Genomic DNA, 144,179 nt, shown 5'->3' with positions numbered 1-144,179 from the left:
TCTCATCCCTGGAATCATTCTTGTAAACCTCTTCTGCAGCCTCTCCAATGTGTTCACATCCTTCCTATAACATGGTGCCCAGAACTGTACACAATATTCCAGCTGAGGTCTAGCGAGTGTCTTATATAAATTCAGCAAAACCTCCCTGCTCTTGTACTCTATGTCCCTATTAATAAAGCCCAGGATACTATGTGTTTTATTAACTGCTCTGTCCACCTGTCCTTCCACCTTCAATGATCTATGCACATATACACCCAAGTCATTCTGCTCTTGCACCCCATTCAAAATTGAACCCCTTATTTTATATTGTCTGTCCATGTTCTTCCTACCAAAATACATAAGCTCACACTTCTCCACATTGAACTTCACCTGCCACCTATCTGCCCACTCCACCAACTTGTCTATGTCCCTCTTGAAGTTCCACACTGTCCTCCTCGCAATTCACAACACTCCCAAGCTTTGTATCATTTGCAAACTTTGAAATTGTTCCCTGCACACCAAGATCTAGATCATTAATATATATCAGGAAAAGCAAGGGTCCCCATTCCAACCCCTAGAGAACTCCACTACAAACCTTCCTCCAGCCTGAAAAATATCGATTGACCATTACCCTCTGTTTCCTATTACTCAGCCAATTTTGTATCCACATTGCTACTGTCCCTTTTATTCCATGAACAATAACTTTTCTCACAAGTCTGTTGGGTGGCCCTGTGTCAAGTGCCTTTTCAAAGTCCATGTACACCACATCAACAGCATTACCCTCATCGACCCTTTCTGTTACCACTTCAAAAAAGTTAGAAATCCATGCTGGCTCTTCCTTATCAACCCATATTTTTCCATGTGTCTACTAATTCTATCCCGAATAATTGTTTCTAGAATCTTGCCCACTACTGAAGTTAAACTGATTGGTCTGTAATTGCTGGGCTTATCCTTACAATGTTTTTTGAACAAAGGCGTAATGTTTGCAATTCTCCAGTCCTCTGGCACCACCCCTGAGTCTAGGGAAGACTGAAAGATCCAGGGCCAGTGCCCCTGCAATTTCTACTCTCACTTCCTTCAATATCCTTGGATGCATCTCATCCGGTCCCAGTGCCTTGTCAACTTTAAGTAACGACAGTCTATTCAACACTTCCTCCTTATCAATTTTGAACCTTTCTGGTGACAGAGTTTCCTCGTCTGTCACCATGGCCTGGATAGCATCTACCTCCTTGATAAAGACGGATGCAAAGTATTCATTTAATAACTTAGCCAAGGCCCCGTCATCCATGTGTAAATTCCCTTTTAGGTCCCTAATCGACCCTACTCCACCTTTTACCATCCTTTTATTATTGTTATGCCTATAGGATACTTTGGGATTCCCCTTTATGTTGGCTGCCAGTCTTTTCTCATAATCCCTCTTCATTTCTCTAATATGCTTTTTCACCTCCCCTCTGAACCTTCTGTACTCCTCTTGGTTCTCAATTGTATTTTCTACCTGACACCTGTCCAAGGGAGATAGAAGAGCAAGCAAGTATGTAAATTGATGAGAAGTGTAAAAACATTTCGGTGGAAATAATAAGGAATTACAACTACCCCAATAATTAACTGGGTTGAAATCAAAGTAAAAGGTATAGAGGGCACAGAATTCTTAAAATGCATTCAGGAGAATGTTTTTAGCCATTATGCAGCAAGCCCGACAAGAGAGGGGGCAGTTGTGGTCTCTGCTTTAGGGAATGAAGCTGAATAGATAGAAGGGCTACCATTGGAAATGAATTTTGGTGCTGATGATCATAATTTAAAGCATAGTTATGGAAAAGGGCAGAGATAAACCAGGAGTAAATGTTCTGAATTGGTGAAGGCCAATTTTACTAAGCTGTGATGTGATTTAGTAAAAATGAACTTAGGGCTATTTGAAGATAAATCAGTGTCAGAGTGATGGGAAGCATTCAGGGAATATATAGTAAGGGTTCAGAACAAATACGAAGAAAAAAAGTGGGATTCCCAAATCTAGACTGGATGTCAAAGAGGATACAGGAAGTTAAGACAAAAAAGGAAGTCTTAGGTCAGATACCAAGGGCTCAATGTTGCAGAAAGTCCAGAGAATTACAGGAAGTGCAGGAGTGAAATTAAGAAGGAAATTCAGAAAGCAAAGAGAGGATATGAAAATATTGGTAGGTAAAATCAAGGAAAACTCAAAAATGTTTTTTTAAACACACAAAGTACAAGAGGATAACTAAGAAAAGAGCAGGGCCAATTTCACACCAAAAAGATAACCTGTGTGTGGAGGCAGAAGATGTGAGTATGGCTTTAATGAATAGCATGAGTCTGTCTTCACAAAAGAGGAGGATGATGCAGGCAATAGATTTAAGGAAGAGTGAGGGATAAACACAATGAAAGAGGAAACATCAAGGAGTTTAGCATCTTTGAAAATAGATAGGCCCAGATAAAATGCATCCCAAGGGAGACATGGCAGGGGATAGCGGAAGCTCTGACCATCATTTCCAATCCACTCTGGCTGCAAGCGTGGTACTTGAGCACTGGAGCACTGCAAATATTGCATTGTAGTTGTTATGATCCTTGGCCAGACACCGGGACGTGGGGGAGATCTGGTTAGGGGCCAGTAATTTTTTTTTAAGTAAACAAAGGCTGAGATCAAGTCACCTGCTTTTGGAATAAAGTCACAAGATTCCATGAGTTTTGAAGAAACAAAAACAAACTTTGCTATACAAGCTCAAAAAAACTAATTTGCAATATGTATCTTATGCTCTAACACTCAGTGTAAGTATAAAGTACCACGTGAATTAACAAACTGTGGTTGAACAGGCCGCTCTATGGAGTAAATGACAGCCAATGGATTTCTGAAGAGCCCACCCAGATGTTAGTATTCATTGTGAGTCACACAATCTCTTTAAACTCTGTCTCCTTCACAAGGGATTACAATTCTGTATTTTCAAAGGTCTAGCCTTGGGACTGCCTCAAAGCCGCTCTGACTCAGACGGCCTCAACTACTGCTCACTTCCCAGGGTTTCAATCTCATCTCCCGAGACTACATTCCCCTGGATTCCTGAGACTGCACTCCAGCCTTTAATTAGTGGTGTAATTTCAGCTCTCCAGGGCTTCTCCCGAGCTCTCTCTACCTGGAGCCTGCCACCTTAGTTCCTCCGAGCTAATAATGGCCTTTCAGCTGTGTGGAGCTAGATGCCTTCATTTTGACTGCTCCTGACTAAATCTACCTGACTAAAATTGACAGACCCTTGAACTGATTTGGCTGACCTATCAACACACTCCCATAAGGTCCCACCCTTATTATTAGGCAAGTACCAATACAACATTGCAACATGCTGTACCTTAAATGTGACAAATTCCACAGGGACACACATATGAATGGATTTCATAACAAGTTTAAAAATGGAGTAAGTAAAGACTGATTAATTACAGTAAAATCCCACCGCTTGCAGGGGTTTTGTTCCCACGAAAACTCACAAACGGCGAAATCACGAATGGGAGCATGCTTTTGAATAGGACTCAATTAGATCAGAATTACATGGAAAAACTCAGCAGGTCTGGCAGCATCGGCGGAGAAGAAAAGAGTTGACGTTTCGAGTCCTCATGACCCTTCAACAGAATAGCAGCATCGGCGGGGAAGAAAAGAGTTGATGTTTCGAGTCCTCATGACCCTTCAACAGTTCTGTTGAAGGGTCATGAGGACTCGAAACGTCAAGTCTTTTCTTCTTCGCCGATGCTGCCAGACCTGCTGAGTTTTTCCAGGTAATTCTGTTTTTGTTTTCGATTTCCAGCATCCGCAGTTTTTTGTTTTTATCAATTAGATCAGTTCCAGCCATGTGAGGGCAGCATTGCTTTAGCTAGTATTGTGGTGCAGTACCTGTATACAACAGACAGGGGAGCTTCTGAGCAATACATCAGTGAAGATTTCAAGTTGAATCAGGTATTAGTTTTGATGAGAGATCTTTTGGTGAATTTTTGGATGGGGGGAAAGCAGAGGACCCAAAGGATTTGAGTATTATTTTATCACAAAGGACAGTTAGATATTTGGCCTGGACATATATAAAAAAATACTCCAATCCACTATCCCCACCCTTGCACCACAACCCTGGTTTCCACTGTCTACCAGCTCGATGTAGCTGGCAAGTGAATTCACTCCCTTCCTGACTGATGGGCTCCCTCAGAGCCTTTTAGGCATTTGCTGCCTCTTGTTAATTTGGCCGACATCGATGCAGTCCAACAACCGAGTTGGTTTGAGCTTCTCACTGATGCTATATGTACACCGCCTGCCCAATCACTGTGGAAAACTAAAAACACATCCCATTTGTTTAAATATGCTGAGAGTATGGCCGGGATTTTCTGGGTCGGGAAGCTGCCCACCGGCTCAGTTCAAGGTCCCATCCCCGCACGCCATGTTCCTGACATGCCCACCCCAGATTTTCAAAAGGGCCAAGACAATTAATGGCAGGGAGGGATTCACCATCCGACTAAGGATGGCAGGAAGGCTTCCCGAGGGCTGGAGGCCCTCAGCCCTGACATATCGACAGTCCCTCTGGTCGAGGGGGTATCTGTCCATTTGTGATGCAGAAAGAGAGGGTGCCTCAACATGAAGAAACCGCAGATAACTGAACATTACACGTGTGATGGGTGAAGCCGTGCACAGAGTACAAAGTACGGGTAAATGAAAACGTGAACCAGGAAGGTGTGAACGGCGGGACTTTACTCTACAGGCCAATCAGCCTAAACTTGGTTAGGTCAAGGTCCCAGGTAGGAGCATTTTAGCACCAACAGCGTCACGACTGGTCCCGGGGCAAGGTCCTCCAATTTGTTAAAATCCCAGAGGAGATCCCCAATTTGTCACGATCCCAGACGAGGTAGCCCAAATTGTTCTGCTCCCGGGTGAGGAGGGGATGAATCGGCTCCCCTTCTTTATTCAACCCCCTCAGTTGGTCGCTACAAGTTTAATTTAAAAAGGATCCCGTCCCTCGTGGATACATTATCCCAGTCCAAATGTGTTTATGTTTCATAAGGAGCCAATTTAACCAGGCTTCATTGACTCAAAGAAAGAGTGAGTTTTTTAGTTATTAAACATGAGGAAAGAAATAATAAAAACGCAACAAACAAACACACAGATTAGAAATGAGAAATTGAGGTGGAAAATAAAAGTTAAAAAGATATACGGATCAGTCCTTTGGCTTGTCCACGAGGAGTGGATGGTGAAACATTGCGGCCATTAAGTTGTGGTGATTCTGGTAGTGCTTACTTTGGCTGAGCAGATGGGTTGTAGGTTCTTGGTTCTGCAGGTTAGCTGAGGAGTTGTCCTGTTTCCTTTTCAACTGTGGCTCTGCTGACTTATGACTTGCTTCCAGCAATCAGAGAGGGAGGATGTTTTTACCTGCAAGTTGCAGGAATGCCCAGTTAGTGTTCTTCACCTGTGACTTTTACACCAAACACACACCAGAACAGAACATCAGACGAGCACGCATAACAGGGTTGCAGTTGGCTTTTAACCCCTTTCCTTGTGTATTCCTGGAGGGGAAAAACACACAAGTCTTTCACCCAAAAACTGCTTTCCTTTAGTGATGCTGCCTTTTGGATGAGACGTTAAACCGAGTCCCCATCTGCCTGTTCAGGTGGATGCAAAAGATCCCATGATACTATTTCTCAGAAGAGGAGGAGAGATAACCCCAGTGTCCTGCCCAATATTTACCCCTCAATCAATAATGCAAACTTTAACCAGTGTTAAGGATTTGACCCAGCTAATAGAAGGGTTAATGAAAAAACTTGAAGCTTTGTCAAGAGCAGGAAGAGACAATGGGCGGAATTGTCCCAGATTTTCATTAAGTGCGTTAGCAGGCGGGTAAAACGACATTTTATCTGCTGGCTATAATGACGACTTTTCACACCATGTCACCAAGATGTGTTCTACACCGGTGTGTTTTCTGCCAATGTGGGTGGACGATCCAGTGGGGGGTGAGTCCATCAGGCTGGCCTTATAATGATATGCTGATGTACTACAATGAAGTTCCTGATGTCCGATGGTGGAACCCACAGCCCACCACCCACAGGCTGAGTGGACAATCACAAACTGGTTTCATGACATCTCAAAACCAATTTTTGGCTTTCCCGCCATATTGTCCACTAAGACCACCAAACACGCCCGACACCAACAGGCACGGAAATTCCCGGCCCAAGTCTATAGCTAGTAAAGCTGATTAAGCTCTTATAATGATATAAATTATCTCTTAGTCTAGGATTGAATCTGACAATAAGCTCGATTGAATAAGTTTACCTTGCTGGGGGTGGGTGGTGTAAAGATAGTAGAGCTCTATAACACCACCACGTCATTATCAAATTGCTGTTTGTGGGAGCTTGCTGTCAGCAAATTGGCTGCTGCATTTCCTACAATACAACAGTGACTACACTCCGAGTGCTTCATCAGCTAAAAAGCATTTTGAGGCACCTGATGGTCATGAAAAGCGCCGTATAAATGTAAGTCTAAAGAGCAATCAAAGAAATTTCTCAGTGACTATTTTGTAACTGTTGAAAGAATAAAAACAATACTTTTTCATTTAACCACTTCCTCTTACCCAAAAATAGACCAATGCAAAAATTCCCCTGGGAAACTGATGAAGTATTGGAGAGCTGGTTTCTCAGGGGAATGCAGCAGGAGCCAAGTCTGTGGTACCATGAGCAGCTCAGCTGCATAGAGGGAGGGGGTGGACAGAGTGGGAAAGCAATAGTGATAGGAGATTCTATCGTAAGGGGAATGGATAAATGTTTATATGGTAAGTTTATATTCTCCTCTTGTGAAAATGTTTTAAATATTTTTACTCAAAGAGTTGTTGAGGGTTGAATATGTTACTGCAGTTGAGGCAGGAACCGTGCCATCTTTCAACGAAAGAGGCCAGGATTTTCTGGCCCCGTTGCAGTGGGATCCACACCAAGAGACTCATCAGCCCGGCCAAAGGTCCATTGATTTTCGGCAGGAGCAGAGGGTCCCAGTGGCTGGCAGGGCAGGAAAATCCTGCCCAGAGGAAAAAATGTTTGAATCGGATACAGGGCTTTGGGGAGAGAGAACAAGCCAGTGGGATTAGTGTTTGGGTTGCTGTAACAAAGAGTTTGTACACACACACACACACATGCATTCACTCCCTCCCACACACAAACACTCCCTCCCACACACAAACACACCCTCCCACGCACACAAACACACACACACACACACACACATGCACTCACTCCCTCCCTCCCTCCCTCCCATCCACACACACACGCACACAAACAATGGTCCTGTAACCTTCTATGGTTCTGAGTTAAACATTGTGGGAGGGGATTTCCATGGAATCCTCCTGCTTGTCTACTGTTGAAATTCTGCACAGACGTGGTTAAGCTGTGTTTCAGCCTTTCTGTGGCTTTTTCACTCAAGTTACAAAGGAGAAGCGGGAAAACCCCAACGAAAAGTTAGCCCTTGCAATTTTCAATTGTGTTCATTTACAGTATTTGCTTAAACCAGATTACAGTTACATTGATGAATATAGGAGTTATAAAGCAGCAAAACAAATTGATTTGTATAGCTCTCCCAGCCTTTGGGCTCATAGGGCAGAATTTTGCCGTCGGTAAGCAGGGGTCGGGGCCGGCTCGCCGACACATAAAATGACGCGGGATGACATTGGGGGGAGCCCCCGACATTATCCCGGCCCATTTAAATTTCCAGGAAGGTGGGGGCTCAGAAAAATCAGCTGCAGGCCCGCCGACCTGTCAATGGCCAATGTCACATGAGGGGGACATGTTAGGGAAATTTTTTTTCTCTATTTTTCAGGCTTTTAAAAGTGTCAGCGATCTCCCTGAGGCAGCACTCTCGCTTCTGGGGAATCCCCCTCCCACCCGCACAGGGAGCGCAGAGCCGGATGTCACGCTGGGTGGGCCTTAATTTGCCCGCCCATATAAAATGGCGGCGGGGCCTGCTTCTCCAGCGGGGATCAGCTCCCCGCCCGCCAGGCAGAAACTTAAGGCACAGAAGAAGGCCAGTCAGCCCATCACGCTTTTGCCAGCTTTTGGTCCTTAGCCTTGCAGGTTAGGACACTTCAAGGGCATATCCAAGTACATTTTAAATGTGATGAAGGTTTCTGCCTTCACCTGCAGGCAATGAGTTCCAGACACTCATCAATCTTGATGTGAAAACATTTTTCCTCAATTACCCTTTAATCCTTCAGCCAATTGATTTAACTCTATGCCCCCTGGTTATTGAACTCTCTGTTAGGGGAAATATTTCCTTCCCATCCAGTCTATCTAGGCCCCTCATAATTTTATATAGTTCAAACTCAGCCTTCTCTCTTCTAAAGAAAACAACCCCAATCTCTCAAATTTTACTCTTTAGCTAAAAATTCTCCAGTTCTGGCAACATTCTTATAAATCTCCTCTGCACCCACTCTAATGTGATCACATCCTTCCTGTAATGCAGTAACCAGAACTATACACAGTTTTCTAGCTGTGGCTTAACTTGTGCTTGTACAGTTCTAGCATAACCTCCCTGTTCATATATTGTGTGTCACGGCTATTGAAGGTAAGTAATCAGTTTTGCCTTCAGAGATCTGTGGGCATGCGCTTTATTCCTCTACACTTTTCTGAAACCTACCATTTATTGTCTATTCCCATGCCTTGTTTGCCCTCCCCAAATGCATTACCTTCCATTTCTCTGGATTCAATTCCATTTGGCATTTTTCCGCCCATCTGACCAGTCCATTGATATCTTCCTGCTGTTCCTCACTATCAGACACACAAACTTCTTAATCATGCCGCCTACATTTAAATCTAAATCATTGGTATATACCACAAAAGCAAGGGACCCAGCACTGTGCTCTGTGAAATCTCACTAGAAATAGTCTTATGGCTCAACATAAGGCAATGACACACATAACATAACTCAAAGTACATTACCTATGAGGACTATATCACTGCTATTTTTCTGTGATAGAAAATGTACATATTGTAAAGGAATAATCAGTATTCAAAGGGTTTTTTTTTCAAATTACCCGTTCTATGAGTACTGTTGTCATTCAGGCTAATATTTATACCTGTATCTCACAGTGCATTTTTCAGCAAGCTAATTATCCTCATTGATGTCTCTATTGGTTCCTGTTGGAAGTATTCACCCATGAGCTGGTTTTCAGTAACTCATCCAACAAGAAAAGACACTCTGCCCCTCAGCCTTCATGTCCTTCAGTCCCTTCTCTTTCTGACAGATTATCCAATCTGGTGTGTGTTAAATGCATAAGCGAGTAATGAGCTTTAGTCCATAAGCAGTGGTAATGTAACACACACTGTGATATAAAGCAGCCATTTACACTGCCTGTTTTTGCATATTGCCTTTCCAAATCATTGAACGATTCCATAAAATGAAATGGTTTCAAATCCTTAGTCTTGATGATTAATGCATATACAAATCACGTCCCATTATGTCAGCTCCATTGCCTGTCCCCAAACATGAATAATTGCCCTCTTGAAAATCCCCTTGATGGGTGACATGTGACATTCACAATGACATATATGCCAGGAGGTATTTGTGCTCACACAAGTGTGTCAGAAACAGTTACAACATTTTGCTTAGAAGTACAATGACTCTTGCATGGGATTTAATATACATCATGATAGCCATGACAAAAAAAACCCCACAGATTGTTACTTCCATTTGTAATATTACTGCAGTGTGAGAAATGTTTACCACATTGGATAAAATGCTGGTTAATCTTCTTTTTCATTTTTACCTTTCTCATTTTTTGAAGGTGAATTTCGGTTGGAGTCTTTTATTGAGCTTAGATGCATGCTGTGTGACTAGAAGGGGCCTGAGGATGGATAGAAATTGGTCCTCCATTCTTGTCAGCATGCTTGACACAAACAGGCAGCTCACCCAAATGAAGACATCACTGCTAGGCTTTCTTGCCAGCAGTGGCCCTCAGTCAAGTCTCGGAGGGAGGATTGAATGTTCTACTGGAGGGGAGAGGAAAGGGGACTATAATAACTCCCGTGGAGCTGGAGCAATTCTGCTTCACTCGGCTCCACAGGATGTGGATTTTTACTCCAAGAATTTTTTATTGCTTACCTTACTTTGGCAGTCACAGGGGTTGCTGAAGAATCCTGAGCCCTCCCAATATCTGACCCAAGTGTCCCCAATAAATTTTGAATAAGGGGTCCTTCAACTGTGACTAAACTTCAAGAAGTATTTCATTTGCTCTAAATTACTTCAGAATGTCCTGCGGACATGAAAGATGTTATACAATTATGAATTATTTTGTTCTTCAAGTTAAAAGGTATACAAGAAGGAAAGTTAAAAAAGAAAAAAAATCCACAAATGTGATAAAGCTATTATTGAATTTCTTTTCTTTCTGTCAACATCTAAAATATCAAAATCAAGCAAAAGTCATGAATCTCCTACAATTTGCCCACGTGAGCAGTAAACCACAACTGCTATTGTGGGCATTTCTACAAAAGCAGCTATGCCTGATTGATACCATTGCAATTGGGAAAAGCCACACTATGCACAGGAATATGACAACCAAGTATGTACAAAATCAGAGTTTTTAAAAATGGGCTTGAAGAGAAAAAAATGAAAGAGGGTTTCCTCTTAAGCAGCCAAAACAGATTGCTTGAACATAAAATCACTATAGTATAGCATACACTTCAGTCCATTACCAAACAGATAGAGGTAGAGGTTTCAAATCTCCCAATGCCAAGCATATACAAGAGATTTCCCTACATTCCTTACAGCATTCCAAACTTCCAAGCATTAGCTCATTATTGTAACTGTGTCCAAGTGGCCTACAAATAAGTGTACAATATTCACATTAATATATAATAATAATGTCTTATCATCATTTTGCATCATCTGTATCATGTATCATCCACACAGAGATCTCAGACTTCCTCTTTCAGTAGGATTTCCCCATCCTCTTCGATCAATTTTTCTTAAGCATTTAGGCTGTACAAAAGCCTAGCATGAAACATCTACAGCCAGAGGAGCTTGACATATTGGTCAGCTTTAAATAATTTCCTATACTGAACTCAAGGCACTTGAAGTAACAAAAAGGTCTGCCAAAAAAGTATATATTCACATCACTACAAAAGCTTCATTTTTGTGTCTGTAACAGACCAAATAAAAAGGATTTTTTCTGGTAATGAAATGTAGTGTTTATTGTATAGTGAAACCACAAAGGGCATGCCCAAACAATGACTGACCACAGGTAAAACATGCCATGGAAGCCTCTTGATTAGATTCCAAGCTTGTGCTCACTCCCATATTTTCATACACATATGTCATATATAATTAACAAAAGTGTGGACTGGATTGCACTGAAACTGGATAAATGCAATTTCAGATTTGATCTATAAGTACTTCATTTTGTCAGCCCACTTGTTATATATAATTTAACTTTGAAAAGCGCAAGCCTGAGTTTTAACTCACCAATTATGGACCACTCCCCTAATTGTTAGGTTTTTGAAGCAACAATGATTTGATTTCTATTGCTTCAGAAATGATTCATCTGATCATACCTTTCCCATAATCACTGACCTAACTGAGCCTCCCACATTGACCAGAACTATTCATTTTGACCCATTTCAGATTTCTGCAGCAGAACTTGGGCAGAACCATACCGAAATAACAGGAATGGTTTTCAATTGCTAACCACCAATTTCTCACAATTGATCGGGAGTTGGCTTCAGGAGCAGGAGCAAGACGAGGAAATACACTTCGGCTGCCCCATTCATGATCAAGACCTGACTTGATGCAAATTTGAGGCTGATCTGTAAATGGGTGAGCCGCACACCCACCTGTCCCTGGTGAAAATCCACGACACTTCCTTTGATGCGCTGATGGCCAACATCCTAAAATTGCAATGCATTACAGTTTGAGCAAGGTGTTTCTTTATTCAAATTAAAGAGTGAAGTTGAGTCCTGAACATTTGTTCTTCCTATTGCTACATATTCATTATGAAGGCACTTTGGGCTTCACAAGGAATTAATTTTAGCTCATTTTGTACAATGACACCATTAAACACCATGCTTATTTTCTCTTCTATGACAATGGGAATGCCAGGAACCCGCAAAGATAGAGCATGGTTGGTGTGCTGCTACATATTCAACACCTTCATAAAACCAAATTTTGTACAGTAAAAGAAACAGTACAGCAAGCAATGCTTGGGAAAATATATTTTTACTGGTACATGGCTTCTCATGTTTCTATGCACATGCAGATTCATACAGCACAAGGGAAAACATTGGCCCAAAGTGGATGCACTAACTCTTTGAAAGAGTTAGTCAGTTAGTCCTACTCCACTGCTTTTTCCCCGCATGTAGCCCTGCAACATTTTCCCCTTCAAATATTTATATAACACCCTTTTGAAAGTGAAATTAAATTTGTTTCCACCATTTTTTCAAGTGCATTCCAGGACATCGAACTCGCTCAATAAAATAATTCCTCTTCATCTTGCCTCTGGTTTATTTGCTAATTACTTTAAATCTGTGCCTTCTGGTTACTAGCCCTCCCACCAGTTGAAACAGTTTCTCCTTATTTACTTGATAAAAAGCCCTCATAATTTTGAACATCTCTCTTAAATCTACCCTTAACCTTCTCTGCTCTCAATCCCAACTTCTCTCATCTCTCCACATAACTAAAGTCACTCAAGCAAGGGGAGAAAAATGATTTCAGGTACTCGCTTGGTAGTACAGAACTTGAGCATTGCTGAGAAAAGAAACATGCTATTGAACCTTTTCATCTTGTAGTCATCAGGACAGACATAAAAATACCAAATTTCAAAGGGAACAACAGTTTATACTGCATGAGAAAGGGTGCTGATTGCTTGGCAAGTGAACTCTAAGGCATTGCCATGGAGATTGCACCAGGGAACAGTTATCCCCAAGTTGTTGTTTAAATTCAAAATAGACAAGTCAACTCTGATTGGTTGAGGCATTGCCTTGGGTAATGCACCAGCAAACCATTGTTCCCCATGTTTTCATTTAATTGAAAAAGGTGCAATTCCTGGACACATTCTGCCTGTTTGCAGAGGACAGGGCCCTGCCTATATATAGCTTCTAGCAAGCGTGAGTGAGCCACATTGCGAGCTCTTTGCAATTTGGTATTCTTAGGACTGTCCCAGGGAATCCTAGATCTGTAGAGAAGCTTGCTGGCTTTTGTGCTGAGTGTTGATTCGCTATGTACTTTCAAGAGGGAGCTGGACCAGATCATGACCGAGGAACTCATCACATTATATAAGAGCTAGGTACCAAGTAGCATAGGTCATGGTTAATGTGGTCTGCTGGACTACCTTAGATCATCTAGAAGGATTGGAGGGGAATTCTGCAGATTCTTTTCCACTAATTGGCTGAAAGATTTTGATCTGAATTTTCCCCTGTTCCAAGGGACTAAATGCCACCTAGGGATGTCGAGTCTCTTGACCAGATACATAAAGCATCATAACTGTATAAGACAGGCTGGAAAGACCATCTGCTCTCTTCATGTCTGATACTTCCATATAATCATATGGAAACATCAAAATCTGCTAATATATTTGAAAAGAGATGAAAATCAGTTAACTTAATAGAAAGAAGATTAAAAGTGCAATTGATAAATGTCCTTTGAGAATCAATACCCACTGTTCGAATTTTTGATCTGTACTAAAAAATTCACAATCTCACACAATAAAACTTGCAGTTCAAAAATAGAGCATCCACATGTCTGTTACAACAATTCATCAATCAGTCCGTAAGTGTAAACTAAAAATATATACCAGGTAAATTTAGAGATGTAAGATAATTTTTTTTATTCATTCGTAGGATGTGTGCATCACTGGCTAGGCCAGCATTTATTGGCCATCCTTAATTGCCCTTGAGAAGGTAGTGGTGATCTGCCTTCTTGAACTACTGAAGTCCATGTGGTGTAGGTAAACCCACACTGTTAGGGAGGGAGTTCCAGGATTTTGTCCCAGCGACAGTGAAGGAACGACGATATATTTCCAAGTCAGGATGGTGTATGGTTGGAGGGGAACTTCCAGGTGGTGGTGCACCCATGTGTCTGCTGCCTTTGCCCTCCTAAATGGTAGCAGTTGTAGGTTGTCTAAGTGCTGTCTAAGGATCCTTGTTGAGTTCTTGCAGTGTATCTTGTAGATGGTACACACTGCTGCCACTGTGCATCGGTGGAAGAGGGAGTGAATTTTTGTGGATAGGGTGCCAATCAAGTGAGCTGTTTGTCCTGGATGGAGTCAAACTTCTTGAATGTTGTTGGGGCTGCACTCATCCAAGCAAGTGGAGAGTATTCCTTTACACTCCTGACTTGTGCCTTGTAGATGGTGGACAGGCTTTGGGGAGTCAGGAAGTGAGTTATTCAGCACATAATTCCTAGCCCCTGACCTGTTTTGTAGCCACAGTATTTGTATAGCTAGTCCAATTCAGTTTCTGATCAATAGTAACACCCAGGATGTTCATAGTGGGGGATTCTGCGATGGTAATGCCATTGAATGTCGAGGGCTGATGATTAGTAGGTGGGGATGCAGATTTCAGGTGACTATCAGATCAGCTTTGATCTTATTAAATGGCGAGGCAGGCTTGAGAGGTTGAATGGCCTAGCCCCTGCTCCTTGTTCATAGGTTTTTATATTCGTTTGTTAGATTCTCTCTTGTTGGAGATGGTCATTGCCTGGCACTTGCGTGGCATGAATTTTACTTTCCACTGGTCAGACCAAGCCTGGATATTCTCCAGGTCTTGCTGTATTTGGACATGGATTGCTTCAGTATCTGAGGAGTCACAAATGGTGCTGAACATTGTGCATTATGATGGATGGAAGGTCATTGATGAAGCAGCTGGAGATATTTGGGCCTTGGGAACTACCATGAGGAACTCCTGCAGTGATGTCTTGGAACTGGGATGATTGACCTCCAACAACCACAACCATCTTCCTTTGTGCTAGGTATGACACAAAGATAGTGACTCAGAAGTTCATTATAGTAATTATATTTGAATTCTTATCAGTCAATATTTGTATAATGCGATCACTTGAAGTATTTAACAGGCAATCTTTTTGCTGGATTAATTTTATGTTGTATTATGCATAAGGAAAAAAGGTGCGCAAACCCTGTATAGTTGATTTCATCATTCAGATTCTTTAAGGACTGAACTTTTGAGAAATGCAAAGATCATTCCACCTTTAGCAGGCTAGAAGCAATTGAAATCCAATATTGGGCCTTCACACACCTCTTAGTGGAAATTACCATCAGTACTTACACTACAGTGGTTGGCTTGCTTAGAAGGCTAAGGCACAGCATTATGCTAACAGTGTGGGTTCAATCAGAAATACCTGGAAAAACTCAGCAGGTCTGGCAGCATGTGCGGAGAGGAACACAGTTAACGTTTCAAATCCGAATGACCCTTCAACAGAACTAAGTAAAAATAGAAGAGAGGTGAAATATAAATTGGTTTAAGGGGGAGCTGGGACAAGTAGAGCTGGATAGAGGGCCAGTGATAGGTGGAGATAACCAAAAGATGTCACAGACAAAAAGACAAAGAGGTGTTGAAAGTGGTGATATTATCTAAGGAATGTGCTAATTAAGGGTCGAAAGCAGGACAAGCAAGGTACAGATAGTCCTAAGTGGGGGTGGGGTGGGGTGAAGGAATTGAAAAAGGCTAAAAGGTAGAAATAAAACAATGGATGAAAATACATTTAAAAATAATGGAAATAGGTGGGAAAGAAAAAATCTATATAAATTATTGGAAAAAAAAGGGGTGATCGGAAAGGGGGTGGGGATGGAGGAGAGAGTTCATGATCTAAAATTGTTGAACTCAATATTCAGTCTGGAAGGCTGTAAAGTGCCTAGTTGGAAGATGAGGTGCTGTTTCTTCAGTTTGCGTTGAGCTTCACTGGAACAATGCAGCAGGCCAAGGACGGACAGATGGGCATGAGAGCAGGGTGGAGTGTTGAAATGGCAAGCAACAGGGAGGTCTGGGTAATGCTTGCGGACAGACCGAAGGTGTTCTGCAAAGCGGTCACCCAGTCTGTGTTTGGTCTCTCCAATGTAGAGGAAACCGCATTGGGAGCAACGAATGCCCTAGCTATGCCTGTCTCTTTATGGGGTATGTGGAACATTCCTTGTTCCAGTCCTACTCCGGACCCCTCCCACAACTCTTTCTCCGATACATCTATGATTACTTCGGTGCAGCTTCATGCTCTCATCTGGACCTGGAAAAATGTATTAATTTTGCTTCCAATTTCCACCCCTACATCATTTTCACATGGTCCATCTCTGACACTTCCCTTCCCTTCCTTGACCTTTCCGTCTCTATTTCTGGTGATAGACTGTCCACCAATATACATTATAAGCCTATCGACTTGCACAGCTACCTCGACTACAGCTCCTCTCACCCCACTTCCTGTAAGGACTCCATCCCATTCTCTCAGTTCCTTCACCTCCATTGCATCTGTTCTGATGATGCCACTTTCAAAAATAGTTCCTCTGACATGTCCTCTTTCTTCCTTAGCCGAGGTTTTCCACTCACGGTGGTTCACAGGGCCCGCAACCGTCTCCGGCCCATCTCCCGTGCATCCGCCCTCACACCTTCGTCTCCCTCCCAGAAACATGATAGTTTCTCCCTTGTCCTCACTTTTCACCCCACCAGCCTCCGCATTCAAAGGAACATCCTCCGGCATTTCCGCCAACTCCAGCATGATGCCACCACCAAACACATCTTCCCCTCATCCCTCCCGGCAGCATTCCGCAGGGATCGTTCCCTCAGGGACACCCTGGTCCACTCCTCCATCACCCCCTACTCCTCAACCCCCTCCCACGGCACCGTCCCATGCAACCGCGGAAGGTGCAACACCTGCCCCTTTTCTTCCCCTCTCCTCACTGTCCAAGGGCCCAAACACTCCTTTCAAGTGAAGCAACATTTCACTTGCACTTCCCTCAATTTAGTCTACTGCATTCGCTGCTCCCAATGTGGTTTCCTCTACATTGGAGAGACCAAACGCAGACTGGGTGACCGCTTTGCAGAACACCTTCGGTCTGTCTGCAAGCATGACCCAGACCTCCCTGTCGCTTGCCATTTCAACACCCCACCCTGCTCTCATGCCCACATGTCCATCCTTGGCCTGCTGCATTGTTCCAGTGAAGCTCAACGCAAACTGGAGGAACAGCACCTCATCTTCCGACTAGGCACTTTACAGCCTTCCGGACTGAATATTGAGTTCAACAATTTTAGATCATGAACTCTCTCCTCCATCCCCACCCCATTTCTGATCCCCCCCTTTCTGTCCAATAGTTTATATAGACTTTTCTTTTTCCACCTATTTCCATTATTTTTAGATATATTTCCATCCATTGTTTTATTTCTACCTTTTAGCCTTTTTCAATTCCTTCACCCCACCCCACCCCCACTAGGGCTTTCTGTACCTTGCTTGTCCTGCTTTCGACCCTTAATTAGTACATTCCTTAGATAATATCACCACATTCAACACCTCTTTGTCCTTTTGTCTGTGACATCTTTTGGTTATCTCCACCTATCACTGGCCCTCTATCCAGCTCTACTTGTCCCCCCCAACACCCCCCACCCCCCACCCCACCCCCTCCCCCCCCCCTCCCTTAAACCAACTTATATTTCACCTCTCTTCTATTTTTATTTAGTTCTGTTGAAGGGTCAATCGGACTTGAAACATTAACTGTGTTCCTCTCCGCAGATGCTGCCAGACCTGCTGAGTTTTTCCATGTAGTTTTGTTTTTGTTTTGGATTACCGCAGTTTTTTGCTTTTATCTTGGGTTCAATCAGAGTTCCTGCTAAGGTAGTTCTTGGGATCTGCCTCTTGGCCTATTGAGAAAACATGAAATTAGCCATGATAAGCACCCCTTGGATAATGAGGACTCTACAAGAAAGAGACAGAGAGAGAGACATTTTAACCTTTAACATGCTGTTCATGTGTAAATAGATGTAATAGTTGTAAGTGATATAACTAAAGTTGCAAGCAATGTTGAACACATAGGAGCATGACGTGCAATTATTATTCCAATTGAAAGAACAAAATGTTCTTCACCTCCTGAAATAATAGGAAATCTGGTATTCTGAGACATTAAAATCAAATATAAAATACAATGGATGAAGGATAATTTGCTTTCAATTTCACATTATTTGAATTCCTTAAGACAGTTTTGCTTCTTATTAAAGGGAAAGTTTTTCAATGATATGACTCATATTTTTAAAAACAGTAATTATGCAATTAAAATGAGAAAAAGTGGTGCCATTGCTTTGCATATAGTAGGTGAGCAGGAAAATGGCTGTTCTCAGACCCAGTAGTTCTCTAGAATTGACAGCATTGTTTGAACTTCCTGAGTCATTGAGCCTTTTGGCAATTTCTGTGACTGTTCAATATATTTGCATAGACTTTTAAAAGTTTCTCCTTACAAAGCTGTACTTTTCTAAAAGCAAGTGTCAGTGAAATAACTACACTTATCATCCACTTCTGTAACTTTTTGATTACTACCATTTTAATTGAACGTCATTCACATTGTGATGCCTGACTAAGACCTGGATATCTATTTACTTCACTTGCCGGAGCAGGTGGATCGGAAAGAGAAACTGAACGTTACGTTTTAATTACAGAGCATGTGTGTGGTATCACTGATAAGAAGTAATTCTAATTGACAGGCTGTGCAGTCAGACAGGGAACTGGTTGGCGCAGGTCACAGGAGCAGGTAAGTTGCACCAGTAGGGTGGTAGAGAGGGGCGATCTTCGAGGTGAGGGGGAGGAGACACTATCTCGCAAGGAATGGGGCAGTTTAATCCTGGGGGCTGAGCACGGAACAGGAGATCGTGGAGAGGGGAAGAGGCAAATCCCAGATGTGGGTATTGGGTCACCAGGGGTGAGAGTGGGGACAATCCCAAGAGGGCTGCCAATCCTGGAGATCCCACGGTAGACCTGAGGCCTAGCTGGGAGGGAAGTTGGAAGCCTGCTGAGGAGATCAAGCATAGGTCAGGGGCATGAAGGTGGGAGGTCAGGATGGGGGAATTGAACTCCTGCAGAGGGAGTTCACAGGTATAAGGAGGGGTTGATGAAGGCAAGGACGGGGCCCGGTTGGGGGTGTGGCGGGGGGGGGGGAGCGAGTAGGGGAGGGTGAGGGTGAGGGTGAGTGGCGGGAGAAAGGGAGATCAGAGGCCTCAGGAAAATCAGAAATGTGGGGGGATGGGGTATTGGAGATGTGGCAGGGAGAAGTTGGAGGCCTGAAGGTGAGGATTATAGGTTTTGGGGATGGGATAGGAGGGTGATTGGTGGTTCATGGGAAAGGTTGGGGGGATGGGGAGCATCAGAAGCCTGAAGAAATTGAGTCAGAGCCATAGGGAAGAATTCCCTCATTGCGAGTTTCCCACCCATTGCCAGGTGAGTATCAGCAGTGGTTGGATGAGGCCCTTAAGTGGGCATTAATTGCCCACTTAAGGACTTCAATTGGTGACAGAGCAGGAAGATCATCCACAAGCCTTCCTACCGTGGATCTAACTGGGGCAATGGTGGGCATGAGGCAGGCTCCCCATCCACCACCCTGCAGCCTGATTAATTGCCCCCCACAACCAAACTTGCCATTGGGAAGGGCATTAATTCCATTCATAGAGTCATTACAGTACCAAAAAGAGACCATTCAGCTTATCACATCCATGCCGGCTTTCTGTAGGCCAATCCATCTGCGCCATTTCCCATTCTATTCCTAAAGCTCTGCAAATTAATTTCCCTCAAGGGCATCTTCACTTTCCTTTTGAAATCACTGATTGTTTTTGCTTCCACCGCCCTCACAAGCAGCGAGTTCCAGGTCATTACCACTTGGTGCATAAATATTTTGTTCCATCCATCTCCTTGTACCTCTTGTCCAGAACCCTAAATCGAAGTCTCCCAGCCCTTGTACTATCAGCTGATGGGAACAGCTTTTCTTTGTCTGTTTTATCTAAACTTCTACTAATTTTGTAAGCTTCAGTTAAATCTCCCCTCAAACCCTTTACTTGAAGGAGAACAACCCCAGCGTTTCCAATCTAACTAGGTAGCTAAATTCTCTCATTCCTGGAACCATCCTGGTAAACCTCCTCTGCATCTTCTCAAGGACCTTCACATCATGGAGCTACAGACTGGCAAGTCTCTGGGTCCCAATGGACTACATCCTAGGGGTCTTAAAAGAGGAACAAGGTGGCTAATAAGGTAGTCGATGCGCTGGTGTTACTTTCCCAAAATTCCCTAGTGATTTCAATTTCACCAAGTTCCTCTCCCTTTCACTTCCTGATTTGCAGCCATTACTGGAATGTTTTTGTATCCTCCAGTGAAAATAGAAGCAAAATATTTGTTCATTTCTTCTGCCATTTCCTTAATATCTATTGATTTCCCACTGTCACTCTCTAGAAGACCAACACTCACTTTACTCACTCTTTTCCTTTTCAAATACTTTAGAAACTCTTGCTGTCTGTTTTAACATTTCTAGTTGTTATGACCCAGCAGTTGTTAAAGCTGAGTTATTTAAAAATCCCAAAGGGAAACTTTAAACAACTGTCATAACCTATATTTCTACTTTTGTATGTTTGAGATGCAGCTCTAAATTCAGCAATCAGACCACCAGTTCTCGAGAGGTTTATATTAAACTAAGTGAAACATTTTATTAATTTACACAAGTTAAATATATACACATGGCTACAAATTATTACCATCAGAACTTTTAACAAATTCCCAAACTAATCTCTATTAAGGCAACAGCAACCAATAGACCTAACCAGACACCAAGCAAAGCATTTTCACCTTATGAATTAAAAATTATTTTCACTTTGGTTCCTGTGGAGACAGTTGGAGGCTTACAGCTGCTTTGATCTTACATTGCTTCTGCCCTGCACACACTAAAACTGCTATCGGTTATATCCAGCACCTCTCTTTGAATGTAAATTCTCCTTGTGTCACCAGCCTCTTTGAACTCCACCTCTTCTAACAATAAAACCCCTTTTATAGTACCAATTCTATTGGTAATATAAACATAATGCTTGGTGTCTGCCAGCTCGGTACCAAATTCCATCCTACCTCTTGAATGCACCAATTAAAAAATGCAAATACAGATTACCTCTCTTACATTTCAAAACTAGTACACATCAAAGCACCCAGACTAGCTGGCTTTAATCCAATTAAGAACACCCACAGTATAAACCTTTATTTTAAAAGAAAAATATTTTCCAATAATATTATATACATTAATAGCTTCGTGATATAGCTAGCTTCCTCTCATACTCTAATTTCTTTCTCCTGGTTAACCTTTTAGTCATTCTCTGCCATTCTTTATATTCTGGCCGATCATCTGTCCTGCCACTCATCTTTGCGGAGTTGTATGCCAACTTCACGAGGGTACACAGCTTTGTGCATTTCACCCGGGTCCAAGAGAGCCAGGAAGCAAAAGCAATTGGATTTGCCCAGATCTCGGGTTTCCCACAGGTGCAGGATGCCATTGACTGCACTCACCTGGTGCTCTGATCTCCAGCACAACAAGGGGCCAACTATATCAAACGCAGGGGCTTCCATTCGCTGAATGTTCAGGTGGTATGTGACCACCACAAACGCATCCTGCAGGTCTGCACACGGCTTCCAAGGAGTATCCACAACTCCTACATTCTCAGTTGGTCACAGATCCCTGAAGCCTTCCAGGGTCCACAGAGTCTGCAGGGTTGGCTCCAAGGGGACAACAGCTACCCACAGAAGATTCAGCTGATGACACCTGTGTGGTGGACTCAGACTGCAGCAGAGCGGCGGTACAATGAGGCTCATGCTGCAGCTTGCAAATTGGTGGAGAAAACCATCAGGATGCTGAAAATGAGCTTCTGGTGCCTGGACCAGTCTGGTAGAGCCCTGCAATACAGTCCACATAGGGTGTCACACAATGCCGTCACCTGTTGCTCCCTTTCCCACCTGGCATCGCAATGGGGAGAGGAGTTGGCTGAGGAGGAGATGCAGGAGTTGGAACTTCCTCCAATGAGGAGGACATTAAAGATGATGAGAGTGAGGAGGTCCTCGAAGGCAATGATGACAGCGAAGAGGCCCTCACACTGGCCAGATGAGGCAAGTGCGCTCGGGAGGTCCTCATAGCTGTTGGATTTGTGGAGGATGGTGACGACATGCAATGAGATAGATCCTCACAGTGCATTTGTGAATGTTTGACTCCAGTCTGGCTTATGGCAGCACACATACCCTCTGTGATAATGCTCCTGTCATTGAGACGTAATGGAGGGCCTAAAAGTCATCCAATTACAGGAAGGTGATGATGACATGCAGTGAGGATAATCTAAAAATCTTCACATAGCCTCTGTAATTGCCTGACTCCTGTTTGGCCAAGGACAGCTTGCTTGTGGTTTGTGATCGGGGTCATATCATGGAGACACAGCCATGAATCTTTCAAAGCACCTGACCCTTTGTCCACCTTCAGCATTGACCCCTTCAGGAGCACAGCATCCCTGGTCACAGATGCTGAAGAGATGCAGGCCAGTCCCATCTTAAAGGTGCTGAGAACACACAGAGAGAATGACAGAACTCTGTGATGCCTGCCCATGACATTCTGGCAGCAATGACAAGCACCATCGAGGTGCAGGCATCAGTAATGTTTCCAGTGAGTGTGAGGGTGGACCATCACTTTGGTCTGAAGGCTGCACAAAGAAAAGGGAAGAGACCCTGGACAGAGACACCTGCCTTTATCTTGTTCAGAAAGATTTCACACCTGAGTGACACAAACCCTGCTCATCAGAACAAGGAGCCATAGACAGGGAGACATTCTTGGGAGTTTATTGACAATAATGAACAGTATGTACAAGTGATTAACACCCATGCCCAGGCTGTGCAACTTGGCCTAAATAGCCAAGTGGTTACGGTACTGGGCTTGCAACCCCAAGATCAAGAATTCAAATCGCACAATAGCAAACTATGAAACAATGTAACTTCATCTGAAACAGATGGAAATGGGTTTGTACTTGAAAGAGTTACACCTTCCTCAACATGTTTTAATACCTTTCATAAAAGGATTTCTGGGCCTGCGGGTCAGTGACATGTGTAGATTGGAGTGGAACTCTGCATCTCAAGTTGTTCGTCCTCCATGCTTGGCCTAAATGGCCAAGTGGTTATGGTACTGGGTTTGTAACCCTTTATCCCAATTTTGTTGATTTGGTTTTCATTTAAAAGATTATCAAGAGTTCAAATCTCACAATGGCAAACTATGAAACAATGTAACTTCATCTGAAACAGATGGAAACGGGTTTGTACTCGAAAGAGTTACACCTTCTTAACTTTCCTAATCCTGTTGCTATGCCTTGGTGCTTCCTGGACATCCACAGTGGAGGCAGAGGCAGCCTGCTGACTGCTACACCCTGTCTGTGATGAGCTTGCTGGTCATCCTCTGGAGGGCCGACATTTGGAGAGCCCCGGCCTGCTTTCAGGGTCCTGCCGTGTGGCAGTGGCGCCTCCTTGGCCTGTGAAGCTGGAGTTGCTGAGATCATAGGAAGAGGGGATTTGGATGGGATGGACATTCCCAGCGGCACCTGGATGGATGGCCCCGGGGTGGGGTGGGTACACCTGCTGATTCTCCTCCCTATGGGCACCTGAGATGCCCAAGCTGACTCCTTGAGGAGAAGGGGAAGCTGGAGTGAGATCAGGCTGTCCCGCACCCCTCTCATGTACATACTGTTGGAGGCCAACTATGGCATCGGTGATGAAGTTCAGCCTGTGCTGCAGTGCAGGAGTGACGCCCTGGACCAAGGTCTCCATGCCGGCCACCATCCTACCAGCGTTGACCTTGGTGCATTGGAATGCTGGCACTATCATCTCAGCCTGAAGGCGGGACTCCTCCATCATGCCTTGCAATCTGAGGAGTGCAGCAGACATCCCTTTCTGCTGTTCCCGATCTTGCCTTTACAGCTCCTGCAACTGTGACATGACTGAGTCCAGAGGCTCGGATTCAGCAGATTTTTGGCCTCCAGCAGTCTTCAGAGTGCTGGGGACCTGGGAAGTCCCTGCTGCCACCAGCTGTTGACCAGAAAGTGCGATGTGCTTACCAGATTGTGACCCCAAGGCTACTCTAAAGCTAGGCCCCACTGAAGTGTATGTCTCTGCGTTGGTGGAGGGTGTGGGTGAGTACTGTGATGGGACATCGAGAAGGATGCCTTCAGATTTCTCTTCAAAGGTTTATTTGGGGTTTGCTTGGAGGCCCGGGGTCGTGGATTCCGTTCGCTGTTTGGCAGATGTGCCTGCGAAAGCAAGGATAGATAATTAGGGCATGACAGTGGCCTGTGAAACAGGACAAATCGCTCATGGAATGGTGTCTGATGGACGTTGCACAGCTGGATCGTCACTTTGTAGAGCACTGCCAAGCTCACCATCAGCACAGGAACGATCCAGGTCCTCGCCAACCAGCTGGATGGTTGTCTTTTCAAAGTCTGTGAGGACCTTGATATCAGGCATTCCTCTACCAGTCTGCGACCTCTCCCTCTTGTTGTGTGCCAGCTTGACCTGCATGAATAGAGATGGAGATAGTGTAAGCAGGACACCTGCCAGGCCAGATGATAAGCATGTCTGGCATGTGTGGAAGTTGTGGTCCCATGGACATGATGAGGACAATGAAGGTGTGTGTGAGAGAGTGAATGGTGACGTCCCTTGAACTGGCAGTGAGTGAAGGCCCTGTGGATGTTTAATGGGTTTGTGAGTGTGTGAGTTGAGAACGATGAAAAAAGTGACTTACCCTGGCAGAGCAAAGGAGATCATTCATCCTCTTGTGGCACTGGGTGGCTATCCTCTTTTGCAGGGCATTGGCACTGACCACCGCTGCCACCACCTCCCAAGCTGGATTAGTGATGTTGCTGCCTATCCTGCAGCCAGAGCAGGGTAGAGGGCATCGTGGTGGGCCTCCACGGCATCCAAAAGGCACTCGATGGACGCATCTTTGAACATGGGGGTTGCAGTCTATTTGCCTTTCAGGGCCATGTCCTCTTTGCAGCAGTCATGGACTGGAAGCACTGAAAGGTGTGCATGCAGCTGCATTTTAAATATATCGCCCAGCGTGATGAAGTGGCGAAGTGATCGCATGGCAGGCGAATGAGGGCCCACCCACCATGGAAACGGCATGTTTTCCAGGAATGTGCAATTAATGCAGCGGGTTTGGGATGACACAGCGTGAGAAGCTGCCATTGCAGCCAGCAGGTAAAATGACATTTTACCCGCCCACTACCACACTTGGTGCAAATCTGGGACGATTCTACCCTTAGAAAATAATGGTAGGATTGGGCAGAGTCAACATGGACTTATGAAAGGGAAATCATGTTTAAAAAACCTGTTGGAGTCTTTTGAGGAAGTAACAAGTAGAATTGATAAGGGGGGCTGGAGGACGTGGTATATTTAGATTTTCAGAAAGGTATTGATATGTTCACATAGAAGAACTTGGTAAACAAAATTAGAGCACATGGGACTGGTGGGTATATACTGGCATTGAGAACTGGCTAATGCACAGAAAATGGAGAGTTGGAATAAATGGGTCATTTTCAGGTTGTCAGGCTCTGACTAGTTGGGTACTGCAAAGATCAGTGTTTGGGCCCCAATTTTCACAATCTATAATGATTTGGATGTGGCGATTAAATGTAATATTTCCAAGGTTGCAGGTGACACAAAACCAGAGTCATGAGGAGGATGCAAAGATGCTTCAAGGATGTTTGGAGAGGCTACGTGAGTGGGCAAAAATTTGGAAGATGGAATGCGAAATAGAGTGATATAAGAAGGAAAATGGTATGTTGGCCTTCATTGCAGGAGGATTTGAGTATAGGATTAAGGATGTCTTACTGTAATTATATAGAACATTGGTGAGGCCACATCTGGAGTACTGTGTGCAGTTTTGGTCTCCTTACCTAAGGAAAAATAGGCTTGCCATAGAGGGAGTGCAATGAAGTTTCACTAAACTAATTCCTGGGATGGAGGGATTATCCCTGTCAGGAAAGATTGAATGGGCCTTTATTCTCTGGAGTTTAGAAGAATGATAAGTGAGCTCTTTCAAACATACAACATTTTTAAAGGGCTCAACAGGGTAAATGCAGAAAGGTTGTTTCCCCTGGCTGGGGGGGGGCGGGGGGGGCGGGTGGGGGGTGCTTGGGGAGGCTGGTGGGGGGATCTAGAACCAGGGGACACAGTTTCAGAATAATAGACAGGCCATTTAGGACTGAGATGAGGAGGAATTTCTTTACTCAAAGGGTGGTGAATCTTTGGAATTCTCTGCCCCATAGGACTGTGGATTCTCATTTGTTGAGTATGTTCAAGACTGAGATTGGTAGAGTTCTACATTTTAAAAAAATCAAGGGATATGGGGATAGTGGAGGAAAATGGGGTTGAAGTAGAAGATCAGCCGTGGGCTCATTGAGTGATAGAACAGGCTCGAAGGGCTGAATGGCATTTCCTGAACCTAGCTAAGATGGCCATTAGCAGGACCAGGTAGCAGGCGGTCAAGGGGGGTCATTCAGCCTGACTGCCTGCCTCTCTTCTGCAGGTACTTCTGAGCCAGGTGTCCCTGCAGAGGGAGCAATTAGTGTCCACTGGTACACTTGAGTCCTTCCTGACCAGTGGGCTTCAGGAAGTCCTGGATTGCATTGGGAATGACATTTTAAATTGATAAGCTTCCTTTCAGGTTTTAGTTTTCGTTACCATAAGCTAATAATTCACGTGGGAACTCAACTGGTTTATTGGTATTAAAAGAACTATAAAGAAGCACTTATTGACCCTGGTTGTGGATTTTAGAGTAAGGAGTTATACATTTGTAATGTCTCACTTTGTGAATAAATCTAAAACTGAGTAAAGATTGACTTCAGGTGTCCTCTTTCACCAACTGGCTATGAGAAGTTTAATTAAATCATGAGTGATGGCAACTAACCCCATCTGCTTTCAGCCTTTCCTGGTAAGAAAAAAAAGGTTAATCTGGGTTCCTTTTGTACCTTCTTGGAGATTAAAAATCTTGTGGTATTACTCGAAGAACAGTGAGGGGTTCTCCCAGTTTATTGAGCAATATTCCTCCTTTGAAAACCATTAAAATACAACTATCTTAAGGTATACAGTAACAGGTTGTGTTTGTTTTTACATCCATATGAGCAAGCAGTACATATCCCGTTATTCCCTTTTCCTCCACCCACCTATCCAATCTGATCTTGAATATTGATATAAGATTTCAGCCTTAGCTCAGTGGTCAGCTAAGCCATGAGTCTAAGCATTGTGAGTTCACTCCCATTCCATAGGTAAGCATTCCATATGAGCCCAGATCTTCCAGTTAGTGCCAATGCTGCATGCATTGCCAATGCCTGAGAAGATTTCTTTGCCCCAACTATATTGCATTATTTCAGCCAAGAGTTCCAATCCCAGATGCAGTAGCAATGGATCACTGCAGCTTCTCCAGGGTAAGATCGGTGAGCGGAGGAGATGACGAGCAAAGAGAGGACATGCCCCTAATTTACTACGTTAGGTGCCATATTCAGGTAAGTTTCTAAAGATCTCAAGTTGGTGGGTGGGTGAGTGAGTGAAAGGTGGGATAGGAGTGGGTAGTCATGTTGGGTGGTAGTCGGGTCAGGGAGGGGTCGGGTCGGGGTGGGGGTAGATGGGTCAGGCCGGTGGGAGTGGTAGTCAAGACAGGGAGGTCGGGTCGAGGGGTTTAGTCCAGTTGGGGGGGCTGGTGGAAGAGAGTTAGGGTGGTTCAGGGTTAATCAGGTCAGGTGTTGGTGGTGGGAGAGGGCTGGTGTGGGTTGGGAGTGGTCAGGTCGGGGGTGGGAGAAAGTTCGGGCAGGTTAGGGGGTAGTTGGGTCACATGGGTTTTGTTGGGGGTGAGTTGGGTTGGTGGGGCGTACAGTTGGGATATTGGGGCGGGGTTAATCAGGTCGGGGGGTAGTCAGGTTGGGGGAGTAGACAAATTGGGGAGTATTTGGGTCAGGAGGCTGGTCAGATTGTGGAGAGTAGTCTGATCAGGGGACGTTGGGTTGGGAAGTTGGGTTAATGGGTCAAGGGGTTGCAAACATGACTCAGACCTCCCTGTCGCTTGCCATTTCAACACTCCACCCTGTTCTCATGCCCACGTGTCCGTCCTTGGCCTGCTGCATTGTTCCAGTGAAGCTCAACGCAAACTGGAGGAACAGCACCTCATCTTCCAACTAGGCACTTTACAGCCTTCCAGACTGAATATTGAGTTCAACAATGTTAGATCATGAATAAAAACAAAAAAACAAAAAAACTGCGGATGCTGGAAATCCAAAACAAAAACAGAATTACCTGGAAAAACTCAGCAGGTCTGGCAGCATCGGCGGAGAAGAAAAGAGTTGACGTTTCGAGTCCTCATGAGGACTGCTGAGTTTTTCCAGGTAATTCTGATTTTGTTTTAGATCATGAATTCTCTCCTCCATCCCCACCCCCTTTCCGATCCCTTTTTTTTCCAATAATTTATATAGATTTTTCTTTTCCCACCTATTTCCATTATTTATAAATGTTCTTCCATCCATTGTTTTATCTCTACCTTTTAGCCTATTTCGATCCCTTCCCTTCACCCCACCCCACCCCCACTAGGGCTATCTGTACCTTGCTAGTCCTGCTTTCTATCCTTAATCAGCACATTCCTTAGATAATATCACCACTTTCAACACCTCCAAGGGGATCAGGACTGGGAGCTAAAAATCCAAGGATATACATCCTATCGAAAAGATAGGCAGGTTGGCAGAGGGGATGGGGTTGCTTTGTTAGTAAGAAATGAAAGTAAATCAGATGATGTAGAATCTGTGTGAGTAGAGTTGAAGAACCGCAAAGGTAAAAAAAAACATAATGGGAGCTATGTAAAGGCCTCCGAACAGTAGTCAGGATGTGGGGCACAAGATACACCAGGAGATAGAAAAGGCGTGTAAGAAAGGCAAGGTTAAAGTGATCATGGAGGATTTCAATATGCAGGTAGACTGGGAAAATCAGGTTGGTAGTGGATCCCAAGAAAAGGAATTTGTGGAATGTCTGTGAGATGGCTTTTTGGAGTAGCTTGAGGTGGAGCCCACTAGGGAACAGGCAATTCTAGATTTAGTGATGTGTAATAATGCAGATTTGATAAAGGAGCCTAAGGTGAAGGAACCCTTAGGAGGAAGTGACTATAATATGATTGAATTTACCCTGCAATTTGAGAAGAAAAAGCTGGAATCAGATGTAACTGTATTACAGTTGAATAAAGGCAACTACAGAGGCATGAGAGAGGACCTGGCCAGAATTGACTGGGAGATGAGCCTAGCAGGAAAGACAGTGGAACAGTAATGGCAGGAGTTTCTGGGAGTAATTTGGGAGACACAGCAAAAATTCATCCCTAGGAAGAAGCAGCATACTAAAGGGAGGACGAGGCAACCATGGCTGACAAGGGAACTCAGGGACAGCATAAAAGCTAAAGAGAAAGCATACAATGAAGCGAAGAGCAGTGGGAAACCAGGGGATTGGGTAGCCTACAAAGACCAACAGAGGACAACTAAAAAAGAAATAAGGAGGGAGAAGATTAAATATGAGGGTAAACTAGCCAGTAATATAAAAGAAGATCGCAAGACCTTTTTTAGATATATAAAGGGTAAGAGAGAGGCAAAAGTGGATATTGGGCCACTGGAAAATGACGCTGGAGAAGTAGTAGTGGGGAACAAAGAAATGGCGGAGGAACTGAATAAGTACTTTACGTCAGTCTTCACGGTTGAAGACACGAGTAACATCCCCAAAATTCAACAGAGTGGGCGGTGGGGGCAGAGGTGAGTATGGTGGCCATTACCAAGGAGAAGGTGCTAGGAAAACTGAACGGTCTGAAGCTGGATAAATCACCTGGACCAGATGGATTACACCCGAGTTCTGAAGGAGATAGCTGAAGAGATAGTGGAGGCGTTAGTGGTGATCTTTCAGGAATCACTGGAGTCAGGGAGGGTCCCAGAGGACTAGAAAATCGCTAATGTAACCCCCCTGTTTAAGAAGGGAGAGAGGCAAAAGACGGAAAATTACAGGCCGATTAGCCTGACCTCGGTCGTTGGTAAGATTTTAGAGTCCATTATTAAGGATGAGATTTCAGAATACTTGAAAGTACATAGTAAAATAGGGCAAAGTCAGCATGGTTTCATCAAGGGGAGGTCATGCCTGACAAATCTGTTAGAATTCTTTGAGGAGGTAATGAGTAGACAAAGGAAAGCCAATGGATGTTATCTACTTGGACTTCCAGAAGGCCTTTGACAAGGTACCGCACAGGAGGCTGCTCAGTAAGATAAGAGCCCTTGGTGTTAGAGGCAAGGTACTAGCATGGATAGAAGATTGGCTGTCTGGCAGGAGGCAGAGAGTGGGGATAAGGAGGTCCTCCTCAGGATGGCAGCCGGTGACTAGTGGAGTTCCGCAGGGGTCAGCGTTGGGACCACAACTTTTCACTTTATACATTAATGATCTAGATGAAGGAACTGAGGGCATCCTGGCTAAGTTTGCAGATGATACAAAGATAGGTGGATGGACAGGTAGTATTGAGGAGGCAGGGAGGCTGCAGAAGGATTTGGACAGGTTAGGAGAATGGGCAAAGAAGTGGCAGATGGAATACAACGTGGGGAAGTGTGAGGTCATCCACTTTGGTAGAAAGAATAGAGGCATAGACTATTTTCTAAATGGGGAGAGAATTCAGAAATCTGGAGTGCAAAGGGACTTAGGAGTCCTAGTCCAGGATTCCCTTAAGGTTAACTTGCAGGTTGAGTCAGTAGTTAGGAAGGCAAATGCAATGTTGGCATTTATTTCAAGAGGACTAGAATATAAAAGCAGGGATGTGCTGCTGAGGCTTTATAAGGCTCTGGTCAGACCATATTTAGAATATTGTGAGCAATTTTGGGCCCCATATCTCAGGAATGATAGCCTGGCCCTGGAGAGCGTCCAGAGGAGGTTCACGAGAATGATCTCAGGAATGAAAGGCTTAACATATGAGGAACGTTTGAGGACTCTGGGTCTATTTTTGATGGAGTTTATAAGGATGTGGGGGGATCTGATTGAAACTTACAGAATACTGAAAGGCCTGGATAGAGTGGACATGGGGAAGATGTTTCCATTAGTAGGAGAGACTAGGACCCGAGGGCACAGCCTCAGAGTAAAGGGAAGATCTTTTAGAACAGAGATGAGGAGAAACTTCTTTAGCCAGAGAGTGGTGAATCTATGGAATTCATTGCCACAGAAGGCTGTGGATGCCAGGTCATTGAGTGTATTTAAGACCGAGATAGATAGATTCTTAATTGGTAAGGGGTTCAAAGGTTACGGGGAGAAGGCGGGAGAATGGGGTTGAGAAACTTATCAGCCATGATTGAATGGTGGAGCAGACTCGATGGGCCGAATGGCTTAATTTCTGCCCCTGTGTTTTATGGTCTTATGTAGTTACAATGCCAGTGTTGTTCAGGAGTAAGTGCCAGGATTTTGACTCAGTAGCAGTAAAGGAACCATGATTATATTGGAACTTGTGCTATTAGTAGGAGGTCACCTCATTAGCGAAATGCTGGTATGTGGTAACTGGCTGCTTTCTGCTAGGAACTGACATCAACTAATCTCATTAAAAGAATCCCAAATTATAAATTTGGCGTCTGAATCCAATTATCTTAACTTCACAACTTGGTAGAATTCCTCTCTATTTGATGTGGTCCCATGGTGTAATGGTTAGCACTCTGGACTTTGAATCCAGCGATCCGAGTTCAAATCTCGGTGGGACCTCACCATGTTTTAATACCTTTCATAAAAGGATTTCTGGGCCTGCGGGTCAGTGATATGTGTAGATCGGAGTGGAACTCTGCATCTCGAGTTGTTCGTCCTCCACGACAACGAGACCAGGTCTCAGGAGGGCCCTGTATTGTGCTCACTTTAGAGGTTTATGTGCTAAACTTGGGGCAATGGCCGTCTAACCTTGCGCACCTTTTATTTTAAGCTTCCTTCCTCCAGTTTAATTCACTGCATTTTTGATTATGGCTAATTTCCTTCCCGTGACCTTGGGGGCAACTCAGAATTAGGCAGCCTTCACCGACCAGGGAAAGAAGCATTTCCAATCTAGGGGAACCCTTCCCTTCCCTTCCCCGCCCAGCCCAGCACTCGGACCATGCAGCAAATGGGCAAAGGTTCTATCCCCTCACAGGGGCCGCCAGGAGCTGGTGTGTTTTAATCACAGACTTTTCCAAGTGTTTACGCTGAAAGTTCAGAGCCATTTCCGTGTTTCTCAGTGGGAACAAATTCAAATGAACGATGATCCGTGTGGGAGGGAAGAGGAGGAAAGAGGGGGGAGGGGGAGGGAGGAAAGAGGGGGGAGGGGGAGGGAGGAAAGAGGGGGGAGGGGGAGGAAAGAGGGGGGAGGGGGAGGGAAGAGAGGGGAGGGGGAGGAAAGGGAGGGGGGAGGGATGAGCGGGGAGGAAAGGGGGGAAGGGAGGAGGGGAGGAAAGGGGAGGGGGGAGGAAAGAGGGGGGAGGGGGGAGGGGGGGAGGAAAGAGGGGGGAGGGGGGAGGGGGGGAGGAAAGAGGGGGGAGGGGGGGGAAGGGAGGGGGGAGGAAAGAAGGGGGGAGGGGGGAGGAAAGAAGGGGGGAGGGGGGGGAGAGAAGGTGGGGGGAGGGGGGGAGAGAGAGGGTGTGGGGGGAGGGAGGGGGAGAGAGAAGGTGGGGGGAGAGAAGGTGAGGGGAGGGGGAGAGAGGTGGGAGGAGGATAGGGAGGAGAGGAGAGAGGAGGATAGGGAGGGGAGGGGGGCAAGGGGAGAGAGAAGGTGGGGGGAGGGGGGCAAGGGGAGAGAGAAGGTGGGGGGAGGGGGGCAAGGGGAGGGAGAGGTGGGGGAGAGAGAAAGGGTGGGGGAGGGTGGGGAGGGGAGAGGTGTGGGGTGGGGTGGGGTGGGGTGGGGAGGGGGAGAGAGAAGGTGGAGGGAGGGGAGAGAGGTGAGGAGTAGCGAGGAGAGGGGAGGGGAGGGGGGAGAGGATCGGGGACCTGGGACAAACCACTTCATGACTACATTATCCTCACCCTTAAAGTTACACTCTCCTAAATATCCTGCAGGGTTAAGATTCATTTAAGAGAAGCAAGGAGAAAGTGCCTGCACCGCCCATTAAAATAAACTCCGGAAGCCTTTAAGTTTAAAAGAGTTAAACATTTTGTGGAGCTGTTCAGTCCAAAAACCATCAGGAGGCCAAGGGCAGGTTTAACCCCAAAGATCACCCAGTGCAGAGCAGGAGCTGGGACCAACTGCACAGGTAACACTTGGTGAAACACAATTGGAAATTCACCAAAAAGAGGGGAGGGGGACACTAATAGATTAAAATGAAGATTAGTATTATTATTACTATTAATAATAACAATTAATTAATTCCCACGATATTATGATTTGATTTGTCAACTGAGTGGATTAATCTATAAAAACATGTTGAGGTCCCACCGAGATTTGAACTCGGATCGCTGGATTCAAAGTCCAGAGTGCTAACCATTACACCATGGGACCGTCCTGTCGGCAGCTGTGGAATACGCGCTTTAATAACCGATATTATCACCTGCTCTTCTTTCCGTAGCTGAAGATCGGATTGCATTATAACAGTTACAGCACAGAGCCGGCCGTTAACGAGCGTGTTTCTACCGTTTTTTTTCAAATTTCAAAATCAGTTCCTCTTCACCACCATCCTCCCCTCCCCTCTTCCTGCCCCCGCCCCAACCAACTCCGCTCCCCGCGCGATGCCCGCGGACCCGGAATCTGCCGAACCTACGGGTGACGTCACAGACAGCTCGGTTCTTTCCGGAGGGGGGGCGGGGCTTCGACCCAAACCGCGCGAGAGTTACAAAGCAGCTCGAAATTCAAATCTAAAATTCAAATCCATCCACCCAACAGGCAAAAAAAGGGTTGTTCAGGCTTTTTCCACGATAGCCCCAGGGTTACGAGCTCTGCAGCTCAATAAAATTGTTTTGAGATTTTTATTTTAACCATCTACAAGGTGAACTGTACACCAGCCTCCTTCAAAACCTTCCAAACCAGTGACCTTGACCTTGACCTTGACCACCAAGAAAGACAGGAGCATCAGACACATGGGAACACCACCCCCAGCAAGTCCCCCACCAAGCTGCCAGACCTGCTGAGTTTTTCCAGGTAATTCTGTTTTTGTTTTGGATTTCCAGCATCCGCAGTTTTTTGTTTTTATCTTTTGCTTTTATCCCCTCCAAGCCAACTCATGGAAGTTTCAATGTTCACGGGAAGGACAAATACTGGCTGCTCCAACAACCAAAAACGCCTATGAAAAACACTTCTTTTGGGAAATATATCACCGTTCCTTCATGGTCATTGCAGGGTCAAAATCTTGGAACTCCCTCCCTAACAGCACTGCCGGTATAACTTTTTCTTAGTTCTTTCATGGGATGTGGCATCACTAGGCCAACATCTCTCTTGCCCTTGGGAAGGTAGTGGTGAGTTGCCTTCTTGAACTGCTGAAGTCCATGTGGTGTAGGACTCAGCAATGGTAATGCCATTGAATGTTAAGGGAAGAAGGTTAGATTCTCTCTTGTTGGCGGTGATCATTGCCTGGCACTTGTGTGACGCAAATGTTGCATGTCACTTATCAGCTCAAGTCTGGATATCGTCTAGGTCTGGCTGCAGATGGGCATAGACTGCTTCAGTATCTGAGGAGTCACGAATGGTGCTGGACATTGTGCATCGAACATCTCCACTTCTGACCTTATGATGGAGGGAAGGTCATTGATAAAGCAGCTGAAGATGGTTGGGCCTAGGACAACCACAGCCATCTTCCTTTGTGCTAGGTATAACTTCAATCTTTGAGACTTTTCCCCCCGATTCCCATTGACTCCAGTTTTGTTTGGGCCCATTGATGCCACACTCAGTCAAATGCTGCTTTGATTTCAAAGGCTGTAACTCTCACCTTACCTCTAGAGTTCAGCTCTTTGGTCCAAGTTTGGACAAAGGCTGCAATGAGGTCAGGAGTTGAGTGGCCTGGTGGAACCCAAACATGACCAGATTATTGCTGATTAAGTGCCGCTTGATAGCACTATCAATAACCCCTATGCATCACTTTGCTGGTGATCGAGAGTAGACTAATGGGATGGTAATTGACCAGGTTGGATTTGTCGTGCTTTTTGTGAACAGGACATACCTGCAGAATTTTCCACACCGCTGGGTAGATGCCAGTGTCGTAGCTATACGGGAACAGCTAGTTCTGGATAACAAGTCTTCAGTATTATTGCTAGAATGTTGTCAGGGCCAATAGCCTTTGCAATATCTCGTGCCTTCTGCCTTTTCTTGATATCATGTGGTGTGAATCAAATTAGCTGAATACTGGTATCAGTGATGCTGGGGATATCAGCAGGAGACCAAGATGGATTGTCCACTTGGCACTTCTGGCTCAAGATTGTTGCACTGATGTGCTGCACTCCCCAATCATTGAGGATGGGAATATATGTGGAGCCTCCTCCTCTAATTAGTTGTTTAATTCTCCACCACCATTCACAACTGCATGTGGCAGGACTACAGAGCTTAAATCTGAACCGCTGGCTGAGGGATCGCTTATCTCTGACTATCGTATGCTTCTTTCACTATTTAGCATGCAAGTGTTTTGTCGCTTTAACCTGGCGCTGTTCCTGGCATGCCTTCCTGCATTCTTCATTGAACCAGGGTTGATCCCTAGCTTGAAGATAATGGTAGAGTGGCGGATATGCTGAGCTATGAGGTTACAGATTGTTGTTTTATACAATTCTGTTGCTGCTGATGGCCCAAGCATCTCATGGATGCCCAGTTTTGAGTTGCTAGATCTGTTCGAGGTTATCCCATTTTGCATGGTAGCAGTGCCACAAAACATGAAGGAGGGTATCATTAATGTGAAGATGGGACGTTGTCTCCACAGGGACAATGTGGTGGTCACTCCTACAAATACTGTTATGGGCAGATGCATCTGCGTCAGGTTGATTGGGCTAGGCTGTGGCGATTCAAGAAGTTACGGTGACCAGATATTTTGGTTTTGCCAGGATATTCCTGGGTTTTCATTAAACATCCTGTTGTCCCAACAGTTTCCTTAAAATCGTTCAAATGTCCCGGTCTTCAGCTTTTCCCTTTTAGGACAACCTTTAAACTATTAAAACTGTCAAAATATAAACCACATATATTTTTTATGATCAATCCCATCAAATTGTAAACATATTGAATATACCAGTAATCCCAAAATTCTCTTTAAGATGGTCATGTGTGCAGTCAGTGTGCTGCAAATGCTGGCTGGAGCATGCACAGCTTCATTCAGACAAGGAAGAGAAATATCATGAGCACCACGTTTTATTTTTCCACAAAGGGATTATTCTTCTTCTTAGTAGCTGCACTTATCCAGTATAAAATATATTTACATTACTTTTTCATTTTAGTTAATTCAATATTTATTCAAGTTTCAATTGAAAAAAGAAGTAGCTGGCTACTTTCAAAAAAAGATTCTCAAGTGAAAATGAAAGACAAATACTGCGGATGCTGGAAATCTGAAATAAAAGCAAAAATTCAGCAGGTCTGGCAGCATCTGTGGAGAGAGAAGCAGTTAACTTTTCAAGTCCATATGGCTCTTCTTCTGAGCTAAAGAGAAGCAGAAGCTGTTAAGAGGGGTTGGAGCAGGTGAAGCAAGATATAAGATAAAAGCAAAAAACTGCGGATGCTGGAAATCCAAAACAAGAACAAAAATACATGGAAAAACTCAGCAGGTCTGGCAGCATCTGCGGAGGGGAACACAGTTAACATTTCGAGTCCGAATGACCCTTTACCAGAACTAAGTTAAAATAGAAGAGGGGTGAAATATAAGCTAGTTTAAGGGTGGGTGGTACAAGTGGAGCTGGATAGAGGGCCAGTGATAGGTGGAGATAACCAAAAGATGTCACAGACAAAAGGACAAAGAGGTGTTGAAGGTTGTGATTTTATCAAAGGAAAGTGATACTTAAGGGTAGAAAGCAGGATAAGCAAGTTACAGATAGCCCTAGTGGGAGTGGGGTGGGGTGAAGGAATCAAAAAAGGCTAAAAGGTAGAGATAAAACAATGGAAAGGAAATACATTTAAAATAATGGAAATAGGTGGGAAAAGAAAAGTCTATCTGAATTATTGGAAAAAAAAGAGGGGGATCGGAAAGGAGGTGGGGATGGAGGAGGGAGTTCATGATCTAAAATTGTTGAACTCAATATTCAGTCCAGAAGGCTGTAAAGTGCCTAGTCGGAAGATGAGGTGCTGTTCCTCCAGTTTGCGTTGAGCTTTACTGGAACAATGTAGCAAGCCAAGGACGGACATGTAGGCATTAGAGCAGGGTGGAGTGTTGAAATAGCAAGCGACAGGGAGGTCTGGGTAATGCTTGCGCACAGACCGAAGGTGTTCTGCAAAGCGGTCACCCAGTCTGCATTTGGTCTCTCCAATGTAGAGGAAGCCGCATTGGGAGCAACGAATGCAGTAGGCTAAATTGAGGGAAGTGCAAGTGAAATGCTGCTTCACTTGAAAGGAATGTTTGGGCTCTTGGAAGGTGAGGAGAGGGGAAGTAAAGGGGCAGGTGTTTCACCTTCCATGGTTGCATGGGAAGGTGCCGTGGGAGGGTGTTGAGGTGTAGGGGGTGATGGAAGAGTGGACCAGGATGTCCTGGAGGGAACGATCCCTGCAGAATGCCGCCAGGGGGTTGAAGGGAAGATATGTTTGGTGGTGGCATCATGCTGGAGTTGGCGGAAATGGTGAAGGATGATCCTTTGAATGCGGAAGCTGGTGGGGTGATAAGTGAGGACAAGGGGGACTCTATCATGTTTCTGGGAGGGAGACGAAAGTGTGAGGGCGGATGCGCGGGAGATGGGCCGGACACGGTTGAGGGCCCTGTCAACCACCGTGGGTGGAAAACCTCGGTTAAGGAAGAAGGAAGACATGTCAGAGGAACTGTTTTTGAAAGTGGCATCATCAGAAAAGATGCGACGGAGGCGAAGGAACTGAGAGAATGGGATAGAGTCCTTACAGGAAGCGGGGTGTGAGGATCTGTAGTTGAGGTAGCTGTGGGAGTCGGTAGGCTTGTAATGGATATTGGTGGACAGTCTATCATCAGAAATTGAGACAGAGAGGTCAAGGAAGGGAAGTGTCAGAGGTGGACCATGTGAAAATGGTAGAAGGTCAGGGATATGCGGGAGCTAAGGAGAGATTGACAAAGATATCATGGACACAAGACAAAGGGAGTGTTAATGATTCTCGTAAGGATTAAAGAAGGTGTTATTAGTTGCAGAACAAGGGTGAGCTTTGTGAAAGCACAACATAAAAACAAGTGACAGATGGCCCTGTGGGGTGTGGTGGAGGAGGGGAGGAGGCAAGAGAAAAAGGATAAAAAAGAATGAATAAAATAAAGAAAGAAAATAAATAAGAATAAAAATTAAAGTTGAAATAATTTTTAAAATGGATTTAAAAAGTAGAGATGGAGGAGAGAGTTCATGGTCTGAAGTTGTTGAACTCAATGTTAAGTCCAGGAGGCTATAAAGTGCCAAAATGTAGTCAAGATGGCTGAGGAAGTTGGTGGGGCTGTAATGAATATCGGTAGACAGTCTATCACCGGAAATGGAGAGAGAGGTCACAGAAGGGAAGGTAAGTGTTGGAGATGGACCCTGTGAAGGTGAAAGAGGGCTGGAAATTGGAAGCAAAATCGATAAATTTTTCCAGGTCCAGACGAGAACATGAAGTGACAACAATACAGTCATCTATGTACTGAAAAAAGAGTTGTGGGAGGGGGCCTGGGTAGGACTGGAATAAGAAATGTTCCAGGTATCCCACAAAAAGAAAGGCATAACTGGGGCTCATGCGAGTACCCATAGCCACACCTTTTATTTGGAGGAAGTGCAACAAGTTAAAGGAGAAATTGTTCAGTCGGGAAAACAAGTTCAGTCAGAAGGAGGAGAATGGTGGTAGATAAGGATTGTTCAGGCGCTCATCTGGACCTGGAAGCTGACTCCTACAGCTACCTCGACTACAGCTCTTCACACCCTGCTTCCTTTAAAGACTCCATCGCATTCTCTCAGTTCCTCCACCTCCATCACATCTGTTCTCATGATGCTACCTTCCAAAATGGCGCTTCTGACATGTCTTCCTTTTTCCTTAAACGAGTGTTTGCCTCCCATCCCCCACTGTGGTTGACAGGGCCCTCAACCTTGCCCATCTCCCGTGCCTCTGCCCTCACCCCTTTGCCTCCCTCCAAGAACCACGATAGGGTTCCCCCTTGTCCTCAACTTTCACTCCACCGGCCACCGCATTCAAAGAGTCATCCTCCGCCATCTCTGCGAACTCCAGCATAAAATCAAACCAATATGAAATTGGGAACCCAAGGAGAAATCCAAACAATGTGCATAAGTTCCACTCTGAAGAGAAAATTGCACTTGCATTAACAAAACTCTTCCTCCATTCAATCACCTGGGATTTCAAGTGCTTCAAAATAAGATCCAACTGGGCCTTCACTTGTTTAGTAACACATGCCTCAGCTACCAAACACATCTTCCCTTCACCCCCATTGTCAGCATTCCGTAGGGACCATTCCCTCCGTGACACCCTGGTCCACTTCTCCATCACCCCTAACTCCTCATCCCCTTCCCACGGTACCTTCCCATGCAATCACAGAAGGTGCAACACCTGTCTCTTTACCTTCTCCCTCCTCACCGTCCAAGGCCCCAAACACTCGTTTCAGGTGAAGCAACGCTTCACTTGTGCCTCCTTCAATTTGGTCTATTGTATTAGCTGCTCCCAATGCGGTCTCCTCTACACTGGGGAGACTAAACGCAGACTGGGTGACCGCTTTGCAGAACATCTTTGCTCAGTCTGCAAGCATGACCCAGACCTTCCTGTTGCTTGCCATTTCAACACACCATCCAGCTCTCATGCCCACATGTCTGTCCTTGGCCTGCTGCACTGTTCCAGTGAAGCCCAACACAAGCTAGAGGAACAGCACCTCATACGCTGCCCTCATTCCATTGCAATTATCCTTGTTTAAGTTTAGCACAGTTGTTTCCAACCAAGTTTCTCACTCTCAAACTGAATGCTAAATTCTACCATATTATGACCACTGTTTCCTAGGGGATCCTTTACTCTGATATCATTTATTGATCCTATCTCAATACACATTACCAGATCCAAAATAGCATGATTCCTGGTTGGATTCACAACATATTGTTCTAAGAAACTATCCCGAATACACTCTATGAATTCTTGCTCGTGTCTACCTCTGCCAATTTGATTTTTCCAATCTACATAAAGGTTAAAGTCACCCATGATTAATGAATTGCCTTTTTGACATGCCCTCAGTATCTCCTGATTTATTCTCTGTCCTACAGTATAGCTACTGTCAGGGGGCCTATAGATTACTCCTACCAGTGTCTTCATCACCTTGTTATTTCTTACCTCCACCATATGGATTCTACATCTTCTGATCCAAAATCCTTTCTTGCTATCGCACTTATTCCATCTCGTACTAACAATGCTACCCTACCATCCTTCCCTTCCTGCCTGTCCTTTCAAAAAGTCACATACCCCTGAATATTTCATTCCCAGATTTGATCTCCCTGTAACCACGTCTCTAATGGCTATAAGATCATACCCATTCACCTCTATTTGTGTCATTAATTCATTTATTTTGTTCCGAATACTATGTGCATTTAAGTAAAAAGCCATTAATTTTATCTTTTTACAATTTTTTCCCCTTTTGACCCAATTTTGTTGCTTTTTTTAATGTTTGTATACTCTGTCCCTTCCTGTCACACTCTGGGTATCATTACCTAAATAGCTGCCTAGCAAGGCTGCCATGTCCTTTTGCTTTGTAAGCCTATGTATTCCCTTTCCAGAACCCCCCCCCCCCCACCCCGCCACTCTATTTAGTTTAAAGCCCTCTCTACAGCCCTAGTTATTCAGTTCACCAGGGCACTAGTCCCAGCACAGTTCAAGTGAAGCCCATCCCATCAGAACAGCTCCCTTGGTGATTGTAATTGTCCTGAGTTCCTCCCTCTGAGTTTTTCCAGATAATTTTGTTTTTGTTCCTCCCTCCCTTCCCTTTCCTGATCCACAACTATTTCTGGAATGTTACTTGTGTCCTCTATAGTGAAGACTGAAGCAAAATACTTGTTTAATTCATCTGCCACTACCCTACTTTCCATTATCAATTCCCCAGATGCACTTTCTATAGGACCAACACTCACTTTGTTAACTCTTTTCTTATTTAAATATCTATAGAAACTCTTACTATCCGTCTTTATGTTACTAGCTAATTTTCTCTTGTACTCTAATTTTATCCTCCTTCTTAACATTTTTGCACCTGGAAGCAGTAGCGTTGAAAATTTTGCAGGGTTCGGTGAACCCAGGATGGTGTAGAGATTTGTAAAACCTTTCTTTAAGCAATCTCTCGGTAAAACATAGGGATCTCATTCCCATGCTTTGCAAGAATAACAGAATGAGCAACAGTGAGTCAACACCCTGTTTTGAATCACTCCAGGTTTTTAGTTTCTTACATTTATTTTGATGAGGACCAAGACTTTCAAGCTTCTGGTACACCAAGTCAGCAAGTCATCAGAATTGTGACTACTTTAGGGCATAGTGAAAAGTTAGACTGTTGTTTTTATGCTAGTTTAAATTCAAAAGAGAATCTTGCGAAGTGTATAGTATTTAATTTTGTGGTACTAAACCTTAGAAGTGACACCTCCACCTAATCCCAACCGCCACCTGCTCCCACCCCACCCTCCTCAAAATTCCCTCACCACACCGTCAAACCTCCTGCCTCCCCCTACACCTCCATTCCCAATTTCCCCCCACCCAACACCCCCAAACCCTGTCCCACCCCCACTTCACCCCCCAAACTCCCCCACCACACTCACCCAACCTCCCCCACCCCACTCTATCACCTCCCCTGACCCCATCCTCCCAAACTCCTCCAGCTCCACCCCCACTCCACCCCACAAACCCCCAACTTTCCAAACCTCCCCCCAACCCAATCTCCCCCACCCCCCCAAACTGTCACTGACCCACAACCTCCAAAACCCTCAGCATTCATCCAATGCAACCCTCCCCAACTACACCCCCCCACTCCCGCAATGCCACACACCATACACACCCCTCAACCCCTCCCTGTCACTCTGACAGTTCAGGTTTTTTTTAAGCCGGCGGGCAGGTCTAAAGCTTGTTTGGAGGATGATGGGAAACTCCATTCAAAAGACTGAGCCTGAGCCCCTCCAGTCAGGGCCCTGGTATTTGGCACCATCTACATCCCCTTCTACAGTGTGTTTGCACATGAACAGGGAAGAAAACAAAAACAGAATTACCTGGAAAAACTCAGCAGGTCTGGCAGCATCGGCGGAGAAGAAAAGAGTTGACGTTTCGAGTCCTCATGACCCTTCGACAGAACTTGAGTTCGAGTCCAGGATAGAGCTGAAATATAAGCTGGTTTAAGGTGTGTGTGTGGGGGGGGCGGAGAGATAGAGAGACAGAGAGGTGGAGGGGGTTGGTGTGGTTGTAGGGACAAACAAGCAGTGATAGAAGCAGATCATCAAAAGATGTCAACGACAATAGTACAATAGAACACATAGGTGTTAAAGTTAAAGTTGGTGATATTATCTAAACGAATGTGCTAATTAAGAATGGATGGTACGGCACTCAAGGTATAGCTCTAGTGGGTTTTTTTTTATATAATGGAAATAGGTGGGAAAAGGAAAATCTTTATAATTTATTGGAAAAAAAAGGGAAGGGGGAAACAGAAAGGGGGTGGGGATGGGGGAGGGAGCTCACGACCTAAAGTTGTTGAATTCAATATTCAGTCCGGAAGGCTGTAAAGTCCCTAGTCGGAAGATGAGGTGTTGTTCCTCCAGTTTGCGTTGGGCTTCACTGGAACAATGCAGCAAGCCAAGGACAGACATGTGGGCAAGAGAGCAGGGTGGAGTGTTAAAATGGCAAGCGACAGGGAGGTTTGGGTCATTCTTGCGGACAGACCGCAGGTGTTCTGCAAAGCGGTCGCCCAGTTTACGTTTGGTCTCTCCAATGTAGAGGAGACCACATTGGGAGCAACGAATGCAGTAGACTAAGTTGGGGCCCTTAGCTTCTTCCTCGAACAGAGGCCCGAACAATCCCCATCCACCACTACTCTCCTCCGTCTGGCTGAACTTGTTCTCACGCTGAACAATTCCTCCTTCAACTCCTCTCACTTCCTCCAAATAAAAGGTGTGGCTATGGGTACCCGCATGGGCCCCAGCTATGCCTGTCTCTTTATGGGGTATGTGGAACATTCCTTGTTGCAGTCCTACTCCGGCCCCCTTCCACAACTCTTTCTCCGGTACATCGATGATTATTTCGGTGCCGCTTCATGCTCTCGTCAGGACTTGGAAAAATTTATTAATTTTGCTTCCAATCTCCACCCCTCCATCATTTTCACGTGGTCCATCTCTGACACTTCCCTTCCCTTCCTTGACCTCTCTGTCTCAATCTCTGGTGATAGACTGTCCACCAATATCCATTACAAACCCACCGACTCCCACAGCTATCTTGACTACAGCTCCTCACACCCCACTTCCTGTAAGGACTCCATCCCATTCTCTCAGTTCCTTCGCCTCCGTCTCATCTGTTCCGATGATGCTACATTCAAAAACAGTTCCTCCGACATGTCCTCCTTCTTCCTTAACCGAGGTTTTCCACCCACGGTCGTTGACAGGGCCCTCAACCGTGTCCGGCCCATCTCCTGCGCATCCGCCCTCACTCCTTCTCCTCCCTCCCAGAAACATGATAGGGTCCCCCTTGTCCTCACTTATCACCCCACCAGCCTCCGCATTCAAAGGATCATCCTCCGCCATTTCCGCCAACTCCAGCATGATGCCATTACCAAACACATCTTCCCTTCACCCCCCTTATCGGCATTCCGTAGGGATCACTCCCTCCGGGACACCCTGGTCCACTCCTCCATCACCCCCTACTCCTCAACCCCCTCCTATGGCACAACCCCATGCCCACGCAAAAGATGCAACACCTGCCCCTTCACTTCCTCTCTCCTCACCGTCCAAGGACCCAAACACTCCTTTCAAGTGAAGCAGCATTTCACTTGCATTTCCCCCAACTTAGTCTACTGCATTCGTTGCTCCCAATGTGGTCTCCTCTACATTGGAGAGACCAAACGTAAACTGGGCGACCGCTTTGCAGAACACCTGCGGTCTGTCCGCAAGAATGACCCAAACCTCCCTGTCGCTTGCCATTTTAACACTCCACCCTGCTCTCTTGCCCACATGTCTGTCCTTGGCTTGCTGCATTGTTCCAGTGAAGCCCAACGCAAACTGGAGGAACAACACTCATCTTCCGACTAGGGACTTTACAGCCTTCCGGACTGAATATTGAATTCAACAACTTTAGGTCGTGAGCTCCCTCCCCCATCCCCACCCCCTTTCTGTTTCCCCCTTCCCTTTTTTTTCCAATAAATTATAAAGATTTTCCTTTTCCCACCTATTTCCATTATATAAAAAAAACCCACTAGAGCTATACCTTGAGTGCCGTACCATCCATTCTTAATTAGCACATTCGTTTAGATAATATCACCAACTTTAACTTTAACACCTATGTGTTCTATTGTACTATTGTCGTTGACATCTTTTGATGATCTGCTTCTATCACTGCTTGTTTGTCCCTACAACCACACCAACCCCCTCCACCTCTCTGTCTCTCTATCTCTCCGCCCCCCCACACACACACCTTAAACCAGCTTATATTTCAGCTCTATCCTGGACTCGAACTCAAGTTCTGTCGAAGAGTCATGAGGACTCGAAACGTCAACTCTTTTCTTCTCCGCCGATGCTGCCAGACCTGCTGAGTTTTTCCAGGTAATTCTGTTTTTGTATTGGATTTCCAGCATCCGCAGTTTTTTTGTTTTTAAACAGGGAAGAAAGTTCATCCTGAGTGAGATACAGCCAGAGTGAGTGTGGGTATTGGCAATCTGGTGCACAGTGGGAATTCAGTGCATAGGGCAAGAGGTGCTCCTTGCATTTTTTCTTTGCTATCCAACTTCTTAAATCTTCAGAGGGTGTCCTGTTGTAGCAATAGAGGCTACAAGGGAAAGGAATGACTGGTAAGTAGTGGGTCAGGTTGGGTAAGTATTTACTACTTTAATCGCTTATAGTTTAAGGTCTTTTTGTGGTTTATAGTTTGTATATTCTATAGTAACGAAGATCAGGAAAAAAGGGCCCGAGAGTAATTGATTTAATTTAATTGGTTTAATTTAAAGGATAAGTCATGGCAGGAGAGCTCAAAGCCGTGGTATGCTCCTCGTGCTCCATGGGGAAGCCGGGGACATTTCCAGTGCCTGGGACCAGTATGCGTGCACAAAGTATGCCCAGCTGCAGACCCTGGAAGCTCAGGTTTCAAAGCTGGAATGGCGGCTGGGAACATGGTGGAGCATCTGTGAGTTTGAGAGCATCATGGATAGCATGATTAGAGAAGTGGTCACCACAGCTGAATGGACTTGAGGAAGGAAGGGAATGGGTGAGCACCAAGCAGTCCAAGAGAAACAGGCAGGTAGTTCAGGAATCCCCTGGGATCCCGCTCACAAATCAGTATTCCGTTTTGGAGGCTGATGAGGGCATTGGTTCCTCCAGGGAGTACGGACAGAGGCAAGCTTCTGGCACCAGAAGCAGCCTGTCGGTACAGGAGGGGAGGAAAAGAGGAGAAGCAATAGTAATAGGGAATTCTATAGTCAGGGGAAAAAATAGGCGCTACTGTGGCCTTCAACGTGACTCTAGGATGGTATGCCTCCCTGGTGCCAGGGTCCGGGGTGTTGCTGAACGCCTGCAGGGCATTCTGAAGGGGAATGGTGATAAGATTGAGGTCATGGTACATGTTGGTACCAATGACATAGGTAGAAAGAGGGATGAGGTCTTGCATCAAGAATTCAGAGAGTTAGGCTGGAGATTAAAAAGCAAGACCTCTCGGGTTGTAATGTCTGGATTACTCCCAGTGCCACATGCTTGCGAGCTCAGAAATAGGAGAATACCGCAGATGAATATATGGCTTAAGAGTTGGTGCCGGAGGAAGGGTTTTAGATTCCCGGATCACCATTTCTGGGGAAGGTGAGACCTGTACAAACGGTCTACATCTGAACCAGAGTGGGACTAACATCCTTGTGGGTGGGTTTGCTCGTGCTGTTGGGAGGAGCTTAAACTAATTTGGCAGGGGGAGGGGACACAGAGTGTTAGCAGAATAGGGACACATCATAATACAGTAAACTATCAAGTCAGAGGGAGTACAGCTGCAATAAGCTTCAAGGGAGTAGGGCAAGGTTGGATGGCCTCTACTTTAATGCCAGAAGTATTCCAGGTAAAATGGATGTGTTAAAGATGTGGATTGGCACGTGGAATTGTGATATAGTAGCCATCACTGAGATGTGGTTGAGGGAGGGGCAGGATTGGCAGCTCAACATTCCGAGATATAGAATCTTCAGGCAAGACAGGGGAGGGGGCAAAAGAGGAGGAAGCATTGCATTATTAGTTAAGGAGTCAGTTACTGCAGTAAGGAGAGATGATATCTTGGAGGGGGCATTGAATGAAGCTTTGTGGGTAGAGCTTAGGAATAAAAAAGGGGCAGCCACATTGTTAGGTGTTTATTATGGACCCCCAGATAGTCAGTGGGAAATTGTGGAGCAAATATGTGCACAATTTGCGGAGGTGTGTAAAAACAATAACAATAGGGTAATTACATTAGGCAATTTCAACTTTCTCAACATTAATTGGGATAGATATAGTGTTAAGGGCTTGGATGGAGTGGATTTCTTGAAATGTGTACAAGAGAACTTTTTAGATCAATATGTAGAGAGCCCAACAAGGGACGGTGCAGTGCAGGACCTAATTCTGGGGAATGAAGCTGAACTGGTAGTGGGGGAGCATTTTAGTGATAGCGACCACAACATGGTACAGTTGCGGACAAAGAAATAGACAAGTTGCAAAAAAAATGTTTCGGATTGGGCGAGAGTGGATTTTAGTAACATAAGGCATGATCTGGCCAAGGTGGACTGGGAACAGCTACTTGTGGGGAAATCTACAGAGGAGCAGTGGGAGGTGTTCAAAAAGGAAATTGGGAGTGTACAGGCTCAACATGTTCCCTCTAGGGTGATAGGAAGGAGTAACAAGCCTAGAGAGCCATGGATAACCAGAGATATTCAAGTTAGGATGAGAAGGAAAAGAGAGCTTTTAGCAGGTACAAGGGAAGCAACTCAGCGGAGGCATTAGTGGAATACAGAAAGTGCAGGGTGGAGCTTAAGAAAGCAATTAGGAGAGCAAAGAGGGGACATGAGAAAGCTCTAGCTGGTAAAAGTAGGGAAAATCCCAAGATATTCTATAAATATATCAATGGGAAGAGGATAACCAGCCAAAGAGTAGGTCCCATAAGGGACCAAGGGGGCAATCTATGGGTGGAGCCAGATGACATTGCTAGACTGTTGAATGAATACTTCGCATTCATCTTCACACAAGAGAATGAGGATGAAGGTATCGAACTCAGGGAGAGAGACTGCGAGGTTCTTGAGCAAATTGATATAGGGAGTGACAAGGTATTGAAGGTGTTGGCAGGTTTAAAAGTGGACAAATCTCCAGGTCCAGATGATTTATGTCCCAGACTGCTAAAGGAGGCAAGGGAGGAGATCGCAGGGGCTCTGACGCAAATTTTTAATTCCTCTCTGGCCACGGGGGAGGTGTGGTTTGTGGTTGGTTTCAATTTTAAACCTTAATCCCAATACATAATCAGAGAACTTATCGCAAGCCCAAGTGGCTGCTATTGCTTCTTTCTCAACGGCTGCACACCTCTGTGTCCATGAGAGATCTTGAGGCATGATAAACTGGTCTTCTTTGTCCATATTTTTGAACTTGAAACAGCACTGAGCCCAAGCCTGTAGATGATGCATCTGCCGCTACGGTTGTTAGGAACGGGATCCACTGATGGCTCCAATTAAAGGTAAGTCCCTGCGGACTGCAGACACCAAGGTGAGTATTGTTTATTTTATACCACCCTTGTTTAGTTAGGTCTGTTCGGCCGCTGGGGTCTCCTCAGGACCTCAGAGATCCCAAACATTTGAACGGAGTCTTAGTTCTTCAATCCATTCCACATGGAGAGTAAGAGGGGAAAAGGTAAAGAACAATAAAGGCTGGGATTTTCCGGCCCCGTCCCGGGCGGGATCCATTGAAGTCCATTGATTTGCGGCGGGGATGGAAGATCGCGGCGGCGGGCTGGTGCGGAAAGTCCAGCCAAAAGTCAGACAGTGTTGTGTAGAGTAAGGCCGACGGCTGACAGACAGAGAGGAGGAGTCTTAACAGGTGCTCCTTTCAGGTGAAGAGCCTCGCAACTGGGCTAGACACCGTGATCCAGGGGTGGCCAGGTGGGAATACTTAACAGGTTTTCCCGAAGGTGATGAGCCTTGTGCATAGGATCGCCGACAGCTGGCGTACAGGCTGCGGGAGGAGGCTTAACGGGTGTGCTTCTGAGGTGAAGAGCCTCACTACTGTTAGTCACCCGGACAAGGTCGAGGTGGGAATACTTAATGGATGTTCCCAAAGGTGAAGAGCCTTGTGCATAGAGTCAAGAACCAAGGAGAAGAGACAGGTTGCAAAGCACTAGATAGGCGAGCCAGTCATGCTTCAGAAAGTAACCTGAAAGTATGTCAGGGAAGGAGGTGGGCACTCAGTGGCCCATCACATAATATCTGGTAGGGAAATTCACAAAGGTAAAGAATAATATGATAAAGGATAGTTGGGACCTTGGATGTGTCCCAAACATTTGTGTGTAAGTACAACCTTGTGTGTTTGTTGCTGTTTGTGTATTTCATTGGTATCCTGTGATTTTCTTGTGTGTTTGCATGCCAATGTCAAGCGTCTGCAAGGATCTGCACTAAAGGTTGATTAACGTCTTGTGTTATGGTCTTGAGTTTTGTTGTTTTTGTGGCTGTATTTTAAATTGGTGTAAGTGAAGGAGAATGGATGTTTCAGTTACTTCAGCTTGATGTTTCATCCAGAATGTGTTTTGAGAATATGCAAGCTTTATTGTGAAAATTTACTTTTCTTTTAACTTTAATTACAGTTTTATTTGAAGAAAGAAGAATCAAGACCACTTTTCTTAAATTCTTAAGTTATTAAGACAGATGTCATATGAATGGAGCATGTAAAGCGTGTAATAAATAATCTGTGTGGATAATATGTGTGATGTGTTTTCTTTCCTAAACTGTAATTTTGCAAATGAGCCTCAGCACTTTGAGAATGGAGTAGTTTAATGAGTTAAATTAAAGGAAAGAGCAATTAAACAAACCAATAAGTTATAAGGTTCGAGTTGAGATCTCTGGCTAAAAATCACAACTCAAATACATGTTGATAAATATGTGGGATTTATAATCTGGATACAAATTCACACACTTAAAAACATGGTAGTTTAAAAGTTTGATCGTGTAAACTGGAATTTTGAAACAACTGCTCCTGAGTTGGATTGATCTTGGGTTAGAAGCTTCTTGGGAAGTTTGAAGATTTAAAGTTTGGTTCCTGACAAAGTTCTCAAAAGAGGAAAGAATCTTTTCAAAGATTTGGAAACAATTGACATTAATTTAAAATGCTGTGAGTTTCTGTGCTGAATTTAATAAGGCAACAAAGTTTGTTCCCAAATTATGAAGATAACTCTGAAGTCTTGAAGAAGTTTGTCAGTGTTCCAATTTGAACTTTTCAAAACTTCTGAGTTAAAAAAATAACTGTTAAAAATTAAAATTAACGACATTCTACTGATTATTTCTTTCAAATATGATTAAGTAGCAAATTTTGGAACTTGAAAATTGTTTTAATGGAGGGAAAGGATAAACTCAAGATATATTGGGTGAGAAACACCTTGCAAAACGCTGAAAGATTTCAAAATAGTTTTTAAAGATATAATGAGAGTCATATGGGTATGCAATATGTTCTCAAAATAAACTGCCTTAAAGTCGTTGAAAGGTTGCTGACTCAGCTGACTGTGCAATAGTTAACTGTCAATCACCTGAAACCTGATTAGGGCCTGAATAGGGGTTAATTACTATTTGAAGCTTAACTAGTGGTGAGTCAAGACGGCTTTATTTAAGAGGGACTATCTAGTGGGGCACAGCCAGAGTGAGTATTTGGAATTTGGTGCAAAGCGGGAATTCGGTGCATAGGGGACGAGGTGCTCTTCACATTTTTTCCTTGCTATCCAGCTTCTTAAATCTTCAGAGTGTGCTGCAGCAGTAGAGGCTACAAGGGAAAGGAATTGCTGTTAAGTAGTGGGTAAGGTATGTAATACTTTAATTGCTTATATTTTAAGGTCTTTTGTGGTTTACAGTTTGTATATTCTACAGTAACGAGAATCAGGAAAGAAGGGCCCTAGAGTAATTGACTTAAAAGGTTTAATTTAAAGGGATAAGTCATGGCAGGAGCGCTCAAAGCTGTGGTGTGCTCCTCGTGGTCCACGTGGAAAGCCGGGGACATTTCCGGGACCAGCATGTGTGCAGGAAGTGTGCCCAGCTGCAGCTCCTGGAAGCTTGGGTTTCAAAGATGGAATGGCGGCTGGGGACACTGTAGAGCATCCGCAAGTCTGACAGCATCGTAGATAGCATGTTTAGAGAGGTGCTCACACCACAGATGAAGGGACTTGAGGAAGGAAGGGAATGGGTGACCACCAGGCAGTCCAAGAGAAACAGGCAAGTAGTTCAGGAGTCCCCTGGGGTCCCACTCACAAATCAGTATTCCATTTTGGAGGCTGATGAGGGCACTGGTTCCTCCAGGGAGTGCGGACAGAGCCAAGCTTCTGGCACCACAAGCAGCGTCTGTACAGGAGGGCAGGAAAGAGGAAAAGCAATAGTACTAGGGGATTCTATAATCAGGGGAACAGATAGGTGCTACTGTGATCGTCAACGTGACTCCAGGATGGTATGTTGCCTCCCTGGTGCCAGGGTCCAGGATGTCACTGAATGGCTGCAGGGCATCCTGAAGGGGGAGGGTGATAAGGCAGAGGTCATGGTACATGTTGGTACCAATGACATAGGTAGAAAGAGGGATGAGGTCTCGCATCAAGAATTCAGGGAATTAGGCAGTAGACTAAAAAGCAAGACCTCTAGGGTTGTTATCCCTGGATTACTCCCAGTGCCCCATGCTAGCGAGCTCAGAAATAGGAGAATACGGAGATGAATACATGGCTTAAGAGTTGGTGCAGGAGGGAGGGTTTTAGATTCCTGGATCACTACGACCATATCTGGGGAAGTTGGGACCTGTACAAGCGGGACGGTCTACATCTGAACCAGAGTGGGACTAACATCCTTGCAGGCGGGTTTGCTAGTGCTGTTAGGAGGAGTTTAAACTAATTCGGCAGGGGGAGGGGACACAGAATATTAGCAGAATAGGGACACATCATAATACAGTAAAATAATCAAGTCGGGGGAGTACAGCTGCAATAAGCTTCAAGGGAGTAAGGTAAGTCTGGATGGCCTCTACTTTAATGCCAGGAGTATTACAGGTAAAACGGATGAGTTAAGGATGAGGATTGACATGTGATATTGTGATATAATAGCCATCACTGAGACTTGGTTGAGGGAAGAGCAGGATTGGTAGCTCAACATTCCAGGATATGGAATCTTCAGGCGAGACAGGGGAGGGGGTAAAAGAGGAGGAGGTGTTGCATTATTAGTTTGGATGAACTGCTAAAATTTGAATAATTGAAATCCCCTAACATAACTGCCCTATTGTATCTGCACTTGTCAACAATTTTCCACGTATTTTCTCTTCTACCTCTCTCTCTGGTTGTTTGGTTGATTGTTTAATATAAAGCCAGCAGTGTGAAAGCTTCTTTTTAGTTCCTTGTTCAACCCATCTGGTCTCATTTAATAACCCTTGAAACTGATTGTCGCTCCTCACAGCTTTAATTATATCTTTTGGTTAATATTGGTTAAATGTTAATCCCATCCTTCTTTTTATTCTCTTCTCTATCCCACCTGAAAACACTGTAAGCAGGAACAGAAACAGAAAACTCAGCAGGTCTGACAGTATCTGTGGAGATATGTGCAGCTGCAAAAGATCTGTCTGTTCTCTATTGAATCCCTTATCACTATTGTTCTTCTGACTTTCCTCTTCAACCTGCCCCGGCCACCCCATACAGCTGAGTCACTGATCATTGCCTGGGCTTGGCTCTGGCTGTACATCCCCTAGGAACCATTGTCCTCGCTAGTGTGCAAAACTGAATACTGGTTAGAGAGCAAGATGCCACACAAGAAACTTCTGCACTACCTGCCTGGTTCTCCTAGACTGTCTGGTGGTCATCCATTCCATCTCTGCCCTGCACAATCTTAAATTGGAGGGCAACCACATCCAGAAACATGCTAGTTCTGAGCCTCATGAATACATTGTAGTGATGCCAGCTGCTCCTCAAGCTCGAACTCCCCTGCACTTGTGGTTGTCCAGTGCATGAGAAGATTCCTGGAGTTTCCACATGGCATAGGATATGCCTTCAACGGGACTGAGGTGCCCTGCCATACCTTTATTGATGAGAAGACTGGTTAAAGTTACCAGAAATAAACAGAGACTTAATTATTTTATCTAGTTTAAATCATAGGTAGTTGAAATTCAAAACTTACCTGTAACTTACCTGTGATGTGATGTCCTCTTCCTCCATGTTTACTGTGACAACTCTTCCCCAAATTTCCTTGTTTTTTGTTTCCTGCTGCTGATTCGACTGCCATTGCTTCATCCACTGATGTAGTACATACAGTGAGGGTGACAATCCGGCAGATGCATCACAAGTGGGAGCGACATACATTTGAGGAACATGTAGATAGTGCCATGTCAAGGTGTGTGCTGAGAACCAGGAGAGCTGAATGAGATGGTATTTGATTGCAGAGGATTAGGATGACTGGCATTGGTGAGGATGTGAGGGGAGTAAGATTGAGTGTTGCTGCATGTAAATGGAATAATCAGTGCTGATGAAATAGAAGTGGTTTTGAATGAAATATAATTGACCCAAGGAGAAGAAGGAGATACACTGCTGGCTTTAGGTGCACCTTTATGTTTGCTGTCCTCCCCTGATCAGATAATTGAAGCATTCACGACACAATATCCATAACATTCCTGCTACTGGCCTCCTGTGACATCTCCAACCATGATTTGTGATAGAAGCAGGATTTTTCTTTCCACTGCTGCTAGGAAAGAGGACCTCCTCGCCTGCCCTTCCTGCACCCTGTGGAACATCCAGGAAAGCGTGCATGAACCTAGGGACAACTTTGCTCTCCTTAAAGCCATTCTGATCTTCTTCCTACTTCATATCACCAATGAACTGAGCTTTTAAATAGTCAATGGAGTATCGCCCCACGTTGGTCTGCATCACACCTAGTCACGTTCAATGGAGTCAGAAGCTAAGTAAAATGACAATGAGGCATGGATGTTGAAATCAGTCAGGCTTATACTTCCCGCTTTGTTGCACACCCAATTCCACCTGTTCCTTTCATATGACAGATTTTTACCTATGTCATCACACAACTCTGGGCAATGTGCCATTCTCTAGAACAAAGTTCATCCTCGATCACATTAAATCATAAGTGCAAATAGAGGCTCCAAAGAAACAAAACCCAATACAGGAAACCTGTATATGCCGTCAGAAGACCCTTCCATTGCATTTGTTTGCTTAAGGAAGAACAACCAATGTGGAATTCTTATGCCAAGAACCAAAAATCATTTTAAGCTTCCTGTTTACTCCCCTGGATTAATCACTTTCCGGTGAATGGATGTAACTGCGGCTCCATCTTGACATAAGTGTGAAGTAGGTCTTTTGTCTTTAATTCTGCTTACAAAATTAATTTAGAAGACTATCTGAGATCTTTTTCTTTATCCTAATGTGTTAATTTATTTAGAAACAAGCCTCTAAAATTACTTGAGCGCTGTTCCACTAGCATTCGACTCTTTTCAAAGAGACATGATAAAACTATTTACTTATTCTCTTAGCACAGAGTTGTGCTTCTGATTTTTTCAGTTATTCAATGTACCTATTCTGCTGCAATTCTGTGCCACAAGAATTATCCCTTATTTTCAGTGACAGGCAGATGGTGGAAGAACTACAGTTATCTCAACCAGCTTTTAAATGCTTCTATGATTTAGTGTTGAGGGATAAAACTTCAAGGGCAGAATTTTCTGTTCGTCAGGCGGGCGCGCCCAACCCAAACTATCATAAAATGACGCGTGATGACGTTGGCCAAGCATCCTGACGTCATCGCACACTTGCACGATATTTCGGTCTGCGGGCGTGCACGAAAGTCAGAGACACGCCCGTCATTAATTAAGAGGCCAGTTAAGACCCTTAACAACCCAATTGATGGTGATTTAACATCGCCCATGCGATTTTTCGCTTGTTGCTCAGGCAAAACAGGCAGGCGGCCAGCCCACAATTTGCAAAACCTCATCCACAGGTGGGATAAAAAGGGTCAGCAGCATTGCCAGTGTGAGTAGTGAGGAGTTTTGGAGATAGTTTGCTGCTGGTGGCTTCTCGGTATTTGGCAGACTCGTCTCTGTTTAGGGCTTCATTATTAGCGTTTCCAGGCTTCATTTCAGGGCTCATTGGTGTCTCCAAGGCCCCCAGAGGATTCAAACTGTGTGGACCTTTCCAGGTATGAGGCAGTCTTCTGTAACCCTGGTATGGGGATTGTGGTCTCCATTGGAGGCACCTCCTCTGAGGAGGAAGAAACATAGAAGTATAAAAAATAGAAGTAGTCCATTCAGCCCTTCGAGCCTGCTCTGCCATTCATTATGATCATGGCTGATCATCCAACTCAAGAGCCTGCTCCCACTTCCTCCCCATATCCGTTGATCCCTTTTGCCCCAAGAGCTATATCTCACTCCTTCCTGAAAACATACAATGTTTTGGCCTCAACTACTTTCTGTGGTAGTGAATTCCACAGGCTCATCAGTCTCTGGGTGAAGAAATTTCTCCTCATCTCAGTCCTAAATGGTCTACCCCGTATCCTCAGACTGTGACCCCTGGTTCTGGACTCACCCACCAATGGGAACATCCTTCCTGCTTCTACCCTGTCTAGTCCTGTTAGAATTTTATAGGTTTCTATGAGATCTCCCCTCATTCTTCTGAACTCCAGCGAATATAATCCTAACTGACTCAATCTCTCCTCATGTGTCAGTCCCGCCATCTCAGGAATCAGTCTGGTAAACCTTTGCTGCACTCCCTCTATAGCAAGAACATCCTTCCTCAGATAAGGAGACCAAAACTGCACACAATATTCCAGGTGTGCTCTCACCAAGGACCTGTGTAATTGCAGCAAGACATCCCTGCTCCTGTATTCGAATCCTCTCGCTTTGAAGGCCAACATACCATCTGCCTTCTTTACTGCCTGCTACAACTGCAGGCTTACCTTCAGCGACTAGTGTATGTTGTAGTCACTTTGACAAACGGACCACAGGAGTCTCAGGTACAGGTCACGATCATTTATTCGAACAATTGCAAAGGGAGAACCATCTCAATGCAGTTTGAGATAGCACTCTGCTAAATTACAAGTGTTCAACATATTTATACATTATTGGTCACATACAAGAACAGTTTCCAGATTCTGATCTCATCAACATATAGGTTTACATTAAACAGAGATCTCTGGTAACAACTACATGCACCGTATGTCCCTATTTGTTTTCACCCAGGCAAAGACCTTCCCTCCTACCTAAACTAAGACCATCTGTTCTTCCCCTATCTTTTGAAGAGCACACTTAATCATAGTTGTTATTGCCATTCTCTGACTACAGTCTGGCTCCCAAGACCTTGCTGGTGATTGCAAACCCTGAGGGTGTACAAAGTTTAAGAGTGTATAAGGTTCATCTGGTTTAACTGTTTAATTGCTGATTTACTGATTTGCGCTGGCCTGCCTATAGTTTCTAATTTAAGTAATTCATTCCCTTATAATGAATTCTCCCTTACCATAAATTCTAATTTACTTTCTTCCCCCTAACAGTCTCCCTTTTTGGCCCTTGGCCTAGCCCAAGGTAGCCATCTATAGTGGTACTGTCTGTCCCTTTATGTACCGCCGCCCATTGATGCTGGCCAGTCATCCAGCTTTGGGTTGTAAAAGGTATCGTCAAACCACCAGAGGCCATTCAATTCAGGCCTCTGGCTTACTAAATTTCGTCTCCACCAGTATAAAACTCCCCAGTGCCACCTTTTTTTTTGCGACCTTCGAGTTCAATGAAATATATGTTAGATGTATAATCAATATCAGTTGAAGTATAACTAGGGAATGGGAGATAATCCGAATCCATGGTTGTTCCTGTACGTTTGAGCCCCAGTTCCACAGATCCTCCCACCATGTGGAAGAATCTATTTGTTCAACATCCTCCTTTAAGGCTGTAACCTGTTGCTGCAGTGTATAGTAGATTCTGTGTATCTGCTGAGCCTGTCTCCGAATCGCAGTTAGGTGCTCTGGTAATAGGGGAATTTCATAGGAGAACTGGTTTAAATACTGTGTCAAATTATCCTTAAGGCTTTCCTTAACTTGAATAGTAGTCGTTCCTCTCTTGTATATTTCAACCAGTTCCATTTTCCCTACCCTTGCTGGCGCCTGTGGGTGTAGGCACACTGAATGATTATGGATGGGGCATATCTGGTTGTTCCCGTATTGGATCTTCTGCTGCCACGTGGTAATACAATATCTCCCATTCCCTGTGTATGCAACATGGGTCGGGTCTTTTGCAGCCCATTTAGTTTCCATTGTACAATTTGTTGCTGCTTTAAATCGGCACTTAGCTTCATCTGTCTCATATATTGGGTGTGCATACTACTGCGGTAGCCTCTATACTTCACCCTTCTAATGTGGTGCTAACTATATTTCCTTCTATGTCTATTGCGTATGGCAGAATATCGTGGCACTTAATATAGTAACTCCCCCGTATAACCCCAATATTTTCTACTCTATATAATGTCCTGCCGGCTATTGACATAGGTATGACAGGTATTACTAATACAGTGCCTATTAGCATATTATTTTTCACTATATATTTAACATTCATTCTATATACGCGTGTTAAACCTCTGAGCTGGCAACCGGTCAGGTCATGATCCTTGTGTCGTGAAAGATTAACTAAATGCTCATTAGTTACCCATAAAGGAACTACCCCTTCATTAATCTGTCTTAAGTTCTCTCAGGCTTGTTCCAGTGCCCAAGATCCAAAGGTGCTGCAAACATCATTTCTGCTCGCTTCATCTGAAATATTTTTCCCTATTTCAATCAGTTTATTGATAGTCCCCACATGACCTTAGAGCACAGTAGCCAGGCTTTGGATTAACCGTGTCATGTCCTGGTCTGTATTTAATTGGGTGTTATGAATTCCCTGTCCTCGCTCTAAAATCTCCTTAAGCTTACAGCTCAGGGTCCGGACCTTCTGGTCAACAGTTGCCAGGTCAGTAGAATTAACCACTGATGTCCCTATATTGAATATTGTAGCAGCATCATTTATCAGGCTGCACATAACGCGGTTCCCTCCCAAGCCTGATCACATCTCGCCATTGAACTGGGATGCTTCAGTCATCAGCTGGCACATTAGAGCTATACATAGTGCTTGAATATGGGTTGAACACCACTGGGGTGGGGCAATTCCGGATATGTTCAAGACTATGGGTACCAGCTCATGGTGTACATTATTGTACAAAACTTCTGATTGACCAGTACCAAACCATTTGTCGGTCCTGGATGCATAGTTGGACAAGGTGGGTCAGTCAGTGTGGTTGAGGGGCTTAAATTATCTCTACTTGGACTGTGGAAGTAGAGGTGGGAGATGGCTGGATAGTGGCTCCTTTGGGCGGACCTCCCACGCCTGATCTGAATCAAACCCTTACTACAATTCAAAAGTTCTCCTACTGCTACATTTGTCATTCCCTGTTACATGTCACATTCGGCACTGTCCGTGCTGTACCAAAGCTCTTCCTGCAGTGCGGGATGAGCAGTGATGATCCCCAACCTTGTTGCCAGTACTGATACGCCTACAGCCAGGATCGTGGACGTGTGGAGACATTAACATCGGCTCCCATTCTCCGAGTTACCGCTTGGTCAATTGTCATGTATCTTTAACTGTGTGTAATGCCTCCATTTACTTCCCGTTCTCATATCTACAAGTGTGAATGTATCACCTGTCATAATTATCTCGTATAGTCCATGCCTGTTCGCTCCAGACTCACCATGACCGTCACCTTATTTCCCACTTGGTCCATTGTTGCTCTTTGGATTTGCCTGTTTCCATATCCTTAATCACCTGTCTCTGACTTCCTTCCTTAACTCATGCAATTGCTTACTTATTTCCTTCACATAGTCTTGCATCCTTCCTTTTAGTGGTCCTACATCTCCCACTCCTACTATGATTCCCTCAGGTAACTGCATTGCTCTCCTTGTCATTATTTCAAATGGGGTGAACCCAGTGGTCCTGCTTGGGATAGCCATAAGACGCATTCGAATATTGAGTTGTTCCCTGTCTCTTGAACTGCTTTTGGGATTGATGGTTTTTTTTAAAGTTCAGTTCATCCCTTTCACCAACCACGAGCTCAGTGGCTGGTAGGGAATGTGGAATTCCTGTTTAAATTTAAATTTATACATTTCTTTAATGACTCTTCCTGTGAAATAAGTTCCCTGATCTGAATCCATCTGGATAGGCCCGTCCACTCCTTCCAATCTACTGTCTCCTGCTGCTGGCCCACATCAGACCTCAATTCCTTAAACTGCCTACACAACTCTACAATGCACCTTCTTATCCTATCTTTCAATGTCTCAGTATCTTCACTCCCATGACGGTTCTCTCTGGGAGCTGTCATCACAGTGTTAATCCTGTGGTCTTACTTTTTGTAGCTTGCAAGCATATTAATACAATCAGTAATACATCTATTTAGCCTTTTTCCAGCTTTCCCTTTACCTGTATCCATCTTGTAGTAAATTGTTGTTAAGTATTATTTCTCCTTACATTTCAATTCCTGAACTACAGGTTCCACATAGTTTTACCTCTAAGTGCTTTTTCCCTCACCATGATCATCCTAGGATTCTCTTAACATCAGTTTCTCTATTGTCTTGATCGATTATAATGTTTCCTTGCTTTTTTGGCTGTATTAACTATTCCATGTCAATGAGGATTTCTGTCTCTAGATCCTTGCTTATCTCCACCTGTGCGTTTCCAATATCTCAGTTGATGGCCAGATTATGAAATTCAGTTCCCTTGTATATTGTGTCCTCTTTCCCTAACTCATTCTCCTATTTGCCTCATAACATTTTACACATGCAACACCTACCATCTTATCTTGTTCAGGTTGCCTGGAGAGACTTTAAAATAAATAAAATATTCTCATAAGTTTTAAAAACAGAAATCAGGCATTGACATGTTCCTTATCTTCTTCTCAAACAACATTTTATTGTCTCAAAAGTAACCCATTAAATTGTGTCTGACCTGTTTATTTTAGAATTATCCCAGATTCATTAACTAGGCCAAAATTGGATTTCTGCCAAACTTTGTCAAGGTCTTGAACTTAACTTCATATTTTGGGAACAGACTTACAAATACAAAATCTTGCAGCATTTGAATTAGTGCCAATTGTTGTCAAACCTTTTAAAATGAAAATTCCCTTTTTGAGAACTTTATCATGAACCAAACCTCAAAATTTATACTTTGTAAGAAATGTAATTTACACTATCAAAATTAGAGCAACCTCTTTTTCATGTGTAATGATCTGTATCCAAGTTAAAAGTCCCATATGATTATCGACACATTCTTTATCTTTGGATAGCATCCGCGTTATTCAAAGTAACCTGTTAAATTACACTGCACTTTGCATCTCAAGATTGTCCCAAATTCAAATTACAGTGCTTTTGGGTTGCAGATTTCCTTTCACATTTAATTCATCTCTTCAAAATAAACCCCTTTTTATCCATTGGAACCACCTACAATGTGTGGTTATGTCTTTTGGTTTTCCTAGGATCCTTTTGAATTTCAGGTAATTTTTCCCCTCAGAATTTTAGAATACTAATTAGTATGAGGTAATACAACTCGTATGTATCAATCCCAATCATCTTGGAAGCTGGTGATACTAGTCTGCAAGGGGTTGGTACAAAGGTTGGTTCATCTAACCCTGTTTATCTTTATGATACCTTCAAATTGTGATTTTTTTTTGTCAAAAATCTCAACTCAAACCTTATACTCAAAATTTTGGAATGTTTTAGTATATTTTTCCTTTAATCTAACCTGGGGCTTTCAACCCTAAAATGCTGAACTACACACACAAATGACAATTTACGTAAGAAAACACATTAAAGCTCACATACAAATGCTTCCTTGCACACAAACAAACATATATTTAGAGGTATGTATTTATGTTCCTGTATCCTTAATTTGGTGACTTAAAACTCCCATTTCTAAACAAAACTTCAAATAGCATGGGGGAAATAAAGGGATCTGGAAGACTCCACCTATAGGGACCATCAAGCTGATGAAAGATCACATTTTCCCTGCTGCTGCCTGTCAGTGCTTATTACCCCCCTAGGGGTACCCCTCTTTTCTCCCTTTCTCTCTCTCTCTCTTTCTCTCTTCAGCACAAACAGCTCTTGTAACTTAGGTCAATTCATTTTTTTAAGTTACAGAAAATTCAGTAGTGGACCTTTCAGGTCCCAATCATCCTTCCACATTTTCAGGAAAATCTTGTCATCCCGTATGGGATGCGGTTGTCCTGAAAACTGTTCATACATCTCCCACTTCTGCTCTGCATAGTCCATTACAGACTCACCCTTCTTCTGTACTACGGACGTTATACACCCACAATTCGTCTCTCCCTCCCCCAAGGCTTCCTTAACAGCTTCCTCAAAGTCCCTGTGCAGGGCTGTTGCCTTCTCCCGATCTGGGACATCCCCAGGTTTCGCCCACCCATCACTTCTAAACTGTAAGAACAATCTTCCTCAAATATCCCCTGGGAACTTCACATTCACCAGTAGGTGGGTATCAAGGGTGCGCATTGCATGGAAATCTTGCATTTCCCGCAGTTTGGTCCAAAAATCTGGGTTGTTATGCCGAGTTTTAAGTCTCAGCAGTTCTTTAAGCAAAACCTGTTTCTTCCCCGGGCTAAAAGGTATGTGCTTAACTTTCTCCATAACCCTCTTAATCTCCTCATTCTCCCCCCATTCCACTGCTCCCTTTCTCCCTTCGGTTTTTAATTCGTCCTTCCTGACTTTACTTTTCCTAACAGTTATTGCCATAGGGGCCATGGGGTTCGATGGGTACGCTGAGGTGGTCTCAACTCCCTCATAGGTTTCTCCTTCAGAGCTCTCCTCCTCTTGATCAGTACACATACGAAAATATTCCAGTAGATTTGTCAAGCACGATTTCCCTTTCGTAAATCCATGCTGACTCTGTCCGATTCCGCCACTGTTTTCCAAGTGCTCAGCTATAAAATCTTTTATAATGGGCTCTAGAATTTTCCCCACTACCGACGTCAGGCTGACTGGTCTATAATTCCCTGTTTTCTCTCTACCTCCTTTTTAAATAGTGGGGTTACATTAGCTACCCTCCAATCTGTAGGAACTGTTCCAGAGTCTATAGAATCTCGGAAGATGACCACCAATGCATCCACTATTTATGGGGCCACTTCCTTAAGTACTCTGGGATGTAGATTATCAGGCCCTGGGGATTTATCGGCCTTCAACCCCATCAATTTCCCCAACACCATTTTCCTACTAATGCTGATTTCTTTCAGTTCCTCCCTCTCACTAAATCCTGTGTTCCCCAACATTTCTGGTATGCTAATTGTGTCCTCCTTTGTGAAGATAGAACACAAGTATCTATTTAGTTGGTCAGCCATTTCTTTGTTCCCCATTATAAATTCACCCTTCTGACTGTGAGGGGCCTATATTTGTCTTCAAAAATCTTTTTCTCTTCACATACCTATAGAAACTTTTACAGTCAGTTTTTATGTGCCCTGCAAGCTTACTCTCAAACTCTATTTTCCCCTTCTTAATCAATCCCTTGGTCCTCCTTTGCTGAATTCTAATCTGCTCCCAATCCTCAAGTCTGTTGTTTTTTTTAGCCAATTTGTATGCCTCTTCCTTGGATCTAATACTATCTCTAATTTCCCTTGTAAGCCATGGTTTGGCCACAGTTCCTGTTTTACTTTTGCGCCAGATGGGAATAAACAATTGTTGCAGTTCACCCATGCGCTCTTTGAATGTTTGCCATTGCCTATCTCCCGTCATCCCTTTAAGTAAAATTTCCCAATCCATCATAGCCAACTCGCGCCTCATACCTAGTCTCAGAATCAACCACGTCACTCTCCATCCTGATAAAGAATTCCATCATATTAAGATCGCTCATCCCCAAGAGGCCTCAACCAATTAGATTACAAATTATTCCTTTCTTGTTACACAATACCCAGTCTAGGATGAGCTGTCCTCTAGTTCATAAAAGAGGGGCAGAAGGGAGAGGAGGTCAGGCATCCCAATGCAGCTTCCAGGGGAGGAACCTGTGGGAGGAGAGGCACAGGCACAAGGGACACAGGGCCAGCCAGAAGCCCAAGGTGGAAGGGGCCGCAGAAGATGCAGCTACCTCAATATGTCTGAGGAGCAATGCCGAAGGAGGCTCCGTCTCAAGGGAGACAGCGACCTCCATTTGTCAGATGATCGGGCCTGAGATCAGTTCCAGCTGTGTGGGTGGACACCCATGTCAGTAGCCCTCAACTTCTATGCCAGCGGTTCTTTCCAGGGGTCAGTGGGGCATCTGTGTGAAGTATCCCAATCAGCTGCCCACAATTGTGCCAAGCTGGTGACAGAAGCTCAGTTCTGGTGGGTATTGCTTTCCTTCATTTCCATAATGACGAGGCCAGCCAGGCTGAGCGAGCCAGAGGCTTTGCAGTGATTGCTGGGTTCCCCCACATCCAGGGTTCCATCAACTGCACACATGTAGCCATCAAGACACCAGTGGGTCAGCCAAGTACCTTTGTTAACAGGAAGGGATTCTGCTCCATGAACGTGCAGAAGGTGTGAGAGCACAAGATGCAGATTCCGCAAGTCTGTGCAAGGTACCCTGGCAGCTCCCATGATGTGTACATCCTCAGGCACTCCCAGGCTCTTTACTGCTCCAGCCCGACTGGATGGATGGCTGCTGGGTGACAAGTGCTATCCCTTGAAAAGGTGGCTCATGACGCCTCTCTGCCACCCATGAACAGAGGCAAAGCAGCAGTTCAACAGGAGCCATGCCTCCACAAGGGCAGTGGTAGAGAGAACCATAGGTCTTCTCAGGATGTGCTTCCAATGCCTGGACTGTTCAGGGGAGCTCTGCAATACCCCCGCCGACTGGATGTCACTGATAGTGGCTGCATGCTACGCTCTCCACAATCTGGCTCTCGCAAGCGGTACCCACTGGAGGAAGAGGATCATGATGCAGCTCCACAGGCCACAGATGATGAATCCAATAGTGAGTTAGGAGAGGAACACGGTGAGGAGAACAATGAAGACATGGAGCCAAAACCCGGTAACCTCCAGGGAGGCAGGGACACCAAGGATGCCTTGATCCAATATTCCTTCAGCTAGGCTGCCAAATAAGTACTACCACCTCATGCTAGGGCTGCCGCCACCATCCTGGATCTCAGAAATGACCCTTTCCTTTGCTCCCCAAGATTCAGTCAGTGCCTATGCAATAAAGTTTTGAGCCACCCTCGTCCAGCATTACATACTGGCATACCCTGCACCTATAAAACAAATGAAGCATGAGACACCCAGTATCCCAGTTAGGCGTCCATCCATCAATGGCGAGCAGGGAGGTCCACAGCGACCTCACATAGGCACACAAGCTGCCTGTCATCTCTGTGCAGCATGCTCAGACCAATAACACAAAAGCAAATGTAATATAATGTTGGCGCTCACAAATTATGCACAGAACAATATCAGGTGTTGATGGACACACTTTTAAAAAAAGGAAAAAAATGGGAGAACAAAAGATCACCCGTGACCAGTCCCTCTTGTGCTTAAGGTGCTGTAAACTTATGTTTATGGGTGCTATGTCCAGGTGCTCCCCACCTCACTGGCACCAGCATTGGAGACAGCTGTTGACTCTGCTGTCCTGTTGGCCTTGATGACCTTGGCGGTCGTCCTCTAGCCAATGGAGCCTGTGCTGGCCCCACCTGGGAGGGAGCAGCCAGTGCCACGGCTGTCACCTCTCCAGTTGCTGCAGTAGATACCATGGTCACTGGCAGAGGGGTGAAGGAGCTTCTACCATCATCCAGAGCACCCTAAGAGATGCCCACAGAGATGACAGGCAGCTTGTGTGCCAACATGAAGTCGCTGTGGACCTCCCTGCTCGCCATTAATGGATGGGCATCTAACTGGGATACTGGGTGCCTCATCCACCTCACACACAAACATTGACTGCCTAAGGTCAGTGCTTATGTGGAGCTTGCAGGTCCGAGCGCAACCCCAGGAAGCCCTGATTCTGTTAAAAAAAAACTGCGGATGCTGGAAATCCAAAACAAAAACAGAATTACCTGGAAAAACTCAGCAGATCTGGCAGCATCGGCGGAGAAGAAAAGAGTTGACGTTTCGAGTCCTCATGACCCTTCGACAGAACTTGCGTTCGAGTCCAAGAAAGAGTTGAAATATAAGCTGGTTTAAGGTGTGTGTGTGGGGGGGCGGAGAGATAGAGAGACAAAGAGGTGGAGGGGGGTGGGCTTGTGGTTGTAGGGACAAACAAGCAGTGATAGAAGCAGATCATCAAAAGATGTCAACGACAATAGTACAATAGAACACATTGGTGTTAAAATTAAAGTTGGTGATATTATCTAAACGAATGTGCTAATTAAGAATGGATGGTAGGGCTCTAGTGGGGTTTTTTTATATATATAATGGAAATAGGTGGGAAAAGGAAAAACTTTATAATTTATTGGGAAAAAAAAGGGAAGGGGGAAACAGAAAGTGGGTGGGGATGGGGGAGGGAGCTCAAGACCTAAAGTTGTTGAATTCAATATTCAGTCCGGAAGGCTGTAAAGTGCCTAGTCGGAAGATGAGGTGTTGTTCCTCCAGTTTGCGTTGGGCTTCACTGGAACAATGCAGCAAGCCAAGAATAGACATGTGGGCAAGAGAGCAGGGTGGAGTGTTAAAATGGCAAGCGACAGGGAGGTTTGGGTCATTCTTGCGGACAGACCGCAGGTGTTCTGCAAAGCGGTCGCCCAGTTTACGTTTGGTCTCTCCAATGTAGAGGAGACCACATTGGGAGCAACGAATGCAGTAGACTAAGTTGGGGGAAATGCAAGTGAAATGCTACTTCACTTGAAAGGAGTGTTTGGGCCCTTGGACGGTGAGGACAGAGGAAGTGAAGGTGCAGGTGTTGCATCTTTTACGTGGGCATGGGGTTGTGCCATAGGAGGGGGTTGAGGAGTAGGGGGTGATGGAGGAGTGGACCAGGGTGTCCCAGACGGAGCGATCCCTACGGAATGCCGATAGGGGGGGTGAAGGGAAGATGTGTTTGGTGGTGGCATCATGCTGGAGTTGGCGGAAATGGTGGAGGATGATGCCAACTCCAGCATGATGCCACCACCAAACACATCTTCCCTTCACCCCCCCTATCGGCATTCTGTAGGGATCGCTCCTTCCAGGACACCCTGGTCCACTCCTCCATCACCCCCTACTCCTCAACCCCCTCCTATGGCACCACCCCATGCCCACGCAAAAGATGCAACATCTGCCCCTTCACTTCCTCTGTCCTCACCGTCCAAGGGCCCAAACACTCCTTTCAAGTGAAGTAGCATTTCACTTGCATTTCCCCCAACTTAGTCTACTGCATTCGTTGCTCCCAATGTGCTCTCCTCCACATTGGAGAGACCAAACGTAAACTGGGCGACCACTTTGCAGAACACCTGTGGTCTGTCCGCAAGAATGACCCAAACCTCCTTATCGCTTGCCATTTTAACACTCCACCCTGCTCTCTTGCCCACATGTCTGTCCTTGGCTTGCTGCATTGTTCCAGTGAAGCCCAACGCAAACTGGAGGAACAACACCTCATCTTCCGACTAGGCACTTTACAGCCTTCCGGACTGAATATTGAATTCAACAACTTTAGGTCTTGAGCTCCCTCCCCTATCCCCACCCCCTTTCTATTTCCCCCTTCCTTTTTTTTCCAATAAATTATATAGATTTTTCTTTTCCCACCTATTTCCATTATTTTTAAATATTTTTAAATCTTTTATGCTCTCCCCACACCCACTAGAGCTATAACTTGAGTGCCCTACCATCCATTCTTAATTAGCACATTCGTTTAGATAATATCACCAACTTTAACACCTATGTGTTCTTTTGTTCTATTGTTGTTGACATCTTTTGATGATCTGCTTCTATCACTGCTTGTTTGTCCCTACAACCACACCAACCCCATCTACTTCTCTCTCTCTCTCCGCCCCCCCCACACACCTTAAACCAGCTTATATTTCAACTCTTTCTTGGACTCGAACTCAAGTTCTGTCGAAGGGTCATGAGGACTCGAAACGTCAACTCTTTTCTTCTCCGCCGATGCTGCCAGACCTGCTGAGTTTTTCCAGGTAGCCCTGATTCTGTTCCTGGAGCAGCATCTCCATGAAAGTTGTCATTCCCTCAATGGAGGAGGTGTTGCGCTTGGCCATGAGGGTCAATGCAATGTTCACAAGATCTCCTCCAAAACAGAGACCATGACACGCATACCCTCATGGATCTCCGACAGATCCTCCCAGATCTGCTGCCTAATGGATGACTCCAGAGGCTTATCTTCAGCCTTCGACTGAGCATCGTCCTGGTCTCCAGCAGTCCTCCAGCGCCCTGGACACTTTCTGCCTCTGCCTGTGAATGTGAAGTGCCCTCACCAAAGTGCACCGAAATGATAACCACAAATCTAATGCCCACCGAGGTGCTGATATCTGCCCTGGTGCCTGGTTCAGAGAGCAGGCATAACGCAGGTGCTCCTGGAGCCTGGTGGTCCTCTGGTGTCAAGGGTAGCTCCTGAAGGTCCTGACATAGGCTGCTTGGTGGCAGATCTGAGGGTGAACAAGGGCATATTATTAATTAAAATCATCACACTGTCACTGCACATGCCAGGCACCCTGGTCAGACAATGGAGATCTGCAGCATGGTGCCATCGTCTTTCAGTGATCAATGAGGAATCCAGTCTGGAGGCTCCCATCAATGATGAAACTACACAAGAATGTTTGCACCATTCGAAACTCTCACCTCAGTGCACTGCACTCCTACCTTCAGCTGACACCCCAGCCTCTCCATAGCCGGTTGGCCAAGGTGCATGGCACCTCTCGAGCTCCAAGGCCTCCTGATCGTACCAGGACATGATGAGGAGGTGTGGGGTTCCTCAGCCAGTCTGCAATCTCTCACTATTGTTATGGCTTGTCTTCTCCTGAAAGGAGAAAGGGGCATTGATTAGTGCCCCCTCTACCTGCAGCACCATTGCAACCTGGCCAAACCCAACTGAGGAGCAACTAGCAGGGCACTTCCAAGTCATGGTCCTTGAGTCGCAATGCACTCAGTCCAAGCAGCCAGGGCTCACCCCCTAGGCCAGCTCTGGCGTCATTGACAGTTGGCACTCAGACTAACATCCCTGACCTCCACGGTGGAATGGCCAGCCCAAAACACTTCAATACACTGACCCGTGCCAACGTGGTACTCACCCTTCCTGATCATTAAACCTCTTCCAGCACTGCACCCAGGTGTACCACACCACATCGTGGCTGCTCACCCAGGCTGCGCCACCTCCTCCCGTGCCCTCTTTGTGAGGTGCGGTGGCGTCTTCCTCCCATCTCTGGGGAATAGGGTGTCCCTTCTGGCAGCCACCTCCCCCAGGAGGGCAGTGAGGCACTCATCCAATAAACAGGGGGGTGGGGGTGGGGTGGGGGTGTTGGGGGGGTGCGCGGGCTGCTGAGTGTCTGCCGTCTACCTCGTCTACCTCTTCATTTGCAGCCATGTCCTTGCAGTAATTCCAACACGGGCAGCCTCCCTGGGGCTGCCTGCACTGTTTTTGAACCAGCCGCCAGATCGTCATTGGACCCGGCGGCTGACAGAACCCCACCCACAACCACCCCTTCTCGAACATTCTGCAGCCGGCTTTCCCGCTGGGTGGGCCTTCATCAGGCCGCCAGCATGAAATCGCAGTTGCAGCCTGATTGCAGTGGTGGTTCATTTCGTGGCTGCTCCCATACGCCCCCGCCAAGCCCACCCGACGAGGGCAAAATTCTGCCCCAAATCACAATTTGTCTTGTCAGGTTATGTAATGAAGAAGATACCTGGAAGAGGGTTGAGCAGGTAGGTCTCCATATTCAGCCACACAGTGCACCTTATGGCCTCCTTAGCTCCAATATAGTGAGTTGGAAGCACAGACTTCTTTATGAGATCAAACCGCGCCACCCACCATTTTGGAAAAAGCCAAATATTGGCATCCAGGCACAAGTTTTAAGCAGCCGCTCGGCGCTTCGAATTCTGCTTGAGGTTCACTCTGAAGATAGATTTACTCTGAAGCAGCCGGTACCACGAGATTCTATGAGTTTTGAACAAACAAGAATAAACTTTACTATACAAGTTCAGAAAGTTAAAACAATTTACAATTTTTAAAAAATTCATTCATGGGGATGTGGGCTTCGCTGGGTGGACTGGCAATAAATGCTAATTGCTCTTGAGAAGGTGGTGGTGAGCTGCCTTCTTGAACCGCTGCAGCCCATGTGGTGTGAGTACACCTGCAGTGCTGTTAGGAAGGGAGTTCCAGGATTTTGACCCAGCGACAGTGAAGGAACAGCGATATGTTTCCAAGTCAGGGTGCTAAGTAACCTGGGCGGGGGGAACTTCCAAGTAGTGGTGGTGTTCCCATCTATCTGTTGCCCTTGTCCTTCTACATGGTAGTGATCGTGGGTTTGGAAGGTGCTGTATTAGGAGCCTTGGTGAATTCCTGCAGTGCATCTTGTAGATGCTGCTACTGTGCATCGATGGTGGAGGGTGTGAATATTTGCGGATGTGATGCCAATCATTGCTTTGTCCTAGATGGTGTCAAGCTTCTTGAGTGTTGTGGGAACTGCACTCGTCTAGGCAAGTGGAGAGTATTGCATCACACTCCTGACTTGTGCCTTGCAGATGGTGAACAGGCTTTGGGGAGTGAGGAGGTGAGTTACTCGTTGCACGATCCCTACCTCTGACCTGCTCTTGTAGCCACAATATTTATATGGCTAGTCCAGGTCAGTTTCTGGTCAATGCTTTCTCATGCACTCTCTTAGCTTTCCTAATTTCCCTTTTAAACTCCACCCTACACTTTTTATACTCCTCCAGGGTCACTGCCATATTGAGCCCGCAGTATCTGCCATAAGCTTCTCTTTTATTCTTAATCCTAACCTTTATGTCCCTTTACATCCAGGGTTCTCTGGAGTTGGTCCCTCCTTTGCACTGCCCTCTCCCTATATCCTCCTTGAATGCCTCCCTCTGCTCTGACACAGCTTTATCTGCAAGTAGCTGCTCCCAGTCCACTTGGGCCAAATTGTATCTCATCTTAATAAAATTAGCCTTTCCCCAGTTTAGAACGTTATTCCCGGCCCAACCTTATCCTTTTCCATAACTATCCTAAATCTAACTGAGTTATGGTCATTATCTCCAAAGTGTTCTCCTACTGATTCACCTTCCACCTGCCCGAGTTCATTTCCGAATATTAGGACCAGAACTGCCCACTCCCTTGTTGGGTTTTCTACATACTGGCTAAAAAAGTTCTCCTGGATGCAACTTAAGAGTTTCACTCCCTCCCTACCTTGCACACTAAGACCATCCCAGTTAATATTTGGGTAGTTAAAATCCCATACTACTACTGCCCTATTATCCTATACATCTCTGAAATTTGATTACATATTTGATCCCCTATCTCTCCCTGACTGTTTGGGGCCTATTGCACACACCCAACAGTGTGTTTGTCCCTTTTGTGTTTTTACTTCTACCCATATGGCCTCATTTGATGATCCTTCCAAAATATCATCCCACCTCACTGCTATAATTGATTCCTTGATCAATATTGCGACCCCCCATCCCCCCCCCATTGCTGCCCTTCTATCCCCCTCTCTATCTCATCTGAATACCCTTTAACCAGGAATATTGAGCTGCTAATCCTGCCCTTCTTTTAGCCAAGTCTCAGCCATAGCTATGATATCATACTCCCACATGCCTATCTGTGGCCTCAGCTTGTCTGTCTTATTCCTCAGGCTCCTTGCATTAAAATATATTCCACTTAGCCTTGCTAAACTCACTTCTTTCTTATCTAGCCTATGTTTCCAGACTCGCTAACTAATGTTTTAATTTCTGATTCCATCTCAGCTTTTCTCCCTCTGAACTACTTTTCAGGATCCCATCCCCCTGCCAACTTAGTTTAAATTTGCTCCAACAGCATTAATAAAACTCCCTGCAAGGATGTTGATCCCGTTCCTGTTCAGATGTAATCCGTCCGATTTGTATAGGTCCCACCTCCCCCAGAAACAGTCCCAATGCCCCAGGAATCTAAAGCCCTCCATCCTGCACTCTTTCTCCAGCCATGCATTCATCTGCTCTATCCTTTTGTTCCTATACTCACTACTGTGTGGCACCAGGTGTAATCTGGAGATTACTACCTTTGAAGTCCTGCTTTTCAATTCCCTACCTAACTCCCTAAAGTCTACTTGCACGACCTCATTTCTCTTTCTTCCTAAGTCATTTGTCCCAACATGGACGAGTTCTGGCTGTTCACCCTCCCCCTTCAGAATACCCTGCAGCCTTTCCATGACGTCCTTGACCCTAGCACCCTGGAAGCAACATACCATCCTGGAGTCACGTCTACGGCTGCAGAAGCGCCTGCCTACTCCTCTCATTCATGAATCCCCTACTGGTATTGCCCTTCCACACTTCTTCCACCAGCCCCCCACCTCCCTCCACACCGCCCCCCCCCCCCCCCCCCCCCCCCCACACCCCCACCCCCAACCCCCCTGAGCAGCTGGATCACCCACAGTGCCATGGCCTTGGCTCTGGTTAGCCTCCACCCATCACTCCCACCGTTTTCCAAGGCCGAAAAATGGTTTGCGAGTGAGATGAACTTGGGGGATTCCCTCACTACGTGCCAGGTCCCCTTCTTCTGTCACCCATTCCCTCTCTGCTTGCACTTCCATAAGCTGCGGGATGACCACGTCCTGAAACGTGCTATCCACGAACCTCTCAGCCCTGTGAATGCACCATGGTGCCCCCAGCTGCCGCTCAAGTTCCAAAACCCGCAGCTCGGGTTGCTCCAGTCGGAGGCACCTCCTGCATGGTCACCCAGACCGCCAGGAGCGTCTAGGGTTTCCCAGATGGCGAAGGATGTGCAAATCACTGGACTGAGCACCCGAGCCATATCTTAACTAAATAGAATATGAACCCTTGCTTTCATTTTACCCTTACTCCCACTTGAGCCTCACTGTTTTAACCTCGCTCTCACAAACTTTGGCTGTTTTAACCTCTCTGTGCAAAGTCTCGCTGTGTTACTGGTGCAGGGTATGCCAGCATGTAATGCTGGCCATAAATGGCTCTGAAATTTATTGCACAGGCACTGAGTGTTCTTTGTGTTCAAATGAAAGGGTTCTTTCAGACACCCATGATGGAGGCGGCACCCCTGGCATGCAGTGGAAACTGATCTTTCGTAGCCAGGCTGAAGGAGCATTGGATCAGGGTGTCTCTGGTGCCTCTGTCTCCCTGGAGGTTACCGAGGTCTGTCTCCATGCCCTCATCATTCTCCTCACCGTGCTCCTCTTCTGACTCACTACTGGATTCATCATCTTTGGCCTGTACAGCTGTGTCAAGATCCTCTTCCTCCAGTGGGTCCCCCTGCCAGTGCCAGATTGTGCAGAGCACAGCATGCAACCAGTATCAGTGAAATTTTTTCTGGGGGGTATTGTAGTTCTCCCCCAGAATAGTCCGGGCATCAGAAGCACATCTTGAGAAGTGCTGTGGTCCTCTCTACCACCACCCTTGTGGAGGCATGACTCGTTTTGTAATGCTACCCTGCCTCTGTTCTTGGGTGGCAGGGAAGTGTCATGAGCCACCTCTTCAATGGATAGCCCTTGTCATCCAGCAGACATCCATCCAGTCAGGCTGGAGCATTGGAGAGTGTGCTGGTCAGATTGACAAATGGACCACAGGAGTCTCAGGTACAGTCACAACCGTTTATTTGAGCAATTGCAAGGCGAGAACCATCTCAATGCAGATTGAGATAGCACTCTGCTAAAGTACAAGTGTTCATCATATTTATACACGACTGGTCACGTACAAGAACAGTTTCCAGATTCCGATCTTGTCAACAGATAGGTTTACATTAAACAGACAAGTCTGGTAATAAGTACATGCACTGAATGTCCTTATTTGTTTTTCACCCAGGCAGAGACCTTCCCTCCTACCTAAACTAGGACCATCTGTTCCTTCCCCATCTGCTGTAAACAGGCTCAATCTTAGTTGTTTTTCAACCTAAGGCTCCAGTCTGACTCCCAAAACACCCAATCTATCATATTTGCATTCTTCTTCGTCCAGTATGGCCTTGTTAATACTCACAAGCCCTGAGAATGTGCAAGGTTCAGATTTCTCTCTGTCCAGCCTGGCCTTTAACTGTTAACTGCTTATGCAAACAGGTTTTGCATGCTTGGATATTTTAAGTATCCATTCCCTTCAATAAGTTATTACTATATCCCTATATTTCCCCCTGACAGAGAGCCTTGGCACCTGGGAGTGTCTGAGGATATAAGCATCATGGGAGCAGCCAGGGTACTTTGCAAAGACTTGCAGAATCAGCATCCTGTGGTCACACACTATCTGCACGTTCATGGAGTGGAAGGCCTTCCTGTTGATGAAGGCTGACCCACTGGCGCCTTGATGGCCACATGTGTGCAGTCGATTGCACCCTGGATGCAAGAGAAACCAGCAGATCCCCCACTGACCCCTGGAAAGAGCCAGAAGCATAGAAATTGAGGGCCACTGTGACCTTCAGAGCCACTGGCATGTGATGTCCACTCCAACTGGCAAATGAAAGTCATCCTCTGCCTTGAGAGGTCGAGTCTCCTTTGGCACTGCACCTCAGACATATTGAGGTAGCTGCTTCGCTCCCTGTAAACCCTGGCAGCAGGATAGTGGGGTCTTCTGTAGCCCCTTCCACCTTGGGCTTCCTGCTGGCCCTGCGCCCCTTGTGGCTGCGCCTCTCCTCCCACAGGTTCCTTCCCTGGAAGCTGCACAGGTACACAGGCCTCTTCCCCCTTCTGTCCCCTCTTCCTCCTCAGAGGAGGTGCCTCCAGCAGAGACCACAATCCCCATTACCTGGGTAAGGGAAGGCTGTCTGATACCTGGAAGGGTCCACACGGTCTGAATCCTCCAAGGGCCTTGCAGACAGCAATGAGTCCTGAAATGAAGCCTGGAAATGCTAAGAATGAAGCCCCAAACAGAGATGAGGCTCCCAAGTACCTATAAGCAACCAGCAGCAAACTATCTCCAAAACTCCTCACCACTCACACTGGCAATGATGCTGACCCTTTATATCCCGCCCTTGCATGAGGTTTGTGAAAATGTCAGCTGGACGCCCGCCCATTTTGCCCATGCGACGAGCTGGAAATCTCATGGGCAAAGTAAAAACACAGTCAATTGGTCTCTTGTGGGCTTTAAGTGGGAGCTTAATTAACGGCGGGCACCGCTCTGGCACTTGTATGTGCCTGGCGAGCGAAATATTGCACGAGTGCAGGATGACATCAGGATGCTTGCCCGATATCATCATGCACTATTTTACTCCCAATCAAGTCAGGCGCACGGTCATCTGCAGGTGTAAAATTCTGCTCCATGGGTTTCTCAATAACCCACCCAGACGTTTATCACATTGTGAGCCAACCGGTCTTACTGAAACTTCGTCTTTCTCCCAAATGTTTCCAATCTCCATATTTCAAGATCCTGCCTTGGAATTCTCTCCCAAAGTCGCTTCCACTTTAAGAATATCCCATCTCACAGGGTTTCAATCTTACCTTCTGAGATTCCTTCTCCCTGGACTCCCGAGCAAACTCAAACACTAGTTTACACAAGCACACTTTCAGATCTATGGCCATGCCAAGCAGAATGTCACTGCTCCAAAATGAGGTCTCCATGGCCCTCTTTCCTTAAAGTTAGCTCCATGCAACCCTCCCTAACTTCTTAACTCAACTTAACTGGAACCCTTGTGTACTCCTGTCTCTATGACACTTGTTGGCTGGCAGACTCCCTGAAACTGATTGCCTCAAGAAGGGCTGTTCACTGACCCTTGAACTGATTTGGTGACCTAGCAGAAAACTCCCTGTGGGTCCCACCCTTGTTACTAGGCAGGAACCAATGTAACAAAGCATTGGAACACCCTGTACCTTAAATATTACAGTCTCCACAGACTGCTAATTTAGCACCCAGGGACACAAGATAAATTGAATTCATAACACCTTTCCCTTGGAAGATAGAAAGCTTCACTACAGTGAAGGCTTTTTTTTAAAGTGGCTGTACAATTTCTTTACAAGGAATACTTACCATTTTAAACTTCTAACAAATAGCTTTTACATACTATACAGATACAGTTTTCACTTTGTTTCACAAATACGTATCTTGTATTATAAAGTTACAAAGATTTAACCAAATCAAAAGTTAATGTAGGTTAACAAGTAGGATTAGCAGGATTTAAACATCACAGAATTATCATAGCTCAACTCTTGTGTTTTTTTCTTCCTCTTATTCCCAATCTTTAACTCAGCAAAGAATGCATTATTTAAATCCACATCCCAGTTGTTAGCCTTGGTAAACTGTATGCATAATTCTGTCTCAAAGCTCATTGTTCTTTTCACAATAAAGTTCTAACGGTTCATTAGTCTTGGTTTTCAATCTTGCATTCAACCAATTGTTCTGATTCATCAGCAATTCCTTTTCCTGTGATACTCATGTGTTCTCACCAGTTCTTGTTTTTCTTTAGCAAACTCATCTTTTGTGCATGAAAGTTGGTTCTCTACACTTAAGAGATTTTCCTTCAATTGCTTGTTATTGGCAATAAGCTTCTCGTGTTTGGCCAAAGTAATTTTTAGGAGTTTGATAAGATCAGCATGATCAAGCACCTGCTGCAATCCAGCCATCGCCATGTTACTGTCTCTGCTAGCCATATCGTCACCCAATAAAAAAATTATCCCTTCCAAAAGTAACTAGGAACAATTCCCACTGTAACAATTCTGTTTACTAAGCCACTTCAAAAAATAACTTTACACAAAGAACAGATTAATAAGTTCCATCAACACCTGCTATTAATCCTTTTTCTTCCATCAAATTATCTGGAACATAAGATGCATCATCAGCCACCATCAATGATTTAGATGGCCCAGTGTCCCTCAAAACATTAATTTGTTTACTTGTCTTCTTAGAGGAATATGGGAACATTTTTTCCTTCGACACAAAACACCTAGAGCCTCTAGTAGCCTGACTCTCTTTAGCTGTAGTAAAGGAAGAATTCTCTTAACTACCCTGAGCCATATACCCCATTCTAGTAGGTTCCGAGGGAACACATTTCATCTGTCCCACTGCTACAGTTGTAACACCCATTTCTACTTCTGGTACAGCCTTTTCTGAGGATTCCCTAAGCGTTCTTACTCCTGCCACCGCTTTACCATCCAGTTTCCAACAATGGGCTTTGAGATGCCCTGTCTTAATGTTACGATCCTTGGCCAGACCACAGGATGTGCGAGGAGATCCGGTTAGGAACAAGTAATGTTTGCTTAAAGTAGGTAAAGCTTGAGAATCAAGACACCTGCTTTTGGAATAAAGCCACAGGTTTCATGAGCTTTGAACAAATAAGAATAAATTTTATTACACATGTTCAGAAGGATAAAACAATTTACAAATATTTTTACCTTATACCCCAACATTCAGGTAAGCATGAGGTGCATGTGAATTAACAAGTGAACTGTGGTCAAACACACCCATACTACACAGTAAATGACAGGTGCAACTAAATCCGATTCCATGGATTTCTCAACAACCCACCCAGATGTTTGTCACAGTGTGAGCCAACTAATCTCACTGAAACTTCTGTCTTATTGACAAGTGTTTCCAATCTCCACATTTGAAGATCCTGCCTTGAAATTCTCTTCAAAAGTCACTCCCATGTGGAAGTCTTTAACAATGGCCCACCTCACAGTGTTTCAGTCACCTTCTGAGATTACTTCTCCCTGGTTTCCCAAGTAAGCTCAGACAGTAGCCTACAAGAGCACTTTCATATCTATGGCCATGTCAAGCAGGATGCCTGCTCCAAAGGGGTACCTTTGCCCCAATGGCCCTCTTTACTTAAATTCTGCTTCCCACAGCCCTCTCTCTAACTTTTTAACTTAACTGGGCCCTTTGCCTATCCCTGTTTCTATGGCACTTATTGGCTGGCAGACTCACCAAAACTGACTGCCTCAAGGAGAGCTGTTTACTGACACTTGAACCGGTCTGGTGACCTATCCAAGCAGGTCCCAGACTTGCGACTAGGCAGGAACCAATGTAACAAGCATTGGAACATCTGTACCTTGAATATTGCAATCTCCACAGCCTTCCAGTTTAGCACCCAGGTACACAAGGTGACCAATCACCCACTTACAATTGAAATCCCATCATCCAGCCCAAAAGGAACCACATACACAGGGTCTCAAATTGCTTAGGTTTTAATTGAAATACTGAAACCATTTACATCATTTGCTTTTGTCCATTTGGACCCATTATCAAATTAGCTACGTTAACCCATGATACCTGTTTCCATACCAATATACATAGCACACTGGGAGTGCCTTTCTACCAGTATTTCTCAAGAAATAATGACCCTTCTTTATGTACTTACTACATTCCAAAGTAGGAGCCTCACCTACATCCAACAGTTTGCTATGCCTCCGCATATGCTTAGTATACAGACTTAACATGTTGCCCAGGCTCTATTAACCTTTTCCTAGCCTTATTATTTAATACTACTGATATAACATAGTAGCATAGCCTGTCTATCTATCATATTCAAACATGTCCTACTTTTTTGTCTTAATCACCCCTCCTAAATAATCTTTGTAATTCCTTCCCTATTTCATTCTGTTGTCATACGACCTCAATTCAACTTATCGGCCCCCTGAAACAACACAACCGCATGAATCCTGTCATTAACACTACTGCCTGACCAGCCAATAATCCCATCTGGGACAACCTGATGCAGGGATGTAACTCTTCAGGCATTCCTGCCGCCCATCACTCATGACACCCTAATTCCTTAATTCTTATACTATTCATATGTGGTCTTATGGCATATGTGTAATGTGCTTCCATGATGTTCTTGTTCAATGAATTAAAGGTTGCAGTCTGAGGGACAGAGGAGGCATATAGTGTCCAGTATATTGAATTGCTCTGATTGCTTCGTCCTCCAATGGCAGGTCAGTTACATGATGATGGTGTATGGGTACCAGTGTTCTGTCGCCAATCTGGGGTTTTCTAGTTGGAAATATGCAGAACTGTCATTATAAAATGGACCATCTTATCAACCCAACAGTCATATGGATAGCTGTGGTGGCCACAGGATGTGCGAGGAGATCCAGTTAGGAACAAGTAATGTTTGCTTAAAGTAGGTAAAGCTTGAGAATCAAGACACCTGCTTTTGGAATAAAGCCACAGGTTTCATGAGCTTTGAACAAACAAGAATAAATTTTATTACACATGTTCAGAAGGATAAAACAATTTACAAATATTTTTACCTTATACCCCAACATTCAGGTAAGCATGAGGTGCATGTGAATTAACAAGTGAACTGTGGTCAAACACACCATACTACACAGTAAATGACAGGTGCAACTAAATCCGATTCCATGGATTTCTCAACAACCCACCCAGATGTTTGTCACAGTGTGAGCCCTTGCCATTATAGACAATATTAACCAACAAGCCTCCACATGTCCAGCACAGCCTGATAAAATTCACCTATATCTCGTTTGTTTACTATGACTTTCATTGTCATTTCACTCGCCATTACATGCTTCTTCCTTACCAGGAGACCTTTCTTCAGTAGGAAATCGTATTCCTGATAAATAACACAGCAGCAGGCAGACCCGCACTGTGGCCAACAAACCTAACCTGGAAGGTCCCTCAACCATTTTGCTTCTGTGGCTTCACTCCCTTGTTAAAAAAAATCCACGGGCCATCTGTGGAACAGTTAGTACTTCTTGTGTGAAAATATTATATAATCAAAAATCCATTTATTAATTTTGTTTCACTTACTAAATCTGAACCATGTTTGCTGATGCTGAACCATAATTCTGCCAAGGCATTGGGATATATTCAACAGCACACTCACATGTCATGGTCAATGTTCATCTTGGCTCCAGGGGCTTTGTTTTCATTTGATGTAATTTTTTAAAAATTTCATTGATGAAAATCTAGCTTTTCAAAAGTAGGCTGCACTAAGTGGGACAAATTTTTCAGTGCTGCAGAAGAAACAGTGGTTTATTTATTGGAGAAATCACACCAAAATGCCTCCCACAGCATTTCACTGAACTTGGTTCTGAGGCAGATGTCTGATGAAATGTCACCCACAATGATTTTAGGAAGGGAATTCCAGGATTTTGACCCAGCGACAGTGGTTTAATTGCATCAAAGTCAATGTTCTTTTCTTGAATGAATAAATGTAAGAGCTCAAACATATCCATAGTCTCTGCACAGACAAAAGCATTCAAGACTTAAGCTAGCCTTCGAATGCATCAATTCTTTCCCCCACGGTCAGAAAGGCATTCTCAGGGCGTTGCGTTTCCATGAGAGGGACAAAAATAGTCATTGGAACACAATCAACATCTGGCCCCCAAGACGGACTGGATTCTCGCAAGACTGCGCACCATGAGTTAAAGTGCCCAAATCTTTCAATTGGCATTTGAGCCTTCCTAACATGTCTCAGCTATGCAGTGATCTCTATTTGATGAAGTGCAAATTAGTAGCGGGCCCCTTCACACAGCTCAAAAGTGCACTATTCAAATCCTCCCACAAGCCTCTGGCAATTCTTTTCAACGCTTATTTTTGTTCTCCGTCATTGGATCAGCTTGCGAAATGGTGGTGCTCAGGTATTATTATGACACCATCTTGCAACACTCTCCCATAACCATTTAAGTCCCTCCCATTATCGCCGGGTCAAAATCCTACAACCCCCTTCCTAACAGCATTCGGGAGTTGCTAAACCACATGGACTACAGTGGTCCAAGAAGACGGCACACCACTACCTTCTCAAGGGCAATTAAGGGATGGTCAATAAATGTTGGCCTAGCCAGCAACATCCACATCTCATAAATAAATTTTAAAAATCCTGACTTCCCAAATTAACTGACACAAAACATAATCTAACAAAAACCTGCACCTGCAGTAAAAAGGATTGTGTTTAGTTCCAACGTTTAGTGATATGTCATGCTTAGATTGGCATGCACACAGCATACAAGCCCAGATAGCAAAATCTCACATGCTTAAATGGTTAATGAAACTAACTGAGGAACCTAAATATTCCTCCAAACCCATCATTTGTATTCTTGTCCTATATTTAATAGAAGTTTTCAAAATCGTGAGGGGTCTGGACAGAGTAGATAGGGAGAAACTATTCCCACTCATAAATGGATCGAGAAGAGAGGGCACAACTTTAAAGGGCAGAATTTTCTGCCTGTCAGGCAGGCAGGCCCGACCCAATCTCCGGCAGGTGGGAAGCCGATCCCCGCCAGGGAAGCGGGCCCCACCGCCATTTTACGTGGGCAGGCCAATTAAGGCTATGCGCTTTCTGTGCAGGCAGGGAGGATTTCCCAAAAGCGAGAGAGCGCTCTTACGTGCATGCGCACGAAAGAGCACGCACATCCCTGAGGCTAAGTGCTGCCTCAGGGAGATCGCTGACACTTTTAAGAAAATTAAAAATAGAAACAAAAAATCCTTAACATGTCCCCCTCATGTGACAATGTCACATGGGATGGGACACCTTCATAATTTGCACTAAAACTTTATTAAAGATTTTTAAATCCGTACATAAAACCTCATCCAACCGGTGGATGAAGTTTCATGTTTTTTCTAGTGCCCGCCTGGGTTCCTGGCCTGCCCACCAACCTTAAGGTTGGACGGGCAGGTCCATTAATTGTTTCAATGATCCTGATTTTGCTGTGGGCCTGCCTTCCTGAAAATTTAAATGGGGCGGGATGATGTCAGGGGTTCCACCCAACGTCACCCCATGTCATTTTATGCGTCAGCAAGTGGGCCCCGCCCCCTGCTTAACAACAGCAAAATTCTGCCCAAAGTGTTTTACAAAAGAAGCAAAGTGCGAGGTGAGAAAAAACTTTTTCACACAGCAAGTAGTTAGGATTTGGAATATACTGCCTGGAAATGTGGTAGGGGCAAGTTCAATTGAGGCATTCAAGAGGGCATTGGATGAGTATTTAAATAGAGACAATGTGCAGGGATCTGGGGAAAAGGCAGGAGATTGGCAATAAGTTAAAATGCTCAGAGAGCCGGTGCAGACAAGATGGGCCGAACGGCCTCCTTCTACACCATAACAATTCTGTGACTCTATTGCATTAAGTTAAAATCTCCATTAATTTTTATAGATAAGAAAATAAATATGAAATTCTGATTAATAATTATCACAATAAAGTGAAATTCATTCTAAAGGCTTTGAAATTATTTTGCCTGTATTGCTTAATTCAAATATTTAATCTTTAATTTTGCTTATCTTTTTCAGCATGCACTTCAAACCATGCCACGCCATATTAGCAGTGATGCTTGTGGTCATAATCTTCTTTTACATGAAAATTACACCAACGAATTTACTTCCAGTCATGAAAAGTGACAAGCATACTTTTAACCTGCACTTGAACCTCACACCACCGGGAAAACTAACTTTTCTGTCTCCATATGGAGGAAGCTGGTAAGCCTTGTTGTATAATATTTATTATTTGAAATTAATCCTATTCTAGAAATGATTCAATGGATTCTTAATTCTGTCCTTGAAGTAGCTATGAGCCTTTTTTAATGTCCAAATATTTCAAGTTTCCTTTATTTAAAGCAGAAAATTGTCAGCAGTTGTCAGTCTATCATTGAACGGCACTTTAAAATTGGTGGAGGTTCCCCACCCCCACACCCCCTGCCCCACCCTTAGTACCCATGAGAGATTGGCTTTTGGAGATTCCAAGCATTTTCCATTGTTATTATATGAATGAGTGGAGCATCATCCAAACTGTCAGGGCCAATAGCAGTGCCTGCCTGCTAGTAAACAATCCATGGACATGATTCAACCGTAATCAAAGCCTTTCTAAGTACCAGCCCTACCTTTGCCTGATTATGTTGAGCCCTTCTCCACCAATACTGTTTATCTGCCCCAAATGGACATGTTACAGACTGGATTTAAACAGCACCAATTTCTCCTCTCACCATCCGTCCATAAACAGAAAGGTGTTTTTGATTTACTCTTCCCTTTATAAGTGGTGGCGTATTTCCCAACCACTCAGTTTAGATATGATCCAATTTTATATTAATAACCCCACAGCAAACTCGAGGTACGATGAATTCAAAGGGTTTGTTTATTTGCACACACTCAAAAAGTGAGTGGGGTGGGGGGTCACAACATTGCCCCCATTGCAGTTATACAGTGAAAGAGGGATAGAGAAAATAAAGATTCACAGCGCAGAGGCCACAGAGGAAAGAAATAATGTTTCACATGGGTTCCAGAGTCTTGAATGAAAGTCTACTGAGGTATTCCTTCATGGAGATTAGCGGGTTGAAAACTGGTGCTGTATAATTCACTTTTCCAGTGGTATTGAATTCACATGATGAGAAAGGCATGCAGAGATGAGTCAGTCTTGTAGGCGATGGTACAGAAGTTCCAGTAAAATCAGTGTGTTGGGGCAGCTGTTCAACCTGGGCAGAGCCCCTTAGCTGTGGGGCTGTTTGTGGGATGGTAAAATGGCAGACTGAGCTTGCAGTTCCACATAGCAATATAATTGGTTCCACATTGTCTTTGATATGGGATCCCTTGTCTGGATCCCTGAGATGGTTAAATGTCCCAACTATTAAGAATTGAAAGGAAGGTTGTGGGGCCCTTTGTCCTAGCATATGAATAGACTCCGGTTAGCCAGCCTGGGTTATGAAATGCAGATGGCCTTTGTATAGCTCTCTTTTAATTTGGTTTCTGCAGCCCACCAGGGGGCTCATTAGTGTCTCTTCAGAGGTAACAAGGTGCAAGTTTCTTCAACATTGCCCTTTTGTTCGAGGGTCATAGACAGATATATATTCAGCCATTTTAAAAGGTCATTGTCCAGATTTAAAATTTTAGAAATAGCCATGAGGATATCGGTATATCTTTTATTTAAAAAATATACTGTGTAGGGTCTGATGCACCTCAAGGCATCATGCTCAGCTGCTTCATGATGCCAAGGCTTTGGGGAGCAGCACTGTGCACTAGCATTAGCAAAAATGTTGAAGGGATAGCAAGGAAAAGTGATTAGAAAGAGCAGGGAAATTATGGCTGTCAGATTGATGTCCAATAATGAATGGAAAGGGCCAGGAACAAGTATCACTCAGCAGTCAAGACAAACAATTAATGAATAGCTGTTTTAGAACAGAATTGAAGACCTAAAAGGATAAAGATGCGCATAACTATCAATACTTCAAATACAATAGAATATGATGGCTCATTGACTGCAGGTGACACAAGGTCACATGGGAACTCTGAAGTTTATCTAATTGAAGCAACTCACCCCACGAGGATATGGCTAACAAGATAATTCTTCTTGATGCAGCTATCAATGTTTCAGCTATTGTGTTTGAGAGAATTCCCTAAAATTGCATAGAGTTTCCAAGTCATAACCATTAAGGACATAAGATTGTAAGATATCTGACTTCCTATTTGTTGAGAAGTGCCCTTAGAAACATTTTTTTCGGTTAATCACAGGATATTTTTAAATGGAAGGTGATCTAAGCAGGAAACTCAATGAATGTTACTAAACTTGAAATAAGTGGAAGTAAAATGCAAAAGCGGATGACATTGGAAAAAAATAATGAAAAATGTAGCATTGCATAGACCAAGAAAAAATGCAGAAGGCATACAGAGAAAATAGAATTATTAACTTAAAGTGATTTATTTTTAATTTAGGATAGCCTAAATACAATATGATGGTAATGAAATTATTCCCGGTACCTCTGCATCATTTTAATATATCATTAAGTGATTCTTCAGCTTCACGTTCCATTCACTGAAGGAACTGAAATTTATCATATTTGTGATGATAATCATCTTCATTAATTATTTTAAGTATACAGAAGTTAACATCTGCACATCAGATATTGATGTGCGTTCATGCCAGCATGGAAAGCATAAGTCAGCACAGAGAAGAGTGAGAGATGTGAGATGTGGCGGAATGCCATTGCACAGCAGAGCACACTGCATTGGGCAGGAGAAGTCAATTGGCTAGAAATTATTTTTGGACATGGGAGTCACGATTCACAACCTGCCCACGCCTGGTCTTGACAAAGTGGCCAACATGTACCCACTTCATCTGCATGATTGTGGAAAAAATTGGTGAACTGGCTGTGCTGCAGTAGGCTCTTGAATGCTGCTGGTGAAAACTGCACTGAGCAGGATGTTCCGGCAACATTATTTGTAGACCACGTGGTAAAGGCAGCCTGCTCTTCTTAAAGGTAGGGTTGTACCTTAAAGGGAAGCTGCCCAAAAAATTTGATGCAATGTAAATTCTTGAAAAGTAAACACTTTGGCTAACAGAAGGATCCATAATGATGGATGAGGTGCTGGAGGCAATAGTGGTGGATGTGTGCAGAAGGAGGAGACGCTATAGTCCTTCAGGGGTTCAAGAGACTGTTAAGAACTACCCTCAGGAGGGAATGGGAGAAGATGCCCAGGACATCCCAAGTCTTGACCCAAGAACCTGGCAGCAGTGCCACAGGAGGTCTAATAACTTCACACGCATGATCAGCCTCAGAGAATGCATCCTCACGTGACATCTCCTACTCATCACATCACCAACCTCATTGCAGCAAATCTCAATCACTCACCTAATAGCATTCTCTGGCACTTAGGCCACGCACCTAACAGCCATATGACACCTCACCCTCACACACCTATCAATGTTGCCAGCCGCACACCCACTTCTTACAGCTTCCACGTGCCTCCAGCTATGCAGCCTGGTAGGAACATCATCCAAATACTGTGCTGCACAATCACTAACATTCTGACCTCTCACTTGCAGGAAAAAACTGGCAGGGGTCAAAGATACCTGGTGGAGATAGTTCTCTGCATCATGGGCTCCATACAATCCATCATCACTGAAAACATTCAGGATGATGGCATATTTCTCACTTATGTCCCTTGTCAGCTCCCAGCTCATCCTCATCCTGTGTGTCTGGCATGATGAACATGTAACTGATGGTGAAACCCTGGAACTCTTGCATCCCACTGCAAACCCCACACCCCACTTCCCTCAATCCAACCTACCCTTCTGAGTTGGTCTGGCAGCAGCAGCGGAGAAGAAAAGAGTTGACGTTTCAAGTCCTCATGACCCTTCGACAGAACTGAGTGAATCCAAGAAAGAGGTGAAATATAAGCTGGTTTAAGGTGTGTGTGGCGGGGTGGGGGGTGGAGAGAAGTGGAGGGGGTTGGTGTGGTTGTAGGGACAAACAAGCAGTGATAGAAGCAGATCATCAAAAGATGTCACAGACAACAGAACAAAAGAACACATAGGTGTTAAAGTTGGTGATATTATCTAAACGAATGCGCTAATTAAGAATGGATGGTAGGGCACTCAAGGTATAGCTCTAGTGGGGGTGGGGGGAGCATAAAAGATTTAAAAATATTTAAAAATAATGGAAATAGGTGGGAAAAGAAAAATCTATATAGTTGTAGGGACAAACAAGCAGTGATAGAAGCAGATCATCAAAAGATGTCACAGACAACAGAACAAAAGAACACATAGGTGTTAAAGTTGGTGATATTATCTAAACGAATGTGCTAATTAAGAATGGATGGTAGGGCACTCAAGGTATAGCTCTAGTGGGGGTGGGGGGAGCATAAAAGATTTAAAAATATTTAAAAATAATGGAAATAGGTGGGAAAAGAAAAATCTATATAATTTATTGGAAGAAACAAAAGGAAGGGGGAAGAAACAGAAAGGGGGTGGGGATGGAGGAGGGAGCTCAAGACCTAAAGTTGTTGAATTCAATATTCAGTCCGGAAGGCTGTAAAGTGCCTAGTCGGAAGATGAGGTGTTGTTCCTCCAGTTTGCGTTGGGCTACACTGGAACAATGCAGCAAGCCAAGGACAGACATGTGGGCAAGAGAGCAGGGGGGAGTGTTAAAATGGCAAGCGACAGGGAGGTTTGGGTCATTCTTGCAGACAGACCACAGGTGTTTGTCCCTACAACCACACCAACCCCCTCCACTTCTCTCCCCCCACCCAAACCCCCCCCCCACACACACCTTAAACCAGCTTATATTTCACCCCTTTCTTGGATTCACTCAGTTCTGTCGAAGGGTCATGAGGACTCGAAACATCAACTCTTTTCTTCTCCGCCGATGCTGCCAGACCTGCTGAATTTTTTCAGGTAATTCTGTTTTTGTTTTGGATTTCCAGCATCCGCAGTTTTTTTGTTTTTACCCTTCTGAGTTCCTCCTTTAGGCACCCAGGAACTGTCATCTGCCCTGAAACAGGAGCCAAGGTGGAGGAAAGAGAGCAACAAAACCACACTGATGAAAAGGCCCTGTCATTTACAGACACTCACAGCTACCAGCTTAAATATTGGTACTGCACATGCCTTGGGCAATAGTATAGAATTGAGATGAACATATCATTAGTCATATGGGCATGAGTACAGCCTGGCCAGGGTGAAAGGATGGCTCATTTGCTAGCTCACCAGGAGGCAAGTGGCAGATGAGTGCTGCTGCAGAGGACGTAGATGCAGACCTTAAAGGGGCACCATACAGAAGAGCACTGAATGGACATGCACACCAAGATGTTGGATGCATTGGCTGACCTTTTTGTTTATTCATTCATGGGATGTGGCATCGCTGGCCAGACCAGCATTTATTGCCCATCTTTAATTGCCCTTGAGAAGGTGGTGTTGAGCTGCCTTCTTGGACAGCTGCAGTCCATGTGATGTAGGTACACCCACAGTGTTGTTATGGAGGGAGTTCCAGGATTTTGACCCAGTGACAGTGAAGGAACGGCGATATATTTCCAAGTCAGGGTGGCGAGTGGCTTGGAGGAGAAATTCCAGGTGGGGGTGTTCCCATCTATTTGCTGCCCTTGTCCTTCTAGATGGTAGCTGTGGTGGGTTTGGAAGGTACTGTCTAAGGAGCCTTGGTGAATTCCTGCAGTGCATCTTGTGGTGGTACACACTGCTGTCACTATGCGTCAGTGGTGGAGGGAGTGAATTTTTGTTGATGGGGTGCCAATCAACTGGGCTGCTTTGTCCTGGATGATGTTGAGCTTCTTGAGTGTTGTTGAGTTGTACTCATTCAGTCAGGTGGAAAGCATTCCATCACACTCCTGACTTGTGCCATGTAAATGGTGGACAGGCTTTGGGGAGTCAGGGGCTGAGTTACTTGCCGTAGGATTCCTAACCTCTGAACTGCTCTTGTAGCTACAGTATTTATATGGCTAGTCCAGTTTCTGGTCAATGGCAACCCCCAGGATGTTGATAGTGGGGGATTCAGTAATAATAATGCTATTGAATGTCAAGGGGCAATGGTTAGATTCTCTCTTGCCAGACAGCCTCCTGTCAGTATCAAAGGAACATGGAGAAGTCAGCCTGCAGCTGGGAGAGGGGTAACACAAAGCTTGACCTCTCTGCAGCCTTTGCTTCATCTCCCTATCATGCTGCTGAAACAGAGGAAATGCCAATGCTGCCCCTATAATTGTGGAAAACCTTGTGTGGATATGTCATCTACTCCTCTGCCATCCCTATGAGAATGAGTCAATATTTTCTGGAAGCCAAGAACTCACCAAAACATCTTCAAGAACACTCCAGGTTGCGGCCAGACATTTTGCAATAGAAATATATTGTAAAGAACTATCTTACTTGGATTCAGGATGCCTGGTGCTTTAAATAATGCTAATGCAGTGTCCATTTTTGCATCTTCACACCACTTTTTCATGACAAAATAATGCAGTTAGTGCCTGTACATTTTTTGCCCAAATTTGGGGTATTGGCATCACATCAGCTGTTGGCTGAGTGACAGCAGGATAACACTACATCAACGTCTTCCAGAGCACACAGAGAATACAGCCACATACATCCATATCCTCCAGCAATGCTGCACAGGTCAGGCCTGTCGGCAGTGCATCATATCCCTGGGAAATGGAGGTATGCATTCCTATAGTTTTTACACTACTGAAAATTCCCTGCTAATGTGTTCACCTAAACATTGTTATTGCTGATATTTGAATTTATAGTCAATGCTCTGAAACAAAGGTAACAAATTAAAGCCTTCCATTTACTCAATGTTTGTGTGTCTCAGCCTCACACACATGCCTGGCCAAGATCTTAGGGACAGAATAACAGAAGAAAATACATCACTATGAAGGAACCCAAAACCATTCACCTGAGGTTTTCAATAATTATGATTTAATGTTTAAAACATTTCCAGACCAGGTTGGGAAGGGTCAGAACATGGTTGAGTAGACCTATTTTATGAATCAGGGCAATATTATGTACATTGAATAAGACTATAATAACTAAACATGTGAATGTTTTTCCTTTTATTTGTCACTTTGGTTTATGTCAACTTTAAATCCTCTGCAGGATAAATGGCAAAAATGATTGCAGCTGCAACATTGGGAGACAATTTCATTTAAAAGCATTTTATGATCAGAAAGATATTTTCTCAGTTGAAGAAAGGAGAAAACTACAGTATGAACAACATAGAAAGAGGTATCGAATTTTTTAATGCTGTTGTTTGAACAAATAGTAACTCTCACAAAGCACAGTTGATTTTCCCAGCAGTCAAAATCTTGCACAAAGTAATTCTAAATTAGGATGCAGAATAAAACTTCCTCTACTCTTCCTCAAGAACGTGCCTCAGTCCCAAACTCAGCAGGATTTCCCTGACCTGTTATTAATGCAAATTTAAAACATAAGAAATAGAAACAGGTGAAAATCATTCTCTTTGTGCATGCTCCATTATTGAATAAGATCATGACTGTTCTTCTACCTCAGCTATACCATATCCCATGATGCCCTTAGTGTCCAAACATATTTTGACTCTGACTTAGTCTACTCATTGACTGAGCATCCACAGCTCTCTGGAGTAGAGAATTCCAAAGATTCACAACCCTTTGAGATAAGGAATTTCGCTTCATCTCAGACCTAAATAGTTGACCCCTTATTTTGAGACTGTGGCTCCTAGTACTAGATGCCCCAGCAAAGGGAAACATCTTCCCAACATCAGCCTGTTAATCTCCTTGAGAATTTAATGCTTTGATGAAGTCACCTCTCATTCTTACAAACTCAAGGGAGACCAAACTGGATAAAATATTACATAGCCACAAATAAATCCAATAGGAAATTCAGGAGAAGCTTCTTTATGGAAAGAGTGGCAAGTATGTGGAATTAATTTCTTCAAGGAGTACTGTAGGTAAAAGCATAAATGAATTTGAGAATCTAGATCAGCACATGAGGAAGCCAATATCAAAGGTTTCAGGAAATGGGAAGAGTTTGCCACATTTTCTCTCTGATGATGTAAACACTTAAGTTAATGGTGGGTTTCTCATTTCTGCATCAGCAGATGCAACCTTTCAGTACCCCATCAGACGGATCTAAGAAATGGGGCTGCAATGAGTGACTGCAGCTCAGAATTCTGAGTTGACTCAGCAGAATAGTAGCATCTGTGGGGTCCATAAAACATTCTGGTTGTAGAGCATTGACCACCCCATTGACTGGTATAAATATGCCATGTCATGACCTGTCAGACTGTTAATCAGCCAGAAAATATTTAGGAGCATAGGATATAGACTTTAAGAGCAGGAGTAGTGTAATGAACTTCATGTACAAGACAGGTTTATTATTTGAAACAAATAACTTTATTACATAACTCATTTAGAAACTAAAAGCAAAATACTGCAGATGCTGGAAATCTGAAACAAAAACAAAAATGGCTGGAAAAACTCAGCAGGTCTGACAGCATCTGCGGAGAGGGACACAGTTAACATTTCAAGTCCGTATGACTCTTCATCAGGATTAAGGAAATATAGAAATGTGGTGAAATATAAGCTGTTTGAGGGGGTTGGGACAGGAAGAGCTGGATAGAGGGCCAGTGATAGGTGGAGGCAAAGAAGAGATTGTCAAAGATGTCGTCGACAAAAGGACAAAGGGGTGTTGACGGTGGTGATATTATCTAAGGAATGTGCTAATAGGTGACATTAAGGGTAGAAAGCAGGACAAGCAAGTGACAGATGGCCCTAGTGGGGGTGCGGTGGGGGGAAGGGATCGAAATGGACTAAAAGGTGGAGATAAAACGATAGATCAAAATAAATTTAAAAATAGGTGGGAAAAGTAAAATATAGAACAGAGGCCCAAACAATCCCCATCCACCACTACGCTCCTCCACCTGGCTGAACTTGTTCTCACACTGAACAATTTCTCCTTAAACTCCTCTCACTTCCTCCAAATAAAAGGTGTGGCTATGGGTACCCATATGGGCCCCAGTTATGCCTGTCTCTTTATGGGGTATGTGGAACATTACTTGTTCCAGTCCTACTCAGGCCTCCTCCCACAACTCTTTCTCCGGTACATCGACTGCTTCGGTGCCGCTTCATGTTCTCGCCTGGACTAGGAAACATTTATTAATTTTGCTTCCAATTTCCATCCCTCCATCATTTTCACATGATCCATCACTGAAACTTCCCTCCCCTTCCGTGACCTCTCTGTCTTAATTTCTGGTGATAGACTGTCCACCAATATTCATTACAAGCCTACCAACTCTCACAGCTACCTCAACTACAACTCCTCACACCCCGCTTCCTGTAAGGACTCCATCCCATTCTCTCAGTTCCTTTGCCTCCGTTGCATCTGTTCTGATGATGCCACTTTCCAAAGCAGTTCCGCTGATATGTCTTTCTTCTTCCTTAACTAAGGCTTTCCACCCACAGGGCCCTCAGCCGTGTCCGGTCCATCTCCCGTGCATCCGCCCTCACTCCTTCCTCTCACTCCCAGAACCAACATAGGATCCCCGTTGTCCTCACTTATCACCCCATCAGCCTCTTCATTCAAAGGATTATCCTCTGCCATTTCCTCCAACTCCAGTATGATGCCACCACCAAACACATCTTCCCTTCACCCTCGCCGGCTGCATTCCACAGGAATTGTTCTCTCCGGGACACCCTGGTCCACGCCTCCATCACCCCCTACACCTAAGCCCCCTCCCACGGCACCTTCCCATGCAACCGCAGAAGGTGCAACACCTGCCCCTTTACTTCCCCCCTCCTCACCGTCCAAGGGCCCAAACACTCCTTTCAAGTGAAGCAGCATTTCACTTGCACTTCCTTCAATTAATTCTACTGCATTCACTGCTCCCAATGCGGTCTCCTCTACATCGGAGAGACCAAACGCAGATTGGGTGACCGCTTTGCGGAACACCTTTGGTTTGTCCGCAAGCATGACCCAGACCTCCCTGTTGCTTGCCATTTCAACACACCACCCTGCTCTCATGCCCACATGTCCATCCTTGGCCTGTTGCAATTTTCCAGTGAAGCTCAATGCAAACTGGAGGAACAACACCTCATCTTCCTACTAGGCACTCTACAGCCTTTCGGACTTAATATTGAGTTCAACAACTTCAGATCATGAACTCTCTCCTCCATCCCCAAACCCTTTCCGATTCCCCTTTTTCCAATAATTTATAATTGTTTTAATATATTTTTCTTTTCCTACCTATTTTTAAATTTATTTCAATCTATTGTTTTATCTCTACCTTTTAGCCCATTTCGATCCCTTCCCCCACCCCACCCCCACTAGGGCCATCTATCACTTGCTTGTCCTGTTTTCTATCCTTAATGTCACCATTAGCACATTCCTTAGATAATATCACACCGTCAGCACCCCTTTGTTCTTTTGTCTATGACATCTTCGGCAATCTCTTCTTTGCTTCCACCTATCACCTCTATCCAGCTCCAACTGTCCCACCCACCTCAACCATCTTATATTCCACCTCATTTCTATATTTCCTTAGTTCTGTTGAAGAGTCATACGGACTTGAAATGTTAACTCTATTCCTCTCCGCAGATGCTGTCATACCTGCTGAGTTTCTCCAGCTACTTTTGTTTTTCTTTTAGAAGCTACCTGCTTGAGCAGGTCTACAACTAGAAAGTTCCTCTCTTAAGATTACATGTGCTTAAGGCTGATTCATCAACATAATCACATGATCCCTAAAGGCAGTGGGAGAGTTTATACCTACAATCACTAGATTTCTTCCACCTTTAGTTTTTTTTTACATTTCCTTTTTTTAACATTCATTCGTGGGATGTGGGCTTCATTGGTTGCGCCAGCACTTATTGCCCATCCCAAGTTGCTCTTGAGAAGGTAATGGTGAGTAGTCTACATGGTGTAGGTATATCCACAATGCTGTTAGGAAGGGAGTTCCAGTGACAGTGAAGGAATGGCAATATATTTCAAAGTCAGGATGCTGAGTGACTTGGAGGGGAACTTCCAGGTGGTGGTGTTCCCATCTATCTGCAGCCCTTGTCCTTCTAGATGGTAGTGGTCATGGGTTTGGAAGGTACTGTCCAAGGAGCCTTGTTGAACTCCTGTGGTGCATCTTGTAGGTGGTACACACTGCTGCTACTGTGCGTCGGTGGTGGAGGGAGTGAATGTTTATGGATGTGGTAACAATAAAGCAGACTGCTTTGTTCTTGACGGTGCCAAGCTTCTTGAGTGTTGTGGGAGCTGCACCCAACCGGGCAAGTGGGGAGTATTCCATCACACTCCTGACTTGTTGCCTTGTAGATGGTGGACAGGCTTTGGAGAGCCAGGAGGTGAGTCACTCTTTGCAGGATTCTTAGCCTCTGACCTGCTCTCATAGCCATTTATATGGCTATTCCAGTTCAGTTTCTGGTCAGCGGTAACCCCTGGATGTTAATAGTGGGGGATTTAGTGATGGTAATGCCACCGAATGTAAAGGGGTCATGGTTGTATTCTCCCTTGTTGGCAATGGTCATTGCCTGGCACTTGTGTGGCTGGAATGTTACTTGCCATTTGTCAGCCCAAGCCTGCATATTGTCCAGATCTTTTCTTGCTGCATTTGGACATGACTGCTTCAGCATCTGAGGAGTCATGAATGGTGCTGAACATTGTTCAATCATCAGCAAACATCCCCACTTTTGGCCTTATGACGGAAGGAAGGTCATTGATGAAGCAGCTGAAGATTTACACAGAATATTTTACTTCACAACATATACATAGATACACTGGTCATGTGATTAAAGATTAAGTATCCGAGATGGTTTTCTAATTCCGTTAGAGCGGTGTATAACTCCACCATTTGAGATTCTCCCACTGGATCGACATGATCAGGAACTGCAGCATCAGGTACATCTGTAGAAAGTGGCAGTTCAGGATTAGACAGTTCAACAGAAACATCAGGTATGTCTATTCTAGGTCAATCTGTCACATCAGGGATTAAAAGTTTGACATCAATTACAGGTGGAATAGCTGGTTGTCGGAATGTCTCTCTACTCCTTAGATGATCCATATATTTTCAAACAATATGGTCTTCCACTTCCATTTGAAATGACAAGGGTCCAGTTTCAGAGACAATTATGCCAGGAACCCAACCAGGTCCATTTCCAAAATTCTGCATGAAAACTGTATCTCCCACAGTAAATCTTCAAGCTGTGCTATGAATATTGTGATTCAATTTTTGACGACTCTGATTCTTCTCTACCTTCCCCTCTAACACCAGGTTTAACCTTGTCCATAGGTGGCATTTCATGAGTAATTCAGACGGTGTTGAACCCGTAGTTGCCTGAGGAGTCATACAATAGTTGAGAAGAAAACGTTGTTATGACTGAGCAGTTGGTAAAGCTGAATTATTTTTAAAAATCCCAGAGGGAAACTTGAAACAACTGCCATAACCTGTAATTTTAAGTACTTTATTTGAGATGCAACTCTAAATTCAGGAATCAGACCACCAGTTCTCGAGAGGTTTTATATTAAGCTAAATTAAACATTTTATTACTTTACACAAGTTAAATATATACACATGACTCCAAATTACTACGTTCATAACTTTTAAAAAATTCCCAAACTAATCTCCATTAAGGCAACAGCAACTCATAGACTTAACCAGACACCAGACAAAGCATTTTCACTTTACAAATTCAAAATGAGGTTCTTTTCACTTTGGTTCCTGTGGAGACAGTTGGAGGCTTACAGCTGCTTTTGATCTCACTTTGCCTCTGCCCTACACACACAAACTGCTGAAGTCATACCTAGCACAGCCCATTGAATGTAAATCCTCATTGTATCACCAGCCTCTTTGAACTGCACCTTTTAACAATAAAACCTCTTTCATAGCACCAATTGTCTTAGTAATATAAACATATTGCTTGGTCTCTGTTAGCTGGGTGGTAGTTTTCACCCCACTTCTTGAATGCTGTATTCAAAAAATGGAAACGCACTCTACCTCTCTGTTTACATCTCATAACTAGTACATATCAAAGCACCCAAGCTAGCTGACTTTAATCAAATTAAGACACACCCACAGGCTAAACCTCTATTTTAAAATAAAAATATTTTCCAATAATATTGTATACATTAAAAGCTTCGTGACAATGTGAAAGTTGAGTTTCTAGATAGAGTTTCTTTGGATAACCTCTTCATTCCTGATTTGAGAGATCACACCACTCTTTCAGCTAACTCATTTCATGAGGGATGATATCTTGCTGTTTTAATATGCTTAATTCCATTTAAACTCATGAATCTCTGAAATTCTGTATTCGTAAAGACAGCACTATTATCTGAAACAACGACTTCTGGTAGGCCATGTACACTAAAACATTGGCACAGTTTTTCAATAGTTGCACACGATGTAGGTGATCTAACTTCATACACATCCACCCATTTAGAACACACATCGATGATCAATAAAAACATGGTACCTAAGAATGAACCTACATAATCTATATGTAGCCTAACTCAGGGTCGACTAGGCCACTCCCACGGATGCAGTGGAGCTGAAGTGGGCAACTTCTGTTGTTGCTGACACTGGAGACAGTGCTTGACCATGCTTTCAATGTCCCTGTCAATGCCTGGCCACCAGACATAGCTTTATGCAAAACAAAAACAGAATTACCTGGAAAAACTCAGCAGGTCTGGCAGCATCGGCGGAGAAGAAAAGAGTTGACGTTTCGAGTCCTTATGAGGACTCGAAACGTCAACTCTTTTCTTCTCCGCCGATGCTGCCAGACCTGCTGAGTTTTTCCAGGTAATTCTGTTTTTGTTTTGGATTTCCAGCATCCGCAGTTTTTTTGTTTTTGTTTTTATAGCTTTATGCAAGCATCTTCATCTTCAATATGCCTGGATGCACATATTGGAGCTCTGTCAAGAGTGATTCTCTTCCTTGCGAAGGGACAATGCTCTTGATCCCCACAACAGGATTCCTTAATTCTGTTTTACAGGCGTAAAATGGTCTTATCTCTTCAGACACTGGTGATTTCAACCATCCTTGCAATACCTGGTCTCAGACTTTCGACAAAATTGGATCCCTGTTTGTCCAATTCCTTATTCACACATACCGGTGAAGAGACCAAGAAATTCAGGAGAAGCACAACTTCTTGTGGCACTGGAGCATGTACAATGCTACCTGGTAAAGGAAGATGACTGAGTGCATCTGCATTTGCAATATGCACACCAGGATGTTGCGTAAAGGTATACTCATACGCTGATGAAATCAAAGCCTAATGGTGAATTCTTGCTGAGGCTATTGGCAGAATGGCTTTATCCTCACAGAATAAACTCATTAATGGTTTATGGTCTGACACAATGGTGAAAAGAAGAAACTGGTGGAATTTCTTCACTCCAAATATACTGATAAACTTTCCTTTTGAAGTTGTGAATAACCCTTCTCAGCTACAGAGAAGGTCCTGCAGACAAAGCCAATTGGCCTTTCAGAACCATCTTCCATGCTGTGTGTTAACACAGCTCCCACACCATAAGGAGGATCACAGGTTAGTATTAATTATTTTGATGGGTCATAATGTATCAGTAGACATGATGAATGTAATAGCTTCTTGACTTTCACGAAGACTTCTTGTTGCAAATTCCATGACCAACAATGATTCTTTCTCAATAATAAGAGTAATAGTGCTAACGCGGTTGACAAGTCTGGCATAAAACAACAATAATAATTTATCATGCCCAAAAAAGACTTGAGTTCAGTCACACTGGACAGAGAGGGCACCTCTTTGATTGCCCTAACTTTCTCCTCAACTGGATGCAACCCCATGGCATCCAGCCAGTGGCCCAAATAAGTGACTTCTGGTGCTTGGAATATACATTTCTCTTTCTTCAATCATACATCACCTTCCAAAAATCTTCTTAAAACCTCTTCTAGGTTGGCCATTGACCCTCTATCAGGACATTACCTAGGTAAGCTACTACTCGGGGAAGTTCTTGCAATAGACTTGCCATGGTCCTTTGGAAGATTGTAGACGATACTCCAAGGGGTAGGTATGTTTATTAGTACAGGCCCCTATGCATGTTGATGGTTACATACCCTCTGGACATGCTATCCAGCTCTAGCTGTAGGTATGCATGGCTCATGTCCTATTTGGTATCGGATTTTCCTCCAGCTAGCTTTGCGTATAAGTCTTCTATCTTCGGTTTAGAATATTTATCTAGTTTGGCTGCCTGGTTCACTGTCTCTTTGTAGTCGCCACAGATGCAAATGGTTTGATTAGGTTTCATCAAAGGAGCTATAGTCGCTCCCCATTCCAGAAATTGGCCTGGCTGGATCCAAGTGGCATAGTTCTGTATCCACCTTCTCCTTTAGGGCATAAGGCACAAATTACAAACTACCAAATACAAATACAAAGACCACAAAATACAAACACGGCCTCTTTGAACTCCATCTTTTAACAATAAAACCTCTTTTATAGCACCAGTTGTATTAGTAATATAAACATATTGCTTGGTCTCTGTTAGCTGGGTGGTAGTTTTCACCCCATTTCTTGAATGCTGTATTCAAAATATGCAAACGCACTCTACTTCTCTGTTTACATCTCATAACTAGTACATATCAAAGCACCCAGGCTAGCTGGCTTTAATCCAATTAAGACACACCCACAGACTATTTGTAGCCAGCACAGATGCAAATGATTTCATTAGGTTTCATCACAGGGGCTATAAGTTGCTGCCCATTCCAGAAACTGGCCTGGCTGGATGATGCCTGGCTTCTCCAAGTGGCACAGTTCTGCATCCACCTTCTCCTTTAGGGCATAAGGCACAGGTCTGGCCTTAAAGAAACAGAGTGATACCTGAGAATCTACATATAATTTTGCTTGTAAGCCTTTTATCTTTCCCAATTTGTCACAAAATACATTGTCGTATTTCCTCAACAGGCTTTCTCCTGTTCTCACTTGAAATATTTCAGATCAATTGAGCTTCATTTTTTTGTAACCAGTCGCGGCCAAGTAGTCTAGGTCCTTCGCCTGTCACGACGATCACTGGAAGCTGGGCTGTCTGTTGCCTATTGAACACGGGTATTGTGACAATGACCTTTACCTGCATTGACTCTCCAGTGTAGGTCTTCAGTTGAGCTGTGGTTTGCTCCAGATTCAGTGGCTGGGTACCTTCATTTAGGTATTTAAATGTATGTTCTCTTACCACTGTGGTTGAGGCTCCGATGTCTACCTCCATGACTAAAGGCTTCCCATTCACTTGAAGGGTGACAGTTATTGGCTCAGTTTTCACTGCTTTGTTATTGTATAAGGAATAGATATTAGTATCAGCAGCTTCTGGTTCTGTTATATTGTGCACTTCAATCATCTTGGCCTGCTGTCTGATGGGCTGTCTCAATTTAGCCCTGCATTGCTGTAGAACGTGCCCTTTTTTGTGGCAGTAATGGCATTCTGCCTCCTTAAATCTTCATGTTTCTGGTACATGGAGCAGGATCTTCCAGTTGGCAAGTGGGAGCGGGGCAGGGGCGTGGCCCACTTGCCGACGCATACAATGACACGGGATGGTGTCGGGTGGAACTCCCGACATCACTCCGCATCATTTCCATTTTCAGGTCAACTGGGGCACAGCCAAGTCAACTGCCCACCTGCCAACCTATCAACAGCCTATTGAGGCCATTGAAAAAGTAATTAAAATCATTAATGGATCTGCCCGTCCAATCTTAAGGTTGGATGGGCAGGCCAGGAGCCCTCACAGGCTTCAGGAAAAGCATGAAACCTCATCCACAGGCAGGATGAAGTTTCATGAGGGTATTTAAATCTTTAAGAAAGGTTTCAGTAAAACTTATGGATATGTCCCAACTCATTAGATAGTGTCACATGAGGGGACATGGCAGGGAAAATTTTTAAACATGTTTAATGAAAGTTTTAAATCTGAGCTGATCTCTCTGAGGCAGCACTTTGCCTCAGGGAGACCTGTGCACTCTTGCACGCGCATGCAATATTAATATGCATGCAATATTAAATCGATATTAACTTCTGCAAGTAAATGGAGCTGAATGGCGTCATCGCGAGCACCACAAACCAACTGGTCCCACAACTTGTCATTGAGTGTGTCTTCGAAGTTGCAGTGCTCAGTCAACTTTTTCAACTTTGCTATATAAGTTGCGTTTGGATTCTCCTGGGGCCCTTACTCTGGATTTAAACATAAAACTCTGCATAACTACCAATGGCTTTGGCTGAAAATGCGTCTTCAAGAGGTCTACCAATTCATGGCTGATCTGATTGTGATCTTTCAACCCCACCTTCCTGTCAGCCTTCCATAACACTTGATTTCCTTGTCTAGCGAAAATCTATCTAACTCAGCCTTGAATAAATGACCCAGCCTGCACTGCTATCTGTGGAACAGAATTTCTCAGACTAACAACACCTTGAGAGAAAAAAATTTCCTCATTTCCATCTTAATAGCGAGACCTCTTATTTTTAAATAATTTAGAATTGGGTGCCTTCAGGGCCATCAGGCTGGGGATGAGCTTATATGTCTCACTTCCACAGATACTCAAAAGAATTGCTTTCTGCTTCTCCTCCGCATTTATTTCATTCGTCACAAAATAAAAACCTAGGCACTCTAAATACAGGCTCTAGTCTTCCATGAACATGTCATAAGGGTCGATTCTGCCAAAGAGTGGCATGACTAGTAAGTATACTATTCTTTCTTTCCTTAAGAACTGATGTACTCACATTCACAAGGCGAGGTGCAGCGTTGGAGCTATTTATCCTCATCACCAATTGTAATAAACTTGATGTACCGGACAGGTTTCTTACTTGAAACAGATAGCTTTATTACAGAGCTCTTTTAGAAGCTACATGCTTGAACCAGGTCCACGGCTAGAAAGCTCTGCCCCTTGGATTACCCGCACTTTGGACTCACTCGACTGTACAATCACATGAACCTAAAGGCAGCAGGAAAGGTTATACCTACAATCACTACAAGTAGGCTATTATGCCCTTTGAGCCTTCTCCACCATTTGATAAGATCATGGCTGATCTGATTGTGATCTTTCAACCCCACCTTCCTGTCTGCCTTCCATAACACTTGATTTCCTTGTCTAGCGAAAATCTATCTAACTCAGCCTTGAATAAATGACCCAGCCTGCACTGCTATCTGTGGAACAGAATTTCTCAGACTAACAACACCTTGAGAGAAAAAAATTCCTCATTTCCATCTTAAAAGGAAGACCTCTTATTTTTCAACTGTGCCCTTTAGTTCCAGCCTCTCCCACAAGAGGAAGCAAGTCTATCAAGTCACCTCATATGATCCAATAAGATGACGTCTCATTCTTCCAAACTCCACTGGTTATAGGCCCAACCTGTTCAACCTTTCTTCATAAAATAAGCCCTTCATCCCAGGAATGAGCTGTGTGAACCTTCTCTGAATTGCTTCTAATGCAATTATATCCTTTCGCAAATAATGTGATCAAAACTGTACACAGTACTCCAGATATGGTCTCACAAAGGCCCTGTACAGCTGCTGTGAAACTTCCCCACTTTTATACTCCATTCCCCTTGCAATAAATGCCAACAATCCATTTGCCTTCTTAATCACTTGCTGTACCTGCATACTAACTTTTTGTGATCCATGTACCAGGACACCCATATCCCTCTATACCATTGAATTCTGCAATCTTTCTCCATTTAAATAGCGTACTGCCTTTCTATTCTTCCTGCCAAAGTGGGCAAGTTCACTTTTTCCCCAATTATACTCCATCAGCCAAATTTTTGCCCACTCGCTTAACTTTATCCCTTAACTCACTAACTTTAACACACTCTATCCCTTGGTAGACTCTCTGCCTCCTCTTGAAAATTTATTGTCCTACCTGTCTTGGCATCATTGGCAAATTTAGTTAATATATATGGTCCCTTCTTCCAAGCCCAAACTGATATAGATTGTAAATAGTTGAGGCCCCAACACTGATCCCCGTGGCACTCCACTAGTTACAGGTTGTCAACCCAAAAAAGACCTATTTATCCCTACTCTCTGCTTCCTGTTAGCTAACCAATCCTTTATCCATAGTGGTATGTTACCCCCTATACTATGTGCTTATACTTTGTGCAGTAACCTTTGATGTGGCGCCTTATCAAATGTCTTTTGGGAATCCAAGTACAGCACACCTACAGGTTCCGCTTTATCACCTTGCCTATAACTTCCTCAAAGAACTCTAATAAATAAGTTAAACACAATTTCCCTTTCACAAAACCATGTTGACTCTGCCTGATCCCATTATGATTTCCTCAGTATCCTGCTATAACTTCTTTAATAATGGATTCTAGCAATTTCCCTATGACAAATGTTAGGCTAACAGGCTTATAGTTTCCTGCTAGCTGTCTTCCTCCTTTCTCGAATAAAGGTGTTACATTTGCTATTTTCCAATCCCCTGGGATCTTTCCAGGATCTAAGGAATTTAGGAAAATTATAATCAATGTCTCTACTATCTCTGCAGCCACTTCTCTTAAGACACTAGGATGCAGGCCATCAGGTTTCCACTACTTCAAAGGACAACATTTTGCATTTCTACAGTAGTTCTATAGCTCATGCAGCACTGGATGGCATACAAGAAATGTGACATGTTAGAGACAGAGACCATAAGACTATAAGACATAGGAACAGAAATTAGGCCATTTGGCCCATCAAGTCTGCTCCACCATTCAATCATGGCTGATAGGTTTCTCAACCCCATTCTCCCGCCTTCTCCCCGTAAGCTTTGATCAACTTACCAATCAAGAACCTATCTATCTCAGTGTTAAATACACTCAATGACCTGGCCTCCACAGCCTTCTGTGGCAATGAAGTCCATAGATTCACCACTCTCTGGCTAAAGAATTTCTCTTCATCTCTGGTCTAAAAGATCTGCCCTCGGGTCCTAGTCTCTACTACTAATGGAAACATCTTCCTCACGTCCACTCTATCTAGGCCTTTCAGTATTCTGTAAGTTTCAATCAGATCCCCCCCTCATCCTTCTAAACTCCATCGAGTATAGACCCAGAATCCTCAAATGTTCCTCATATGTTAAGCCTTTCATTCCTCAGATCATTCTTGTGAACCTCCTCTGGACGCTCTCCAGGGCCAGCACATACTTCCTGAGATACAGGGCCCAAAATTGCTCACAATATTCTAAATGTGGTCTGACCAGAGCCTTATAAAGCCTCAGCAGCACATCCCTGCTTTTATATTCTAGTCCTCTCAAAATAAATGCCAACATTGCATTTGCCTTCCTAACTACCGACTCAACCTGCAAGTTAACCTTAAGAGAATCCTGGACTAGGACTCCCAAGTCCCTTTGCACTCCAGATTTCTGAATTCTCTCCCCATTTAGAAAATAGTCCATGCATCTATTCTTCCTACCAAAGTGCATGACCTCACACTTCCCCACATTGTATTCCATCTGCCACTTCTTTGCCCATTCTCCTAACCTGTCTAAATCCTTCTGCAGCCTCCCCACCTCCTCAATACTACCTGTCCCTCCACCTATCTTTGTATCATCTGCAAACTTAGCCAGAATGCCCTCAGTTCCTTCATCTAGATCATTAATGTATAAAGTGAAAAGTTGTGGTCCCAACACTGACCCTTGCGGAACTCCACTAGTCACCAACCGCCATCCTGAGAAGGACCCCCTTATCCCCACTCTCTGTCACCTGTCAGACAGCCAATCTTCAATCCATGCCAGTACCTTGTCTCTAACACCATGGGCTCTTATCTTACTGAGCAGCCTCCTGTGTGGCACCTTGTCAAAGGCCTTCTGGAAGTCCAAGTAGATAACATCCATTGGCTCTCCTTTGTCTAACGTGCTCATTACCTCCTCAAAGAATTCTAACAGATTTTTCAGGCATAACCTCCCCTTGATGAAACCATGCTGACTTTGCCCTATTTACTATGCACTTCCAAGTATTCTGAAATCTCAGGCTTAATAATGGACTCTAAGATTTTACTAACGAGCGAGGTCAGGCTAATCGGCCTATAATTTCCCGTCTTTTGCCTCGCTCCCTTCTTAAACAGGGGGGTTACATTAGTGATTTTCCAGGCCTCTGGGATCCCCCCCTGACTCGAGTGATTCCTGAAAGATCACCACTAACACCTCCACTATCTCTTCAGCTATCTCCTTCAGAACTCTGGGGTGTAATCCATCTGGTCCAGGTGCTTTATCCACCTTCAGACCTTTCAGGTTTCCTAGCACCTTCTCCTTAGTAATGGTCACTATACTCACCTCTGCACCCCCCCGCCCCCAACTCTCTTGAATTTTGGGGATATTACTCGTGTCTTCCACCATGAACACTGATACAAAGTACCTATTCAGTTCCTCCACCATTTCTTTGTTCCCTATTATTACTTCTCCAGCATCATTTTCCAGCGGCCCAATGTCCACTTTTGCCTCTCTCTTATCCTTTATATATCTAAAAAAACTCTTGCAATCTTCTGTTATATAACTGGCTAGTTTACCCTCATATTTAATCTTCTCCCTCCTTATTTCTTTTTTAGTTGTCCTCTGTTGGTCTTTGTAGGCTTCCCAATCCCCTGGTTTCCCACTGCTCTTCGCGCATTGTATGCTTTCTCTTTAGCTTTTATGCTGTCTCTGACTTCCCTTGTCAGCCATGGTTGCCTCGTCCTCCCTTTAGTATGCTTCTTCTTCCTAGGGATGAATTTTTGCTGTGTCTCCCAAATTACTCCCAGAAACTCCTGCCATTGCTTGTTTCCTGCTAGGCTCATCTCCCTGTCGGTTCTGGCCAGCTCCTTCCTCATGCCTCTGTAGTTATCTTTATTCAACTGTAATACCGTTACATCTATCTGATTCTAGCTTTTTCCCCTCAAATTGCAGGGTAAATTCTATCATGTTATGGTCACTTCCTCCAAAGGGTTCCTTCACCTTAAGCTCCTTTATCAAATCTGCCTCATTACACATCACTAAATCTAGAATTGCCTGTTCCCTAGTGGGCTCCACCACAAGCTGCTCCAGAAAGCCATCTCGTAGACATTCCACAACTTCCTTTTCTTGGGATTCACTACCAACCTGATTTTCCCAGTCTACCTATATATTGAAATCCCCCATGATCACTGTAATCTTTCCTTTCTTATACGCCTTTTCTATCTCCTGGTGTATCTTGTGCCCCACATCCTGTCTACTGTTCGGAGGCCTTTATATAACTCCTATTATGGTTTTTTTTACCTTTGCAGTTCCTCAACTCTACCCACAGAGATTCTACATCATCTGACCCTACCTTGTTTCTTGCTATCGATTTAATTTCATTTCTTACTAACAAAGCAACCCCACCCCCTCTGCCAACCTGCCTATCTTTTCGATAGGATGTATATTGGCAATGTGGCCATTTGAGAGAGTTGGTGATGAGCAATGTTCCCTCTAATTTATTTTGGAGTGTGTGGGTGATTTATTTAAGTGCACCTCCCCTTTAAATTGCTTTGTATGGCAGCACATAGTTGGTAATTTGAAGCTAACTTGTGCCCAGCTTACTCAGAGTCCTTTTGGATTGTCACATGGCCACATCACTGTACGGCTTACAGGGAACATGGATGGTGACGTTGATCTAGGTGTCATCAGCAGAAATGTGAAACCTGATGTGTTTTTGGATGTTGAATAAGGAACAGCAAGGAGATAAGAAAAAGGAGGAGCAAGTCAAGGATAGATAATATCCGAAAGAGAAGGGGCAGTACCTAATTGAGAGGGAACCATTAACAATATCAGCCAACATGGGGACCAGAAGTCAGTTTGATGGGCATTGTGTTAAGGGAGCAGGAGGTGGGCCTCATGGATGAGATGAGCTCAGAAAAGGCTTGACGGGAGATGACAAAGAAACTGGAAAAAGATGCAAACTGAAGGCTAGGACAGGCAAAAGCTTTAGGGCAGGTTTGACCCAATGGGCTAGATGAAGGGAGGGAAGTTGAATAGATGGTCTCAATCTGAGTGACAAAAAAGCCCATGAGCCTTATCGTACTTGTTTTCGGAGATGAGGGTGGAGGTGGCAGGGAGAAGTATTTAAGAAGATGATTGTCGTACGAAGTGAATCCAAAGGTTATTTCTACATTTCAGGATAATCCTGGAATACTGAGCCATTTTGACAGAAGGGAGTTGTACCCAATACTCTATGTGGTACAGCCAGGTTTGACAGTGAACGGCTAAATTCATTGTCTGCATCCTTGGACTAAGGGAGTGGAGATAAGAGCCATACCAGGGAGTATGGTCAGGTTGTGCAAACATGTCATGGTGAATGGAGGCAAAAGGCCCAAAAGTTGGGATTTTGAAAGTACAGTTGTAAAGTGATTTGGGAGAGAATTTTTTTCCATGGGTGGGCACAGAAGAAAGTGGAGATTGGAGAAGAAAGAGAAATGTGGATGGACAGCAATACAGGGAAATAATCAGATACGGCCTCATATGTGATTGACACGATGAGAGTAGCAAGGCCATGTGAGATGGCAAGGTCAAGGGAGCAGTTGTGAATATAGGTAGTGGAGTTCACATCTGAGAGAGATTAAGGGATGATACAAGGGCAGTGAATTCAAAATTTCTCAGAGAAAGGATAATGCATTGAATTGGCAGCTAAAATTGCCAAGGTTGCAGAGACACTCAGTGCACAAGCTGAGGGAGAAAAGCAGTGAAGGTATCGCAGTAAGAAATCTGGAATGGCATTCGGGTGATTGGTAGAGAACAAGGATTTTAAATGAGTGGTGAGAAAGGCACAGCAAGCTGAGATACTCAAAGGAGAATGTGCCAGAGAAGTAGGGGGTCAAACCAAGATGTGATTCGGTAATTAGAACAGCACCAAAACTGTGGCAGATTAGGTGAGGCCAGGAACGGAATGTACAGCCAGCCGGGGAGGGTAACGGAGAGGTAGGGATGTCATCGTGCCTTAGCCGGTTTTCATCAAGACCATGATATAATCATCCACAATAATCTCCTGGATGCAAGGACCCGCTTCACATGTTAACGGACATTCTGCAGCATGACATGAAGAAGGGTGGTGATAGCTGATACATTGGCAGAGTTCTCGGTGTCAGCATTAGGAGGGTTGAGAGGGGCAGAAAGGAGATTTGAAAGATTAGCCCCAACAGGTGCACTGGTAAAAGAGAAAGTTGTGGCAATTGGGGTTGCTGCCCATAAAGAAGCTGTGATAAGTAACTCGATGGGCCTTTCCACAATCCAAAGAGAGGCATGAAGAGAAGGTCTAGGCTGATCAAAGATGGAATCAAGCACAGGATGGCAGCAGGAAAGTAAGAATGTCGAGGAATACTGAAATATTTATTGCAGGGGGAATGGAATATAAAAGTAGGGAAGTTTTACTGCAGTTTACAGGGCCTTGATGAGACCACATCTGGATTACCGTGTACAATTTTCAGCTCCTTATCTGAAAAAGGATATAATTGCATTAGAAGCAGATGAGTGAAGGTTCACTCAAATTATTGCTGGGACAAAGGGTTTACCTTGTGAAGAAAGGTTGAACAGGTTGTGTGTATCCCATTGGAGTTTTGAAAAATGAGCAGTGATCTTATTGAAACATAAAAGACCCTGATAGGGTGGATGCTGAGAGGATGTTTCACCTTATGGGAGAGTCTGGAGCTAGGGGACACAGTTTAAGAATAAGAGGTCTCCCTTTTAAGAGATGAGAAGATTTTTTTTCTCCCTGAGGGTCGTTAGTCTGTGGAATTCCCCACCCCAGAAAGCAGTGGAGGCTGGGTCACTGAATTTATTCGAGGCTGAGTTCGCTAGATTTTTGATAGATGAGGGAGTTGAGGATTATGGTGGGCAGACAGGAAAGTGGAGTTGAGACCACAACCATGTTTTCCCAGGGATCAGTATGGAAATAAAACAAACAAACCTATTTGAGACACAGGACTAGGATTTGAACATGAATGCAGAGGTCTATTCTTTTCAAAAGAATCTAATGAAAGAATGCTTCTCTACCAGGGAACAAAATTTATTTTTTTATTTTTAATGGGTAGTGTTTCAGCTGTTGTAATAACATTTTGAGATTAACATAATTTTAATGGGGGTTCAGGTTGATCAGAGGACATTCGTTTCAAATTATTTGCAGGTGAAAACGAAGTCGAGTGCATGTACTCAGTGCTTTATCATTAACTGTTTCTATAAAGGAATGAATCACCCTTGAAGAATGTAATCATGGCCCGACCCAATTCCCCACTAAGCTATCCTATCCATGGAGTTGAAGTAATGCCGCTACAGTCAATTGTCATTCCAGGTGAGAACATCTATTTAATTTTCAGTGAAGCAATGAATGTTATTCATTTTAACTTTTACATTTCGTGTAAAACATAATATCTTCTTTCAGGTTTAGGTGTATTTGCATCCGAAAGACAGAACTATGTGGTATGTACATTCTCTTTGCCTTTCAAGTTTTTCGTGTCCTGAAAACACTGACTCCTGCCAGGTAACTGTTCCACAGCTACTGGTAGCCCTCCTACACAATGTTCAACAAGGTGCCAGTCTGTACCAGTGAGTCCAGATGTTGAGTGTCTTTTTTTTTTTAAATATACTTTATTCATAAAATATCTGGAAGAACATTCCAAAACATTTCAAAATCATCATCACAAAAGTACAATCAGATTCAACTTTTGGAGATATATCATAAGGTGCATTAATACAATCAATTAATATTACAATCATTTCAATATGGTCAATGCAGACAATCAGCCAATGGTATTAGAGTTATCAACATATATCATGTTGCACTCTAAGGTGCTTCATTACATTTATAATACAATTAGTATTCACTGCATACATTCATTTTGAGCTGTACAGCCCGAGGGGCTCTCAACAGTTCCCAGCCCCTCGGTGCACTATGGCAGAAAGGTCTTAGACAGCGTCCTTTCCCCATTGCGCCTTTGCGATGGCTGCCCCAAGCTTTAGTGCATCCCTCAGCACGTAGTCCTGGACTTTGGAATGTGCCAGTCTGCAACACTCGGTCAGGGACAACTCATTGCACTGGAAGACCAGCAAGTTTCGGGCAGACCAAAGAGCGTCTTTCATTGAGTTGATGATCCTCCAGCTGCAGTTGATGTTTGTCTTGGTGTGTGTCCCTGGGAACAGCCCGTAGAGCACAGAGTGCTGTGTCACAGAACTGCTCGGGATGAACCTCGACAGAAACCACTGCATCTCTCTCCAGACCTTCCTTGCAAAGGCACAATCTACAAGGAGGTGAACAACGGTCTCGTCCCCACCACAGCCACCTCGAGGGCAACGTGCAGAGGGGGTGAGACTCCTGGCATGTTGGAAGGAGGGCATTTCTCACCACTAGCCAAGCTATGTCTTGGTGCTTGTTGGAAAGTTCTGGCAATGAGGCATTCTGCCAAATGACTTTGACAGTCTGCTTGGGGAACAATCCCACATGATCCACCCTCTCCTTTTCCCGCAGGGCCACTAAGACGTTACGTGCCGACCACTGCCTGATGGACTTGTGGTCAAAGGTGTTTCTCTGCATAAATTTTTCCACGAGGGACAGGTGGTACGGCACGGTCCAACTACTTGAAGCTTTCCACGGCAGCGTGGCCAGACCCATCCTTCGCAACACCGGGGACAGGTAGAACCTCAGCATGTAGTGACACTTGGTGTTTGCGTACCGAGGGCCTATGCACAGCTTGATGCAGCCACACACAAAGGTGGCCATCAGTATGAGGGCGATGTTGAGCACATTTTTTCCCCCTTTATCTAGAGGCTTGTATATCGTATCCCTGCGGACACGATCCATTTTCGACCTCTAGATAAAGTGAAAGATGGCTCGGGTGATCGCCATCGTGCAGGAGTGTGGAATGGGCCAGACCTGTGCCACGTACAGCAACAGCGAGAGTGCCTCACACCTGATGACCAGGTTCTTACCCACAATGGAGAGGGAGAATCACTCCCACATGCCCAGTTTTCTTTTCATCATAGACACTCGGTCCTTCCAGTTTCTAACACGTGCCCTGGTCCCTCCGAACCATATCCCCAGCACCTTCAGGCCATCAGCCCTGACAGTGAAGGGGACAAAGGATCAGTCAGCCCAGTTCGCAAAGAACATGGCCTTGCTCTTCCCACAATTTACCTTGGCTCCCAAGGCCAGTTCGAACTGGTCGCAGATGTGGATCAGTCTGCGCACCGACAGCGGATCCGAACAGAAGACGGCGACCTCATCCATGTACAGGGAGGCTTTGACCTGAGTGCCTCCACTGCCTGGGATTGTCACTCCTCTTATGCCTGGATCCTTCCTGATGGACTCAGCAAAGGGTTCTTTGTAAAACACAAACAGGACAGGCGAGAGAGGGCAGCCCTGCCTGACTCCAGATTTAATCGGAAAGCTATCTGATTCCCACCCATTGATTGAGACTGCGCTACTGATGTTAGTGTAGAGCAGTTGGATCCAATTGCAAATTCCCTCCCCAAACCCCATTTTGGAGAGCACATCCACCATGCCAGCCAGAAGCATACTCTCGTACACTTCTAGCAGGTCTGGGCCCATCCAGATGTTGAATGTCCGCTAGGCTCAGTGGTACCACTCAGAGTCAGAAGATGGGTTCTGGCCCGTTCTGGAATCTGGACTTATAATCAAGGCCAACACTTCAGTGCAGTGCTGACAGGGTGCTGATTTGTCAGAGGCACTGCCTTTTGGACAAGATTAGATTCTATTCCCATTAATTAAAGTCATTTTTGTACCAAAAAGTTGAATTATCCAATACTTTAATTAATTAAATAAGTAAGAATTAAGTTTGGTAATTTAGTGCTAAAAATTTAAAGTAGTCAATATTCAAGTTATTACTTCAACATTATTCACTTCTGTATTACTGCCTGACAAGGCTAAATGATGCTTTGTATTATTCCTTGCCTAAAATTGCTTTTTGTTCATCTAAAAAAATCAACCAGATAACAAAACATTGTCACATACAGAGCCTACACAAGTAATAGCCTAAAATCACTGTTAATAGCGTTAACAGCAAACACTTCACACATTCATCTGACATCCCTTTAGCAGATTTTTATAGTGCCCATCTTCCTTCTCTCCTCCCATCCGTTATATCTGTCGATTGCTTTTCTTTCTCTCTCCTTCTTTGCTTTTCTCTCTTTCTCTATCTCTGTCGCTATCTCCTTCTCTCTCTCTCGCTCTCGCTCTCCTTTACTTTTGGTTCTCTCATCTCCTTTAATTAGTATCAAATTGACACACACAGCAAAGGAAGATTAAAACAAAATGACACTGTGTGACAGGATTGGTATCAAACTCCTAAATCAGCTGACAGAGCACCCTGCCCAGAAGAAAAAAACACTAAAAGCTGGGAAATAAGAGTACTGGTTCAAACTGTTTCTTCCCTCTGGACAATTTGTAGTTTGAAGATCAAACTGGGACAAAGGAAAATTAACAGACCTCAATTAAATACAGGTATAAATTAATGGAGGGAACTGTCTCCTGTGTGACAAAGCAACTCATAATGAATAAAGTTAGCTTTTCCCATCTGGTAATCCAACAGATTCCTCACTTGGAAGCCAGCCTAATTGATAAGTTTGACTACCACTCAGATGGGGAGCAGGCCAGAGGAGCCTGCAGGAGCAGGTAGGTTTGTGACTTGGATTGGGGAATGGATTGATGTTTGACCTCAGTGGAGGTGGTAGCCGGGGTCTATATGGGGGGTGGGGGAGGTTGCGGGTAGGGCTGTCATTCCTGAGGTCCTGTGCTGGGTAGTTGTGATTGGAGGTCTGGGGTGTAGATCATAAGCCTGGCAGGGGTATTGGAGGGCTGGAGAAGTTTGAAGGCCTTTGGGTGGTAAGTGACAGATTGGAAGGCTCGGGTCGGGTGGGGTGATGGGGCCCAATTGTTGTGGTTGCCCAGGGAGACAAGCTGGATCAAGCAGGTAAGTGATAAGGTACTCACCCCCTGGATCAATCAGTCTTTGCCTGGGTTTAGCTGCCATGTTTCTCAAGATTCAGGAAACACAGTCATCCACACTTAAATTCAAAATGTTGAATAGTATTAAGGCTCACAACTTCATTATAAAACTTAGAAGGCCAACCTACTCCTTGGAGTGGGTTGGTCACCAACGCACTCACTGTCCCCCCCATTCACCCCCATCCCACCTCCATTATAACTGGAAGTGGGTGGGTTTGGTGCATGTTGGTGTTGGGATTCTGATTTTTAACATGTTAACTTCCCAGCGTGACCCAAACCCGCTCTTTTTTTTTGTGGTTAATGTTCTCCACTTAAATTAAAAGGCACATGCACAGTGATGTACATGTGACCATCCTGCAGACAAACCTGTGTATTAGTAGTGACCATGTATCATGGAGCTAAGCCATATTACAAAAATGTGATTGTTTAACTTTTGGAAGACCTGAGTTCACAAGACTTTTATTTGAACATTGCATCTTGATTCTGTGCCGTGCAGAAACATGGGGCAAAACTTTACATCCCGCCCAATTCGAGTGGGCATAAAATAGCGCGCGATGATGTTGGGTGAGTGTACCAACGTCATCGCACACTCACGTAATATTTCAGTCAGCGGGTGTGCGCGAGAGTCAGCAGCGCACTCATCAATAATTACGAAGCCTATTAAGGTCATTAATGTAGTAATTGACCTGGATTTTTTGCTGCCCGTCCAACATTATGGTTGGCAGGCGGGCAAATCAGCCAGGCGGCATTCGGATATTTGTAGGAACCTCATCCAAGGGCGGGATGAGGTTTCCCATATTAATTTTTAAAAAAAAATAGAAATGTTTGGACAGAATCAATATGTTTAGGTGAGTGATTCTTATGGGTGGAAATTGTTTTCAGAGTTTAATAATGTTTATTTTTGGCTTTAAAATTCTTCAGCTCCCTGAGACAGCTCTCTGCCTTTGGGGAACTTTCATTGCTCTCTGCCCCGTGCCCGTGCTGACTTCAGTGCTCGCCCTCCTCCCGCCCCCACCCCGGCAGCGCTGGGCCTTTCAATGCGCGTTTCACGCTGGACGGCCGTTAATTGGTGAGTCAGCATGAAATCGCAGTCGGGGGGCCGATTGCGGGTGGCGGCCCGTTTCCCGGCCGTTCCTGGGCCCACCCACCGTGCCCGCCCGATGACCCGAAAATCCTGCCCATGGGAAAGAATAATAGCTGCAAACGTTTATAATGCTTGGCATGGATGAGGAACAAATGGACAAGTTGTCACCCAACACTTTGTGGCACGGAATGTGAGGTCATCTACCTGATACATGGTGCTTTTGGTGCAATATTTCCTAAAATATGTGGTCTTCTTCCCTATCCATTGCTTGATGCTACAGCTATTGTAGCTAACATGAGTCTGGGCACGACCACTTTCCAGGTTTAATTCAATATCTTGTGGCTAGGGTACTCTGAAGTTCCACATTCCACATCACCAGTCACTAAACAGGACATATGGCCAGAATATTGCAGTCGGCATACAGGGGCGGGCCCGACACGCCAAGGCGCAAAATGACACGCAATGATGTTGGGCGTGCGTCCCGATGCAATCACGCGTCATTTAGATAGTTCGTTCAGCGGGCACGTACCAGAGCCAGCTGCATGCCCGCCAAACTGTCAACGGCCTAGTAAGACCATGAAAAAAACAATTAAATTTGTTAGCAACATTGCCCATCCAACCTTAAGGCGAAGAGCCCAAGCGGCCTTCACGTTTTTCAGGGAACCTCAACCATGGGCGGGGTGAGGTTTCCTGAAGGTTTTATAAAATAATTAATTAAATTTCTCACAATTCACCAACATGTCCCAGCTCAGATGAGATGCATTTAAATAATTTTCTTCCTCCTTTATTAAAAAATTTTACTATCAGCTTAATCTCCCTGAGGCAGCTCCACCCACCATAGGTAAGATGCAGCCCTTTGAGACAATGCTACATCATCACTTACCTACCTGTTTTGTAGCTGATGAATAGTAGTAAGGAAGAATTTTAGGAACCAGAAAAGGGTCAACCAAAAAGGGTGATAAAAAGAAAAAAAATAGAATTTAGAAGTAAACCAGCTTAGAATATAAAAACAGATGGTAAGACCTTTTACAAGCCCATAGAAAGTAGTGAAAAAGCGAAAGCAATCATTGGTCGCTTCGAGGCAGAGACAGCAGAAGTTATAGGAATGATCTTCACAAATTGTCACACCAGAAATAGAGGATAATTTAGGAGTAAATAAAAGTAAGAAACTTAAAGTAATTAATATCAGCAGAGAAAAGCACTAGAGAAATCTAAGAGACTAAAAGCCAACAAATCCCCAGGATCTGATGTCCTATATATTTGGGTTCTATAAGAGTTAGCTATGGAGAAAGCGGATGCACTGGTTATGATTTTCTAAAACTTCCTAAATTCATTTATTGTCCCAACAGATTGAAGTTGAAAATGTTTCTATTCGTGGAATTTCTATTCCATTATTTAAGAAAGGAGGAAGATAGAAAATAGGAAACTACAGGCCATCTACAGTGGCTGGAAAAATGCTGAAATCTATTATTTGAGTATTGCTGAAAAAAGAAACGTGCTGTCAAAGCTTTTCGTCATGCACCCATTAGGCCATATAAAATAATACCAAATCTCAAAGGGAACAACAATTTTTACTGTATCACAAGAGGGTGCTGATTGGTTGGCAAGTGGACTCTGATTGGTAGAAGCGTTGCCATAGAGTTCACTGGCAAGCTTTTGTTTAAATTCGAACCAGGCAAGTTTACTCTGATTGGTCAAGGCATTGCCATGGAGAATGTTTGTCCTCCAAGCTTTTGTTTAGTTGAAAAAGGCACAATACGTGGTTATGTTCTTTTTGCTTATGAAGGACAGGGCCCAGTGTGTGAATATACGTAAGCTTCTAGCACTGGGAGCCTGACTGATAATCTTAAATTGGTTGTTAGTGTAATTCTTAGCACAATTTGGATTGTTTAGTAAGTGTTGTCCAATTGCAGAATCATATCTAATGTTGGACAATATGTTTTTAAGTTTTGCTGGTTGAGTACGGTCTATACTTTGCCTGTTGCAAACAGCCGAAGGGACGTGCTGTTTGATATGATCCACCAATTATTGGGATTGTGCTAAGAGTTGCCTTAACAATCAATTTAAGGTTATCAGTCGGATTCACAGTGTGGCTTACTTATACGTGCTAGACACTATATATATTCAGACACTGGCCCCTGTCCTTTGCAAATGAAAAGAACATGTCCAGGCATTGCACCTATTTCAACAAAACAAAAGTTAGGGGAGAGCCATTCCCTGGTTCATTCCCCATGACAATTTCTTGACCAATCAGAGCCGACTTGCCTGGCTCAAATTTAAACAAAAGCTTGGCAGTTAACTGTTCCTTGCTGTATTCTCCATGGCAACACCTCTACCAATCAGATTCCAATTGCCAACCAATAGGCTCGCATGCAGTATAACTTGTTGGTCCCTTGGAGATTTGGCATTCTTGCACCTGCCCTGATGAGTGCAAGATGAAAAGCTTTAACAGTATGTCTCTTTTTTCACCAATACTCAAGCTCTGTGCTATCAAGCAGCAAACTATTATTTAAGAAGTCTTAGCAATGCACTCAGAACATTGTAGTATGATCAGACATGATTTTACAAAAAGGAAATCATGTTTGACAAATTTATTAGAGTTCTTTGAAGATGTGACTACGAAGGTAGATAAAGGGGAGGTAGTACATGCAGTATATACTTGCATTTCCAAAAGGCATTCAACAAGGTGCCACACAAAAGTTAAAATTCAAGATAAGGGCATGTGAATTTGGGGGTAATATATTAGGATGGATGGGGGATAGGCTAATGGACAGGAAGCAGAGACAAGGAATAATGGAGGCATTTCCAAGTTGGCAGGCTGTAACTAGTGAAATGCCATTAGGATCAGTGCTGGGTCCTCATCTATTTAGAATTTTATTAATGGCTTAGACAAAGGGAGCAAGAGTATTGCATCCAAGTTTGCTGATGAAGTCTCTATCATGAGAGACAAAGTATTTGAGAAACTAATGGGACTAAAGGCAGACAAGTCGCCAGGACCTGATGTCCTGCTTCCAAGAGTTTTAAAGGAAGTGGCTACCGATATAGTGCAGCCATTGGTCGCAATATTCCAGAGCTCACAGGATCCCAGGAGGGTCCCAGTGGATTGGAAAACCACTAATGTGACGCCCCTGTTCATGAAGAGAGGGAGACAAGAAGCAGCAAACTATAGGCCAGTCAGCCTAACGTCTGTCATTGGGAAAATGCTAGAGTCCATTATTAGGGAAGAAATAGCAGGACATTTAGAAAAGCTTAATGCAATCAAACAGAGTCAACATGGTTTTGTGAAAGGGAAATCATGTTTGACAAATTTGCTAGAGCCCTTTGAGGATATAACAAGCAGAGTTGATAAAGGGGAACTGGTAAATGTAGTGTATTTGGATTTCCAGAAGGCATTTGATAAGGTGCCACATAAAAGGTTATTGCACAAGATAGAAGCTCACGGTATTGGGGGTAATGTATTAGCATGGGTTGAGGATTGGTTAACACTTAGACAACAGAGAATCTACATTAATGGGTCTTTTTCAGGTTGGAAAGATGTAACTAGTGGAGTGCCACAGGATCAGTCCCACGGCCTCAATTATTTACTATCTATATTAATGACTTGGAAGAGGGGGCAGAGTGTAACGTATCCAAATTTGTTGATGATACAAAAATAGGTGGAAGGGCATGTTGTGATGAGGACATAAGGAATCTGCAAGGGGATATAGACAGGTTGAGTGAGTGGGCACAAACTTGGCAGATGGAGTTTAATGTAGGAAAGTGTGAGGTCATGCACTTTGGTAGGAAAAACCAAAGGGCAGCCTATTGTTTAAATGGAGAGAGAATCCAAAAAAAAAGTGCAGCACAGAGGGATATGGGCGTTCTTGTGCATGGAACACAAAAAGTTAGCATGCAGGTGCAGACACATGGAATTTTGGCCTGTATTGCTAGGGAGTTGGAGTTTAAAAATAGGGAAGTCTTGTTACAACTTTACAGGGTGTTGGTGAGTACTGGAGTAACTGTGCACAGTTTTGGTCCCTGTATTTAAGAAAAGATATACTGGCGTTGGAGGCAGTTCAAAAGAGATTCGCTAGGCTGATTCCTGGGATGAAGTGGTTGACTTATCAAGAATGGCTAAACAGTTTAGGCCTTTATTCATTAGAGTTTAGAAGAATGAGGTGTGACCCTATTGAAACGTACAAGATTCTGAGGGGGCTTGACAGGGTAGATGTTGAGAAGATGTTTCCACTAGTGGGGGAATCTCGAACTAGGGGACATAGTTACAGAATAAGGGGACACTCATTTAAAACTGAGATGAGAAGGAATTTCTTCTTTCAGAGGATAGTGAATGTCTGGAATTCTGTACCTCAGGGAGGTACAGTGGAGAGTTGCGGAGGCTAGATCACTGAAAGTATTTAAAGATGAGGTAAATAGATTTTTAAAATATCGGAGAATTGAGGTCTATGAGGAGCTGGCACGAAAGAGGAATTGAGGCCTAGGGCAGATCAGCCATTATCCTAAGGGACAGGCTTGAGGGGTCAAATGGCCTACTCCTGCTCCTATTTCTTACGTTCTTATGTTGTTATTATGTTGTGAGGAGGACACAAGAGGCTGCAAAGTAATATAAAATGGTTGAGTAAGTAGGCAATAAGGTGGAAAATGGGACCAGTGCGGAGAAGTGTGAGGTTATTTACATTGGTAGTAGGAATAGAAAATCAAATATTTTTAAAAAAGCATGAAACTTTCAAACTTTAATATTGAGAATGACTTGGGTCTACTCATATAAGAAACACAAAAAGTTAGCATTGCAGGTACAACAAAAAATTAGGAAGGCAAATGGCATGTTGACCTTTATTGCAAGGGGGCTGGAATACAAGATTAATTCTTGCTACAACAGTGTAGGGCTTTGATAAGACCACACCAGGAGTACTATGTGAATTTTGGTCTTCATTTCTAAGGAAGGATATATTTATATTAGAAGTGGTAGAGCAAAGATTCTCTAGGTTGGTTCCTGGGATGCGAGCAGTGTCCGATGATGAGAAGCTGAGTAAATTGTGCCTTTACACTTTGAGGTTTAGAGGAATGAAAAGTGATCGCATTGAAACATACAAGATTCTGAAAGAGCTTGACAGGGTAGACATTTGAGAAGATATATCCTCTGGCTTGGGAACCTAGAACAAGGGCCATACGAACATGCAAGCATATAAATTAGGAGCAAAAGTAGGTCACTCGGGCCCTCGAGCCTGCGCTACCATTCAACAAGATCATGGCTGATCTGATTTTAACCTCCCGCCTACCTCCGATAACCTTTCACCCTCTTGCTTATCAAGAATCTATCTATATATGCCTTAAAAATATTCAGAGACTCTGCGTCCACTGTCTTTTGAGGAAGAGAGTTCCAAAGACCACGACCCTCTTCTCATCTCTGTCTTAAATGAGTGACCCCTTATTTTTAAAGTGACCCCTAGTTCTAGATTCTCCTACAAGGGGAAACATCCTCTCCACATATACCCTGTAAAGACCCCTCAAAATCTTAAAGGTTTCAATCAAGTCACCTCTTACTCGTCTAAACTCCAGTGGATACAGGCATAGCCTGTCCAACCTTTCCTCATAAGACAACCCACCCCTTCCTGGTATTAGTCTAATAAACTTCCTCTGAACTGCTTCTAACACATTTACATCCTTACTTAAATAAGGAGGCCAATACTATACACAATGCTCCAAATGTGGTCTCACCAGTGCCTGTACAACTGAAGCATGACATCCATACTTTTGTAATCAATTCCCCTCACAATAAATAACAACATTCTATTAGAATTCCTAATTACTTCCGGTACCTGCATACTAGCCTTTTGTGTGATTCATGCACTAGGACACCCAGATCCCTCTTGATCTCAGAGATCTGAAATCTCTCACCATTTAGATAATATGCTTCTTTTTTATTCTTCCTGCCAAAATGGACAATCTCACATTTTGCCACCTTATACTCCATTTGCCCGATCTTTGCCCACTCACTTAACCTATCCTTGTCCTTTTGAAGCCTCCTTATGTTCTCTTCACAACTTACTTTCCTACCTATCTTTACGTCATCAAAATATTTAGCAACCATACCTTTGACCCCTTCATCCAAGTTATTTATATAAACTGTAAAAAGCTGAGGGCCCAGCACTGATAACCTGTGGCACACCACTGGTTACATCCTGCCAACCAGAAAAAGACCCATTTATACTTAATCTCTGTGTCCTGTTAGCTAGCCAATTATCTATCCGATCCAATATGTTACTCCCTACACCATGGGCTTTCATTCTCCGCAATAACCTTTGATGCAGCACTTTATCAAATGCCTTCTAGAAATCTAAGTACAGTACATCCACTGGTTCCCCTTTATCCACAGCACATGTGACTCCTTTAAAGAATTCCAATAAATTGGTTAAACATGATTTTCCTTTCACAAAACCATGTTGATTCTGCCTGATTGCCTTGAATTTTACTGCCATCTTTAATAATAGTATCTAACATTTTCCTAATGACAGATGTTAAGCTAAGTAGCCTGTAGTTTCCTGCTTCCTGTATCCCACCCTTTTTGAAGAAAAGAATTACATTCACTACTTCCCAATCTAATGGAACCTTCCATGAATCTAGGGAATTTTGGAAAATTAAAACCAACACATCAACTATCTCATTAGCCACTTATTTTAAGACCCTAGGATGAAGTCTATCAGGACCAGCTGATTTGTCAGCCCGCAGCTCCAACAACTTGCTCAATACATTTCCTTTGTGATTGTAATTTTCCTGAGTTCCTCCATCCTTTCCATTTCCTGATTTACAGCTATTACTGGGATGTTACTTATATCCTCTATAGTGAAGGTCGATACAAGATACCTGCCATCTCCTTATTCATCTCCTGTTCATCTGCCATCTCCTTATTTTCCATTGTTAATTCCCCAGACTCACTTTCTATAGCACCAACACTCAGTTTGAAGAGCAGAGTACAGCATTGAGATAAAGGATCAGCCATGATCATATTAAATGGCAGACTAGGCGCAAAGGACCGAATGACCTACTCCTGCTCCTATTTTCTATGTTTCTATGTTTCTTAATTAAATATCAATCAAAACTCTTACATCTTTATATTTCTAGCTAGCTTTCCCTTGTATTTTAAATTTTTCCCCATTATCAATGTTTTTGTCATTCTTTGCTGTTCTTCATATTCTGTCTCCTGAACTGCCACCCATATTTGCACAATTAAATGATTTTCTTTAAGTTTAATACTATCTTTAACTTTTTTAGTTACCACAGATGGTGGGTGTTCCCCTTGGAATGTATATATTCTGTGTATTCTGAAATATCCCTTTGAATGTCTGCCAACACATCTCTATTGACCTATCCCTTAATCTCATTAGCCAGTTTACTTTAGCTAGCTCTGCTTTCATGCCCTCATAATTGCCATTATTTAAGTTTAAAATACTAGTCTTGGACTCATTCTTCTCTCCCTCAAACTGAATGTAAAATTCAATCACTTTATGATCACTGCTACCTAGGGGTGCCTTCACTATGTGGTTGTCAATTAATCCTATCTCATTGCATAATACCAGGTCTAATATAGCCTGCTCTCTGGTTGGTGCCAGAATGTCCTGTTCTAAGAAACTATCCCAAAAATATTCTATGAAGACCTCAACTACTCTACCTTTGCCCATCTGATTTTTCCATTCAATGTGTAGATTAAAATCCCACATGGTTATCGCCGTACCTTTCTGACAAGCTCCCATTGTCTCTTCCATCGTGCTCTGTCCTACCATGTGGTTACAATTAGGAGGCCTGTACACCACTCCCACAAGTGACTTCATGCCTTTATCATTTCTCATCCCAACCCAAACTGCTTCTACATCCTGGTGTCCTCAACTTAAGCCATCCCCCTGTAATATGCTAATACCATCATTAATTAACAGAGCCACCCCTCCACCTTTTCCTAGCTTCTCCTCTTTCCTAAATGTCACATACCCTTCAACATTTAGGTCCCAATTTATGTCATCCTGTAGCCACGTTTCTGTTATGGCTATCAGATAGTACTCATTTATTTATATTTGCACTATCAGTTCATCCATTTTGTTTTGAATGCTACGTGCATTCAGATACAGAGCCTTTAGTTTTGACCTTTGATTATTCTTGTACTTTCTAGCCTTATCTGTTGATTTACTCTTAGATTTGCACTCTCTGTCCCTTCCTGTCATGGTCTGCTTATCATTTCCCATATTTCTCACCTTTCTCCCTTGCCTTGTCTCTACTCCTTGGCTTAACACATCTTCCCAAATTTTATTCCTTGCCCCCACTATTTAGTTTAAAACCCTCTCTACTTCCCTACTTATGCGGCTCCCTAGAACACCAGCCCCAGCACAGTTCAGGTGTAGAACGTCCCGCCAGTACAGCCCCCCCTTTCCCCAGTAGTAATGCCACTGCCCCACGAACCGGAACCCATTCCTCGCAAAATAATAATTGCAAAATAAGACTTTGATTATTTAGAACTGAGATGAGAAGAAATTTCTTCACTCAGAGGGTTGTGAACCTTTGGAATTCTCTACACCAGAGAGTTGAGGAGACTCCATTGTTGAGAATATTTGAGGCTGTCATAGCTTTTTGTCTTTCGAGGAACCAAGGGACATGGAGAGCGGACGGGAGAGTGGAGTTGAGACAGAAGATCAGCTCTGATTGTCGACTCTGGTTCCCCTAAATCTCATTCACACATCACTGCTGCTCCACAATTCCTCATCATTCCATTCCTCTGGTACGGACCATTCAAGTGTCCTCTTGGCCAACATGCTAAAATCAAAGACAGTGCAACAAAAGCATCCCAAAACAATTTTATCCCAACTACACTTCCAATAATACATACAAAACTGAACTATTCACCCTAATGTTTTCCCTTAGTGCCACTCTTTTAGATGCCTTTGCCTGTCCTGGTGCTCTGACATGGTGCTATCCCAGGTGACTGCAGCATGGTTGGTAGAAGGCTGCTGACATTCAGTGGGATAAAGTGCAGGTGACCTTTCAGCCATTCTAAGCGTTGGAGACCTGCCTTCGAATAACACTTCTGTGCATGGGTGGCAGCCATCTGGCCAACTGAGTAAGAGACAAGAGAAAGGGCACTGTGGTGGAGTGACAGTGCTGGGAGCACAAATGCTGTCGTCCTGAAAGAAGACAGTAGATTCGTGCTCCATGGAGCTACTGCCATTCCCATGGGTGATATATCAGCAATCATCTTAATCTGCTGGAGCACAGTTAGCTGGGCTGCCTGCATCCCCTTTGAACACTGGCATCCAGAGCCATGATGGCACCTATCTGAGCCTGCATTGCACTGAGTTAGGCTTGCAACAGCTCCATCAAAATTTTCACTGCAGTGTTGAGATGATGGGTGGCTTCTGCCTGTGCTGCAATGGATTGTGTTGTGTATGAGGGTGATGGTGAATGTTAGGCGTGACTCCTGATTGCTGATGGGTGAGTGATAGGATGTGGTGCATTGAGCAATATGAGGTTGATGGTGTAATGGTTAGGATATGGTATTTGAAGATGCATCAGTGACCTTGACCATCCATGCGAGGTTATTAAACTTTTACTTGCACTGCAAGTCACATTCTTGGGACCACACTCCTTGAATTCATCTCCAAGTCTACCTGCTCCCATTCCTTTGGCAGAGTATGCCTTCGGGGTCTCCTGGATCCCTACAGAAAAATCACCTCTCTCGTCCTTTTGTCCCCCTGGACTAAGGCCTCCAGTGCCATTTCAGAGAATCTGGAGCCTTCTCTCTGGCCTGCTGCTCTTTTCCTCTGAGACTTTTACAAAAGAATTCGACCAGCTGCTAAAACCTGAATGCACCACCTGCCCTTTAAGAGGTGCAGGGCAACTTTAAAAATTGCAGGCTAGCTATAGCTCATGTTAGCCACACAGTTACCTGTTGAATGTGAAGCCAGACAACAGAGCTACACTCTGCAATCATGGTGATGAATAGGCAGCCGGAAGCTTGTATGCTGCCTGCCTCACCTTGACCAGATGTAGAATACTTGCAAATTGCAATCCCTGAATCCACTAACACTAGATCACATTTTTAGCCCATAAAGCCTTCTATCTGAAGTAATAGCAGTCTCCAAGTTAACACAGATTCTATATTTCTCTGAGTTCTACACTCTGAAGTGGGGAAATCCATTGGAAGATTTAAAAAGAAGGAAGAAAGCCTTGCATTTATAAAGCATTTTTCACAACCACCTCTTAAGTGCTTTACAGCCAATGGAATGTTTTTGCAAGTGCGTTCGCTGTCGCAATGTAGGAAGCATATCAATTAATTTGCACACAAAAACACTGAATGGTCAGATTAATTTTTGTGATGTTGATTGAAGGATAAATATTAGTCAGAACATCAGGGACAACTCCCCTGTTTTTCGAAATAGTACTCTGGGACCTTTCACATCAACCTCACACAGGCAGATAGCACATACCAAATATGTGGCACTCCCTCATTCCGCTGGGGCCTTGGCATTGATTTTTTTGCTATCAAGCCCTGGAGGAGGAACAAAAATCTGAAAACTTGTTATTGAGGCACATCAATTCCGCCAAGCAAGCCACGACTGACGTTCGCTTGTGACAGAGAATAAAATGTGTGGTTCTTCACTTTACAAACATTGACTGCTACTATCCTTCCCAGATGCTCAATTACACAGACATACCGTAAAATTCTACAAATTCAACACCATATTTTCTGCATTGCATGGCATTTGTCTAAGGTTAATTATTCATTTTCTTGTTATTTAGGTGAAACTAAAAGCTACACAAGGAGTATTCAACACAATTGCTGATGTCCCTGAGGGTGTGTTAAATGGATTAGGTGACAAAGAATTAACAGTAACAAGCTCAAGTTTGGAATTCATCAATGCTGTACTTAAATATATTACTTACACAAGCAAAAAATATCACATCAATACAGCTGATGTAGGTAAATACAGACTTTTATTTATTAATAACCTTTCAATTCAATCTGAACATGAAATTAACCTTTTTCCTTGGCAATTTATTCCAGACCTTCCTACAAACAATAAAAACAAAAAGGTTTTTACTATTATTTTTGGCTCACTGTGATAGGAGACATTCCAGCCAACAGAATAGGTACCCTTTGTAGATCAGAAACTTCACATTCTACTTAGACTGAGGGAGATTCTGAACCCAGCTCTACTCAATCATCAGGACCCCAACCTATGCAACATCGTCCATCTCTGTCCCTGCCTTGGCTCATCTGCTCCTGAAATCCTCATCCGTGCCTTTGTTATCTCTGGACTTGTCTACGTCAGTGCACTCCTGGCCAAATTCACCATCACCCCAGTGATCATTGACCTACATTGGCCCTCAGTCCATCAGTGCCTTTATTTTAATACTCTCATCCATGTTTTCAAATCCTTTCATGGCTTCGCCCCTATCTCTGCACCCTCTTCCAGCACTACAACGCTCCAAGGCCTATGAATTATTCCAATTCTGGCCTCCCGCACAACACCGATTTTAATCACATTGCTGGTGGTGCCTCCACCTGCCTAGGCCCTAAGCTCTGGGGCAGCATTTTACTTTCGTTAGGCAGGGGCACCTGATCCGATCAAACGCAAAATCATGTGCAATGACATCGGGTGAGCGTCCCGACGTTATCACGCACTCTCGCGATCTTTCAGTCGGTGGGCGCAGGTGAGAGTCAGCAGCGAGCCCGCTGACAATTAAGCAGGTAATCCATTTGTATTTTTCGCTGCCCGCTCAACCATTCAGTTGGCAGGCGGGCGAATAGGCCCAGGCGGCCTTTGCATTTTTTTACAAAACCTCATCCAGGGGTGGGATGAGCTTTCCAACAGCAAATAAAAAAGCGGAACATCTTTTTGCACCTTCATTTCAAATCTGTTCCGCTTCATGTAACTAATTCATATGAGGGAACCTGTTTACATCATCTCTTAAATCTTTATTTTGTTTCTCCAATTGTCCAGCTCCTGGAGGCAGCTCTGTGCCCTCAGGGAGCTTTCAGTGCAGGCTCCCGCAGACCCCTGTGCTTGCCCTCCTCCCACCCCCACCCCGGCAGCGCTGGGCGTTGCACTGCGTGCTTCATGCTGGCTGGCCATTAATTGGTCAGCCAGCGTGAATTCGCAGCCAGGGGCCTTTTCCCAGCCACTCCTGGGCCCGGGCGCCTCGCCCGTCTGATGAAAGTAAAATCTTACCCCTGGAATTCGGTCCCTAAACTTTGCCAATTCACCAGCTCTCTTTTCTCCTCTAGGACACTCCTTAAAATATAGGTTTTTGATGACAAGTCCTGCTACCTCCTTGTGTGACAAGGTGTCAAATTTTGCTTGTTCATGCTTTTGTAAAGCACCTAGGGATGTTTTACTACATTAAACACCTATATAAATGCTATCTGTTGGTGGAATATATTGGGCTGAATTTAATGGCCTCAACAGTGGTCCATCCACCAGCAAAACCAGTCGTAATTGCACCATGGCCACTTCAAGGATCAATAGCCAATCACATACCTGCCCAGTCAGTATCAGGGTTACCGGATCCTGCAGGGCAGATGTCCAGTCTCTGAGAGCTGCTGGCCAATCAGAGACCAGGAGCTCTTCGTATCAGCAATGCCACCAAGAGCTGCCAGCAGGTCCCAGGAGAAGAAATAGAGCTAAGTGGGGCAGCTTGCTGGTGCCAGTCAGGCAGGCCCCAGCAAGAAGGGATGGAGAGGGGAGTTGAAATAAAGGGTGAGGAGGGGTCTTCCCATGAGGGGAAGCCCTTTCTGCCAATGGCTCCCTCCATTGCATGCATGGCACTATTGGTATTCTAACAGTGGTGGTGGGTTGAGGCCCTCCAATGATCACTTTAGGGACTCAATTGGCCTTGGGACGGGAAAGCCATCCTCAACCCTGCAGAGAAACAATAAGCAATGGGTACACCATGCCACACCTTCCACCCCATTATACAGCTCATCCCACCTCTCAAGGGTGAGGTCATTATATTCCACCCATCCTAACCAACCAGTAGAAACCCATGATAGTGCTGTGACATTACATTTTTCTTAGCATTCTTCTTGTTTTCTCTCCAGCCCTGAAGAAAGTCCCCCATTGTTTCAGCTCTGAATGTACCCCTCCTATGGGGAGTCATGGGTGCATTCCCAGCAAAACCTACTACTCTCATGCAGACAGTTCACATCAACTTAGAGCAGCAATGTCTTTCTTAGTGTCTTCTTTGGGCTTCTTTACCAATCAGATAATGGAGAATCCATCAGGACATAGCAATATTAGGACTTAGGAAAAGGAGCTCCTCATGCCTGTACAGAAGCAGTTCAATGAGGTCATGGCTAATCTATAATCTAACCCCAGATGCCAGTCTTATCCCAAATCTATTCATATCTTTGGATGACAAAAATCTATCAATATAAGATTTAAAATTAACAATTAATCTCGCATCAGTTGTTGTTTTCTACCCTTTGTGTGTAGAGATTTTTTCCTAATTTCACTGCTGAAAGGCCTAAGTTTTAGACTATGCCCCCAAGCCCTAGACTTGCCAAGCAGCAAAATTAGTTTCTCTCTATCTACCCTATCTGTTCCCCTCAATATCTAGAAAACTTTGATCAAATCATTCCTTAACCTTCTAAGTTCTAACATTATGAAGAAAATGCTGGAGACATTCTTCAGATGGAAATAGTAGCCCTAATGAAAACAAATAAAAACAAGCACTATTGTATTTTCATTCTTCCATGGGATGTGAGCGTTGCTAGAAAGATCAGCATTTGTTGCTCATTCCTAATTGCCTTTGAGAAGGTGATGGTGAGCCACCTTCCAGGGCCACTGTAGTCCCTGTGGTGTACGTACACCCATGGTGCTGTTAGACAGGGAGTTCCAGGATTTTGACCCAGCCACAGTGAAGGAACAGTGATATTGTTGCAAATCAAGATGTTGTGAAGCTTGGAGGGGTACCTGCTGGTGATGGTTTCCCTATGCGTCTGCTGCCCTTGTGCTTCTAGGTGGTAGGGGTCATGGGTTTAGAAGGTGCTGTTGAAGGAAGCTTGATGAGTTGCTGCAATGCATCTTGTATATGGTATATACTGTCGCAACTGTGCATCAGTGGTGGAGGGAGTGAATGTTTAAGTTGGTGGATGGGGTGCCGATTAAGACATTCTTTGTCCTGGATTGTGTCGAATTTCTTGAGTGTTGTTGGAGCCGCACTCATCCAAGCAAGTGGAGAGTATTCCATCACACCCCAACTTGTGCCTCGTAGATGTTGGAAAGGCTTTAGGGAATCAGGAGGTGAGTTACTTGTCACAGGATTCCCAGCCTCTAACCTGCTTTTGTAGCCATAGCTTTTATCTGGCTGGTCCAATTAAGTTTCTGGTTAATGGTATCATCAACATCCCCCAATAGTAATGCTCTTGAATGTCAAGCAGAGATGGTTAGATTCTATGTTGCTGGAGATGATCATTGCCTGGCACTTGTGTGGCTCAAATGTTATTCGCCACCTATCAGCCCAAGCCTGAATGTTGTCCAGGTCTTGGTGCATATGGACACAGAATGCTTTAGAATCTGAGGATTCACAAACACTATGCAATTATCAGTGAACATCCCCACTTCTGACCTTATGATGGACAGAAGGTTATTGATGAAGCAGCTGAAGATGGTTGGGCTGAGGACACTACCCTGAGGAACTCCTGTGGCAATGTTCGGGCACTGAGATGGTTGGGCTCCAGCAACCACAGCCATCTTCCTTTGTGCTAGGTATGAGTCTCCTGTGGAGAGTCTTTTCCCTGATTCCCATTGACTTCAATTTTACTAGGGCTCCTTGATAGCTTCTGTTATTTTTGTTACAATCAGTCAGTGATTTTTTTTAAAAATCTGCCAGTCACATAATATGTTGCTTTGCACCTATTTTACTTTTTTTTCTTTTTACAAAAGTGTCTTTTCAGTTTGAAGAGCATGCTGCTGAATTTCCGATTATTATCAGACAGCCCCCAATGCCATGGTTGTTTGATCCTGGACAAGGTAAATTTAGTTTGAAGTTGGGTTATAAACATCAGAGATTTGATCAGCACATTTTCATCACATTTGTTTCTTCAACTAACTTTGATTGTCTTTTCTTATTCCAGACAGTAACATCAATTCCTTGGTAACCATTACAACAAAGACGTTCTTAAGATATCATAAGCTTCGAATCTTGATAGATAGTATTCGAAGATTTTACCCAATCATGACAATAATCATTGCAGATGACAGTGAAATTCCTGAAAAAATTGAAGGACCCCACATCGAACAATACATGATGCCATTCGCAAAAGTAAAGTAAAGATTTTCAATTTATATTCTATACAGGCTTTAAACCAAAATTAAATTTCAACGCACAATTCAATGAATTGGCATCGTATGATACCATGACTGATTTCTTTGACCTATTTACTGCAACCTCAACATTCATAGTTCCAATGCGTTCTGCAAATATTGTACAAAGACCAGATCAAGTTTACTTATTTTCAAACGACCCAAAATGAGCACGAAGCCAGCCAGCCAAGCAGATGTTCACTTGCTCAATGGTACTGCTATGAACCTGAGCCACGTTTGGACCCAGGCTCAATAGTATGATTCCAGTGAACTGCAAAGGGGAGGTGATGGCGGAGTGGTATTGTCACTAGGCTGGTAATCTAGAGATCCAAGGTAATGCTCTTGAGGACCTGGGTTTGAATCCCACCATGGCAGATGGTGGAATTTGAATTCAATAAATATCTGGTATTATAAGTCTAATGGTCAATTGTTGTAAAAACTGGTTCACTAATGCCCTATGTGTGACTCTTAAAAATGCCCTCCTAGGGAAATTAGGGATTGGGAAATAAATACTGGCCTAGCAGTGACACCCACATCCCATAAACAAATAAAAAAAAGCACAAAGCAGATGCAATATTTCAGTTCACATCTCCTGGAAGGGTGAGCAATTAGCCAATTCACCTACTGAGCCTGCCAATAGGTGATGCCTGGGGAGCCAGGTCTGGTCTGAGTTAATCCTGGGCCACCTTTTGAGATGTTCAGCTAAGCAAATGGGAAAAAAAAATTTCCTACCATATCACTTTTTTTATAAAGATATACGAATAAAAAAGTGTTATGATAGGAAGTCTCAAGTTCAGATTCTCCAAGTGTGGGCTGCTTTCAGGGAAACCAATCTTGAAATGGAGACCTCAAGCAACAACTTGCATTTATATTGAGAGAGATACTCAGTAAAACTTCACAGAAGCATCACCAAACAAAACACTGAGCCACATAAGGGCAAGAATTTTCCGGTCGGCGTGTGGAGGCGGGGCCTGCTCACCGACACGTAAAATGATGCGCGGTGACATCGGGCAGGCGTCCCAACCTCACCGCGCATCACTTAGACTTTCAGCTCGGCGGGCGCATAGCCGAGTTGGCTGCGCGCCTGCTGAACTGTCAAAGCCTATTAAGGCCTGTTAAAAACTAATTAAAATAGTTAAACGAGCTGCCCGTCCAACCTTAAGGCTGGTGGGCAGGCAAAGAGCCCAGGCGGCCTTTGCATTTTTCATAGAATCAGAAAAACGCTGAGATCAAAGAGCGCTGCAGGGCTGGAGAAGGTTGCAGAGAGTCAAGGCCAAGGGTGGATTTGGAAACATGGATTTCTCATTTAGCGGGCATTTGAAAACAAAATGGAACCTCATATAAGTGATTATTTTTGTGTGATGATTTTGTTTACCACTTCTCAATCTTTATCTCTGAAGTGATCAATTGGGCAGATAGATATTTGATAAGGCTTGGTGCAAAAAAAATCAGGCATGCCTTAAAACAGAAATATAATATCACGAATAGAAAGTTGGGTGAGGGACAGGGTCCATTTCTTAGTGGACTAAAACATATTGATACAGAACATATTGTAGAAGCCCCTCTCCAGGCTACTTCCATTACCTTATCTTCAGCCTATCCTTAGATAATTGAAGTCACCCATTATTTTGGTTGTTATTTATTCATGTTTTGCTCATTAATCTATTTAATGCTTACACCATTTAAAGCACAAGACAATTGTGATTCCTCACACATGGTTCATCAGAGCTCTCATCCACCCTGCACTAGCCATTTAAACAGAATTGGAACAAAATAAAACACTTAAATGTAGCACAGTGAATATCAGCAGTCTCATGCTTCTTGGTAACAGAATGCTATCTTCTATCACTTTTAATTGTAAACATTTAATTATAAAACTGATATGGTCAGTAATATTACCACTTTATATGCATTTTTATTTTTTGGCCATACCATGCTGTTACCTATAACCCACCTATTATGTGATCTGTTTGCTTCACCTCTATCTGAGGGCTCTGGTAAATCAGTTACATGTCACGTGTGCACCCGTCTAATTGGAAGTTAAAATATATTCTAAATGCAAAGTCCTGCTCTCTCTAAATACATGATACCAACCAAAGATCAACGTGCCCTTGGGTCCCATTGATAAAAAGCGATATTTTGCCATTACTGATTTCATTTACAGCAGTTTTCCATAAGCAAAAACTGCACATATGGCAACAAGCTCAGAATACAGAAGAATCAATTCATCTGTTTTCCTTCTCCATTGAAACGAGTACAGAGGCTACTTTTATCCACTATGAAGGAAGATAGATCCATCTTAAAGATATTATCAACTAAAATACAATGGCATAACAGTTTACAGCTTTAGGACAATGCACAGCCATTTTTATATAGTAAGTTAGCCAGTTTTTTAAAAAAGCACATTTGACTTTGTTTCATAATGCTGGAAGTCAAATACATTCTGATTTGACTTGGGTCGCTGTGATCAATTTACAAAATCTTATCACAAAACAGCCAAAAAGGCTACAGAATAGAGGACTTGGCATTTAATCTTGCCAATTTAAGTAACTAATTAAACTAAGAACAAAGGCTTCTTTTGAAGTAAACACCATCACCTGGCTTTTAATTCTTATTTGAAAGAATATTGCAAGTAGTTTTTCACAAATAAAACAATACAATAATCTCAATTAGTAAAACTAAATGTTCACCTGATTTTGATTTAATAAGAGTAAATGGGCATGAGTTTGATTTCTGTAGACACGACAGGGTTTGAGAAGCAGGCAAGCTCTGTGTGATGGCATCTGCTATATTGGAGCCAGACCCACCCATGCTCCTTAACGGCGACAAAAGACTGCCTGGCAGGCCAGCCAGTGCACTCAGCATCACGGTATTCTTGCCCATCAGAACTCTCTTCTCTGCTCTCCCACCATGGTCTTCATCTGAGTCCTCTGCAACAGGATTCAGCTCTGACCTTGCCCTCTGGTGAGCTGCCACATAAACCATCCTTTTCCCCTGGCCTGACTGCATTCCACTCATGCCTGCTGACTCATCATTTATTGGTCACAGCTCTATAATAGCCTGTAAGTACATGCAGTGCCATTATCTGAGCTGATAGCCATGAGTATCTGATCAAGTGGTGAGGCCTCTTCATCAAAGCTGTGCTGTTGCTCTCTCTCTTCACCCCGGGGCTACTGTGGCTCGGCAGACAACAGCTATTGGGTGTCCAGAAACAGAAAATCAGAAGGGGAGGGTTGGAGTGAAGAAAGTGGAATGTGAAGCAAGACGTCCATGGTCACTTCATCAGCAACCTGCTCATCATGCCAGATCTCAGGACAAGGGTGAACTAGAAATTGAGAAAGTGCATAAGGCAGGAACATACCATCAGCCTCAATGTTCCCGGCGTTACCTGATGACGAGGGCCCTGTGACAGCCAGCCTCATAATGCTGAGAGCCACATCATCTGTAGGGCTCAGGAGATGCAGGCGGCCTTGACCCCTAACCTGCTCTGCTCCATTCTATTGTGTGCTACCTTGACCTGCAAGAAAGAGGGAAGAATGTCAATGATGGTGTGGCACTGTGTTTGGGTGATGTGCCTACTATAGCTGAATAGCTGGAGGTGTGTGGAGGTATCGAATGGTGGGTATAAGGCCAGCAGCATTGGTAGGTGTGTGTATGTTAGGTATGAGGCCCGGGTGTCAGGAACTGCTGCTGGGTATGTGTTAAAAGTGTGGTGCATTGAACAGCATGAGAGGTGAAGATGCATTCACTGACATTGACCACCCAAGTGAGTCATTAGACTTCTTATGGCACTTTGACAGGTCCTTGAGGCTAGATGTTAGAAATTGAAATCCCAAGCCATCTGCTCCTTCTGAGGATGTTCCTTGAGGGCTTCCTTCTTCCCATGGCACCATGACATCTTTCCTCCTGCCCATCTCCACCACTAATGCCTCCAGTGCCAAATCCATCACACTGTAACCTTCTTTCTGCCCTGGTCTCCCATTTTCCATGTTGTAAATTGTAGCAAATATTATTCAATGCAGCTTGCCTTTAAGAGAGACAGACTACATTTAAGAACAGAAGGCTGACTGCACTACATACTTTCACACAATATTGCACAGCCCCTGCATAGTGCAGAGGTAGCTAGCAGCATGGCAGATGCTTGGCCCTACACTAAAATCATAGTAATGTGGTGACAGGATCAAACCTACATGAAGTTCACCTCCAATGAAACCAGCGGGGACAAGTTGCAAATCACAACCTCTATTATCAAAAACTGTGTAAGCCAAATTTCAGGTCACTATTTCTGCTGGTATTAAGACTAATTGTGCCTTTTCTCTATGATTAATTTCAGTTTGTTTCATTATTATAGAAGGGTTAATTCCTTTCAGTGAATTGCTGTCTTTTTACAATTCTTGTTCGCTGTTAACTGGCATATCAGGTTCCCCTCCATTCCAAATTTTGGACAGTGCCCTTCATAAGTAAAGGCTGAGATTTACAAACCATCTAGTTAAATTAGAAGACTGGGAGGGAACAAGGGAGAAAGAAAATACTGGAAAACAGAGCAATCCTACTGCCATCATTCTCATTTAACTATACACAAAATCATTCTTGCGGCATTCTTACGATCAAACCAATTTCAAAGAGCTAAATTATCCACGTTTATTGATCTTGAACCTCGTGCCATTTTTTTTCCTCTCAGGGGTGGTTTGCTGGAAGAAACTTGGCTGCTTCTCAGGTCACAACTAAATACCTTCTTTGGGTGGATGAAGATTTTTTATTCACAAAAGATACAAAATTAGAAAAACTGGTGGAAGTATTGGAAAACACAAGCTTGGATGTGGTACGTATAGAACTGGAGGGAAGTGAAGACATGTATTTCAAATATTTCAATCTGATGAACATTTCGGTTTGACACATTCCAAAAATGAATTTTCATTTGTATAGAGGACTTGGCTATTGATGTTATGTTGATTTCTTGTAGCTGCAAAAATGATTTCCACCTATTATCTTGTAGCTCAAAATCATTCCTAGAATGAGACGTGAAAAAAAAATTATAAAGGTTATATTTACCTCCCAAAAATTGATGAGTTTGTTTCAGCTACGAGGCTAAAAATCTGAACATCTGAAACAGGAACTCAACTTGTCTCAAATCCACCCACATCCCATTTCAGCAGAGGTGGGACAAGGGACTTGGGACAAGTGACTAATTCTCCTCAGGAAGAGATTGGTTATTTAAATATTTTGATGATGCTTCATTTTAAGTTTCCCTGTTTTCCTGGTATTGGGGTAAAAAGGAGGCAAGAAGGGTTGAACCTGTAAGGTAAGTACCTTTATTGCAGTGCTTTTGGCCAGGATGAGCAGGAGTCTTTTTGCGCAGCCCAACAAGCTTACCTACATACTCTCTCCCCGTGATCTGTCTACTCATGCCCGACCCACAATCAAATCATCCTGACTGCCATCGTTCTACCTGGTAATCAGACACTCCCAACCACCATCTCTCCTACCCCCACCCCATTACCACTAGACCTACCAGGTCTCAGCTTGGCTTCATCCTTGTGCTGCAGGCTTTCCTACCCTACGGCAGATACCTTGTCAATCAGAGAAAAAAATTTAAAGATATCCTGCTGTTAAAAAGTGCAGGAGATTCAAGAAACCCCTGCATCTGAGTTCCTAACTCAGTTAATTCACAGTAGTCACTACTGTAATGTAGGAAATGCAGCAGGAAGCTCGCACGACTCGCTAACAATAATGGGGTAAATGTCTTGCTTCCATCAGAAAAGGCCTGAAAGACAATTAGCTGTAATCAATATTAAAGAATCTTCCCAAAAAATTTACCCACAACTTTACAAACTGTTTCTTTAAACTTACCCAAGAGAGGAAAACATAGACCCGGGTGTTCATAGGAAAAATAGATAATGCAATAAAGAGACAATGTACAATTTCTCGAATAACAAGAAATATAATTTGGCCATAGGTTGGTGCCTCAGTGAACGGTAATAAATTCCAGTTCAAGCTCTGGTATGAAAAAGGAAATGACGATGATGGAGACTGCTTGTTTTCCAAGCCTGGTGGCTTTCATGCACTGGATGGGTTTCCAAACTGTGTGATAACCAGTGGTGTAGTGAACTTCTTTCTGGCCAGGACAGCGAAGATACTGAGTGTTGGATTTGATCCTCGATTGGCAAGGGTAGCTCACTCAGGTAAATGAACCATTCAATTGTGCTGTCCCTCTCTTAATAATGCTAGTAAATAATGATATTCAGGTTTTATTCAGGTTTGTTTGTCTTCATGTCTAGGTGACAATTGTGGGAACCAAAATGTACCATGAACAGGGGGCAGGATTTTCATGACAAGATGGGGTCGGGAACAGGAGAGGGTAGGCCTGGAATTTCCTGCCGCCGACCCGCATGTTGGTTCGCGGCATGGTCCAGAGTCCTGGATGTTCTCCAGGAGGCCGGGTTGGGTCCAGACAGCTCCATGCCCACAAGCAGCAAGTAGCATATTGAGCCAATTAAGACGATATTAAGGCCCCTCTCCTGCACTGACTGGAAGTTTCCAGTCTGTAAACGGACCCCTATAGTAGCCAAAACACAGCCAGAGACAGGAATTGGCCTCCCAGCAGCACCAGGGTCTAACCCTCTGGATTACTTTTAAACCACCTAGCTCCCACCACCACCACCACCATCACCTCTATACCGCTACCGAATGATGAAAAGTTACCACAGCTGCAGTGGCAACCCGTTCTATAGAGGGACTCCCCTTACACAATGGTGACTTGGCAGCTGTGGCAATTTTTACTTTTATATGTTTTCAAAGTGCTGAGGGGGTGCCTTCATACTGAGGTGCCTTCCCTGTCTCTTACCTGCAACAGCAGTCTTCACCCCTTTCACTGCTGGGGTCCCTCCTATTGACCCTTCAGCATCACCCACTGTCCTTAATTGGATAGTGAGCATACCTTCTGGTCATTAACTCACCAATCCTACAAAAATTGTGTGCCTTTTTTATTTATTCACAGGATGTGGGCATTGCTGGCTAGGCTAGCATTTATTGCCCATCCCCATCAGGTGATTATTCCAACGCAGTGCGGAGTTGGGACCCCTGTCTGATCCCGACCCCAACAGAAAATCCAACCCATGATTTCAAATAGACTATTTCATCCGAAGAAATATTAGACTTTTTTATCACTTGATCATGGAACTAAAAAGCAAGAATTGAAAATGAAATTAGATATTTTGAAAAATGAATACAGGAAATTAATGCTACCTTCTTTCTGAACATTAATAGGTCATTGTTAGTTCAGGAATCCTTTCATGTTTGACATATTTTACCATAACATTAATGTCTGCAACTAACCTAATGATTAGCATTATGGATGATAGTTGCACATTCAGCTGAGATTTCAGATCATAACATTTATACATCACTGGTTAGGCCTCAGCTGGAGTATTGTGTCCTATTCTGACTGGAGGAAAGATAACAAGACCTCGAAGAGAATCCAGTGGAGGTTTACTGAAATGGTACGAGGGATAAGAATCTTCACTTATGTAAGGCAATAGGGAAGATGGAATTGTTCTACTGTGCACAGAGAGGATTAAATGAGATTTACTAGAGGTGTTCAAAATCATGAAGGAATTTTTTGAAGAGAAATTGTTTCCATTAGCAGAGGGCCGATAATTAGCGGAGAGAGATTTAAGATAATTAGCAAAAGAACCAAAGAGGAGATGAGGAGATTTTGTTTTAACCTGCCTGAGTGGGTGCTGGAAGCAGATTCTATAATAACTTACAAAATGGAATTGACAATAGAAATTATTATACCACTGGAGAGGGATGATGTAGTTGATGTAGCTGAAGGGCTAGAGACAGAGACTATTTGGATAGAATTAAAGAACGATAGTGATATTATTACACTACTGGATGCATATGATAGGCCACTATATATTGGCAAAGGGACAGGGGAGCAAATTTGTACATTTTATAAATGGAGGTATAGAGTGCAAAAGCCAGGAACTAATGCTCAGCCAATATAAACCACTAGTTCAGCCCTAAACAAGCACCACACTTTAAGAAGAGTGTGAAGGTTTTGGAGAGGATAATAATAAATGAAAAAGATGCACTTAAAAGCTTGGGAATCCTCAAAGTAAAAATGCATGGGATTAGGCCGAAATCCTCCATTCCTCCAAGGAAATGGGGATATTGCCAGAGGTCCAGAGGATTGCAAATGTTACATCCCTGTTTAAAAAAAAGGGGGGAAGGATAAACCCTGCAAACATAGGCTGATCAGTCTAACATCAGTGGTTGGGAAACATGTGAAGACAATAATCTGGGACAAAATTAATTGTCATTTGGAAAGGTATAAGCTAATAAATGAAAGTCAGCACTGAATGGTGCAAAGGAAGGGTTATAATTAGGCTGAGTTGACTTACCGTACTGAGGTTGCTTTATTCCCATCCTGCCTCACCCTCAATCACATTGCAACCTCAGTCCCTGATCGCCTTCAAATGCTTCTTCCCACTAAGTGCTGGGACTGTCCCTACGGGACCTACTGGCAATTTTCCACTCCCAATCACAGACCAGCTTCTGGACCTCACTGGGTGTCAGGTAGGACTGTGGGAATTTTTCTTTAAATGAACCCCTGCCATTAAGATCAGTCAGGTCTCTACATAACTGCCTTTTTGAGGCTCACACACACCATTCCTACCCACCAGCACCAGCACACCCCCTCCCCCCCAACCCCACTCACCCCCACACCACACCAACTCACCCTCCAACCCTTCAACCTCCACACTACATTTTAAAATTAGGAACAAAACCTCAGAGTCCAGACAATCTTGTGGATCACAGCCAGCCAAAATCAATGAACTTGGCTTGGTATATTTTTGAAGAATGGAGTTTATTAAACACAACTTTCTCATAGAACTTTTAATGGATGGAAAAGGTTCCATGATAACGTAGATGGTGTGTGAAAGAAGTAGGCTTGATAGATTGATAACGGCCATTTTCATTCTGTGCTATTTTATGACTAAGTTAAATTTTTCTATATCAATGATTTTACCAACACAATTGAATTTGAATTATTCCTAGAGTTTTTCATTGATGGTCTTGGCAGATTGCTTGTGGGATCGTGCAATGATGTCACCATTAGCCATCAGACAAGGACAAGTGCAACAGAAGACTCAGTGAAAGCAGTTGAACAAAAATATGCAAAATTTAGACAGCCTGCTAAGCATGACTCAGATTACAAACTTGCTCTACATTATTTCAAAAACCATTTAAAATGTTATACCAAGATTTAATGGCTCTGGTTGAACACAGCCCCAGATTTCCCATATGCACTGACGACACCAAGCTCAAATTCATCACTGCCTCTCTCAACCCCTCCATTGCCTCTATGTTATCAAATTGCTTCTTTGACACCCACTCCTGGATGAACTGAAATTTCCTGCAATTAAACTCTTTTTCAATTCTTTCATGGAATGTGAGCTTCCCTGGTAAGGTCAGCATTTGTTGCCCATCTCTAATTGCCCTTGAGAAGATGGTGATGAGCTGCCTTCTTGAACTACTGCATTCCACCTTGTAAACTTTGGGAAGATTGAAGCTACTTCTTTGACTTCTGCCACAAACATCTTCCTCTAGCTACAAATTCCCTCCCCTTCCTAGTCATTGTCTCAACCAAACTGCTCGTAAACTTGGCATCCTATTTGACCATAAGCTGAGCTCCTGACCACATAAATGATAAAGTAAAATACTACGGATGCTGGAAGTCTGAAATATAAACAGAAAATGCTGGAAAAGCTCAGCAGGTCTGGCAGCATCTGTGGAGAGAGAAACAGAGTTAAAGTTTCAAGTCCATATGACTCTTCAGAGCTGCTGAAGAAGAGTCATACAAACTCAAAACATTAACTCTGTTTCTCTCTCCACAGATTCGGCCAGGCCTGCTAAGTTTTTCCTGCATTTTCTGTTTATATTTCAGACTTCCAGCATCCGTCGTATTTTACTTTATCATTTACTTCTGATTACATATTCTGTCCATCACCAAGACCACCTGCATGCACCTCTGCTACTCCATCAGCTGCTGAAAGTCTCATCCCTCCCTTTGCTACCTCCAGACTTCCCACCTTCCACCTTCCACCTTCCATAAACTTGAGCTCATCCAAAATTCTGTTGGCCATATTATAACATGTGCCATGTTCTGCTTATCCATCATCCGCATGCCCACTAATGTATATTGCGTCCTGGTCTATGCGTCCTGGTCTATCAATGCCTCACTTTTAAAATTTTCATCTTTGTGAAGCACCTTGGGACATTTTACTGTATAGTGTACTATATAAATGAAAATTGTTGTTGATGTCTGAATACAATTCTTTGAAGCACATTGGGATGTCTCATTATGCGAAGGATACAAGTTGTTATATTTACTTGTCATTGTACTTCATGTCACTTGATATACCTTATTTTGACAAAGCACAGTGAATATTGGAGCTCAGAAGGAAGCCTCTCTTTTTTTTTTCCAATATTCACTGTGCACTCACAATCCACTTCACTTCGGCACAGACCAAGGGGAATCTCTCCAATAATCTATGGCATCAAAGGCTAACTGCATACTTCAGTCAACTGGTAATTACTCATGGATGAACCCAGATTGCAAGTGCAAGCAAGCTATTTTACCATGGCGTGCAACTCAACCAAGGCCAATAATATTTTTATCTAATGTTCACAAAAAAAACATTTTCCAGCAGAGGGTCAATGCATTTGACCAGTACGGGAGCCCAGGCTGTTTTTTCCTTTGCCACAAAGGAATATATCTCAATGGTAACACCCAGTGCAGCCCAGGCTGAAATAGATAATGAAAGTAAGATTGAGAACTTCAGACCGATTGGTCTATATAGCTGAGTATTAAATCAGCCAGCGCTTTTCTCACTTAACACATTGTGAAATCACTTATAAGGAATTCCAAAACATTAAATCATTAAGTGGGTAAAGAGAAAATAATGAGGTAAGAATTACACATTTATTTTCTGTACACATCCCACGTGTATCCATACTAAAATGGCAGTTCTGCGGGTTTCTTCTATTTGGTACTTCTATAAGATTGTAGAGAGAGACCGGAAAGATTCTTAGTTCCTGGTTTGAAGAGTCAACTTTAAGCTTTCTCTTTAGTCTCTCTGGAAATTAACTTTAATGAACATTGTACAAACATTTCATACATGACAATTTTATCATGGGCTATTTTTGGTACTATTAATTATTCGGGTATTGGTTAATATAAATATTATTGAATTCTGCTGTCTTGATTCACTAATTTTTAAGAATGGTGTGATTGCTGTAAAATTTAAATTTGCACAATGGAAAATTAAAATGTTGAAAAACTATTCTTTCAAATAAAGTATTTTCATGGTCAATATAAATACATGTTGTGGCTTGAATCAAAAGAATTATTTGTACGTCTATATTCATACTGATTCTTATTTTGAGCAGTCCGATCAAGCAAGATGGATCTCACTCAGAGCTAGATTTGTTGGATGGTATTCTACAAAAAAGCTAAGATCACAAGTGCCCCTTTATGTGGAGACCGATGGAGCATAAGAGTCAGATCTGGAGGTTGCAAAAATGTCCAGGATATTTGTTAACCTACAAGTTCACTGTAGCTAGATGAAGAAATGCCAATGCAACTTGGAATGCTTGCCATTAAGAAAATCATTATGTGCAATGCTCATCGGTACTATTGATGGTGGGAATGGAGTTGGGATTCCTTTGTGATCTTTGCATCATGAGTCAAAACTAGTATCATTTGGAGCAACCACTTTCCAAACGGATCTGCTTCACTAAGTCTGAGCAGTTCTTTAACTGCCCTCAGCCTTTTAGATTAGTTCTCGGAGAACTGGTATCACCTGGTTTAGCATGGAAGCTATTTCCAGTTAGGGGGCAGTGAAGATGCTCTTTTGATAATCCGAGACTTCTAGCTACAGCAAATTGCATTCTCCTGGGCTAATACAATGTATTCCCTATCAGGCTCAGAGATGCACTCAGACCTTATTCAAACTTGTGGCTAGTGGTCAACTAACAGCAGGATCAAATCTCTATCCTACTGATCAATTTGGTTAGTCCCTCACAGGTACAATAGCACACTGAATCATCAGATGACCTCATATTGCACATATTCAGTACATTTAAGATGATTTAATTTCAATCTGATTAATTCACAACTTTAATTTGTATTACATACATCTTTTTCAGCATGCAGTACAAGATTTTTTGCTTGATTTTCATGTTAGCTGGATTGGAAGCATTTTTGCTCAGTATTATCATCAACTGGAGCTTTATCACATCAAGGAATTTACTTCTCATTAGGACCATGTACAGGTCTGGTAGACCACAAGCTTGGCAGGGTCCTGCATCCAAATATTGGCAGCAGAAACCTAGCTGAGAGCCCTGCAGCAGATCGAGGGAATGGTCATCACCTTCGGGACCTTCTGGTTCCTGTCTAAAAGCAATAGCCAGAAGACCAGCAGCCCTGGGGATCCATTGCAGCACCTGGAGAATATCTTTTTGTGGGAGGGCTTACCTATCTTAATGCCATCATCCAATCTAAGAAGGGGAAGGCACAAATGCAACTTGTGAGAGGGTATAGTTCAGTGACGGAACATTTGACTGCAAATCAGCAGTCCCTGGTTTAAATCCAAGTGCCCCCCTCATGATAAAAGCAAACTACTGCGGATGCTGGAAATCTGAAACAAAAACAAAAATATCTGCAAAAACTCAGCAGGTCTGACAGCATCTGCGGAGAGGAATACAATTGACGTCTGTATGACTCTTCATCAGAACTCTTCTGATGAAGAGTCATACGGACTCAAAACATCAACTGTATTCCTCTCCGCAGATGCTGTCAGACCTGCTGAGTTTTTGCTGGTATTTTTGTTTTTGCCTGCCTCATGCATTTGTTTGGTGTAATAAGTGATTAGGAAGGCAAATGGAATGTTGTCATTTATTGTAAGGGGAATGGAATATAAAAGTGGGGAAGTTTTGCTACACTTGTACAGGGCATTGTTGAGACCACATCTATAGTACGGTGCACAGTTTTGCTCTCCTTATTTAAAAGATATAAATGCCATCAGGAATGGGAGAGAATGTTCACTCAAGTGCTGATACCTGGGTTGGGGGTTTTGTTACGAAGAAAGGTTAGACAGACTGGGCCTGTATCCATTGGAGTTTAGGAGATTGAGAGGTGATCTTACTGAAACATATAAGACCTTGAGGAGACTTGAAAGGGTGAATGCTGGAGAGGATGCTTCCCCTTGTGGGAGAGACTAGAACTAGGGGACACAGTTTCAAAATAAGGGGTCTCCCATTTAAGATGGAGATGAGAAGAATTTTTTTTCTCTCAGAAGGTCAGTAATCTTTGGAACTCTCTTCCCCAGACAGTGGTGGAGGCAAGGTCAATTAATATTTTTAAGGCAGAGGTAGATAGATTCATGAATTACAAGGCAGTCAAAGGTATCAGGTGTAGGTGGAATGTGGAGTTGAGGCCACAATAAGATCAGCCAGGATTTTGGTGAATGGTGGAGCAGGCTCAAGAGGCCAAATGGACTACTCCTGCTCCGAATTCATGTATGTTTGTATGTAACCTCTTCTGGCAACCCAGTGGCCACTAGGAACACAGGAAGTTGAGGCTCAAAGCTCTCATTACACCCTCCCACCTCATTTTCATAGTTGCCTGTCCCCACAGATGATACCAGGAAATCTCTGAACAACATAAAAGGGAGAAGAGATTCAATGTCACTTGTCTCTGCCTCTTCTGCTCTCCTTTGCACTTGGAAACTGAGTAATTTCCCAAATATAATAGAAAGATTTTCAGTGCCTATGTCGGCAAAATTTGATAAGGCCTGAGGGCAGCAATGTGTGATTAAACTACATCCTTTGCTTCTGATGCAGTCAGCACACAAACATCATTTAAATTGGTGGCAGCCAATGTTGAACTCTCTGATGAGAGGCAGCATGCCTGTGTAGGGGAGAAGCTAGTGTCACTTAAAGTATGTGGAACTACTTAAAGCCAGCTCTTAAAGGGGAGATGCATTTTGACTGGAACAGGTGCTGAAAGCCACTGTAAACGTGAATTTGACCTGGAAAAGTTACAAGACTGGCACAATATGGTATAAAGAATGTGCTCCAAGATTTTATGATGCTGCACTGAAAGCCATGTTCAAGGAGGTTCAAAGCAGCAATGTCATCTATTTGCAGGGTGGCAGGAGACCCTCCAGCCAAATCCTAAGAAGGCAATGTGCCCAGATATTTGAGGCAGTCACTACTAAGAGTCTAGCCCATCCTAGATCCAGTGAAATAAGAAGTTCAATAAACTCGCCCAATGAAGGTCAGTGAATATATCTTCAAATGCGATATCCCATCACTAGCCTCACACACTGCTTCACACCCCATCACTTACTCTCTATCAATCACAATCACCTCACCCTCACGCTCAACAGTGCTGTAAGCCTCACACCCACATATCACAGCGTGCACAGACTGCCACCATGATAGCCACATAACCTGACCACACCCACCAGCAAACTTCCTTCTCTCCTGTAGGAGAAAGTGGCAAATACCTGGAGGCAACAGCTTCTAATAAGTGGGTGATAGGCATGGCTGCATCCCTTTAGGCCCAAGGAGGTGATAATGCTCACCATCGTTGGCCAGCGGCGGAACTGAAACCATCTATACCATAATGGTGTGATCATACCTTTTCACATCCCTCTTCCTCCTTATCCTATAATCTCTTTTAATTTAAAATCCGCAGGTAGTCTAAACACACAACACTTACTTCCCCACCCTCCCACCTCCGCCATCCCCCACCATGGCCCTTCCCTTGTGTGCTTTCTCCTTTTGGATACACAAAAATTGCAGTTGGCCAGAAAAGGTAAAAGAGCAAGAAACCAGCAATGATGAAGAAGCACCATCTCTCACTCAGGCATAAGCAGCCACCAGCTCAGATATTGACACTGAGAATACTTTAGTGGATAGCTTAGAGGTGGGCTCTGCATATGATGAGTGGTTTGCAACCAGAGCAGGGGGCGAGGGTGTCAGCCCGCCAGAGGGCAAGGTCACACATGAGTTCTACTGCAAATCACTCAGTTGAGGAGCTTGGTGGGGTGGTGTACAGAAGAAGGATGATCTACTGCATAATGAAATGCTTGGTGCATTGGCAGGCTTGCCAGAAAGCCTGCTGTCACTGTCAAGGAACATGAAGGGTTCTAGCGCCAACTTACCATATGACTTTGCACAGAGCTTGGAACCCATCCTCTCTAGCATGGAAGTGATGGCTAACTACATGAGAGCACTTACAGCCCTATCCATAATGCAGTGCCTGATGGTCAATGTCTCAGCTTCTGTCACAGCACAAGCAGAAGCCTCTGGGCCCTCCAGTAGAAGCTCAAAGTCATGCTAGGTCAGACTACCCTTGTGCAAGTTCAGCTTGCTACCACAAGGGCTCAGACTGCTGCCGTCATAGCTGCGGATACCAGTTCAAGGGGCTAGCAGAGCGGCAGACCAATTCAGCAACCTGTCTTCCAACACTTTGCTAGGATTGCTGAGTCTGTGCCCCTTGGAGTGGCAATGTGTGGAGCACGAGTCTGCTGTCCTGTCACAGGATGACATCGTTTGTCATCCCACCACTGCCAATCCACTAGTGCCCTTGCTGTTGCCCATCAGCCAGCCAGGCCATTCTACTTTTGCCCATGCTGAGATGGTGCGATCCAAAGTCACACCTTCCAGGGCCAAAGCTAATCAAATTCATCCTGCAAAGTCATCTGCAGTCTCCCATGGATCAACCATGAAGAAAGTAATCATAGCACAACCTAATTCTCCCCTAAGCTATCCAAGGACTTGAAGTCATGCCACCATATTCTATTCTCATCCCAGGTTTGTGCATTTGTTTGATTTTTTAGTAAACAGATTTTTAAAAAGAGAGCTTTATTTTTCGCCACACAAAAATCATTATTTTAAAATTTGCCTTGGTTTAGGTTTAGGGGTGCATGGCTCCCAGTATGTAAAACCTTAATAAGCATCAATCATTTACATACAGAGAACTTATCTTGTCAGCACAATTTAATGGGAAATGTATTTTTAAACTCTGTTTTATTTATATTACAGAAATTCTCCAAAGGTTTGTAGAATAAACATTAATGGTATTAACAGTAAATTATTTACTTTGTGTACCAAGGTCAAACTGAAAGCTACACAAGGGCTATTCAATGCAATTGTTGAAACTTTTGAAGGTATTTTAAATGCAGCAGGTGAAAAAGAATTGACAATAATAAGCCCAAGTGTGGAAATCATCAATAATATACTCAAACATATTACGCATACAAGCATAAGGCACCAGATTGATGCTGTTGACTTAGGTAAGCACAACATTTCCGATTTTGTCCTCAAAATAACTCTGGGTCCAGAATTAGATTTTCTGTACCAGACAAATTCTACCAAGTCCTGGTACAAAGATAGTCAGACCTGTAGTATGTGGACTTCACACTTTCTCAGTCAGCTCATTTCCATAACTATTTGCAGCTTCCAGCTCCAAATTCAGGAACTAGATTAAGGAGTGGAGGGAAGGATGCCAGAAAATCATGATGTATGAAATTTAAAGAGATGCAGCTACTTAAAGGAAATTGGTTGTACGAAGGTCAAAAATTCTTATGGCCTTTAAAAGGCACTTCTGCTCTTTGGCAACTTGCAGCTGTTGGTGAGGTTGAAGGGGTAAGAGACAGGAAAGAAGGTACCAGACAAAAATGAAGTGAAAGTTAATGTGGAGAAATGATACAGAGGTTGGGGGGAAAATGACAGACCAACCTGGAACCTGGCCCTGCTTCAATGGCTGAAGAAGTGAGCATTTTGCTGCATGAAGTGAATGCATCAGGTTTCCCTTATCAACCTTCTCCAGAGAGCAGGTGTGTATCATTCCTGCAATAAGTTTGAGTATAAATGGTAAGGGCTGATTTATACATTTGTAGTTTTGTATATTTATTGTACAGAGATATCTTATTCCGTGCTTATCTTTCAACTATTATGCTTTCTTTCCTTTTTTATGAAAGTATATTTTCAGTTTAAATAACATACTGCTGTTTTTCCAATCATCATCAGACAGCCCCCAATGGCACGGTTATTTGATCCTGGACCAGGCAAATTAAATTAGAATCTAGGTTACAAAAAGAAAGTGCTTGGCCTAAATAGCCAAGTGGTTATGGTACTGCGTTTGTAACCCCAAGATCAAGAGTTCAAATCTCACAATGGCAAACTATGAAACAATGTAACTTCATCTGAATAGGAACAGATGGAAATGGATTTGTACTCGAAAGAATTACAAAAAGAAAGTTAGTGACAAAAGCTGAAGCTTAGCTGATTTTTAAGGCAGAGCTTGAATTACCTTTGCTGGCAGAAGATATTGAGCTGGTTTGCAATGAATTTGAAAAATTTCAGTAATTGTATTAAATTAAATTGTATTAAATGGTCTTTCTTGAGTCAATATTTGATTAACTACATCAATGAAGTTTGTTGCTATAACTAATTTCAGTGTTTTTTTTACCCTTATTGCAGATAGTATTATCAACTCCTTGGTTACAACAGTGACAAAGACATTCTTAAGATATCATAAGCTTCGGACTTAATAAATAGCATTCGTAATTCTTATCCAAACATTACAATAATCATTGCAAATGACAGTGAAACTCCTGAGAAAATTAAAGGACCCCACATCGAACAATACATGATGCCGTTTGCAAAAGTAGAGTAATTTCTTTTGGATATTTGCAACATATTTTGTAAACCAAAATTAAGTTTATGTCATTCTAATCCCATTAATAGTTTCTAGCCTTTGTCGAATTAATATAACCAAAGTCTCATTGCTTCCTACAGATTGGATAAATATCTTGAATATTTAATCTGTAAATGAATCACAGAAGTAAAATGAAGTAACAAAAATGGACAAACAAATTCAGCAGACAGCAGGGGAATGGTGGACAAGATATTAAAAGTAGGGTAGGTTGAATTAAAATTAGATTAAAATTTTAAAAATCAATACTCATTCCTGTGGGAAAAATTTTCCCCCCATTGGGGGAGCGGGGGGGGACTGCGGGAG

At 43.8% G+C, this 144,179-nt stretch overlaps 1 protein-coding gene and 2 non-coding genes across 3 annotated transcripts; 2 read left to right on the top strand and 1 right to left on the bottom strand.

Annotated features, from left to right (window-relative positions):
* The first annotated feature begins 31,675 nt into the window (after positions 1–31,675).
* trnaq-uug lies at positions 31,676–31,747 on the top strand. Its single transcript has one exon. It is a non-coding gene; the product is annotated as a tRNA-Gln (tRNA).
* A 1,681-nt stretch (positions 31,748–33,428) lies between these two features.
* Positions 33,429–33,500, bottom strand: trnaq-uug. The gene has a single exon. It is a non-coding gene; the product is annotated as a tRNA-Gln (tRNA).
* Positions 33,501–80,317: 46,817 nt separating this feature from the next.
* LOC121269221 (beta-1,4 N-acetylgalactosaminyltransferase 2-like) lies at positions 80,318–135,838 on the top strand. The gene is made up of 11 exons (XM_041173764.1): positions 80,318–80,366; positions 80,780–80,965; positions 87,849–87,977; positions 105,870–105,976; positions 106,067–106,104; positions 121,509–121,689; positions 125,657–125,743; positions 125,848–126,035; positions 130,758–130,898; positions 132,033–132,258; positions 135,140–135,838. The coding sequence occupies exons 2-11, from the start codon at positions 80,781–80,783 to the stop codon at positions 135,349–135,351; spliced, it is 1,494 nt and encodes a 497-aa protein (XP_041029698.1). The 5' UTR covers positions 80,318–80,366; position 80,780; the 3' UTR covers positions 135,352–135,838.
* Positions 135,839–144,179: the final 8,341 nt, after the last annotated feature.

The sequence above is a fragment of the Carcharodon carcharias genome, chromosome 23 (genome assembly GCF_017639515.1).
Source record: "Carcharodon carcharias isolate sCarCar2 chromosome 23, sCarCar2.pri, whole genome shotgun sequence".
Classification (NCBI taxonomy): domain Eukaryota; kingdom Metazoa; phylum Chordata; class Chondrichthyes; order Lamniformes; family Lamnidae; genus Carcharodon; species Carcharodon carcharias.
This window is presented reverse-complemented; position numbering and strand designations above follow the sequence as displayed.

Excerpts from the sequence above, each read along its gene's own strand:
- LOC121269221 (XM_041173764.1), top strand. The coding sequence starts at position 80,781 with ATGCACTTCAAACCATGCCACGCCATATTAGCAGTGATGCTTGTGGTC. Across the intron at positions 105,977-106,066 it reads ACAGTCAATTGTCATTCCAG|GTTTAGGTGTATTTGCATCC; the intron begins GTGAGAACATCT and ends ATCTTCTTTCAG. Across the intron at positions 132,259-135,139 it reads GGCAAGGGTAGCTCACTCAG|AGTTTTTCATTGATGGTCTT; the intron begins GTAAATGAACCA and ends AATTATTCCTAG.